The sequence below is a fragment of the Corythoichthys intestinalis genome, chromosome 7, assembly GCF_030265065.1.
Source record: "Corythoichthys intestinalis isolate RoL2023-P3 chromosome 7, ASM3026506v1, whole genome shotgun sequence".
NCBI lineage: Eukaryota > Metazoa > Chordata > Actinopteri > Syngnathiformes > Syngnathidae > Corythoichthys > Corythoichthys intestinalis.
In genome coordinates this window covers 29,091,027-29,212,922 of record NC_080401.1, presented here as the reverse complement: position 1 = coordinate 29,212,922, position 121,896 = coordinate 29,091,027, and the positions used below count along the sequence as shown (strand labels likewise).

General features: G+C 39.4%; 4 protein-coding genes and 1 long non-coding RNA gene across 12 annotated transcripts; 3 read left to right on the top strand and 2 right to left on the bottom strand.

Annotated features, from left to right (window-relative positions):
* The first annotated feature begins 340 nt into the window (after window positions 1-340).
* On the top strand, window positions 341-28,181 carry ap1m3 (adaptor related protein complex 1 subunit mu 3). Of its 3 annotated transcripts, none has more exons than XM_057841767.1 (13): window positions 342-521; window positions 627-864; window positions 8,140-8,296; window positions 8,731-8,798; window positions 9,499-9,629; window positions 14,240-14,387; window positions 16,108-16,234; window positions 20,806-20,948; window positions 21,041-21,112; window positions 21,348-21,506; window positions 23,247-23,372; window positions 23,449-23,524; window positions 27,219-28,178. In XM_057841767.1, exons 2-13 carry the CDS (start codon window positions 823-825, stop codon window positions 27,239-27,241), a joined length of 1,272 nt encoding a protein of 423 aa, XP_057697750.1. In that variant the 5' UTR covers window positions 342-521; window positions 627-822; the 3' UTR covers window positions 27,242-28,178. The 3 variants fall into 3 exon arrangements, with proteins under 3 accessions (XP_057697751.1, XP_057697750.1, XP_057697749.1); XM_057841766.1 differs by having other exon boundaries at window positions 342-536; XM_057841768.1 differs by lacking the exons at window positions 8,140-8,296; window positions 8,731-8,798 and having other exon boundaries at window positions 341-536; window positions 27,219-28,181.
* A 1,375-nt stretch (window positions 28,182-29,556) lies between these two features.
* LOC130919467 (transmembrane protein 125) lies at window positions 29,557-79,348 on the bottom strand. Of its 2 annotated transcripts, XM_057842219.1 has the most exons (3): window positions 79,146-79,348; window positions 34,046-34,156; window positions 29,557-33,787 (listed from the first exon to the last, which is right to left on the bottom strand). In XM_057842219.1, exon 3 carries the CDS (start codon window positions 33,767-33,769, stop codon window positions 33,071-33,073), a length of 699 nt encoding a protein of 232 aa, XP_057698202.1. In that variant the 5' UTR covers window positions 33,770-33,787; window positions 34,046-34,156; window positions 79,146-79,348; the 3' UTR covers window positions 29,557-33,070. The 2 variants fall into 2 exon arrangements, with proteins under 2 accessions (XP_057698202.1, XP_057698201.1); XM_057842218.1 differs by having other exon boundaries at window positions 29,557-34,156.
* On the top strand, window positions 70,011-73,028 carry LOC130919468 (uncharacterized). 2 transcript variants are annotated; one of them, XR_009063966.1, is made up of 5 exons: window positions 70,011-70,112; window positions 70,182-70,243; window positions 70,624-70,727; window positions 71,896-72,080; window positions 72,143-73,028. It is a non-coding gene; the product is annotated as an uncharacterized LOC130919468 (long non-coding RNA). The 2 variants fall into 2 exon arrangements; XR_009063965.1 differs by having other exon boundaries at window positions 71,896-73,028.
* A 15,934-nt stretch (window positions 79,349-95,282) lies between the features above and the next one.
* ebna1bp2 (EBNA1 binding protein 2) lies at window positions 95,283-111,383 on the top strand. 3 transcript variants are annotated; one of them, XM_057840105.1, is made up of 11 exons: window positions 95,283-95,404; window positions 100,177-100,318; window positions 104,047-104,128; window positions 106,529-106,612; window positions 106,700-106,872; window positions 108,516-108,639; window positions 110,206-110,295; window positions 110,389-110,464; window positions 110,601-110,703; window positions 110,787-110,955; window positions 111,052-111,383. In XM_057840105.1, the coding sequence occupies exons 3-11, from the start codon at window positions 104,054-104,056 to the stop codon at window positions 111,097-111,099; spliced, it is 942 nt and encodes a 313-aa protein (XP_057696088.1). In that variant the 5' UTR covers window positions 95,283-95,404; window positions 100,177-100,318; window positions 104,047-104,053; the 3' UTR covers window positions 111,100-111,383. The 3 variants fall into 3 exon arrangements, with proteins under 3 accessions (XP_057696088.1, XP_057696089.1, XP_057696087.1); XM_057840106.1 differs by lacking the exon at window positions 100,177-100,318 and having other exon boundaries at window positions 95,387-95,404; XM_057840104.1 differs by lacking the exons at window positions 95,283-95,404; window positions 100,177-100,318 and having other exon boundaries at window positions 103,915-104,128.
* Window positions 111,384-113,206: 1,823 nt separating this feature from the next.
* Window positions 113,207-118,544, bottom strand: cfap144 (cilia and flagella associated protein 144). 2 transcript variants are annotated; one of them, XM_057840107.1, is made up of 5 exons: window positions 118,506-118,544; window positions 114,658-115,040; window positions 114,453-114,512; window positions 114,008-114,111; window positions 113,207-113,907 (listed from the first exon to the last, which is right to left on the bottom strand). In XM_057840107.1, exons 2-5 carry the CDS (start codon window positions 114,773-114,775, stop codon window positions 113,812-113,814), a joined length of 378 nt encoding a protein of 125 aa, XP_057696090.1. In that variant the 5' UTR covers window positions 114,776-115,040; window positions 118,506-118,544; the 3' UTR covers window positions 113,207-113,811. The 2 variants fall into 2 exon arrangements, with proteins under 2 accessions (XP_057696090.1, XP_057696091.1); XM_057840108.1 differs by lacking the exon at window positions 118,506-118,544 and having other exon boundaries at window positions 114,658-115,056.
* Window positions 118,545-121,896: the final 3,352 nt, after the last annotated feature.

The window sequence follows — 121,896 nt, the reverse complement described above, 5'->3', positions numbered from 1 at the left end:
TATGAATATGTATTTTTTATTTTACTCTGCTTGAATTAATAAATGTCATACCTGAGTGATTGTCATTGGGATATGGTCGTGAAAACCTGTAGAGTGTAGACTAATACATTTCTGTTCAAACATGGTTATATGGCCCAGTCCACGATTTGTTACTAAAATATAGTACTAGTATTTTGTGTAATTTATCTATTTATTTAAAACTGATTTTAGAGTCGTAAATCCATTACTGTAATGCGTCCATGAAAACATTTAATGTTTTCACCTCAATAAAGCGTTATAAATAGGCGCTTCCGTCAGGGGGGACCTTTCACGCGGGGCGGCTATTTTTCGGCACAACACCGGGCCAGGGTGCGGCCGCACCTCCAACACCCTCCTAAGCTCCGCCCTGCCTTATACTGCATTATTCAATTTTTTTAAACACAGGATTATTCAGAAAATATTGGAAATTACAATTTTAATCAGTGAGGTCAGATTTTGGTGATGAATCATATTGCAAGTTCGGATTTCATATCAGCACTGCTGTAGGTATCGCAAAAGTAGGTCACAGGCCAAGTCTCTCTTTGCATCACACTGCTCTCCTTGATTTCCATACCGGAAATGCTGTATTTCTTTTCATTTTACAACAGCTAGCTTGACGCTCGGCTCCGGAAGCGCCGCAAGTTAAAGTGAGAGGAAAGGAGGAGGTATGAGGCTGCTGAAGAGAGGAAGAAAGATGATGGGAGCTACAATTATGCTACACAAGAAGTGACCCACTTCTAACTGTAGATACGTCTATAAGAAGCACGCTTGTGGTATCCAAGGACTGAACTCTCCATTTCGAAGATGTCGGCGTCGGCGTTTTTTATTCTGGACCTGAAGGGAAAGGTGAGTTTTGAAGGTGATCTTAACACCTGCTTCAACGGCCGCAACAATATAAACATATCGTTAAGTTCTTTAAATCTTATGATTGCAAATGTATGACTTCTTTCTGTCTCCGTGAAAAACAGACGTGTCAATAATAACTTGTCAAACTGGTTCCACGAAACAGACGAGTTTTTCTTGTGCAGCCATGCAACTTGTATTATACCAGTGTCCCTTTTTAAAGTGTGCAAAACAAATATTGCGTGATTCATTGTGAATGAAGGTGTTTAGAAACTAAGCACACAACAAACTTCATGGCTCAGAACAGAATTTTCATGTATTAAAGATTTTTATTTTATTATTATTTTTTTAGTAAATTTTCTCTCACCCATATTTTTGTTTGTTAACATTGCTTCGGGTCTGACCAGCTGTGCGCGTTTCTGTTAACAGAATCAGGAAAATGTGCTCGAAGGTGGTGGGTTTTATTTGTTAACACTGTTTTTATTACGCCAATATCCATACTTCTCCAATGTGCAGTGCCACAATGCAGGACATTTATGGCTTTAAATGTACAAACTAAATTTGCATAAACTTAAATAAATGCAAAAATAGAAATCACTGTTATTAATAGTTTTATATAAAGAGTTAGCCTGGCAGTTAGGAAAAATACCATGAAGAATTTTTTCACCTGATTCCGATCCTCTCAAAATGACTCGAACGGGCCCAATTTCCAATAACTTGATTGGATTGAGGCAGAGGTGGGTAAAGTAGCCAAAATTGTACTCAAGTAAGAGTAGCTTTACTTCAAAATAATATTAATCAAGTAAAAGTAGAAGTAGTCATCCAAAAATGTACTCAAGTACAAGTAAAACGTATCCATTGTCCAGAATACGCAAGTAAGTCATTCAGTCATTCATAATTCAGTCATTTTGAGTAACTTTTTTTTTTCTTTTTTAAACAATGGTATTTTTTCTGTCAGCACAAACTTATCTATATGAACTGTTGTTGATACTGTACAACAGTGGTGTCCAAACTATTCCACATAGGGCCGCAGTGGGTGCTGGATTTCATTCCTACAAAACAAGATGCAATCTTTTCACCAATCTGGTGTCTCACAAGTGTAATCAATTGATTGCAGTCAGGTGCTGCCTGTTTTAGCACAAACTTCAATGGTTCAACTGTCTGTGCTCGAGTGTTAGGAACAAAAACCAGGACCCACAGCGGCCCTTGCGGACAGGTTTGGACACCCATGCTGTATAATAACCCATTACAGAAATACAAAAAACAAACAAACAAAAAACATTGAATTTCGGCGAGAGAAAAAAAAGAAATTAAGGATTATTTGTCCAAAGAGCATGAGTGCCCTCTAGTGGAGAAAATAGTTCCAAGTTTGAATAGTGAATAGTTCTTTCATATTTACTATTACGAAAGTAAAAGGACCATATCTCTGGTTTTCCCTGGTCAATTGGTACCAAATAAAAACTGGGTGAGAGGTTTAAATCCGTGCTTTTAAGTCATGTTAAGGGCAGCGCTCTAAGTCAAATACTTCATATTTTATGGTGCTTTAAAGATGCCACGTAATTGAACAGGCTGGCGTGATCATAGAACGGCAAGCTTACGTCAGATTGGTGTAATGGAATCATGTGTTAATTGTTGCGACGTCTCATTAGTAAAATTGGTAGAGCTACTCTTGGCATCACTGGCAAAAAAAAAACAAAAACAAAAAAAAACAATAAACTCTAATACGCTGGATAAAGAGGGGAAATGTAACGACTCTTGTGTAGCCCAAAATAGCGGAGTAAGAGTAGCTTTTTTTCTTTACAATTCTACTCCAGTAAAAATAAAAAGTATAGCTTAGTAAAACGACTCTTAGAAGTACAGTTTTCTCAAAAAGTTACTCAAGTAAATATAACGGAGTACATGTAATGCGTTACTACCACCAGTGGATTAATGACATCTTGACAATGGCTCGTCCCTCATGACTTTAGTGGAGTTCTGAAAAAACTAACTTCAGATTTCAAAAACACAGGTTTCGGACCAGTTGGAGTGTAGCAGAGCACATGTATTTCCAAAACAACTTTGGTGTAGAGACCTAGGGGATATCGCATAAGATTTCGGCACTTTAAAGGGTGTGCATTTCAGACAGAGGCAATTAGGTATTTACAGATTGCTCCATATCTGATTGATATTATTAAAACTGAATGGCAGTTTAATTTTCCTCAGAAACAAATACATTACACTAATGAAAATGGACCCTTCACGTACCTAAAATAATAAATGCAAATATACTTTTATGAAGTAATGTCAAAATAAAAATCTCAGTTTGGTGCCAGACTTGACATTTCCCTTGAGAATATTAATGACTGTGAAAACGTAGATCAATGTGTCTGTAATGAATCTTTTTAATGCCAATAATTTGCATTTTATGTTTTTTAATTGCTCCTGTAAATAAGAATATTTGTAAAATTTGGTTTTCATTGGACACATTAGTGGTGTTTGCAATATTTACATGAACAATTAGTGACTTTTCACAGCTTTAATCTCCTTTTCGTTTTTTAAAGCATAACTTTGTTTTCTCTAGAGGTGCACGATAATTATCAGTCCGATAATAGGAATTATGACATCATCCCAATAAATCCGATAACAATATGTTATCTGCCCTATTAATAATATTTTTGGCACGGTGTCAGATTGGGATGTGTGCGTTTGTTTCCACTCCTGTTTTGCCAGTATTCAAAGTTTTGTTCTGTTCTAGATGCCATATTTTACCTTCACTGAGTTATAAACCTTACTATGACAATTAGGAAATATTAGCATTTTACAGTGTTATGTTTACAAGTTCTTGAGAAGCCTTTTGATTATTGACAGGCTTGCTGTTCTACAGTATAATTGCCAGGTTAAGAAAGTTGTTTCATGGCCCAAGACGACAAACGTCTCCTTTCCTGTTGCACCTAATGTTTTATCTGCTGACAAAGCACAATACCTGTGGGGTTTATGTTTGTTTTAGATCAGTGCTCATTGTTCAGGGGAACACATCGTCAATGATACTGACTGATTGACTGTGATTGACTCAAATTATATTTATTTGAAAAAAAATAATATGGGCACTTTATTTGAAGTCAAAACTGTTCTTGTCTTTGTTTTGTTCATTATAATAATGTTCATGTCATCATGAAAATTCTGGTTCGGTCAAAGGCAAATATATGCTGAATCAACCACTAGTATTTTTTTTACCTACAGGTGTTCAAAAACTAAGGCGAATATACATTGAAAAATTATATATATATATATATTATTGGTTATCGTATCGGCTTTAAGGAGCAGGAAGTTATCGGTATCGGTTTGAAAAAAATGGATATCGTTCACCCCTAGTTTTCTCTCAAATTTATTTTTCATACTTATGTGCGCTCATGAATGATAATTTAATCATACCTTGAAATATTATTTTAAAAAAATAAGTGTCCCAAGCAGAGGTTGCACTAGACATTTTCGTTGTCTGTCATTTTGACTGACAGGGTCATAAAAATCCGGTCATAATCTATTTTTACCCATCACTTAAATTTTTAAAATGATAATGATGACATATTCAATACTATTTAGTTTTCATTCATTTTTAATTAATATTGTAACGCTTGCTTGGCGGCGAAAAATTAGACACGGAAGTCGTGGTATTTTTCTCCCTCTTTTTACTCTGCTTACCGCCAACAACACCAACAAAACAACAACTCCACACCCAAAGAAAAAGAGGCAACTATATAGACCCCAATCACCAACGTCACACAATGATCTTAATTGTGGTTGTCAGCCCAAAATCTTCTAAATATATATTAAATGCATCTTACCAGATATAAAATGACTACTACATAGTCTGTGGTGATCGTTTGGTGCCCAGATTTCTTGTCGAATTACAGCAGTCCATCTCGCTCTCCTCTTCGGGTCTCTCAGAATACGGTAGAACTTCAAGTCTCTCCGTCTATCTTCTCTGTTACTGCAACCAACCGCCACACACGCCTTCACCATTTTGATTATTAATGTTAACGAGCAGAAAAACACGCCGTAATAGGAGGCAGGAGCGGTAATGTGTAAACGCGACGAGCTGACACACAATATGGCAGCTCAAGTCAGGGGGGCGGAGTTGTGACGTCATGTGATTGGGGTCTATACATAGGCGGCAATCTAGTCCACCAATTGGATGACGCGCTGGCACACCGGGTGCACCAATAAGAACCTCGCGTTGATGTGTCAATCACGGTGCCGCCGCCAGACCCCGGTGACGCTACAATATTCTGACAGAATAGCCAACGACGTCATGCATTAAGAGAGACAATAGCTAATTAATATGCTCACTCGCCACCCTGTGGTCTGGGGTGTGAATTGCAGCCTGTCAAAATGACGGACGGACTTCAGTTTTTTCCGTCACCGTTTTAAAAAACCGGTCAACGACGGAAAATATTCGGTTAACGCGACCCCTGGTCCCAAGACTTTAGCACAGTACCACATCTCTTTCTATGCTCATTGCTTGACAGTCACGGGGATGCTGTAGTCCATTCCAGGTGACTTTGCGCAAGGGGGCAAATCTACACCATGGACTATGCAACAGTGAATTGAAAGATGCATAACCATTTATGGGAAGCAATGCACACGTTATCAATTGGGTTGATTAAAATTTAATTTATTTGAGATCAGTGAAAGCTACTAACAATGAACTTCAAACAGTTTTAATTTCATTTTCATGTTTCAAAGCACATCTTAATCTCTTTGGCCCGCCCGTGCTCATTAATGGTGATTATAGCAAAGTTTAAAAAGTAATAATAGTTGTGGATTGAGACCTTTGCATGGTCCTACATCTATTTCTATAATGCTATCAAAAGTCCCAGGGATGCCAGAGACCATTCCTGATGACTTTGCATCATTATTTTTGTTTAATAAAGTCTTACTTTCATTTTGTGACAGTGAATCTGCATTTACTTAACTAAACTAACAGCAAAAAGGACCAAACCACAGTCAGCATATTTTTTTAGATGAAAGGTTCTTTGCGAGGCAAGTCAGTATCATCACCTTCGGGTCTACTGACACTCCACTTTTCCTGGCCAATCCCCCCCACCTAGACAACCCCCAACCCCCCACCATGGCCCACACTGCCATAGCTGCTGTGCTGTAGGCTTCATGGTGCTGTCACCTGCTGTGAAAACTGAAATGTCAAGCTAATGGAATCAGCACACCCTCGTTTATTCCCACTGTATTCTGATTGCATTTTTAATGAGTGAGTCTGTTCAAGCCACAGCTTGGGGTTGTAATGAGCAGAAGGATCATTGAGCAGGACTTTGGGACTTCTTAAGTCCAACTTTCTAGTCGTGGTGAAGTGAATTCCTTGTTAAAATTTGCACTGTCTTCACAGTTGTAGTTTGTTCCAAGCCAGAGTTATCAAAACATGAAAAATAATGCTTATACAGTGATCCCTCGCTACTTCTCGCTTCAAACTTCGCGCCATCAGTCTATCGCGGATCCGTGTCACTGTCGCTCCCTCCCTCTCTCTTTGCTCTCTCATTCCCCAGGCAAGCACTGCGTGCATTGGAGTTGCTTATTGAAGTTAACGATGGTGACAGATGATTGCGCTGCACATGTCAGTCATCGTTTAACTACCAATAAATGTTACCAAGTTTGATCTCTGTGTGCATACGCGGGTGGGGAGAGATAGGGAAGGGCACGCTGTAAAGTGTGTGCGTGGCGAGGTTAGAGGCAGCCGGCCGTAGCGTGATTGTCCACAAGGTACACAGTGATCGAGAGCAGTTTGTGATCGCAAGTCACACCAAGGGAGGTAACAGTGTGTATCTGAGAGGATTTGGTGCGAGGGGGGCGCTGAAATGAATGTGCCTGTGTATGCAAAAAAAAAAAACATTTATTACAAGACAGTATATATAAATATATATATTTTTAAAATACTACTTTTAAAAAAAGTGAAAAAATGTCTTTTATGTATCTCTTTCCAATGGTAAATCGGAATAAATACATTGTACACACACAAAAAAAAAAAAAAAAAATGGGCGGGGGGGTGTTTGAGGGGGATGCGCTACTTTGCGGTTTTTCACTTATCGCGGCGGGTTCTGGTCCCCATTAATCACGAAAACGAGGTATCACTGTATTTCAATTCGCTTAGCCTCAGCATCTAGGGTTGCAACTAACAATTACTTTTATAATCGAGTAATCGGACAATTAATTAAATGATTCATCGATTAATTGGATAAATGTAACATTTTTTCACAATTTAACTTCAAGTTGTTTTAGGCACGCTGTAAGTAACAATGAAGACAAAATGAATGACTATTTCCTTCAAAATGAATGACTATTTCCTTCAAAAATAATATTTTATTACAGCTTCCTGACTTAAATGTAGTCTACAAATGTACTGCTTATCAAAATCGTTGGCAACTCATTTATTAAACAATTTAATCGAGCATCAGCATCATCAGAATTAGACAAAAGGTGCTATATGTGAAACTATTTTACATTAACACTAATAAATTCCATAAAGTACTTTTTATTTAGAACGGTCACAACTTGATAGGACTGTAAATGAAAACTGATTGGAATTACATAAATCACTTAAACACCTGAGAGAAGATGCATTTTGGGGGAAGTAACCTGGCACGGCAGATTGATTGTTAAATATATCTGCTACAAATATATTCCACATATCAATCTGGGAAATATCTAATCGAGACCTGTTTCATGAGAGGAACCTTAAAAAAATCACAATTTCTGATTGGATGATGGCTCTTCTCGTCACACTTCATAAAAACATCGTTTCCATCAAAAAACTGTTTTAGTGAGATTTTTTGCTCCACTTTGAATGAGGAAATTAAGTGTATTTAAGACAAATCTTGGAAAATTCACCTATCTACAAGAACCGCTTTGTACTCCGACGTTGTATTCAACCAGATAGTTGCTTCCTAGTCACGACTGCAGCCCACCTCTTTCTCCTGATTGGCTTGAACATCAGATGACCGGGCAAATGGTTGGACATTTGAATTTTGCAAGACGATATTGAATGATGAATCAATGAATCATGAAGTACCATCTTACTTGCAAGGGTAGAGGTAAAGAAGAGTTTACTGATATCTTACCATTTCAGCGGTAAACAGTTCTCAGTTTTTGCATGTTTTCAGCACTTTCAAAACCTATTTCATGTACAGGATTTGGAAACATGATAATGATTTAACAGTGTAAATATTTCATGACATTATTATGCTTCTATGACAGTGTCCTTTACCTCTATAATATTTTATGTTTTGCATTCAGGTCTTGATCTGTCGTAACTACATGGGAAACATGGACATGAATGAGATTGACCACTTCATGCCGTTTCTAATCAAGCGGGAAGAAGAGGCAGAGATGACTCCATTGATCACTCATGGCTCCTCGCACTTTCTTTGGATAAAACATAACAACCTGTACTGTATCCAAGCATATTTCATTTTCATTGTGCTAAAATTTTAAAAGAACAGGAGAATGCACAGAAACAATCCCTTTTCCTGCCTTATTATTTTTTTGCTTTTTTAGTTTTTTTCACAGCAGCATCTGAACATCATTGTAGTTTTAACTATTGTACCTAGGGTCAAATTGAGCATCACAACACCCTTTGGTAATAAGCACTGTACTATACATGATTTATGAGGCCAACCCTTGTGACATATTTTAAATTTTGGATTAGCATATTTAGATTCTTTGAGAAACAATAATACACATGGTAATTTATATTAGCTTGCCTTTTCCTTTAAGAAATGAATTGATGTTACCTCAACTACTTACAGTATATTTAAAATCTATTACCGTACATATCACGTCTTTACTCTGCATAAGGAACTATTTTCTTAACAGTACCCTTTATAGTGGTGGTCATGACCAAGAAGAATGCCAATGCTGCTCTGGTGTATTCCTTCCTTTATAGAATTGTCCAGGTTTGTGTTTTTTTTATTTATTCATTTTCTCATAAATCATTTTGGCTCAGCTGACGTCATTTTGGAAAACAATACACAACTAGGGCTCTTCATGAAAATAATAAATTATTCAAACAGAGTGGGCTTTCTTCGAATGCATTTACAGTAGTTGTGTACTTCATGACCACTCGGGAGAAAAAAAACCCCAACTTGCATTACTTTCATTAATGTTTTAAGAACCCCAATTGCCCACCACCCATCAGCCAGATTTTTATTTATTTATTTTTTTTTTTTTTTTCAAGAAAGTCCAGGTTCTTTAGAAGTACGTTCTTCGATTTAGTAAGTATTGCTATACTGACTTAAATTTGATCATTTCTTTCCCAAGGTTTTATATATACTGTAGCTGTCTAAAAATATACTAGTCCCTACAAGTAAGGAGTTGGTATTGGTATATACTCTAAATTGCAAATGACTAAATTACTAGTTCTTTGAAGTCACTGATGGTGTTGTGATACATCTGCCTTACTTCTCTGTTAAAGTGTGAACCCATTTTAAGTTATGTGAATGATCTAAACTAGATGTTTAAAAAAACCAATGTACCTATGAAGAACTAAAAGAAGCCAATGTGTGAAATTTGTGTTTTTTAGCATTACGTTTATAAAAATGTTTACACTTGCTTTTACTATTCTTTGTATATAAACTGATTTCTATCTCTGTGTAGGTGTTCCAAGAGTACTTTAAGGAGCTGGAGGAAGAAAGTATTCGTGACAACTTTGTGACTGTGTATGAACTGATGGATGAAGTCATGGATTTTGGATTCCCACAAACAACTGATAGCAAAATTCTTCAAGAGTAAGAAAAAAAACTTTAAACAACAGTTTTCACATAAGAGCTTTTATGAAAATGCGGATGCTCAATGTCATATGAAAAAGAAAAATCAATCTGCTCTGTTGACTTTATCTTGTTGAGACTGTTTATTTATCTGTTTAACCCAGGGGTGTCCAAACCAGTCCTCAAAGGGCGGTGTGAGTCCTGGATGTGGTTCCTACCAATCGAACACAGACAGTTTAACCAATGAAGTTTCTGCTAAAACAAACAGCACCTGATTGCAATCAACTGATTACACTTGTAAGACACCAGATTGGTGAAAAGGTGTTGTCTTGTTTTGTTGGAATGAAATCCAGCACCCACTGTGGCCCTCTGTGGAATAGTTTGGACACCCCTGTTTAACCTGTTCATCACTGACCATCTTTAACCATTCATTTTATTTATTTGCGCTCTACCTTACTTCTTTTGTGTAAAGCAGTAATATCAATTTTATTGTGTTTGTTCTCCTGAAACTCATGTCATCTGTGTGACTCTATTAAGCTTCCCTAATTCTATTCAGGCATTGTGTGCTCATTGTTCTGCGAATGTTGTTTTCTCAGGCGTGTCGTTTTTGCCTTTGTTGCCGCGTCCTGTGCAATTTTTTTTTTTTTGTCACCTCAGAAAAAAAGGAATTACATGGATCCTGTTTTTGTTGGTTCTGCTTTTCTGCATTTGAGTCCACCACACATTGACTAGATTCTAGTCTATGGTGTACTCAAATGACCCATTGATCTAACTGTCTAGTGGCTAGATAGTTGGTTCCCTTCAGTCAAAGGAAGAAAACTACACTAACTGTAGGATTGAGGATCACGTTTCCAAGACTCAAAAGGTTGTAGCAAGTCTGATGTTTATTTTTTATCTCATTCTTAAACAACTTAGAGCAGGACTTAAAGGGACACTCCCACCATTTTGATTGTTTTCCCCCCAAGTACATGAAATATGTTTGAAGATACAGTAAGTGCTAAAACATCTGCATAGGCTGATACCCTTGGTCAAAGGTTATGAGACTATTTGCCATTTAACTGAGTAGTGAAAAGTCTCAAAACTTATTATGGGGCCTATTTGGTCTGAAAAGGGCCACTGTGAAGCCAGGGTAGTGACCTGCTTCAAAACAGCCACCATTGTGCCTGTGCCTAGACAAAGTAACATTATTGCAACAATATTGTCTTTATTGATAAGAAATTCTCAGAAAAGTGATGCCGTTGAAATTTATTTATTTTGAAAAGATATTGTAAAGAAAATCAATGTGTTGTATCTCAGGGCCTCTGACGGTTTGTTGATTGTTTTTCATTGTGGAACGATGCAGTATATCTAATGGCTTAAGACACAATAAATAGTAGAGCTTTATTCAGAGACTGAAATGAACTGACGAAAGTACAATGACAGTGTGCTGTGCTTTCACTGTCAACAGGGTTTTTCTGTTTTGCCTTACTCAGAGAGGCAATTCTGCCCCTCTAAAGACTTTAGTGTTTTTTCCACAACTAGCCCTCAGTACCGTCAACATGTTTCACTGTCAATTCACTGTGCCCCCCCACCCCCCCAAAAAAGCAGGCAATTTCTAGCAGTCGCTTCAAGCTTAGAAATGTGGGATATTCTACATTTTGATGCTTCAAAATGTTTTTCAATTTAGGGCTGACAAATATTAAGATTGCAATTTAATTGGCAATTTTTACATTTGATACTTTTGAATGCTTAAAACCAGAATTCTGAAAGACCGCGCGGGTCGCCTCTGAACCGGAAGCTTATCATTTTTTGACATCGTTTGATGTCTTCTCTGGACGTACAGTATTTAAACGTAAGATTTTCAAGCTCTTTAAGTTGTAAAAAGAGCTGTACAATGCCGAAATGCCATACCAAAAATGGTGATGGCGTGCTCCATGACGTCACTTCCATTGGCTCCGTTTATTACAAGGCTGGCTATATTAGGCGGTGGGTCCGTAGTTTATGAAATTACACAGCCCCTACTCCGTGTTATAAAATCTCCGGACAAGAGGTATATTAGTGTAGCCGACAAGCCGCATAGTCTAATAGATTGAACGTTTGGGGCCATTATCCATCCTAGTGTAAACGTAGCCTAAATGTAACCTCTGAAAGCAGGGATTTGCATATGAACATTGATGTGTGTTTGTGCATATTTATGGAAAGTATTGTTATGCCAATCTGTCAGTATCCTGCCAAGTCCCATTGCAGATCACTTCATTAGCATTTCTGAGCAACATTGGGGAGCAAAAGAAACAAAACCTCCACCCAAACCGGCTTGTCAGTACCTTATGATTTCTCAGAACTCCTTGACTTTGTTTAGTGTCAGCACACAGAAAAAACCTCATTTAAGTTAAACGCAGTCAGTTGAAAAGTTGAGAAATTTTCTAAATAGTACACACGGCTCTTTTTCCATGGGCCGCAATGTTTTTAACGTGAATACTTTTACAGTCCCTTACGAGGAAGTTCACCATAAGTCATTCATCTGTGTCGTTCTTATGATACTGAGCCCTTAACTCCAATTATAGACTGAAATATTTTTGCGCCGCATCAGGAGGTGTCTCAGACTTGGTGTTGATGATTTGGTGGAAACATGCTTGCAGGTATATTTGAGAGGGTAGTTTGCTATTCTATTTGCCGACAATAACATCAGCACCAGACATCTCCTAAAAAGGTGGAACACTCTTCACATTTCACATGGAGACATTTCTGTGAGGAAAAGTGCATAGTACCATGCATGACTAGAACATCGTCACTGTGCTTGGCAGTTTTGGCACAATGTAAGCGGCCACCCTCATTTAGTACATAAATAGTGACTTAAATACTGTATGTCAGCAGACCTCCTGTATTGTGTTCCTAGCCTTGATTTAAAAAAAAAAATCTAAATAAGGGTATGATGTACTGTATTTTTTGGACTAATAAGTCGCAGTTTTTTTTTCATAGTTTGGCTGGGGGTGCGACTTATACTCAGGAGCGACTTTTGTGTGAAATTATTAACACATTATTATATCATTTTACATGTTATTTTGGTGTTTTGGAGTGACACTGATGGTTTGGTAAACTTTTTAGCATGTTTTATATGCTATAGTCATCTGACGTTAACTTACCGGCCACATTCGCATTTTGTTGTTCATGCATTATGTAACATTATCATACTGTACACTTATACAGCATGCTGTTTTCTATTGTATTCTTATTAGGGCTGTCAAACGATTAAAGTTTTTTTAATCTAGTTAATCACAGCTTAAAAATTAATTAATCTTAATTAATCACAATTCAAACCATCTCCAAAATATGCCATATTTTTCTTTAAATTATTGTTGGAATGGAAAGTTAAGACGGATGTATACATTCAACATACTGGACCTAAGTCCTGTATTTGTTTATTATAACAAACCCACAAGATGGCATTAACATTATAAACATTCTTTCTGTGAAAGAGATCCACGAATAGAAAGACTTGTAATTCTTAAAAGATAACTTGATTACAAGTTATAGTAATTATGATAGTTTGTATATTGTGACTAAATATTGCCATCCAGTGGATTTGTTGAGCGAAACGAAATGTTTGGATAGAGTGACTCTGAGTATTATTTTGCACAGCTATTTTGATTGGTAATGTCAGTTCTCTTTGCATTGAGCGCTTTTATTTTGTGAACATTATTATTTTATGAGAGATAGGAATATTATTTTTGTTGTGATTTCACTAAATGATACTGTAGCGACAACTGTTCTTAACTGCCCAAATGCATGATGGGAAGTTGTGCAACCATGACTGTGAGTGGTGGCTGCCAACGGTATATCTTCCCTGCATGGAGTTCAATACAGAGTGTTAAGAAAAATATAATCTCCTGTCATGCTGCCCCATATCGCTGACCACAATAGTTTTAATTGTTGTGGAAGAAACGGCAAAGCTTATACCAATCGATAGTGAGGCTCCATTGTTTACCTTTGTCCACTCCACTTACTTGTCTCTGCCTCTGACCTCTCAATACACATAATACTGCGCCATTCTAGTCTATTCGCGGCAATGCGTGAGTGGGTCGTTTTGCGCATGCGTTAATTGTTAAATATTTTAATGTTATTAAGTAAAAAAAAATAATTACCGTTAACGCGATAATTTTGACAGCCCAAATTCTTATGTCATCTTGAAAGGCAATTTATAATACCTGTTCTATGTATTGGATTTCCCTCAAAAATGCGACTTATACTCCGGTGCGACTTATATGTGTTTTTTTCCTCTTCGTTGGGCATTTTATAGCTGGTGCGACTTATACTCAGGTGCGACATATATTCCGAAAAATACGGTAATAGGGTAAATAAAGCAAATGCCAGAAAATCATTATAACATTTACGGCTGCAACAACAATTTCTTATACATATCACAATTTTAAGTTAAACCCATACATTTTCTGTATACAAGGCAAATTAGTTTTGAATCAAAATATGATTAACATAAGTTTATAGAAAAGAAAGCTTCTTGATAGAGTAATAGAAATGGAAGAAATGATAGGTCTTCAAGAAAAGATTGCATTATTACAGTATGGTTGCTGTGCTGTTTTATTGACTGGATAGAAATGAAAACCATTACACTTTCTTTAACTTTGTTCTTTTAGGTACATTACCCAGCAGGGTCACAAACTGGAGATTGGGGCTGTTCGACCTCCTGCCACTGTCACTAATGCTGTGTCCTGGAGGTCGGAGGGCATCAAGTACAGGAAGAATGAAGTTTTTATGGATGTCGTTGAGTCTGTAAATCTATTGGTGAGGAAACACACACCCATATACATATGTACGTATGCGTGTGCTTGTGTGTGTTTGATATATATACTTGGAGCTGGGGAAAAAAATATCATCTGGCGATATATCCCAATCCTTTATGTCACAAGCCGAGTATCGTTGCTTTTTTTATGAGTATCGATACTTTAGATACTGTGCTTTTAATGTACTGCACCAACGCAGCGCTGGCCACAAGCCAACACACTAGATATGTCCTGAACCAATCACTCTCCGTCCTGTTGCTTTTCTTGGTCCGTGCACTCGAGATTTCTTGTTAAAGTTAATGATGAGTGACAGCTTTTGAGGCTTTGATTTTGCGAGAGAAGCCTGGGAGCGCTATATTTGAAAGATGCCGCATCGTTGAGCTTGTAAAACACTTGTGGCAGTGTTGGGCAATTCATTGTGTGTGTGTAAGAGAGCAGCGTGAGCGGATTTGAGTGGACTGACTCAATGAAGCATTTAATAAAGACAAGTATTTTTCTACTTTATTCTTGTTTAAAAATAAATCAGTGGGACAGTAACACATTTTAAACATTTTTTTTTTTGTTTTTTAAACTTTTTTTTTTTTCCCCTTATCGGATAGGGACTCTGTATAAAATGTGAATGAAGTGTTTTAAACAGTTTTTGTTTTATTTTGCACAGGAAGAGTTAATACACTTTTCTATGTAGAAACAAGAATAAATGTCAAATGGCATCTAGTTTAAATGGAGATACATGCCTCTTTGTTTTTATAAATTTTAAAAGGTAATATGTTGCCATAGTTGAAGTATCGCAATGCGTATCGGGATACGGATCAGATCGTGACATAAGCGGATCGTCCCAGCCCTATTATATATAACGTAAACATTATATATACCTATATGTGTGTGTGTGTATATATATATATATATATATATAACTACCCGAAAAATTTGAATATCAAGTAAAAGTTTTTATTTAGGCAATTTAACATAAAAGATGAAACCCACACATTTCATTGAGTCAGTAGGCGCAAATAACATACCTCAAACAATTCCTTTTTGTAACTTAACACATTAAAGATTTTTCATCTTATTAAAACTCAGAAAATTTGAATACTGTAAAATCTTTAGTTTTGTGCACAGTTGGTACGTGTTAATTCAAAACACATACGCCTGAGCCTTTAAGAAGTCAGTCTTAGGTTGGCTCAGGAGAGTCTGACTGACTGCTGATCTGACAGGATATCTAATTTTCTGAGTGGGACTGTATATATGTATATACAGTATTTACAGTAGTGTTCAAAATAATAGCAGTCCAATGTCGCTAACTAGATTAATCCAGGTTTTCAGTATTTTTTTTTTTTTTTTTGCTACATGACAAACAAGTTACCAGTTGGTGCAGTAGATTCTCAGAAAACCAACAAGACACCGCATTCATGATATATACACTTTCAAGGCAATTAGTTGAAATTGTGTTTAAAAAAATATGGTTGTCTGACTTTGGCTCTACAAACTCAAAACCAATTTGTAAAAACTTTTTTCTCTAGGATTTAGCAATCCTTTGAATCACTTCACTAATACTTTGTTGTATGACTAGTTTTTTATAACTGCTTCACATCTGTGGGACATGGAGTCAACCAACTTGTGGCACCTTTCAGCTGTTATTCCAATAACTTGTGGCACCTTTCAGCTGTTATTCCATTTTTTTTTTACAATGTGTATTGTATTGTAAACTGATTTTGTTTTAGGTGAATGCCACTGGCAGTGTCCTGCGGAGTGAAATATTGGGCTGCATCAAGCTTAAAGTCATCCTTTCTGGGATGCCTGAACTCAGGCTGGGACTTAATGACAAAGTGCTGTTTGAAATCACAGGCAGTAAGTAAGAGTTCATAATTCTCAGTATTATCAGGCATTTGCATATGGGTTAGGTCAATGGTTCCCAACTGTCAACATCCTGAATAACTACTAGGTTGCCTCCGTGTTGGGTAATGGGTGAGGTAAAATATTGCAACAGTAGAAGTTTAATCAATCTGAAAGACTATGGTACAAAAACACAAATGATGGCATTTGTTATTCCACAGTGTCTGAAGAACCAAGGTGTTCCGGTATGAATTAAGTCATTCAATCTAATACCAACATACAGTGGTACATCGACATATGATCATTTCGACACACGATCTTTTCGACATCCGTCTTAAAATCTGACTCTCCATTTTTTTCTACATCTGACGACATGGTCGAAATACGACGATTTATGACAGCGCCGCATTTTCTTTGTTTTCCTGCTAGACGTACGCTCAGCGGATTTTCTTGTGAGAGAAATCAACATGGGTTCCAATAATGTTAGTGCAGGTGGTGAAGAAAGGAAAAATGTGACGCTTAGAAAAATATTAGCGTGGTGTGGGCGTCTGTGAATTGGCCTGACAGTACGGCCGTAGAATGTCTACGATCTCAACTGTCCTACTCCAACCTCCATTCACCAGTCTTTAAAGTTAAGGTGAAAATTATTATTATTTTAACATCGCCAAAGAAATCACCAACTTTGTCAGGTATTTAATCATATATTTCAGAACTTGTGCAACACAACACTCCTACTGTCCACTACATTTGCCACCACAACAGAACATTAAAAGAGAAAGTAAAATCTCTACCGCACTTATCTCTTTTTTTGACGCCACCCACGCGGTGCGTTCAGGTACATCACGCAAAACACAAACGCCACAGGAATACTTTTTTTTTTTTTTTTTTTAATTATTATTTTTATTCATCTTTTATTTGTTTTGCTATGTGTGATTGCCATTTGTAATAGTACCAGCAGTATTAACTTCATTAACTTCGTATGTAGAGGTACCACTGTATTTGACTGTTGGTGTCATTGTTTTTCCTGAAATGCTGTGTTACACTATTGTAAGATACAGTGGCACCTCTACATACGAAGTTAATTCGTTCCAGGAGCTTGTTTGTAAGTCGAAATGGTTGTATGTTGAGCATGATTTTCCCATAAGCATACATTATAATTCCATTAATTCGTTCCACAGCCCAAAAACCACACTAAATCCTTAATAAATGCTGCTGGTACTATTACAAATGACAATTACACATAGCAAAACAAATATATCATAAATAAAAATCGGAATATTAATATAATAATAATAATAATAATAATAATCCCTGTAGTAATGTAACGAATCAGGTTCTAATGTAGCGGACGTTTTTTTCTGTACCTGAACACACTGCGTGACTGATAGTTTACTGTCGCTTTCAATGTTTTCTTGAGAACACCGTCCACTGCGGTGGACAGTAGGCGTTTTGTGTTGGATAAGTCCTGAAATGAATGATAAAAACCTGACGAAGCTGGTGATTTCTTTGGCGATGCTACCACAATCATAATTGTCAACTTAAAAAGACTGGCGAACAGTGATCGGAGGAGGACTGTGGAGATGCATTGTTGAGCCAGTTCACAGATGCGCACCCCACGCTCAAAATTTTCTATAATTTGCATCTTAATTTCAATGGTAAGCATCACCTTTTTCCTTGTTCCATCACCTGTACCAACCTTTTTGAAACCTGTGTTGATTTCTCTCACAAGAAAATCAGCCGTGCGTCCGTCTGCAGTGCTGTCATGTCGTCGTATTTCGAGCATGTCGTCGGATGTAGAAACAAATGACGAGTCAAATTTTACATCGGATGTCGAAAAGATCGTGTGTAGAAGCGATCATCTGTCGAGGTACCACTGTATAACAAAACACCTTAAGAACATAATATTTTGACTTGTAAGTCATAGATCTACGTATAAATTCACAATATTACATTTTCAGTCAATAAAATGTGCTCCCAAAAGTTTTGCGAATCATTCAAATGTCTTTGCTTTGAAACTCTGTCATTGATGCCATTTACACGCAATCTCATTCTTGTTCTGTTAAAATCAGCAACATTATCACAGGAAAAGATCACTGCTGCATCCATCCCATGTTTAACTGTAAACAGCAAACATTTGACAAATTGTCCCCAATCACTAGATTCAGAGACGAGTGATTGAACATTGTATACTAAACTACCTGTCTCTTCTCCTAGGGATTTCTGAGGGGAGAACTATAAACTATAATTCAATAGGTATAACTATTTTTAATCACAATTTTTTACTGCTGAAAGGCTTCACTTAAACTTTATAAGCGGATGTGATATAATACATTTATGTCAGTATTTCAAATTTTTATAGCTCAGTTCTAACGCCCATTTTCTATACATCTCGATTAATGTGCTGTATGGTTGCATTTTTTTTTATCCTCTCTGAAGTTCAAGTAGAACTCTTTTATCCTACTGTCTCACATCACTATCACACCATTTAACCATTTAACTTCTGCCTTTTTATATGTATTTCTCAAATGCCACCACTTTGGTAGTTCTAGTGTTTAACACTCCCTGCTGGAATTATTATCCACAATATAGCCCCTTGTATGATATCAATAGGAGGTTAAATAGACATTTAAAAAGAAATGAAAAGGATAAAAAATAATCATGTAAAAACCAGCCGAATATGTCCTTACATCTGAGGACAGTCCCAAAACCTTTTCACAATATAAATCATTGAACACTGCCCTCTTCTGGATAAGTTTACTACGACAAGAAGCTGAGTCGCTTCATTGTATTGTTCTTTGTTGAAATACGTTGCAAATGAGCCAATTTGCGCCTTAGTGGCTGTTCAAGCATACCTTAACTTTCCATAAAATGTATAACTTTTATGCTTATTAAAATTAAATAATGTTTATATATAAAATCATTGCTCTGACAATTTTATTCTGATAATTTGTTTTAATTTTATTATAGCCTAACATTCAAGGAGAGATTAGAAGATACTCTGGAATGTCATTATTATTATTATTTAGATCTGCTTATTTGTTATGTTGTTCTGTTTTAAAAACATGAGACCAGGTGAGAGGAGTTTCAAAGCTGGACCACAAGGGACACTGTCACATTTTCTACCCTACCCTATCTTGAGCAGACATGCACAGACTTGTCTCTTGTTATTGTCCCTCAGGTTGTAGCAATGACAGAATGTGTCTCAAATGACCTTTGCTTTGTACCTTTGCTAGAACGTGCAACGCCTTCGTGAAGTAGTAACTGACAGAACAAATGGAACAGAAAAAGTGAGAATCGATTCAAAAGTGCTTCCCTGATTTGCATTAGCTCAAAGTGTAGGACTCAAAGTCTTCACACAAAAAGTGTCATTGCATACATGCAATACAAGGAAAACAAGTACAGTATAGTAAAACATGCATACCAACACCTAACTTAAAACCTGTGTAGACATTCTTGTGATAAAACCAATACATATTCATCATTGAGAGCAGGTGGGGTATAGTTTAGCTGACTTTCAATGGGGGGATTTAGCTGACGGCCCACTGTTGTTCAAGCAGTTTTCCACCACTCAGCACCCACCATTAAGCACAGCAGAGGAGAACATTAGGGATATTTTTTCAAGCAGAATATGGATGACACCATTAAAGAGGTCACATTTTAACAGCCTCATGTTGTAATCTTGCGTTTAGTATCTATTCCTGAGAGGTCATTTCTAGAAGATGACACAGTCTGCAAGTTTTGTCTCTGTGAGCATTAAATGCTCTATATTAAAAAAAAAAAAAAAAAAAAAAATTGAATAATATACAGCATTTGTCACTTTTGATTTTAAAGCATCCTTTTAGTTTCTATACAGTTTTATTTATAGCACAAACGGATGTTAATATTAATATGACCTCTGTTTCCTTGTTTTCAAACTCATCATATAATTAGTGGACTGATGCTCTTAAAAAATTAATTACCCTGCAAAATAAATATAAAATGTTTTGAAATTGTGAGTATTGGAGGAGAAGTGAACTGATTTGACATCTCAAATTACTCTTTCATGTTGATGAATTGATTGAATCATTATCATTTTACTATAGCGTGAACAGGGATTGTTTTTTTTTTTTTTGTAATCTTTTTAAAATTGAATTCTCATAAGCAATGGCTTGCTGTAAAAGATGTATTCATTTGCTAAAAAGGATGCCTTAAGGTGGCTGACAGTTTACAATGCCATCAGAGATGAACTCATTGTTATGGCACTCAAAGCATGGAAATTGGTTACACTGCCTATTGCCATTTCATACAGTGACATCTTGGGAGTATTATAATAATAATAATAATAAATACAAATTTTCAAGTCAATATGGAATATGATGCAAAAAGGTAGGCAGATAGCATGCTATTTTATCATTGTGTGTGTTCAAACCCTTTTCTGTAGCTTCTTCAAATTAATAGATTTGTCATTCTTAAATGGTTGCTCAACTACATGTCAAAACAGAGGTGAGAGAGACACAGGAAGACGTCTTGATTATATTTAACCTTGTTTTGAGTGAGAACTAGGCTCTCACTATTTTTTATTGCTTATCTTTGTGTGTCTTTTTAAGGAGAGAAGAGTAAAAGTGTGGAGCTAGAGGATGTGAAATTTCATCAGTGTGTTCGTCTGTCACGCTTCCAGAATGACCGCACAATTTCTTTCATCCCACCTGATGGCGAAAGCGAGCTCATGTCCTACCGGCTCAACACTATGGTGAGCCCTCTCTGCCCCTAGATTTAATATGTTAATGCTGCTTGTGCCATTGCTTCCCCCTCTGACCTTGTCCATTTTTTCCATCCCTTCAGGTGAAGCCACTCATATGGATCGAGAGCGTGATAGAGAAGTTCTCCCACAGCCGTGTCGAGATCAAGGTGAAGGTAATGGCAAACGATACGTACACAGAAAAAATTACCAGTTTCTATCCACTCACCATACCAGTCCTTCATTTTGGAACCCTGTCTGTATTCATGACACATGGCTTGCCAGAGAATCAAAATGCTATTTGCATTGCAGCTTAGCTGCCTGATTTAAGGTTTGAATTTCCATGTGCATGCTGTACTTCGCTACAAACTTCTGAATGGCATTTGGGTTGCCGTCTGTTTATCATTGCAGGCTCGTAGTCAGTTTAAGAGCCGTTCAACTGCCAACAATGTGTCTATTTTGGTGCCAGTGCCCAGTGACGCCGACTCACCAAAGTTCAAGACCAGCACCGGCAGTGCCAAGTGGGTGCCCGAGAAGAATGTGGTGCAGTGGAACATCAAATCTTTCCCTGTTAGTGCGGAACATCCTAATCTTTCAATTCTTTGAATTGCATTCAGATGCAGGGTTTGGATTGGAAGTTGGGAAACAAGTATTATCTTTACACACACAGACGCGCACAAACGTACAAATTTGTATACATTGGTCCATTTTCTACTTAGTTAATGGTGTTTTAATGAGCTTTAAACATTGTACTCACGTGTCCCTAGTGTAGAAGATTTTGTCGTTATTTTACTTTTGGTGCATTTTGTTAGTGTGGCCAAAGGAGATAAGATACCTGAACATTCTGAGCAAGCACGTTTCGTTTTCTTCCTTTATGTCACGGATCGTAGATGACAATGCTAGGATTCAGAATGAAAAATTCAAAGCACATGAACAATACTTTTTTACACATTGAAGGAATCTGACCTTTCAGCCAGATTGCCAGAATCAAGCCAGCCGAACCGCCGGGACCGCGCTAGCGCAATTCCAACGGCCCAGGCCGGCAGAAGCTGACAACCCGGCCAAAAGGCCAAACTCCGCGCTTTCACCTTCGTCTTAACCAATTGTACTGACTCAATTGTTAAAGCTGGAAAAAGGCTTTGAAACAGAAGTTGACAATTTATCCAGGTCCACAGTGATCATACAGCACAGAGCGACACAGGCGAGGAGGGAAACTGGATCCAGGGTCACCATATCACAAGTCAACAAAAGATTCCTAAGAAAAATGACAATGATTAGTTAAACATTCAGTCTTTTAAAGGCCCTGGTGAGGCGGGCTGTGGTCCAGAAGAAGGGTGTGATTGGGCGTTGTTGAGGATTATTGCCTGTTTGTGGATTGTGTTACTGTTGTCAGGGCAAGAAGATTTTGTCATCCTCAGCGCCACGTGAGTGCTGAGTGTTCACTTCTTGGTCGCGGGTTCCTCCGTATCAGATGTTCCTTGTGGCAAGACAAGATATCCAGCCATTTGTTCTGGACTGTCTGAAAGAGCTGATTGCAGGATTTGGTGGTGCAGACGTGGGCTTGTAGATGTCTTGCCTATCACCTGGTTGTCTGCGTCAATCTTGCTCAGTCAGCTGCATGACGTGCGCGTTGGGCTTCCGTGGTCAGAAGTTGTCCTTTATCTTTCTGTCCTTATCTGCCCGTTGTTTTGGCGCTGCAATTTCTAATCATTCCAAGTCCATCTGTTCATAATATCAAATATATTTTGCTTGTTTTTCTTAAACTATGATATAAATGCAATTTATTTTATATTGGGTGTGTTAGAGTAATACAAACAGTCAAACAGTAAATATGAGAAAAGATACTATTCCCTTCAACATGGATTATCTGCCTGAAAGTCTACAAAATTTTTTTGACTATTCTCAAGAAAACCAAGTAGTTATGTTATTAGTGAACATACATTAAAAAATCCTGACTGAAGAGAACTTTGGATGAAATAAATTATAAATAACTAAATTATCATTGTCAGAACACATAGTACACAGATGATGTGCTGCACAAACATTTTGTTGTCAAAATTATTAACCAGTGGTATGGTTTTATTGTCTTGAAATGTTTAAAGTCATTAAGACATATGCCAATGATGAATAAATCAGGCATGGTAATAAAAATGTTTTGTGATTTTTCACCATGCAGTAAATGACAACGTCATTGGCAGTCCACGATGTAGCAGACATACGCAGAGCTTTGTAATATTGTTTGGCAGATGTAACAAGAACTATACCTCATTCTTTTTTTTTTTTTTTTTTTTTTTGTCTTTGTGTGTAAAGGGTGGCAAGGAGTACTTGATGCGGGCGCACTTTGGGCTACCCAGTGTGGAGGCTGATGAGTTGGATGCAAAAAGACCAATCACTGTTAACTTTGAAATCCCCTATTTTACTGTGTCTGGCATTCAGGTGTGTGCCTAAGTCAGAAAATAATGCTTTTGAACCTTCTTTTATCATTACTGTTCAATTTTCGTGTGCTCCCCAGGTGCGTTATCTTAAAATTATTGAAAAGAGTGGATATCAGGCTTTGCCTTGGGTGCGCTACATCACACAAAGTGGAGGTAAGAATATGCTTAAATAGTTACCTACTACTTACCCAGAATTTCAGGAATATTCTGTTTAGTTCAAATTTAGAATCGTTTTTCTATATAAAATTTTGGAATAAAATAAATTTGTGTTTACTGAATTTTTAGTTTTTTTTAAAACTACAGATTTCATAAAAGTTTTTATGATGGACAGTTTGACTTTTGAGCATACTGTATAGTTTGATTTTTATTGTATATAGATGGTTATTTCAGAAGCTGCTCGTGCTATTTCATTCGTTTTATTAAACAAAAGGTTAAAAAATGCAGTAAACACATGCACATTTTCAGCCGCCCTGCTGATAGCATCGACTGATGCCATCACTCTACAGACAGTGCCTGACACTAAAACCAGTTAACTGCCAACCAATTAAACACTCTCGCCCAGTTCCGTGTAACTCAACATTTTAACCGATATGCATTCAAAGGTGTGGGTTGCCAACTTTATATCTATTTCTTTCGTGATGGTTCAACTGAAGTCTCATTCAGCCGTGCCACTCAGGGTTTACAACATCAATTTTCTGTCGATTGGTGCAATGCATCCAGGGCCGGAAGCTGCAAAGCTCTCTCAAACCATGATGCTCGCTCTACCCTTCTTAACAGCTGCAATGAGGTATTGATGCTGGTGTGCTTTTTATTCCCCATTCAGTCACATAGTCCATATTGAATAGTCTCTAGTTTGGCTGACTCCTGACTTCGATAAACTCTTGAAGGGTACACATACTTTTCCTCCCTGCGACGTGAATGTTTGCATGGTTTATCAGATATACATACTGGTAATAGTAAAAGAAAACTTTCTATTGTTTTACGTGTCATAATTCCGAAAGCTCTATGTACTTTTTCTTTATATGTCTTATATAATGTATACTGCATACTGCAATTATTTGGAAGAACTGTGTTTTGATATATATATTTTTAAAAACTAAGAGCAGCCCCAACTAAAAATGTTAATGAAATGCCTTTCTGGTAGAACTAATTATAATTATTTAAGTTAAATCAACGTCCTTTGATTAATACAGTTAAGAAAAAAAGAGATTTAATGTGATGTGAATGTGTTGAACAAATATACATTTTGTAATCATGGTCTAAAAATTCAACTTTGATTTAATCAGACCATGTTAAAAAAAAAAAAAAAAAAACTCCCAAACACACATGGGAAATGTATTACATACAAGGCCAAAATATAACTTTTCATCTCAAATTGCCAAAGGTATTGTACCGTATTTCACACTTTTTCCTTTACACAAGGTTTACCAGTTATCTTCTTGTGAATCAAAAGTTGCATTATTGCATTTGCCCTGAAAGTGAACTCAATCTGTGTAGTCTTAGTTTTCGACATTCTTTCACCACCATATGGAGGTATAGAAAATAACCACTGCTGGACTTGTGAAGGTTTAATTGAAGTAGCTGAATTGCAAGTCATATTTTAACAGAAAATGATCTCAGTTCTTCTTAAAGCAATGACCATATCGGCATCAGTATTCTGTACATTGAAGGAAGTAGTGGATGAACCATGTTGCATTTTGACATAATCCACCGAGATTGCAGGGAGGTGTCACAGTTTAAAACCTTAAAAAAATATTACTCAGGAATAAAATCACAATAATGGACAAGCTTGTATGCTTTACCTCTGTCTCTAACACTTTTGGTCAGATGAGGCACAATATACTGTAAGCATGTTATAGATCAAGCCTACTACCCTGCAACACTTTTCTTGACTTAAAGACGGAAGAGGGAATGTCGCACATTACTTTCAACGGACCTTTGCCAGAAACCATTAAGTTTCATACTTACCATTCACTCTAGGAAATAGCGTAACTGTAATGCATAAATCATGTTCATTACCCGACTTTGTCAAATACGACTCAAAAGCTGTAGAGACAGAAGTGCAAGTCATACATTGCAGATTTGAAGAGTAAGGGAAGTTTTAGCACTAATTTAAAGGAACAAACAATTTGAGCACACCTCATATCTTCAGGGAATTTGTTCCACCTTTGAGGAGAATAATAACTGAATTCCACCTCACCATGCTTAGTTCTTATTCTTGGAACACAGAATAAACCGGTTCTAGATGACCTAACTTGTCTGGATGCTTCATAGGAATCAAGCAGATCCGGCATGTATTTTGGTCCGGGGCCATTAAGTGGTTTGTAATACAGTATTTGAAATGGAATGTGGCGAGGTGAATATTTCCCACGCTGGCAAGTGCCAATTTCCCTAACCAAAGTCACCTGGCGGAAGCAGAAATATATGTTATGCAAATCAGTGTTGCATAAAAATGGCTACAGTATAATCACAATCCTGATTCCATCCGATTAAATTACAGGTACAGTAATTTTCGGACTATAAGCCGCTACTTTTTCCCTCATTTTGAATCCTGCTGCTTATAGTCCAGTGCATCTTATTTGTTAATTTATTTGGGGTTAATAGGTAACACTTTATTTGACAGCAGTGTCATAAAACTGCCATAAGGCCATCATAATTGATGTACGCAGGCTCCTGACTATAAGCTTTTAGTAGCTTCTTAAGGAGATCTGACTCACACATAGTCTTGGCTCAGCACTATAATATGATGTACACTTTGTAAATATGAATGTGTGTGTGAATAAATTGAAATTGAAATTATGACGTGACACTTTCACGGGCATTAATGGATGCTTATGACAGATGTCATTAAGTGTCATAGGGCAAATTATGTCACTAACTTAATTATGTCCAGCTTGGTTCTTTTACATCCATTAAAAGTTAGCTAATTTGCCGGGTATTACTAAATGACATCTGTTATAAGCATTCATTAATGCTCATGACAGTGTCATGTCATAATTATGATTGTCTAATGAAAGTCTTATGGCGCCACTGTCAAATAAAGTGTTACCAAATACCACAACTAGCAATTAATGAAACGACTGGAACCGTAACTGAAGAAATAAATAGCACAGAACATGAATTTTGATTGTTATTTACATCTGTAGCGCTGCAATGCATGCCAGAAGGCAGGGAGCAGTGATGGCCAAATGAAGCAATGAAGCTTAGCAGCCAATTGGTTCAAAGCCTCATGGTGGTTCATTTGGTGTTATGACAGTCTTATAATGCCGCTGTCTAATAAAATTTTACCAGTTAATATATTTTGCTGTAAATATCCCATAATACAGTGAGGAAAACGGCGTCTTATAGTCCAGTGCAGCCTATCTGTGAAAAAGTGCAGTTTCCGTGTCAAATTTGGTGGGTGGCGGCTTATAGTCCGGTGTGCCTTATAGTCCAAAAATTACGGTACATTGTTGCGTATGCCATTGAAGGTTAGCGTTAGCATGTTGCGGCATCCAACAACCTGCCAACAGCTGAGATGTGTAAATCGTTAGGTGAGTTTTCCCCATGAGTGTCATAAAACGCACAGCAAAACAAGTCTTGCCAAAATAAAACCGTTTGCATAGTGTATAGTTTATTTAGCTGAAAACCAACCAATGTTTCTAATAACCATTGTCATGAATGTCTTTCCTTTCACCTATACCTAAGGAGACAAATTACTGAATATTTGATTTAGTGAATCAACACTACAGCTAGTATGAGTGTACATCATTTTTAAGGATTTGATGTTGCCAATGATTGAATGTGCAGGAGTGGTGATGGGGACAAAAGCTATGTGTTAATGCTCCGCTGTTACATCTTTTGGCAGATTACCAGCTCCGGACAAACTAAAGGGCGAAGATGCTGCTAGACGAATGGCCCGCTGTGTCTTCCTCCCATGTCCTTCTGTCTCTCAGCTCCTTTCTGTGTGCATGAGACAGCAGGAAAATCCCCACCCATTTTGTGCACAAACACTTTAACACTACAAGTCAAGTTCCAATTTATTTAAGATTTCCCCTTTTTTAAGACATTCATGCAGAGGGTTTTTCTTCAAAACATTGAATAACAAATCGCCCTTTTAATTTTTTGCTTGACTCAGTAGCTTCACAGAGTGACAACCAGAGATCAATGCGAGCCAGTGACCACTTTGCAAGTATTTGCATAATTTAATCATCATGGAACCTTTTAGCATTTTAGAACCTGGATGTGTTCTTTGTGAACAAGTCATCTACTATCAGAACCTCTGTTGTATGTTTATTGACAAAATATATTGTTTATGTATTATCACCCCTAGCACTGTGAACACAATCCTCAGTCAAGTGAACCTAACACCAGCCAGCAGGTCAATGATTAATAAGTGACAATATTCTCTGAGACTGAGGCAGTGTAATATTACACCGCTAACAGGCCCGCAGAGCCTGTAACCTTGTCCTTGCGCTCAAAACCCACTTGCAGCTTTGAAGAGTCATCAAGAGTGAGTTGCATGCAATAATGCTGTCATTTCTACATGTATTTTTTTTACAAAATCACACTTATTTCCTTGTTCCTTTTTTATGAAGAGAAGTTAACATATCCTAAAGGGACTGCTTGACAATACTTACCACTACTGGCCAAAATATTTAGAGTACGGTATTGTACAGTTTCTCATAATAAGTGTATTTGACTCTGAACCGATTTAATACAAAATTTTTTGTTATTTGTTGGCAATAATTTATCATTCACTGACTGGCATATGAAGTAATTACATATATTTGAAAATAAAGGTCTTCTACATTCTAAAGTATTGAGCAGGTTTTTTGTTTTCTCAATTTTTCATCCAATTGCAAATAATCAAAAATACTATCGAAAGCTCCCAGAAAAGCACAGACAACAATTTCACAAAATAGTATCGATTGTGTTTTTGTTCACACTATATAGCATAAAAATGTGGTGGCCACAAAAAGAAAAGCAAAAAAAAACTCTTTGCCTAAATCAAACCTAACAAATGTTATTGTTTCCAGAAAAACGTGAAGCAGTATTCTAACAACAGACTAAGTACCATTCATTAAAGGAATAGTAATTTAGTTTTGATCAGTTGTCTCCCAGCAGAAAGAATCTTGTTTAACAATTTGAATAATAATAATAATAAAAAAAACAGAATTAAGAGTGTTTAGTTGTATTACTAGTAATTTAGCTTGAGTTGAAACTCAAAACAAATGTGTGTGTATGCATCATGTAGCTATCCATTTTCAGTCACTAAAAATGTTTCAACTAAACATATTCCTGGGATTGAGGCTGACAGTGCCTGGTTTGTCTGTTCACATTTTTGTTTGCCTCAGGCCAATATAATAAGATTGAGCCTTACTTCTGACCTTTGAGTGTGTGTGAGGGGGTGTGTGCGCGTATGCAACAAAGAGCTTGGTGCTAACCTGTGCCAGCCCCTGCAGGCTGCTGTCTTGTGCACCGGACCGCCATTTATTTATTTATTTTGTCCTTTCTGCAACAATGGCTTACTGTGTGAAGCCTTCTGTGTCACAGCAGCATATGCAGAGACTGATAAAGAAGGCTTCACAGACTCAAACACAAACACAAAAATTATCTTGAGTGATGCCTCAGGCTTTTGAAAAACACTCAGCCAACAACATCATGTTACATACACTCTAATGAGAAAACATACATTGAAGTTCATACAGTCTTCATGAGAGGCAATTTTAGAAATCATTCATTTTCCATGCCGCTTTTTCCTCACGAGGGTCGCGGATGTGCTGGAGCCTATCTCAGCTAACTACGGGCAGTAGGCAGGGGACACCCTGAACTGGTTGCCAGCCAATCACAGGGCACAAGGAGACGTACAACCATTCATGCACACACTCATACCTACGGACAATTTAGAGTGTTCAATCAGCCTACCATGCATGTTTTTGGGATGTCGGAGGAAACCCACTCAGGCACGGGGAGAACATGCAAACTCCACACAGGAAGGCCGAAGCCCGGGCTTGAACCCTTGATTTTAGAACTGTGAGGCGGACGTGCTAACCACACAGCCACCGTGCCAATTTTTTTTTTTTTTTTTTTTTTTTTTTTTTATAAAGTATTACAAAAAAAAATTCTAATTAATTAAGTACTCAGCTGACAACCCTGCAGCTTTTAAAACAAAGCAGCTGATTTAATTCTTTGTGTGGGGGGGGGGGGGGGGTAGCAAGCATTAGTTTTCTCTTTACAAAAGGAAAAAAATGTTTTCATTTAAATTTGCTCTAGGACCTGACGCATCATGACGACACTCTGCTCACTGCGCTGTGCTTCAACGAAAATTCATCCTTTGATTTTGCATTTAAAAAACATGAGTTTCTTCCATGTTGATATCAACTTGTTGTCAGAAGACATTTGGTGCCACTACAAGAGAACCATTTAAGTCAAACCAAAGCTTGCCAGGCGCTTCAGTAGACTTCTTCAAATACTGGGGATTTTATAAATGAATAGGGCTTCATCTGATGGTATGCCTGTATTTTTAAATAATTAATTGATTAATTTGGGTTGGAGAGGGTCGATAAACCTCTCCCTGAAATGAGTTTTGGAACTTTGGATGTCGGCACTAGCGGTTAGCCGCAAACCTCGTTACACTATTTTGGGAGGAGAATACAATATTGGAAATACAACAAATAAAAAGTTCGTTTACAGCCTATGTGTTGTCCATTGTGGCACTAAAATTTGCAAGATGCAAAATGAAAATACTGTCAACAAATAAAATCTGCCTTCTCCAAATACAGGTAGTCCCCGGGTTACGAACGAGTTATGTTACTACACTGGCAACGTAACCCGAATTTCCGCGTAAGTCGGAATTAACCTTTTAAGTACCCCTAAATACTAAATACCCCATAAATCTCAAAATAACTATCCCAAAATATTTATTATACGTCATTGTACTGTCCTCGCCAAGACGTTGGAACTAAGTCCTAGCAAGCTAGTAAGCTAAGTTCCGAAATGACGACGTTTGTTAGACGTCCATGTGTTTTGCTGACTTTATTCAGCTTCTCAAGACGTTAAAACTTGCAGAATGAAACTAAAATAAAAATGTAATCAGTTTCATTTTAAGTAACAGCAATTCAAATTTGCGTTTATAACTAGCTGCTAATACATCAATAACAATGAACACAAACGATTAGCATGTATCAGTTAGCGTCCGCACATCATCAGAAATTATCAACTCACCCCAAGTATTTGAACACAATTGAAAACGCACAATAAACACTACAAAAGGTGCTATATACAGGTGTTGACTATGTGGATTCTTCACAAGCAACAAATGTGTACGTAGGCTTGCAGCTCGTTCCCCTCTCACTCAGGTGCGTTTCTTCTTCGTGGGAGCAAATGGCCCATCCTCGTGTGTGCGCGTGCGCTCTTCTTTGTGTGCGCAAATACCTTATCCTTCGTGTGTACATGCGCTCTTACTCGTGTGCGGAAGTACTACCTGCTCTACGCTTCGTGCGCCAAAATAAAAGCATGCATCACAAAACAAATGTCAACATTATTTAAAAAAAAAAAAAAGATAAAAAGACTGGAGACATCAGCATCGTAGAGTCAAAATCACATAAGTCGGGTATGTCGTAACCCAGAGACTACCTGTAAATTGCTTCTATTCTCTTACACATCGGCCTAAATCATGATGCGGTAAATCATATGTTGTCTTGGGATGAAACACATGTCCTAGAAAAATTTTATATATATCAACTGGGTGAGGCTCCACCCCCCTCACGACCCTTATGACTTTCACAGATACATTCACCGATCCACAGTGCACACAGACTGTGTACTGTATAACTTGTGCTGACTCAGATTCCCTAAGGTCTGAGGCATAACATGACAATCAGTGGTACAGGAAATTAATGAATGAATGGTATCATGTAGAAAATGGCCTCGTTGTGAGGAGTCCACTTGAGTTGGATGTCATGATTATTCTTTCCTCACTAAATACCACAGTGTCCTCCTTTTTTGGTGTTGTAGAAATTGCCACACTACTGACAGGTATTACAGTCATTTTTTAAACAGGAAAAATACACTCAAGATGTTATTTTCATTCATCGTCCATTTACTGTACTTTGGATTAGTGATCGGAAAATACATCCCAAATTTCTCTCCAAGACATAAAGCGTTTTCTTTTAAGAATGGTTGCACTGCTGAAGCAAGATCCAACCACTCATTAATTTTCATTGTGTCTGTGAACCATGCATATTTTGGGAATGTGGCACCCGGAGAATTGGAGAATAAGCAAACGCTCTGCAATAAGGCTGACATTTTGAACCCAAACGGCAAAGCCGTGAAGCTGTGGGGCAGATTTGCTTATGACTGGAACACCCTGCTGCTGACATACTATAAGAAAGAACTCCAAAGTAATGGCCTTTGTAAAAAAATATATATACCACATTTAGATTAATTTCGGCAGTTATGAAGCTTTGAGTAAAATTATAAATTATTCATCAGTACCGTAATTTTCGGACGAAAAGCGCTAATTTTTTCCTTCACTTTGAATCCTGCGGGCTTATGACATATATCATTAGGTGTCATCCGACAAATCACTAACTCAGTTTATGTCCAGCTCAGATCTTTTACATCCATTCAAAAGTTAGCTAATTTGCCGGATAATACTAAATGACATCCGTTATAAGCATTCATTATTGGTCATGGCAGTGTCATGTCATAATTATGATTGTCTAATGACAGTCTTATGGTGCCACTGTCAAACAAAGTGTTGCCAAATACAATAACTAGCAATTAATGAAACCAATGGAGCAGTAACCAAAGAAATATTTAGCAAAGAACATGAATTTTGATTATTAACATCTGTAGCGCTGAAATGCATGCTAGAAGGCATGTTGGATGACAACAGTGTTGACAGTAGGTGGCAGCAGAGCTTGATTGTCTACCCCAAGGGAACAGTGATGACCAAATGAAGCTTCTTGAAGCAATGAAGCTTTGCAGCCAATTGGTTAAACGTTTCTTGGTGGTTCATTTGGTCTTGTGACAGTCATATGATGCCACTGTCAAAGTGTTACCGGTTAATATCTTTTGGTGTAAATATTCCACATTACAGTGCGGACAGCTGCAGTTTATAGTCCAGTACGGCTTATCTATGAACAAATGTCGTTTTCGTGTCAAATTTGGTGGGTGGTGGCTTATAGTCAGGTGGGCCTTATAGTGCGAAAATTACGGTACTGCAGACAGTTAAATATGTTAAACTATCAATGACAGTACAGTTTGTGCTTTTTTCCCATGGACTCAATCGCCTTAAATACTGACTTTATTTGATTTCATTTCAGTGTTGATACACAATAAGACTAAGGGTAGAGTTTGGCGTTTTTTTTTACTATATGGATGTATTGATTTTAGCTTTTAGATGCAGCAATATGGACCTTCAAACTTGTTACATCTACTTAAAGTAAAGTGGGACACTCAATGTGTTAGCCTTTTCTTTTTGTTTTTGTTGTTTGTTTGTTTGTTTGTTTGTTTTTTTACCTACATGGATCTCATTGTTTTGGCTGGAGGTTGGCTTCCACTGGTGGCAAAAATGGGGGGGAGATAAATGTCGACTTATAAATGATGTGATATCTTCATGTCATGTTTTGTCCACAGAAAGCATTTGAAATCTTAAATATACAGAAATTCGGAGCTGGAGCCCAAAATATGAGGCAATTGTGCATTTTACTGTCATATGAGGTTAGCCAGACTGGAGGTCGTTTCTCTATGAGCTTGGTGGTCCATGTGTCCAGAGATGGTGAAGATGTTCAGAATCCTGTCCACATACCTTGGTCCATGCCGCGTCCTTTCAAGTAGGACCACCACAAGAGAGTATATTGCAATGCCCAGAACTGCAGCCCCTCCTCCAGTCAGCATCACCACCCCAGAGATGTACATGTCATTAAGTGCTTGACCTGGTTTGGGCATATGGTTCACCAGGGATAGATGCAGAAGAACTCCTCCACAAATGAGCAAGGACACCCCAGCAATCAAAATCACAAGGAAATCAGATAATCCTCCACTTTTGAGCAAGTCAATCTGTTGTCGGCTTCGAATGCAATTCATGTCCTGCACGGCGGAACTCAGCAGCTGTTTGAGCAGAACCCCCAAGGCCAGCAGGCAAAGGGCTGTGCCCGCACCCAGCCGCCATTCGCTTGAAACACTGGTGGTAGTGGAGAGGAGGCCGACACCTCCAAGCCCACAGCCTAGGATGAGAAATACGGCGATGGAGTAGCACAGCAGAGACTTTCCGGGTTCTCTAAACCACCACAGCTCCACTTGTTCCTCTAGGATGCCGTGCTGAATCTGAATTGGGTCGGCAGGACCGTGGAGGCCAATTTCAGGGTCGCTAGGTCCCCTCAGGGGGGGAATATAGTCCAGTTCAGGCATTCTGTTGCCACTCCCAGCCTGATGAATAAGGCAGCCACCACCAAAGAGGAAAAAGAATCCACTTAAGAATCCTTTCAAGTTGTGTCACCTTCACTCATAGCTAGTGCTGTTGGGAGCGGCAGTTCTATGGGGGTTTAGCGGAGGGTCACTTTGGATGTTAACCTAGAGGTCTCCAAGGTAATTTGAGAGGCTTTATCATGGGAATACGATGCAATGTGGTGTATGTATAAAAGCACTTGCCTGTGTATTATTTCTTTATCCACTGAATTCAATTACCAGTCAATTCAGAAGAATCAGGACACTTAGTCCAAGTTGGAGGAAAGATCGGATCTGCATTCACCTTCTTGCTTGCAGAAATATACATTTGGAAAAGGCAGGAGACAAACCCTGGAAGAAAATGCAGAATGGTTTTATACATTTGAACTGTTGAACCCTTTTGTCTGAATCATTAATAGAATTCTGAACAGAGGACTGAGACAAATGAGCTTGAATTTGTTTTTGTTGACTTTTAGCTAGGCTGACACATTTCTTTTGTTTCAGTTATGTTGAGTTTTAGTGAGAGCTGCAATGCATTGGGGAAGGAGCAACTTAGGTTTGAAATGCACGTAATTAACTTTGAATGCATGCATATTTTCTATTTACACCCCAAATTTTATTCTGGCTGTTTGAAAACAATATTTTTGGTCTTATTATCAGTATGCTAATTAGGGCTGTGAGATTTTGCCGAAAAAGAAAATCCTGATTATTTTCCCTCAAACCCGATTTTCCGATATCGATTTCGATTTCGTGGCAAAATAAGAATAATGACAAATAAAGTATTCAGAAATGTCTTCAATTTAAACTTATTTTTCATTTATTAAAACTGAAAGTGCTTGTGAATCTAACTCTGTTAATGTACACAGAACAATCCCAACAATCATTGTATTTATACAACAGACTCCAGCTCCGTTCTGAATTAAAGCAACAATGAAAGAAGAAAGTGCACATACCATTTGAAAAAAAAAAATCAAACATGAGAAAAGGTAGTCTTACAGTCAGTCTATAAACCAAATAGTTTGTCAGCAAGTCATTCTGCCAACCAGCTAGCCAGCCAGTCAATCGAGTCAGTCAGGTGAAGTAGGTAGGTAGCCAGGCTCGGGGTGATGTGCTGTCCCATTTCACTCTGGTCTTACTTACATAAATCAATGATTAGTGCAAAACTGTCACACAATAATAACAATATGCAAGGTGGCAGTCACCTTGTCTAAAAAGACACAATATGCAACTCTATTGCCAGTGAAGTTAACAAACAGAATGATCCCTTAGGTTTATGATCACCTCATCTTTTCACTAAACACATTAATGGGCCAATGAACAACATCCATATAGCTTAAATATTCAAATGTACACCTATGCATTTTACCAAAATATGTTATTGCATTAAAACAAAAAACAACTTGGCATGCTTACAGTTACTGTAATCTAGCAGTAGCAATCTTGACAGGAAAATGAGGAACAGACACATAGGTACACACACACACACACACACACACACACACACACACATACTTTCATACTTTAAGTACAGCATGCGATAATACACTTACTCATGGCATTTGTGTGCAAAGTTGGCTGGGCAGAAGTCGCATAATCGCCAGTAGCCATGGTTGGTGTTTTTGTTGTTGTTTAAGCTCACGCGCACTCGTGGGAGGAAGCGGAAAAGCAAAGGAGTCTATGGCTTATATACACCAAAACGGTACAGTTTTGAAAATCGAATGTACCGATTTGAACATTTTTAACATCGTTTTCACCAGAAAAGTCGGTTCCGGTTAAAAATCGATTAATCGAACAGCCATAATGCTAATGGATCACATGAAGCTTCTCTAATTTGTGTAATTAACAGCACTTGTTACATACCTGTGGCACATAACGGGTGGTGGCGATAACTAAATCGCACTTGCAGCCAGTTAAAATGGATTAAAGTTGACTCAACCTCTGTCCTGTGTCCTTGTGTGTACCACATAGAGCATGGAGAAAAGAAAGAAGACCAAAGAACTGTCTGAGGACTTCAGAAGCAAAATTGGGAGGAAGCGTGGGAAATCTCAAGGCTACAAGTCCCTCTCCAAAGACCTGAATGTTCCTGTATCTACCGTGCGCAGTGTCATCAATAAGTGTAAAGCCCATTGCACTGTCACTAACCTCCCTAGATGTGGACGGAAAAGAAAAATTTATGAAAGATTTCAAAGAAATATTGTGTGAATGGTGGATAAAGAACGTCGACTACCATCCAAACAAGTTCAAGCTGTCCCGCAGCCTCAGGGTACAATCGTGTCAACCCTTACTATCTGTCGGCGTCTGAATGAAAATAGACTCTATGGTAGGAAACCCAGAGACATAAAAAAGCCAGGCTGGAGTTTCCGAAACTTACCTGAGAAAGCCAAAAACATTTTGGAAGAATGTTCTCTGGTCAGATGAGACAAAAGTAGAGCTTTTTGGCAAAAGGCATCATGATAGAGTTTACAGGGGGAAAAATGAGGCCTTCAAAGAAAAGAACACGGTCCCCACAGTCAAACATGGCGGAGGTTCACTGATGTTTTGGGGGTGCTTTGCTGCCTCTAGCACTGGACTGCTTGACGATGTGCATGGCATTATGAAGTCTGAAGACAACCAACAAATTTTGCAGCATAATGCAGGGCCCAGTGTGAGAAAGGTGGGTCTGCCTCAGAGGTCATGGGTCTTCCAGCAGGACAATGACCCAAAACACACTTCAAAAAGCACTACATAATGGTTTGAGAGAAAGCACTGGAGACTTCTAAAGTGGCCAGCAATGAATCCAGACCTGAATCCCATAGAACACCTGTGGAGAGATCCGAAAATGGCAGTCTGAAGAAGGCACCCTTCAAATCTCAGAGACCTGGAGCAGTTGGCCAAAGGACAACTGTCTAAAATTCCAGCAGAGCATTCTAAGAAACTCATTGATGGATACCGGAAGCGTTTGTTTGCACTTATTTTGTCTAACTGTTGTGCTAACAAGTATTAGGCTGAGGGTGCCAATACTTTTGTCAGGCCCATTTTTGAAGTTTTCTGTAAAATGATAACGTTTTTTTTTTTTTTTTTCATTCTCTTTTGTGTTTTTTTCAATGCAAGCAAAATAAATGAAGATATTATTACCAAAGCATTTGTAATTGCAATCATTTTCTGGGAAAAATTGAACATTATCTGGCAGTTTTTCAAGATGGCAGTCTATGATGCACCAAACCAGGGAAAGATAAGTGTAGTTAATTCTGTAGGTGGCCAAAAGTACCTGTATTTGAGAACTGCTATAATTTGTTGTTACGGGTTGAAAAACATTATGGTACTTAGTTAATTGTTTTATATGGTATTTTGTTTGTTTGTGGCAGCATTTCTCCCACAATTTGCAGTTCTCTGGGGAGGTCTTTTCCTTCAATTGTGGTATTGTCTCAGCATATTTGATCTCCCACAGCTTCAAACCTCATCACAGGCACCATCACGTACCCGCATGAAAATCTATACAGCGTGCACACATGCTAACATCCTCAAGGATATAGCTGTCAGCATCTTGTCTTTAAAAACCTGTCAGCAGCTTCATTTTTATCAAAGTCAGCAGTGTGTGGGACAAACCCACATATCCCAACACAAGCTGACAGAAATTACACCACTCGCATTTTCAGCAAATATAAAAATGTAACACCCTGTATCTCAACAAACATAACTACACATTAGGTACTGAGATGTTTTGGTCAAGTGGACAAAATGTTTTAATAACATTCAAACTGCATTCATTGATATAAACATTTATGTTGGAATTTATATTAATGTACGCAGTATTCGCCTTGTCCATAAGTAGAGAAATAAGAGTGACATCAGAAGAGACAAGAGGTGTGAAGTGAAGAAAGTGGTATTTATTATATAGCTATAGAGTACCAAATGGGACGGAATGAAAATTATAAATACATCTTTAAATATATATTCAACTGTGTTTTAGCTAATGAAAATGGGAATTTGATAAATATAAATCCATTAAATGTGTCATTAATTCATCAAAATACCAACTCATTTAATGTAAAAACATATATAATTATTTCACTATTTAATTAATTATTTCATGGACACATATTGCAGCACTTAATGAATCTATTTTATCTGTCAAACTCATCCATCAAAGTAAAAAAAAAAAAGGCGGCACTAATGCTGATCTAAGTCTCACTGATTTCTGTCATCTGCAGTCTTTCAAAACATGGCGGCTACGGAGGATATACAGTGTATACATACAGTGGTCCCTCTACAGTTCCAGGACCTGGTGAGGACCATCGAGCTCATGGACATAATCTGGCCGTATTGTCGAGCCACTTCACTGACGCGCACACAATGCTCATATTTTACTATCATTTCTTTCTTAATTTCAAGGGGAATCGTCACCTTTTTTCACTACAAGCACTACCCATGTTGATTTCTGTCACAACAAAATCTGCCGTGCTGCAAACAATGCAGGAAACAATGAAATTGCGATGCTGTCATAAAGCGATGAAATACGATGTCGTATACCGAGCATTTCAAGTAAAATTTTCATCGGATTTCGAAGGGATCGTATGTCAATGCGTTTGTATGTTGAGGTTCCACTGTATGTCAACTTTTTCGGAAGTTGGTTACAGCTATTTTAGACCTTGCTGATTACGTGGAAGCAGGACCTGCTGACCAAGAACATGTAGTGTGCAAAACAGAAGAGTTTATTGAAGTTTTTGGCGTAATTTTGGCTCTTCGTTGTAGCATTTTGGGAATTTATGAGCAAAACTTATTGTCACTCATCCTCCACTTGTATGACCCGAGTAAAGGAAGCATCGAGTGTCAGAATATGTTTACTGGCTCTGCATCGATCGTTTATCTAAAATCGACCCATGTTGGCTTGATGTGCCGGGTAACCAATAAGGTGTTTGTCCTACTCACTGACTTGATGTGTGAGTTTGACAGATAAAATAAATTCATGAAGTGCAATGCATGTCCATGAAATAATTAATTGTATAGTGAAATAATTGTTTGTTTTTTTTAACATTAAATGGACTAGTATTTCGATGAATCAATGACACATTTAATGACACTCTTATTTACTCAATTCCCAATGTAATTAACTAATTAATTTCACAATTAAATATTTATTTAATTGTGTCCCGTTTGGTCCTCAATATAATGCAGGGTGTTTGGACGTTTATTGCCAACATGCAATTTTTCGAAGCATCCTGTCTATGGCAGATCATTACAAGATAGTGTTGGAACTGTTTTAAATTTACCAAAACAGAAAAAGATCAATATTTTTGACATTTATTGGACTAGTCTTTGTCACTTGGTGTCAGCTAAAATACAGCCAGTTGACTTTAAGTCAATGGTACCCATCAGAAATACATTCAAACCTATGGACAGTTATAAGTCTTAATAAGCATGTTCATTGAGGCCAAAGTAAAACCCGCAAACATTAAACTTCTCAACTTCTAAGCAAATGTATAAACCCACTATGGCGTATTTGTCCCACAAACAAGAGACATGAATGAATTTGAGCTAGTAAGTGTGCTTGTTCACCTGCCTATTGGTTTCATAATGTATTGGTCACTAATTAATACTAGCTGGTCCGAGCAAAGTGTCAGGTGGCGCCACAAAAATAGGGTTGTTCATGTCACAGTTTGCAAGGGGGTAGCATGAAAACGGAAAGTGAGGGAGTGCAGTATCAAATACAATGGTACCGTTACTTACAAACTTCTCTACATACAGAATTTTCAGGTTAAGACACGCCTCAACGGGAAAATATTGCCTGTTTTCACGAAATAAGTTTCAGGATACAAAAGACAAAAGTACAGTATGGCTGGTCCTTGCAGCTCCCAGAGTTTACTGAATGCAACATACCTATAGCTGCTCTGCCATTGGCTATTGCTTTGCATTCCTAGCATTCAATTGGCCAAGAGGGACCTCCACTGTATGTGTATGTCGTGTTCCGACAGCTTGACATGAGTGCATTAAATTTGATTCTGTATTGTTGTTTTTTTACATTATGCATAACTCTGATTTTATGTTTATTGTGTAATAATCTAATTGTACTTGTATTTGTTACATGCTTTGATGCACTTTCATTCATTATAAAAGATTTATGGTGAATTTGGGGGGTCTTGGAATGGATTAGGGCATTGACGTGGAAAACGCATCTCTACTTATGTAATTTTCAGGTTACAAACTACTTCCAGAACCAATTAATTTTGTATGTAAAGGTACCACTGTATTCCTCTTTCCTTAAAAGTTTACAGGCCATGCGTTCGGTATGTGGACAATCGAGGGGAACATATTTGATCGCTTGATACCACTATGATCACGTTGCGCTCATAGAAACAACTAATACTATACAAAACACAATTTCACTGTGTGTAAAATGCTATGAAGATTATCTGGAGCAGTTCAGGATCAATATGTATCTGCAAATATGATAAAAAAAGATTGAATTAAACCATTGAGACTCCTGAATAGATTGTTAAATATATTAATTAGAGATGTCCCGATCGATCGGGTCCAGTCACGTCATTTTCAAAGTATCGAAATCGGCAAAAAAATATCGGACATGCCTTTTTTTAATATATACAGTATATATATATATATATTTTTTTTTTTTTTTTTTTTAATTGAATAGTTTTCTAATTGTATTTAACGTTACAGACATAATATGTTACACTCATCCAGAGTCTTTAGTTTAGGCTTAATGTAGTGTTATCAAATTTATCCCATTAATGCCAGTAATTAATTTTATTTAAAATTTATCACATTAAAATATTTAACGCAATTAACGCATGCGCTGCACGACCCACTCACGCATTGTCGCATTCAATCTGTAATGGCACCGTTATACCTATATATAGAGCTAAAAGGCAGCGTAAAATGAGTAGAGTGAATTTTGGCAGCCTTGGGAACCTTTTTTTAATTGGCTAAAGCCTTAAAATCCCTCTCCCTACGATTAGAAATATCGTGGGAAGCAATGTGGGGAAGAAAGGTAGTAATTGATTCTTTACTTAACACCATATGTTACTTCCCAACGCAGAGACCATATATCAATTGGTACCACTACGCACAGTCATGGTTGCACTTCCCATCGTGCATTTGGGCAGAACAATTAAATGGCTACAGTATCATTTACTGAAAGCTCAACAAATACACTAGATGGCAATATTTAGTCACAATATACAAAGTCACATTTATCCTTTAAGAATTACAAGTCTTTCTATCCGTGTATCCCTCTCACAGAAAGAATGTTAATAATGTAAATGCCATCTTGAGGATTTATTGTCATAACAAACAAATACAGTACTTATGTACTGTATGTCAAATGTATATATTTGTCCGAGTTTTATTCATTTTTTTCTTAATGCATTGCCAAAATGTATATGATCGGGAAAAATTATCGGGAATGATTGGAATTGAATCGGGAGCAAAAAAAAAGCAATCGGATCGGGAAATATCAGGATCGGCAGATACTCAAACTAAAACGATCGGGATCGGATCGGGAGCAAAAAAAAAACATGATCGGAACAACCCTAATATTAATGTGTGACGTCTTCACACGTGATTTTCCACAGTGAATACCAACATCAAAGTGTTTTGTGAGTCAAAGCTTTTAAAACTAGTTTTGGTTTTAAAACAAATACTGATGGCATTAAGGAAAGTTTAAAATAGGGATTTCAACAAAACAGTCTCATTGCTTATATCTCCTACAACAAATAACACTGACTACTGGGCAGAACATTCACAGAGCGACACACGGAAACTGAAATCTAATTGGACAAATCAATAACACCCACATGTGGTGGGAGCAGTGCAGACAAGAGAAATGCAATGAGATGAAGAAATTAGACTGTATAATAGAAGAGAATGGCATCAAACAAAAACAATCACTCATGTACAAGGAACTTCCATCATGATTGATAATTAGTGGAAAAAGTGAGAACCATGAGAGGAAACGAGTGCAGTGCTGTCTTTGAACCATCGTTAAATTATTTCAAAACATAGTGTTTCAAACAGGCCAAAAAAAACCCCCTGAACATATGTTATTTCCTCTATCCACTGAATATTTAGATAGTATTAGCACTCTAAAGGTAAAACAACAAGAAGAGGTGAGGGAAAAAAAGCAGAATTAAAGTTAGATCAATAAAAAGTTAAAAAATCAGACAAGTTACTCATTATGAAGTGAAAATTGCGCATTGAGATATATGCCTTTAAATAAAACAGTTCATTTCAAACTGATGCTATTCATGAAAAATATTTAAAATGAGCTTCTTTGAAGTGATGGGAACTGTAGGCTTATGTTGGCTGACTGACTGAAAACAGACTGACAGTCCAAACATCCTTTTGTTATGCAAATGATTTAAGAGTTATGATGAAAAACTAAAGGGATAATCATAAACCTCAAACCTAAATCCCAATCTGTAGCTCTCATTGTCTGCTACTTGGAAGTGTTCAGCTTTGCAAGGTCACTAGAAATTGGGGAGGAGGGTGTGTGTCTGGCGGTGTGTGTGTGTGTGTCAAGGGATTGGGGGTACACCATGCTGCACTCCAATTACCTGGGAAGCTTTGGGACTCCGGTATTCCCCCTTTGTTATGTTGGCGCTGAATTCATTTTACTGGCCATTAGTGTCTCATTTTATGTTGATTCTTCGTTCTTTTAAGATTGGTTGCTAGGCAATATGCTAATCAGATTATCGGTCAGCAGAAAAGGTTAAAAGGTAGCAGTAACATCCAGAGAGACTTAGAGAAGTTTAGTATTTTTGTGAAATTTGCTTATACTCAGATAAACATAAAACATAAAACAATCTATACGGTGAAACGAGAAGGATGTATACCAACGACTAGCTTTCCAAAACCGCGAAGACATTTGAAATTCATTGAGAATTGGTGAACCGATCAGATTTGGTTTCTTCTTCAAATTGAATGTGATCCTCTGATTTAAATACATGTAGGCTCTAATAAACCACAATTGTTCTCTTGTACTAAAATATGTTGTTAGAAACACATAAAATGTTAAATCAATGGCAATATTTTATAATATTTAGTCCATATTTTGACCGTGAGTTGGCGCCATCGTTTGCGGGCTCGCAGTGATGACGTAATTGCTATCTTTCCGAATGTGTAGCGTGTTCAACAATTGCTTATTGCTGCCTAAACTCGCGACGTAAAATGCCACGATGTGCTGCTTTTGGATGCAATTTCCAGTCAAATGGAAAAAAGGGGAGTGAAGTGAGTGGTCAAGGTGGAATTATTATTTTTAATGAATAAATGTGCATAAGTGGACGCTTCTCCCCCTTTTTGGTCCCTGTATGCATGTATCCTACCCACCACGCGTTACAACTGGCGCCCGAAAATTTTTCCTGGATCCTCAGTCAAGTAAGGGTCCCATCGCGTCTGCAATAATGGTTTTGGATCTGTCCATTTATTTTTATTCGTCGCTCCCACAGCGGCTTTTCGGATCAGTCTATTTTGTGGAACCGACGGCCTAATCGCGGCTGCGATATTGCCATGGGATCGGTCTAATTCCTGGATCTTCGAGTGAGTAAAAAACGCGGATTTGGATTAGTATTGCTATCTTTTTTGTTGACTATTCTTCGTGGGAGTTTTCCCCAAATCATATTAAATAATTAAAGCACTATGGCTCGCTACAGTGACGACAGTGACTCTGACGTTGCCCTTACAACAATGTTGGAGTTTGTCAGGGAATGCGTGTTTGCGTACTGCTGAGCTCCCGAGTGAAGAGTGGTCAAGGTAGAAATATTATTTTTTGTGAATAAATGTGCATAAGTGGAAGCTTCTCCCCTTTTTGGTACTTTTATACACGTATCCTAGCTACCACGCATTACAATGTACAAGACCTGGATTACACAAGGTGTGCTCTTTGGCCTGTACTGTACGTAAAGCACACGACAGCTCTGGATGATAACAATCTACATAATTATATTGTGAAAACGTTTGAAAATGCAATATGCTTACCTTGAATATCTGCTAATAAAACCAGAGTTCCCGAATCCCAACAGCATGCACCCTCGCTCCCAACCGGGGTTCCCAACAGGACTCTCTCGCATCACCAGTTTTGTCCAACTTTTATCTTATCAGGTATTTGCTGCACGCATTTTTCCCTGAAACTCGTCTTGTGAACGACCGACAGTGCTGTCCTGCTCTTCACTTTTCAGATCTGGTTCAAATAGGAAGGGTAGAACTGACGACATGTTGGGTAAGCTAACGAGTGACAAGCTGGAATTTCGGCACTCGGGGCCAGTGACGTCACGCACTGCGACGTAACAAGAATGGCAACCTATCACTTAAAATAATTTTACTAACTTTATTAAAACAAAAACATTAAGAGAGGTTTTAATATCAAATTATTATAACTCATACTAACATTTATGTTTTAAGAATAACTAGTCTTAAAAATAGAGGATCCCTTTAAGGAAAGTCAAGATCCGAAAATGTTAGGAAACAGCCAAAGATGAGACATGTTTTCCTTTCAAAAGTCCTTAGCCACCACGCTTTATTTTGATCACAGACAGCAATCAATTGGACTGAGGATGTACATCATGGACGCACATTAGAGTTATTGGTATGCTGTGTGTTATAGGAGTAAATGTCAGGGACGCGGGCAGGCAGGCAGGTTGTGTGGACCCAATTGCAGGGAAACAAAAGCGGCAAGGCAGGTGAACTCAAAAAACGTTTAATGATATCTAACTAAAACACAAAGTACAACTGAAAGCACTGAGGATCAAAAGGGCAAGATTCAAACAAAACTTACTTAAATCGGAGGGACTGGTACACGAGGGCTTGGACCGGACTTGAAATTGACGTAGACATAGACAATGACGCAACAAGGAGTGAACAGAAAATGGGAGCTTATATACACACAAGCAGACAAGGGGTAACGAGACAACAAGGAACAGGTGAGCACAGGAGGATAGACTAGGAGAAGGCACATCAGGTGAAATCAATGGGCAATCACAGGGTCAAGTCACACTAGGAGAAAACAAACACAAAACCTAACAGTAACCCCCCCTCAAGGGACGGATCCCAGACGTCCCGACGAAAACAAAGTCCCAAACACGGCGAGAAGAAGGAGGGAGCAACATTAGCCCGTCAGGGCTAGTCAGGCGGGCGTCCAGGACGCCAGACGTTGGCCGATCGCACGGGTCGATCGGGTGGGCGCTTGGGGCGCCAGACGTTGGGCGACCGTACAGGATGATCAGGCGAGCGCCCTGGGCGAGGTAGGACTTTGCCGTTCATGCCGCCAAGCCGTGGCAGGAAGCGGGGAGCAATGTCGTCGTCATCGTGAAGAGAGTCAGGCACGCAGTCGTCGTCGGAGTCGGGCGGACCAGGAACTGAGTCGTCGTCGGAGTCGGGCGGACCAGGAACTGAGTCGTCGTCGGAGTCGGGCGGACCAGGAACTGAGTCGTCGTCGGAGTCGGGCGGACCAGGAACAGAGTCGTCGTCGGGGTCGGGCGGACCAGGAACAGAGTCGTCGTCGGGGTCGGGCGGACCAGGAACAGAGTCGTCGTCGGGGTCGGGCGGACCAGGAACTGAGTCGTCGTCGGAGTCGGGCGGACCAGGAACTGAGTCGTCGTCGGAGTCATGCGGGCCAGGAACAGATTTGGAGTCGTCGTGCGGGCCAGGAACAGATTTGGAGTCGTCGTGCGGGCCAGGAACAGATTTGGAGTCGTCGTGCGGGCCAGGAACAGATTTGGAGTCGTCGTGCGGGCCAGGAACAGATTTGGAGTCGTCTGCTGGCGTGACAGCGCCTGAGTCATTGTCGTCGCCTTCTGCTGGCGTGACAGCGCCTGAGTCGTTGTCGTCGTCGTCTGCTGGCGTGACAGCGCCTGAGTCGTTGTCGTCGTCTGCTGGCGCGACAGCAGCGGAGTCGTCGTCGTCTGCTGCTGGCGCGACAGCAGCGGAGTCGTCGTCGTCTGCTGCTGGCGGGACAGCAGCGGAGTCGTCGTCGTCTGCTGCTGGCGGGACAGCAGCGGAGTCGTCGTCGTCTGCTGCTGGCGGGACAGCAGCGGAGTCGTCGTCGTCTGCTGGCGGGACAGCAGCGGAGTCGTCGTCGTCTGCTGGCGGGACAGCAGCGGAGTCGTCGTCGTCTGCTGGCGGGACAGCAGCGGAGTCGTCGTCGTCTGCTGGCGGGACAGCAGCGGAGTCGTCGTCGTCTGCTGGCGGGACAGCAGCGGAGTCGTCGTCGTCTGCTGGCGTGACAGCAGCGGAGTCGTCGTCGTCGTCTGCTGGCGTGACAGCAGCGGAGTCGTCGTCGTCGTCTGCTGGCGGGACAGCAGCGGAGTCGTCGTCGTCGTCTGCTGGCGGGACAGCAGCGGAGTCGTCGTCGTCGTCTGCTGGCGGGACAGCAGCGCAGTCGTCGTCGTCTGCTGGCGGGACAGCAGCGCAGTCGTCGTCGTCGTCTGCTGGCGGGACAGCAGCGCAGTTGTCGTCGTCGTCTGCTGGCGGGACAGCAGCGCAGTCGTCGTCGTCTGCTGGCGGGCCAGCAGCGGAGTCGTCGTCGTCGTCGTCTGCTGGCGGGACAGCAGCGGAGTCGTCGTCGTCGTCATCTGCTGGCGGGACAGCAGCGGAGTCGTCGTCTGCTGGCGGGACAGCAGCGGAGTCGTCGTCATCTGCTGGCGGGACAGCAGCGGAGTCGCAGGAGAAAACAGGAGTGGTCGGCGCGGGCAAAAGACTGCGGGGAGTCGGCGCGGGCACTGGAACGAAGGTCAGACGGCGAGGCGCCGGGACAGGGAGTAGGCGACGAGGCGCCGGGACTGGCACCTCGGGCAGCTTGGACGTTGGCGCGGGCACTGGACTGCGTGGAGTCAGCGCGGGCACTGGAACGGAGGCCAGACGGCGAGGTGCCGGGACAGGGACTAGGCGACGAGGCGCCGGGACTGGCACCTCGGGCAGCTTGGACGTCGGCGCGGGCACTTGACCGCGGGGAGCCGGTGCGGGCACTTGACTGCGGGGAGTCGGCGCCGGAGGAACTTGACTGCGGGGAGTCGGCGCAGGAGGAACTTGACTGCGGGGAGTCGGCGCCGGAGGAACTTGACTGCGGGGAGTCGGCGCCGGAGGAACTTGACTGCGGGGAGTCGGCGCCGGAGGAACTTGACTGCGGGGAGTCGGCGCTGGAGCCTCGGGAAGCCACGACGTCAGCTCAGCCGCACACCGTCGGCGTTGACGACCACGCCGAGGCTTTTGCCGAGCGCCTTCAGGTGGCAGGGGCTTCATAATAGCCCCATTGGGCCGCAATGAGCCTGGGCGACCCCGCAGACCACCCCGGGGGGGTCCCCGATAGATGGCCCAACGGGACCCCAGGTAGGAGTCTCTGACAAGGAGCTCCGAACGGGACACAGAGGTAGGGGGGTAAAAAGAAAAACGATCAGAGGAAACAGAGGCTGTGAAATCAAAATCAGGGTCTGAATCAGAATCTGAGAATTGGAGATCATATAAATTATGATCCTCCTCAAAGACCGAAAAATCAGAATCCAAAAAAACGTGGCGAGGCAGAATATAATCAGGGGAACGGGCGGATGGTCGTCGGCGTGCACGCCGGTGCTGGCTTTTTCCCGCTGGGTCCACAATTGGTTGCGTCATTCTGTCAGGGACGCGGGCAGGCAGGCAGGTTGTGTGGACCCAATTGCAGGGAAACAAAAGCGGCAAAGCAGGTGAACTCAAAAAACGTTTAATGATATCTAACAAAAACACAAAGTACAACTGAAAGCACTGAGGATCAAAAGGGCAAGATTCAAACAAAACTTACTTAAATCGGAGGGACTGGTACACGAGGGCTTGGACCGGACTTGAAATTGACGTAGACATAGACAATGACGCAACAAGGAGTGAACAGAAAATGGGAGCTTATATACACACAAGCAGACAAGGGGTAACGAGACAACAAGGAACAGGTGAGCACAGGAGGATAGACTAGGAGAAGGCACATCAGGTGAAATCAATGGGCAATCACAGGGACAAGTCACACTAGGAGAAAACAAACACAAAACCTAACAGTAAATGGATATAAAAAACACAAGTAATTGACTGTATTTTTAACAGTAAAGACAGTTACAAGTACCCCAAAAGAAAAAATATTGTGTTTAACCGTGATTTAAAGATTGAAATGCATTTTTGCTGACCGATGTATGCCTGTCAAAGTACTTGATGACAGAGAGACCGTCATCTCTCCCCACCTCACAGTACACACCTTAACAGTTGTATAAAGTTAGGCAGCTATCAATTGGCCAAAAAATGACTTAGACAATTACGCTATGAGGTATTGATATATATGTGTTCGTCCTTGCACAGCAGGAAGCATTTCTAAGTCGCGTAAGATAAATATGGTGGGTATTAAGGTGTGGGCACTGAGATATATAGGCTAGTTGTTAAAGGGATCCTCTATTTTTAAGACAAGTAATTCTTAAAACATAAATGTTAGTATGAGTAATATGAGCTTCCACTTATGCACATTTATTCACTAAAAATAATAATTCCACCTTGATCACTCACTTCACTCTCCTTTTTCCATTTGACTGGAAATTGCATCCAAAAGCAGTACATCGTGGCATTTTACTTCGCGAGTTTAGGCAGCAATAAGCAATTGTTGAACACGCTACACATTTGGAAAGATACCAATTATGTCATCACTGCGAGCCCGCAAACCATGGCGCCAACTAATGGTCAAAATATGGACTAAATATTATAAAATATTGCCATTGATTTAACATTTTATATGTTTCTAACAACATATTTTAGTACAAGAGAACAATTGTGGTTTATTAGAGCCTACATGTATTTAAATCAGAGGATCACTTTAATAGCTAGTTGCTAATAGCTGATAATAAAAGTAGTAGGCTAGTGGCTGGTGTCCCACTTGTGCCTTCGGAGTATGTCATTGGCACAGCTAACGGCGTCAACCAGTGGCGCCACCAGGGGGTGGCCAGGGGTGGCCACGGCCACCCCTATAAATTGGTTGGCCACCCCACTGGCCACCCCCGCTTGCCAGTATATCCTTAAATGGTTGTAGCATCAGTTATGCATTTCATCCCAAATGAATGCATTATTTTGTTTTGTTAAATGTAGGGCTGTCAAATTTATCGCATTAATGGGCGGTAATTATTTTTTTAAAATTAATCACGTGAAAATATTTATCGCAATTAACGCATTCCCAGTACGACTCATTCACGCATTGCCGCAAACAGCCTACAATGGCGTTGTTTTACTTCTATACAGAGATAAGAGGCAGTGTCAAGTGAGAGGAGTAGATAAAGGCATTCATTGGGGCCATGCTTTTAATTGGCAAAAGCTTTGTCATCTCGCCCACAGCAACTATAAATATTGCGGGAAGCGACGTGGGGAAGAATGACAGGAGTTGATCTTTTTCTTAACACCCTGTAGTGTCCTCATAGCAGAGAAGATATAGCATTTGCAGCCACCACACACAGTCATGGTTGCACCACTTCCCAGCATGCATTTGGGCAGAACAGTTAAGTCGCTACAGTATCATTTACTGAAAGCTCAACAAATACACTAGATGGAAATATTTAGTCACAATATACAAACTCACATTTATCCTTTAAGAATGACAAGTCTTTCTATCCGTGGATCCCTTTCACAGAAATAATGTGAATAATGTTAATGCCATCTTGTAGATTTATTGTTATAATAAACAAATACAGTACTTATATACAGTATGTTGAATGTATATATCCGTCTTGTCTTATCTTTCCATTCCAACAATAATTTACAGAAAAATATAGTATATTTTAGAGATGGATTGAATTGCGATTAACTGCGATCAATTAATTTTTAAGCTGTGTTTAACTCGATTAAAAATTTTAATCGTTTAACAGCCCAAGTTAAATGTAAACCTTATGCCTAATATATACATAACACAATAAAACAGAATTGTTGTGGAACTCATAGTGTTGACTGGACAGTTACGGACTATGCACATTGAATAATTAGTAACATCAAATATTACACAATACACCAAAGTAAATCAGTAGCCGTGTCCTTAAGTCTTTCTGATAGTTTTCCCCTGACCTTTTTACTGCAATAATATAATGAAAACCTGAAATTATGGCTTTTAGTTTTGGCCACCCCAAGATTTTAAGTGGCCCCATCTGGCCACCCCTATGAAAAATTTCTGGAGGCGCCACTGGCGTCAACTCCCACCAACTCGACACACGACCCATCTGCCACGAGCGCCAGTTTTCATAGCCGTCTGGGGTGAAATGTTCACCACAGAGATGAGTCCATTTTTGCAGTCATTTCCATTAAGCTCTCGCCCACATGACATAACGCTTCCAAGCAATCCTCGTCATGGTATACATTGGAAATTTGTTTGTGTTCCAACACTAGGTTCCGACAACTTACTATAGCTGTAAAACACGCACGTGTATACCATAATTACACCCCAATCACTCGTGACTCGTGAAAGGAATAATACGAGTAAGGCCTCGCAATAGTGTAACCACACGTGTGATGTTACATTCTGATCTGGAAGTGTCTTAAAGCTCAGTGAGGCAGGCGCACTTTAAGATGTCAAACTGTGTCAAAAATACTGGACAGAGTGGTACTAATCATTGCTCGTAAGTATCAGAGAGTTTTGGCCTAGAGAAATGGAAGTAACAATTTTGAACGTTGATGCCTTTTAATGGTTCTCTGTACGTAGTTCATGGGTTATTTTTTAAATTTACTCTTTATAACATAATTGGCCAATAAAGATGATTATAATTCATTCAGCTAATTTTGGCATTAGCTCATTTACAGTGAAGAAAATAAGTATTTGAACACCCTGCTATTTTACAAGTTCTACCACTTAGAAATCATGGAGGGGTCTGAAATTTTCATCATAGGGGCATGTCCACTGTGAGAGAGAGAATCTAAAAAGAAAAATCCAGAAATCGCAATGTATGACTTTTTAACGATTTATTTGTGTGACACAGCTGCAAATAAGAATTTGAACACCTGAGAAAACAAATTTTAATATTTGGTACAGAAGCCTTTGCTTGTAATCACAGAGGCCAAATGTTTCCTGTAGTTTTTCACCAGGTTTGCACACACTGCATGAGGGAGCTTGGCCCACTCCTCCACACAGATCCTCCCTAGATCAGTCAGGTTTCTGGGCTGTCGCTGAGAAACACAGAGTTTGAGCTCCCTTAGCATGGCTAGGCCATGCTAAATCCTTCTTATGGACCCACTCCTTGGTTTTCCTGGCTGTGTACTTTGGGTCATTGTCATGTTGGAAGTCCCAGCCACAACCCATTTTCAGTGCTCTGACTGAGAGAAGGAGGTTGTTCCCCAAATCTCACAATACAGGGCCCTAGTCATCCTCTCTTTAATACAGTGCATTCGTCCTGTCCCATGTGCAAAAAACCACCCCAAAGCATGATGCTACCACCCCCATGCTTCACAGTAGGGATGGTGTTCTCGGGATAGTACCCATTAATCTTTTTCCTCCAAACATGGCTTTTGGAATTATGACCAAAAATTCTTTTTTGGTCTCATCTGACAACAAAATTTTCTCTCATGACTCCTCTGTATCATCCAAATGGTCATAAGCAAATTTAAGACGGCCTTGACATGTGCTGGTTTAAGCAGGGGAAACTTCCGTGCCATGCATGATTTCAAACCATAATGCCTTAGTAACAGTAACCTTGGAATCATCGGTCCCAGCTCTTTTCAGGTCATTGAACAACTCCTGTCTGTTAGGTTTTGTGTTGGTTCCCTCCTAGTGTGTTCATGTCATTGCCCATTGATTTCACCTGTTGTACCTGTTCCTAGTGTATCACCACCCTGCATCCTTCTGTGTCGTCCATCTGTTCCTCGTTGTCTCGTTACCCCTCATCTCTGTGTGTATGTATGCTCCCAGTTTCTTTTCACTCCTTGTTGCGTCATTGTCTGTGTCAAAGTCGAAGTCCTGCCCAAGCCCTCGTGTACTAAACCCTCCAATAAAGTAAGTTTTTGTTTGAACATTGCCTTTTTAATCCCAAGTCCTTTTGGTTGTACTTTGTGATTTTGTTAGTTATTATTAAAACATTTTTTGAGTTCACTGCCACCTGCCTTGCTGCGTTTTTTTTTTTTGTTTGTTTCCCTGCATTTGGGTCCACACCACCTGCCTGCCACGCGTCCCTGACAGAATGACGCAACCAATTGTGGACCCAGCGGGAAAGATCTGGCACAGGCGTGCACGCCCACGACCATCCGCCCATTCCCCCGATTATATTTTACCTCGGCACGTTTTTTTTTTTTGGTTGTACTTTGTGATTTTGTTAGTTATTATTAAAACATTTTTTGAGTTCACTGCCACCTGCCTTGCTGCGTTTTTTTTTTTTTGTTTGTTTCCCTGCATTTGCGTCCACACCACCTGCCTGCCACGCGTCCCTGACAGAATGACGCAACCAATTGTGGACCCAGCGGGAAAGATCCGGCACAGGCGTGCACGCCCACGACCATCCGCCCATTCCCCCGATTATATTTTACCTCGGCACGTTTTTTTTTTTTACTTTTCTTTCCACCCTCCTCGTTCTGTGTCCTGTTCGGAGCTCCTGGCCAGAAACTCCTACCTGGGATCCCGTTGGGCCATCTATCCGGGACCCCCCTGGGGCGGTCTGCGGGGTCGCCCAGGCTCATTGCGGCATAATGAGGCTGTTCTGCCACCCCTGCCACCTGAGGGCACTCGCCAAGAGCCTTGTCAACGCCGACAGCTTGGACCTGTCCAGACTCCTCGGCCTCCCAAGGCTCCTGCGACGGCCTCCAGGCTGCCCAAGGTGCCTGTCCCGGCGCCCTGGCGTCTACCCCGCAGTCCTGTGCCCTCGCTGACTCCCCGCAGTCCTGTGCCCGCGTCGACTCCCCGCAGTCTTGTGCCCGCGCCGACTCCCCGCAGTCTTGTGCCCGCGCCGACTCCCCGTTGTCTTGTGCCCGCGCCGACTCCGCGTAATCTTGTACCCGCGCCGACTCCCCGCAGTCTTGTGCCCGTGCCGACTCTCCGCAGTCCTGTGCCTGCGCCCAGCGCTCCTGTTTTCCCCTGCGACTCCGTTGCTGCCCCGCCAGAAGACTCCTGCGACTCCGCTGCTGTCCCGCCAGCAGACGACGATGACTCCGCTGCTGTCCCGCCAGCAGACGACGACGACTCCGCTGCTATTCCGCCAGCAGACGACTGCGCCTCCCAGAAGCTGTTACGCCAGCAGACGACGACGACCCAGAAGCTGTTAAGCCAGCAGACGACGACAACCCAGATGCTTTTACGCCAGCAGACGACGACGACCCAGACGCTGTTACGTCAGCAGACGACGACGACTCAGACGCTGTTCCGCCAGCAGACGACCCAGAAGCTCTTCCGCCAGCAGACGACCACGACTCAGAGGCTGTTCCGCCAGCAGACTCAGACGCTGTTCCGCCAGCAGATGACTCAGAATTAGACGTTGTTCCTGGTCCGCTCGACAACTCTGACTCCGACGACGACTCAGTTCCTGGTCCGCCCGACTCTGACGACGACTCAGTGCCTGGTCAGACCGACTCCGACGACAACTCAGTGCCTGGTCCGCCCGAGTCCGACGACGACTCTGTGCCTGACCCGCCGCACGACGACTCCGTGCCTGACTCGCCTCACGATGATGACGATCCCCGCTACCTGCCACGGCTTGGCGGCATGAACGACAGAGTCGTACTTCGTCCGGGGCGCCCGCCTGATCAACCCGTGCGGTCGCCCAATGTCTGGTGCCCCAAGTGCCCACCCGATCGACCCGTGCGATCAGCCCACATCTGACGTCCTGGACGCCCGCCTGACTAGCCCTGACGGGCTGATGTTGCACCCTCCTCCAGACATCCATCTTCTCACCGTGTTTGGGATTTTTTTTTTCCTCTTCGGGACGTCTGGGATCCGTCCCTTGGGGGGGGGGTACTGTTAGGTTTTGTGTTGGTTCCCTCCTAGTGTGTTCATGTGATTGCCCATTGATTTCACCTGTTCTAACTGCTCCTAGAGTATCGCCACCCTGCATCCTTCTGTGTCGCCCATCTGTTCCTCGTTGTCTCGTTACCCCTCGTCTCTGTGTGTGTGTATATAAGCTCCCAGTTTCTTTTCAGTCCTTGTTGCGTCATTGTCTGTGTCAAAGTCGAAGTCCTGCCCTAGCCCTCGTGTACTAAACCCTCCGATAAAGTAAGTTTTTGTTTGAACGTTGCCTTTTTTATCCCTAGTCCTTTTGGTTGTACTTTGTGATTTTGTCAGTTATTATTAAAACATTTTTTGAGTTCACTGCCACCTGCCTTGCTGCGTTTATTTTTTGTTTCCCTGCATTTGGGTTACCACCACCTGCTGCCCCGCGTCCCCGACACCGTCGTGTAGTTCTGGGCTGATTCCTCACCTTTTTTTAGGATCATTGAGACCCCACGAGGTGATATCTTACGTGGGGCTCCACTCCGATTGAGATTGACCGACATGTTTAGCTTCTTCCATTTTCTAATCATTGCTCCAACAGTGGACCTTTTTTCCCCCAGCTGCTTGGCAATTGCTCCGTAGCCCTTTCCAGCCTTGTGGAGGTGTACAATTTTGTTTTTGGACAGCTCTTTGGTCTTGGCAATGTTGCAAGTTGGAGTCTTACAGATTGTATGGAAGGGACAGGTGCTAACAACCTCAAACGGGAGCATCGGATTCAGGATAATACATGGAGTGGAGGTGGACTTTTAATAAGCGGACTAACAGGTCTTTTAGGGTCAGAAATATATCTGATTGACATTTGTTCAAATACTTGTTTGCAGCTTTATTTCACAAATAAATCATTAAAAATCATGCATTGTGATTTCTGGATTTTTATTTTTAGATTACCTTTCTCACAGTGGACATGCACCTACGATAAAAATTTCACATCCCTCCATGATTTCTAAGTGGGAGAACTTACAAAATAGCAGGGTGTTCAAATACTTATTTTCTTCACCGTAGCTCAAATTGGCAGCACCGCTTTGCTTGTACCATCGCAATACTCAAAATGCTATTGCTTTCAACAGCAAGACGTCTTTAAACATGGTGAAAGCTGATTGAAAACAAGGAACTTCGGTGTATTTTTGAAGTTTTTTGAAGCTGTTGTGGTGAGAGTTTATCTGTAAATAATTTAGAAAATATCAATCCCTTGCTTTTGTGATACACACATTGCATAGAGGGAGAGAGAACTGTCTTGTTTCAGACTTTCAGTGAACCACTCACACATTTTTGCATGTGTGTGATAATTTGGAACATCGCTTTTTATGCCAGAAATGGACATGTGCGTTACTATGGATGTGACAGCACAAATAAGGCAGCAAGACACAGTTACTTTGTTACTTTGGGAGCAGACTTCATTTTGGCATGTAAGCTCATCTTGTAACTCTTCACTCAAATAGATCCCTCTATATTGAGGATGCTGCCAAATCTTGCATATGCTTCTCACATTTAAGGCATGTTCGCCAAATAAAGAAAACAGGAAAATACATAAAAAAACATAGAAGATAATCTCGTTGTGTGAACTATCATCAAGGTCTGGGGAAAAATAATTTTTGCAACTGGAGACCAGGTGATGAGTTACCTCTTTGACAAAGGAATACACTCTTTTACACTCTCCTTTTTATCTACCCTTTTTCTCTAGTCAGACACTAATTCTCCTGGCGTCCCTGCAGGCTGGAAGGGGTCAGGGCTGGCTCTATCTGTCTATGTGATGGGCACTGTTACCAACTGCCACGAGGAGAGGAGAGAAGGCTTGTGTGGCATAGAAGGGTAGTGGATGTTTCAAGCTTGGGACTGAGGACAGTGCAGAAACTGTGGTTGGCAAAATTAGTGAACAAACACAATGCATCTATATTTTCTGCTGAAAACGCTTCTTTCTCTATCACATTAATGCACAATCACGCACTCTTAATGTAAATTATAAAGTAAAATTGGTTAGTCAGTTCATAGAGAGAACCCAACCCTCTTTCTTCTCTGGATGACAAAAAGTTACATTTAGACAGTGCTACTACCTATTCACACCAGTAGATAGTCAGATACTCTGTGGTACAAATTCTACAACCTTGTCAGCCAGGTTCCAAGCAATAACAAATGAAAAACTTATGAACCCATTTAGATTGTTCTTCGCCACAGTAAAATGTATACACTGCACATTTATGTATACCTCTGTACATACAGTACATTATAACAGTGGCTTCAACAGAGAAAAAAAGTAAAGGCTAAAATTGTCAACTTTGTTTGAATGGATTGAAATGGAAGGCTCTTTTTTCAGGTTCACAAATCAAAATTTCATAATTGCATGTTTAGATGAATTTGCTGTTTTAGAACTCAACTCCACAGCAGAGAGCCACTGCCTTGAACAGTTCAAACAACTTTGGGATACATAAAACAGAACTGAGATTGAGTCAGACTCTTCTCATCCAGTGTTATATGCTGTGATATCATGGATTAATGGGCAGAAATTTTCAGAGACTCCAAAAGTTGTTTTCCAAGAGGCAAGCAACTAACCTATGCTTTTAGTGTGTAGTGATAATTACAAATATGAACATTTCCTAAATGCTCACTGTAGTGGTGTCACAGAAGCATGCCTCATGACCATATCAAATTAAACATCCACACAAAGAGGTAAATTATGAAGACAGTTACTAAAAAAAAAATAACTAAACTAAAAAAAAGTTTAAAAAAATTATTAAAACTAGGGCTCTCAAAATTATCGCGTTAACGGGCGGTAATTAATTTTTTTATTTAATCACGTTAAAATATTTGACGCATTTAACGCACATGCCCCGCTCAAACAGATTAAAATGACAGCACAGTGTAATGTCCACTTGTCACTTGTGTTTTTTTGGTGTTTTGTCACCCTCTCCTGGCGCTTGGGTGTGACTGATTTTATGGGTTACAGCAACATGAGCATTCTGTAATTATTGATATCAACAATGGCGAGCTACTAGTTAATTTTTTGTTTTAATATAAAATTTGTATAACTTGTACTAACATTTATCTTTTAAGAACTACAAGTCTTTCTATCCATGGATCGCTTTAACAGAATGTTAATAATGTTAATGCCATCTTGTTGATTTATTGTTATAATAAACAAATACAGTACTTATGTACCGTATGTTGAATGTATATAACCGTCTTGTGTCTTATCTTTCCATTCCAACAATAATTTACAGAAAAATATTGCATATTTTATAGATGGTTTGAATTGCGATTAATTACGATTAATAAATTTTTAAGCTGTTCGATTAAAATTTTAATCGTTTGACAGCCCTAATTGAAACAAAAATGACAGTGTCATAGGACTGAGGGACAGTTTTTAATTTTGCAGCACTTGTATCGTCCAGCACGACCGAGACCATGTCGTATCAGCTCCTTTGCTATGGTAGTGTTTTTTTGGGGTTTTTTTTTGCACTGAGCTACTTGGTATGCCACTTTATATGATGATAACAGTGCTTGCTGGTTTACTGATGTAGCACTTACAAAACAGGATGATTGTGATATTCGACACGTTTTCGCAGACAAAAAAATCAAGCGGCTTATCAATGTAATTGGGGTCTAATGTCTTTAAGTGATGTCTTAATTGATTTTGCCTAATGCTGTCTGCTGCCAACATTTTTAGACGCAGTTAACATACTGGTCTTTCCTTGTCTCTCATTGTATTAAAAGTGAAGCCAAATGCTACATATGCTTTTTAAATTTCCTCGTCTTAGCTTTCGGGAGACATCTCCAACATCCCTGTCAAATATTTTTTCATGGTGTTTCTGAAGGGATTTGTTCATTCAATGCACTTCATATCTCCTGCTCTTTGCTGTGTGCTCTTGTTTGGTTCAAATACAGTGGGGAGACCAAGTATTTGATACACTGCCATTGGGTTTTCCCATTGACAGTGTGTCAAATACTTGTTCTCCCCACTGTATGCTGTGCACACTCTGAAAATGAGAGCGCCACTGCTACCCACTTAGTGGATGTCCAATTGCACTTTATTCTAGTACGACAAAAAATATGTTCCCCGAGAACAGATGCCCAAACCCCGCCCTCAATCATTTTGCGACCTGGGGGGGGGGGGGGCGTGCTCCACTATTTGAAAAGGACTGATGTAGAGGATTTACACAGATCCATCCTATTTCATCCCCCTACATACTCTGCGGCCTGTGTGAAATGGTTTATTTCCATGTATTCTGTGTAACCTCGTTTTTCAGTTTATGGCCCGGCATCAACTCAATCAGCCAAACCAACTAGGACTTCCAAACAGCCCGATGTCCATTTGTTTCCTGCACTTATCTTACACACTTTCCACACCTTCAATTATTCTTTCGACCTACCTCCTTAACGTCTCTCTTCCAGCAGCAGTGCCCTTTATCTCCCTAATTTTGTATCTATCCTGTCTGTCTGCTTAGGAGTTGTGGTGCTGCAAGGAGAGACCTCTGTGAGGGTGGGACTCATCTTTGTGAACAAATCTCCTTGCGGCTCACAGTAAATCAGCCTGTCGCCAAACCTTTGTTCCAACAACACTTGCAAGTAAAACAGAAACGCAACTTACGACAACCATTTGAATGTTGCGATGTTTACATTGTTGTCACCATGACATTCTAAAATCTTTCCTAAATGCATTAATATAGTCAAAATGTATAAAATATTTGAGTAACATAACGTGACGAGACTAGTAACACGTTACATTTACCCGGTTACCTTTACCTGAGTTAACTTTTTGAGAAAAATATACTTCTTAGAGTAGTTTTACCATGGAATACTTTTTACTTTTACTCTGCATTGGACAAGATGCCAAGAGTCAAGAATCTGCATTGGACAAGGTGATGATGCTGGAACTTTGGTTTGCTGCTGTTCCAGTGAGATTTACAAAGATGAATGCCTGAAGAAAACATCAAAATTCCCTCAGTCCTTGATGATATGGGGCTGCATGTCAGGCAAAGGCACTGGGAAGATGGCTGTGGTAAATCTTCAAAAAATGCACAAGTTTACATTGAAATTTTAGACAGCTTTCTTATCCCTTCAATTGAAAATATGTTTGCAATTTTCCAAGATGACAATGCATTATACCACAGAGCTAAAACTGTTAAAGCATTCCTTGGAGAAAGACTCATCCAGTCAATGTCATGGCCTGCAAATAGCCCAGATCACAACCCTACTGAAAACCTGCAGTGGAAATTGAAAAAAATGGTCCACAGCAAGGCTCCGACCTGCAAGGATGATCTGGCAACTGCAATCAAAGAGAGTTGGCACCAAATTGATGAAGAATACTCATCAAGTCCATGCCTCGGAGACTGCAAGCTGTCATAAAAGCCAGAGGTGGTGCTACTAAATACTAGAGATGTGTTTTGATTGTTATTTCTTTGCTTGTTTCTCATGATTCCATTTTTTTCCCTCAGAATGGAGTGATTCCATATATATTTCCCTGCACTTGTTCTATAATACTAATATTTAGGCTACTGACCACCACAATGTTTTTTATTCATTTCTTTTAGTGTTTCTGAATGCTAAAGAGTTGCACTTTTGAAGTAATTCATTATTTTTTTCAAGCTTTATATCTGAGTTAGTTCTACGTGATAAAATGTCTAAGTGAGTGCTCGTCCGAGACTGGTGATTCCATACTTTTTGCCAGGGGTTGTAGTATAGTATAATAATAAGAGTTCATATAGATGGAGGGATTTTGCTGAGAAAAAAAAAAAAGACATTGTAAATAGTTACTCAAAATATTACTAATGTTTTGAGTATTCTTTTCAAGGAATACATTTTTACTTGTACTTGACTACATTTTTGCTATTACTTTTAATTAATTTTAATTAATTTTAAAAAAATTAATCACGTTAAAATATTTGTCGTTTGTCAAATATCTCAAACAGATTAAAATGACAGGACAGTGTCATGTCCACTTGTTACTTGTGATTTTTGGTGTTTTGTCGCCCTCTGCTGGCGCTTGGGTGTGACTGATTTTATGGGTTTCAGCACCATGAGATTGTGTAATTATTGACATCAACAATGGCGAGCTACTAGTTTATTTTTTGATTGAAAATTTTACAAATTTTATTAAAACGAAAACATTAAGAGGGGTTTTAATATAAAATTTCTATAACTTGTACTAACATTCATCTTTTAAGAGCTACAAGTCTTTCTATCCATGGATCGCTTTAACAGAATGTTAATGTTAATGCCATCTTGTTGATTTATTGTTATAATAAACAAATACAGTACTTATGTACAGTATGTTGAATGTATATATCCGTCGTGTGTCTTATCTTTCCATTCCAACAATAATTTACAGAAAAATATGGCATATATTATAGCTGGTTTGAATTGCGATTAATTACGATTAATTAATTTTTAAGCTATGATCAACTCGATTAAAAATTTTAATCGTTTGACAGCCCTAATCTGAACATAACACTATAACTCAAGCCTTCTCTGTAATACTTGTGTGTAACTTTGCCTAGTACGGTGTTTCCTATGTTTATTGTAACTGAACTCATCACACTTACTGAATCTTTAGTATCATTTTAACCAATGGTTAACGCAATAAACCTTGATCTGACTTGGATTTCCACTGCAAACTCTGCTGCAATAGCTACATCAGCTATGTAAATAGAGTGACATCATACCAGCGTGACAATGTGTAACCCGTCAACGACAACAAAGAACAAGGAAACATGACACAGTAAAGCTGAGAACAATAGTGCATGTGCTCTTTTCCTTACAAGAAGATAGATACAAGGTATAAACACCGAAAAAAGAAAAAACGCATACGTTTTGGACCCTCCAAAGTTTATAGTCACACAGTCATTGAAAGTTCCCCAATGAGATAATTACATGTTTGGTATTAAAAATGCTTTCAACAGGAAAGCGTGGACTGTGCATCACAGGTGTTAAACTTCTCACTAGTCTTGGTTGTCACCATACTAGTGCCTCGGCAGCTAAAACAATTAAATACAGCTTGCACAATCAGCTTCCATGATCAGACTCTTATCTTTTCTTGTAAGAGTAGACGTATTGAGTCAACAATGCTACTTACCGTGCATTAAGTAACATACGCATAAACAGTATTTAATTACGTTTTTGAATCACTACTCCCACTGTTCTTTCCTTCTATCAAAAACATGTTAAACAATATTTTTTTAGTTTGGATTTAGTTGTGTTTTTCATCGGACAGCGACAATATGCTGGTATATCATCTTCATTGCAACTGGCATGACTTATTTTTCATTTACGCCTGCTGTCTTAGTTGGTGTCCATCATTTGAGTACTGCAAAAATAGGCACATGCCAACTTTGTTGGTGCCAACAACACTCACGTACACTTGAGCACTATATGAGGTAATTTGACATACAGTAATTTAATATGTTGTATATGTCAACAGTGGTTCGTCTGTCTCTCATTGTTGATAGTTCATGGTTTTGTATCGAATTGGTTAGTGTGTGGAGTTTCTATGTTCTACGGAAATGTAAAAAAAAAAAAAGTTTTCATGAACAGGATCCATGAAAGATTTATTAGAATTCTATATTCTTAAAATGGTTAAGAACTAAACACAACAAAGAGTCAGTCACGAGCCAAGATTAAACCTCAAAGCTAAAATACATATTTGGCAAACTAATAAGAAGTGATTCCTCGCTACTTCACGCTTCAAACTTAGCGCCCTCAAGCCATCACAGATTAATTAAAATAAATAAATAAATAAATGCAGTATTTTATAGAGCTGTCCCGAACCGATCACATACAGTGCCTTGCAAATGTATTCGGCCCCCTTGAATCTTGCAACCTTTCGCCACATTTCAGGCTTCAAACATAAAGATATGAAATTTAATATTTTTGTGAAGAATCAACAACAAGTGGGACACAATCGTGAAGTGGAACAACATTTATTGGATAATTTAAACTTTTTTAACAAAAAAAAAAAACTGAAAAGTGGGGCGTGCAATATTATTCGGCCCCTTTACTTTCAGTGCAGCAAACTCACTCCAGAAGTTCAGTGAGGATCTCTGAATGATCCAATGTTGTCCTAAATGACCGATGATGATAAATAGAATCCACCTGTGTGTAATCAAGTCTCCGTATAAATGCACCTGCTCTGTGATAGTCTCAGGGCTCAGTTTAAAGTGCAGAGAGCATTATGAAAACCAAGGAACACACCAGGCAGGTCTGAGATACTGTTGTGGAGAAGTTTAAAGCTGGATTTGGATACAAAAAGATTTCCCAAGCTTTAAACATCTCAAGGAGCACTGTGCAAGCCATCATATTGAAAAGGAAGGAGCATCAGACCACTGCAAATCTACCAAGACTCGGCCGTCCTTCCAAACTTTCTTCTCAAACAAGGAGAAAACTGATCAGAGATGCAGCCAAGAGGCCCATGATCACTCTGGATGAACTGCAGAGATCTACAGCTGAGGTGGGAGAGTCTGTCCATAGGACAACAATCAGTCGTACACTGCACAAATCTGGCCTTTATGGAAGAGTGGCAAGAAGAAAGCCATTTCTCAAAGATATCCATAAAAAGTCTCGTTTAAAGTTTGCCACAAGCCACCTGGGAGACACACCAAACATGTGGAAGAAGGTGCTCTGGTCAGATGAAACCAAAATTGAACTTTTTGGCCACAATGCAAAACGATATGTTTGGCGTAAAAGCAACACAGCTCATCACCCTGAACACACCATCCCCACTGTCAAACATGGTGGTGGCAGCATCATGGTTTGGGCCAGCTTTTCTTCAACAGGGACAGGGAAGATGGTTAAAATTGACGGGAAGATGGATGCAGCCAAATACAGGAACATTCTGGAAGAAAACCTGTTGGTATCTGCACAAGACCTGAGACTGGGACGGAGATTTATCTTCCAACAGGACAATGATCCAAAACATAAAGCCAAATCTACAATGGAATGGTTCAAAAATAAATGTATCCAGGTGTTAGAATGGCCAAGTCAAAGTCCAGACCTGAATCCAATCGAGAATCTGTGGAAAGAGCTGAAGACTGCTGTTCACAAACACTCGCCATCCAACCTCACTGAGCTCGAGCTGTTTTGCAAGGAAGAATGGGCAAGAATGTCAGTCTCTCGATGTGCAAAACTGATAGAAACATACCCCAAGCGACTTGCAGCTGTAATTGGGGCAAAAGGTGGCGCTACAAAGTATTAACGCAAGGGGACCGAATAATATTGCACGCCCCACTTTTCAGTTTTTTGTTTGTTAAAAAAGTTTAAATTATCCAATAAATTTTGTTCCACTTCACGATTGTGTCCCACTTGTTGTTGATTCTTGACAAAAAATTAAAATTTTTTATCTTTATGTTTAAGCCTGAAATGTGGCGAAAGGTTGCAAGGTTCAAGGGGGCCGAATACTTTTGCAAGGCACTGTAGTCTCTCACTCTTGCTCCTACCGCTTCTCTTGGTCAGGCAGTGCACTGTAGCTGCTTATTAAAGTCAACGATGATTGACAGACGTTAAGGTTTGATCTTGCATGGAAGCCGAAACTTCAAAGCGCCGCATTCGTCACTTATCGTTTAACATGTTAAACAGTTGCTGTGGGAACTCATTGTATGTAAGTGAGCAGCTTGAGTGGATTTGAGTGGACTCACTAAATGAAGCATTTAATGAAGACAAGCCTTTTTCTACTTTATTCTTGTTTAAAAATGAACTCGGTGGGTCAGCAACATGTTTAAAACTTATCATAATTATTACATTCGAAGTGCTTAAAAATGATTTATTAAAATATGTACATCAGTTTTTTTTGTCATTATACTTTGGAGGAAAAAAGTAAAAAAAAACATGTCTCGTATGTATCTCTTCCCTATGCTAAATCTGAATAAATACATTGAACACACAAGAAAAAAAAATTGGGGGCGGGGGGGGGGGGGTTACTTCGCGGTTTTTCATTCATCGCGGCAGGTCCCCATTAACCGCGAAAAACGAGGGATCACTGTACAACAAAACAAAACATTTATTTCAAAATGGAATAGCAGCTCTGGTGCCCATAAGTACTCATTCCTTAGATTGTAGTCGAATATTTTCCTCCATCTTGTTTTGACCATTAAATAAACATTTTTCGTAAAACCACTCAACATTGTCTGTCTAAATAAATTAAATATAACTGAAAAAACTTCTTGGCGTATTACAAAAATAAATAAAATCAGCCTTCTTCAAGGTAAAACACTACTGCTTCTGTCCACAAGCACAGCCAAACTTAACAAAAAGATAAAAGCTTCTTTGGGCTGCTTTAAGACCACATAAATAAAATAAAAATGACAATTTAGGAGAAGAGGGTAAACCTCGGTTCATTGCATTTCTCACAGTTTAATTCATGATAACAGTAGAAAACACATACAGGAGGATATTTCTCTCAAAGCAGTTTCTTACGCGAGTTCGAGAAATTCGCACGGATTAATTTAATGCTAACTCAGATGCAGGTCGGATTTTCAGTAACAAAATTAGTGGTGTGTTTCCCACCTCTACAACATTGACATCTTTTTACATTACTTACAGTAGCTGCTGCTAGTGGAAAAAAACTTCTAATATTCCTCGCCTTTGAAGGGGGATGGAGGAGGCGGCATGTTGTATTTCTGTTGGGGGTGTGAATGCGTGTGTGACTGTGTGTGTGTGTGGGGGGGGGGGGGGTCAAGCCATCAGCCCATCAAATGTGCGTTTGAAGCGAAAAAAAATGGACTGGCCAATTTAGCAAGTGAAAAGGGGTCAATATAAGTCTGAACATATTGAAAGTACTGTAATTCATTTAATAACGGTGGGGTCAACTCTATCCTTACAACATTTGGGAAGACAATCTTAATTACCCATATAAATGAATTCATTAATGCAAATAAGGTTGCTTAAAAGTTACTGGGGACAATTTGAGCATCCTGAAAAGTTGGTAGTGTTATGTCCCTACCGTCCCTATGCAAACCTACGCCCTTGCCCTCTTCAGCCCGATGGGGATCATACTAATGCAGTTGGTAAGGAAACATGAGGTAGCAAAAATTATACAATGTGATTATTTTGATATAATGATATGATAGCTTATTGAAATGCACAAAATTAAGATGCTTAGGAGGAAGCAGGGCTTTTGCTTCAATAGGGGCAATGAAACAGCTGAGCTGAAACGCACTTTCCATTTCTGCCTCTGTCAGTCAATCTCCAATCCACATTTTCAATAGTGTGAGGAGAACACTAATTCAATGAGTCACATAAAGCGTCGAGTTTGAATTCCCTTACTCCCGATTATGGAGGAGTGGCTGTGTAACCCTGTGGACAGCTGCTCACTTTCCTTGGTCATGCACAGCTGCTAAATTAAATCACCAATCAAATCACTTTTTAACATTCCAGCACCTATTTCTCTCCTGGTAAAAATGTTAGCTTTTTTGTAGATTCTATATTTCAATGTCCTAAGCCTCATAATGACGGTTCAGAGGTAATATTGAGCATATTCTAATTATTATAAATTTGCTTTTAACTTCAACACTCTTTCAATTCATTTATTTGGTTTCAGCCAAGAGTTATGTTGAAAACTGTACTAATAAAGATTGATAAAGGAGCCCCACCTCCTTTAACTTTAGTGGCAATTCCTATGGAGTACATTTTATTTATCAACTATAGATATTTGGGCTACTTCCACATTTAAAACAGTCCTCTATTGTGTGAAAGGATTTACTTCGTCCTTTTTATAAAGTAGCATTTTTTTTTCTTTTTGGCAAATACTGGCTTTTAGTTCTTAATATTGTTGAAGAAGCAGCTCTTGCTCTGTAGGCGTAAACGAATATGTGCATGCGTTGTCCATTGTTGATTCTGTGATTGATTTCGTGGACTTGTTGAGAATGCTGTGCCCACCTAGCTTGAATCAAATGTGTCTCTTCATCCTGCACGGCAAACGTGCAACCAATCCATCCAAGAAAGCGCCTATCAGGCTAAGTGAAGCCACAGCTTTACAATAATCCTTTAATTCTTCATCCTACATTTGTGCAATAACCCATGGATGTATGAGAATATAATATTGTTTTTTTAAATACAGATATTTACTGAAGTGATTAATTTTGCAGATGCAATGACCAGAGTTCAGAAAACAGAAGACACAGGTGGAGGTAACAGAACAGAAAACAGTGAAATCTGTCATGTTTTTGGCTTCAGTTGTTCTTTGTGACATGTTTGTGTTCTCAGTTAACAGGTCAAATTTACAATGCAACTGTTAATCATTGGTTCACTAAAAAAAAATGTACCAATACCTATTTGATAATACCTACCAGAGCTAAACGAGTACATGGTACTACATTACATACAGTATTGTAATGTCAATTATTGTACAGAGGCAGTGACGGCAAACCAAAGATACTTTTGAACTCATTACATTCAGGAAAATCCTTTTGACTTTTAAAATGTTACTCTCGTTACTTTCTCCAGCAGAAACGGCATGGAGCTGGTAGGCCTATTTCAGCACGCCTGCTATCTTTGTACAAAGAATTTGGTCATCCTTTTATCCTTCGCAATCGCTTATTACATTTGTAAATTGGTGTTCTAATGGCCTAATACAATCAAAAGTAAGGGTTCAATTTTAATTCCATGAGGTCTGACAATGAGTGTAAAGTGGTACCGTCCATCTTCACGCACCAAATGAATGAGGCATCCCCACAGATCACTTTAGTTCTAACACACTTGTAAAATATATGTACATTAATCTCAAAGCGAGGTCTAATGTAGTAAAGTGTAAAGTGTAGTAAAGTGTATGGGGGGCCGTTAGGGACATAATTCAGGATTACCTTTCACACACACTTATCAAACGTTCTCACACACTCTATTGAAACATTTTCTGCGCACGTATAGATGTGAGATTCTCGCACGCATACATGTGATATTCACGCACACATACATACGAGACGCGTGCACGAATACATGTGAAATATTTTTTGCGCACGCATATATATGAAATCCTTGCACGCTTACATGTGAGACCCGCGCGCGCATATATATGAAATCCTTTCACGCTTACATGTGAGACCAGCGCGCATGTATATGAAATCCTTTCACGCTTACATGTGAGACCAGCGCGCGCGCATGTATATGAAATCCTTTCACGCTTACATGTGAGACCAGCGCGCGCGCATATATATGAAATCCTTTCACGCTTACATGTGAGACCAGCGCGCGCGCATATATATATGAAATCCTTTCACGCTTACATGTGAGACCAGCGCGCGCGCATATATATGAAATCCTTTCACGCTTACATGTGAGACCTGCGCGCGCATGTATATGAAATCCTTTCACGCTTACATGTGAGACCAGCGCGCGCGCATATATATGAAATCCTTTCACGCTTACATGTGAGACACTCACGCGCATGAATGTGAAATCTTTGCGCTTATACATGTGAGACACTTACGCGCATACATGTGGAATACTTTTTGCGCACGCACACATGTGAAACAATATTTTGGGTGCCATGTTTGTACTACATGTCGAATCCATTTTGACTGGGAGTGGATGGAAAGGAAGATCGGATGTCTAACACTGTCATTACCAGCCGTGAAGTTAAAGCTGGCAGTATTTTCATTTCTCCTAAATGTTTCCCATTCAGAAACAGCTCTAACTGTCAACACGTTGCAAAAATGAAACCTGGATGGCTCAGGGTGCGTCATTGAGATTCGGCGTCTGTTGTTGTACGGCTGGCGCTGCATTAACTTACCATCACTTCCAGCGAATGTCGACGGAACGTGGGTCCAGAGCATAGCTGCAATCAGCACGAAGTACCGCAAAATATTTGCACAAATATATAGAAATAATGTATATATATACACATACATATATACACACATACACTATACAGGGTGATGAAAAAAAGAATGGGCCAAAACCATTGCGGTAAATTGGGGGGGCAATAACTACATTGACACAAGTATTGTATATTTTTGTTTTTATTTCATGCTTTACAAGTGCTCAATGTGACCACCAGCAGCATCACAGACAATCAAGCCGATATGACTTAATTCGTTAAGATTACTTACTTGTTAAAGTAAAAAAAAAAAAAAAAAAAAGTAAGTACTTTATTTAATTAAAAATGTAATAATTTCAGTCTATTTCAATAATTTTGAAATGAATAAATGCGTGATGATTTTGGCACATTGATTTTTAATCACCCTGCACATACATCATATATATATAAAAATATTATATACATACATTCACTATATAAAATTATGTACACATAATATGCGGTCAATAAACTATACTGCGACATTTTATTCATAAACTGTAATACTGTCTTGCATCTGTGAATAAACACACAATTTGCACTTCAGCCTCCAAGGCATATTTATTTGGCAATTGGAAACGGGGGGGGGGGGGGGGGGTTGCAACACTTTTATTTTTTTTAATATTTCAAAATACAGTTCCAATGGACTTCTTCAAATTTGAAATTTTACCTTTTTCATCAATCATATGCAAACTGATATTGACTATCAAACCATACTCGGTGTAGTAGTTAAAGTTAAAGATACATTTTTATATACATACTCATTAACTTAAGTACTGGGGATGGGGCAAGTTAGTAGCTCACATGTCGTTTACTGAATTCTCATCTCAGAAGCGAAACAAACATTATTTCTTTTACACATTTTAAACAACAAACCAACCAAAACAATACTGCGCTCAAACCAGTGTGGTATAAATAAATATAATAAAAATTATTTGTTGTTGTGTGGGACATTTACAACACCGTATATCCAGGTCTGCTCGCGTTGTCGTTGAAGAACTGGTTCCACGATGCTAGGCTAGCTGCAAAGGCTACCCCACGATACATCGGCGTGCCCGGGCATCTGTCTCGGAGTGCCCGCGCGGCGTGCGAGAACTATACCACTGAGCCACCAATACTTGCAATGGAAGACGGGCGGCACGCTGAAATGAATAATCAAAGGGAACACAAAGAAACAGACGAGCATTGGCACCCACATCGTATTCATACCGTCATTGAGTGACAATTCATCCCGCGCTTCCTTGGTCGAAATCGATAAGAAACCTGGACTCGTCCACAATAGCGTCCCGAGGCCTCCATTTCAATGGGCCAAACACCGGAGGAACAGTCGACGCCCACGTCAATTGCGTCAGAAGCTACAATGTACCTTATTGGTCAAACTAACGTCACCCCCTCACGATTTTACAAAATAAAAGCAGGCACATTATGTTAAATAGGAAAAGGGTGATTTTACACACCAAAAAAAAAAGGTCCACGACACATATTTAGATGATATATATGTATTTATTCTATTAAGAATGTTGCCAAGCTTGAATGATGCTTTATACAAGTAAAAATATATCGCTTCCGCCGTAAATACTTTTATTTTGAAAAGGACCAGTACAGCTTCCTACTATAAAATGCCTCGTATACTATCTACTGAAATGCCGTGCACTGTCATTTGTGAGATGCTCTTCTACACACAAGTGAGATTCTGTGCAGTCTCATTACTGAGAGCCTCTTATACACACAAGTGAATAACCTCTCACACATAAGACTGAAAAATATCTCACATTCCTTGGTCAAACGTTCGTATAAATGCATGTGAAAACATCTGTACAGATACGTATGACTTAAAAAGCTATCAGACATAAGTCTCGGTAATTATAAGTATCCACATTGATGCATGCCATTGAATTATAATAAATTGAATGGTTGAATAATCAAGAAAGCAAGATATTTTCATTAGCACATATATTTTAAGCTTGATAAAGATAGATCTAAATAAAGTTTAAGATTTTTTTAGCATTATTGAATAAATTATATTGTGTGTTTTAAACGTGGCATTAAAAAACAACAACAATAATATTACATTTTATTTTTAAGTGTCTTTCAGGACACTCAAGATTGCCGTACAAGGTAAAAGGTAAAAAATAAGTTAAAATACACACATACAGATAAAACCCACAACAATGTTAAATTAAAAAGAATAATAGAATTATGAGGAAGAAAGCCTGTCTGAATAAATATGTTTCAAGATGTTACTTGGCTGAGATTGTAAGGAAGTCCAAAGTATTGTGCGGCCTCATCAACATCAAATTATAATCGATATAAGGGTCAGCAGGGATGAAATCGAACTACATATTCACAGCCATTCAGTACTAGCCTACATTCTATAATGAAGTGGAACACTGATAAAGGTATTGTTTATGGTTTTTATTTAAAACTGTATTTTTGATGACTGCTGTTAGTTAAAACGTCCACTAGATGGCATTATATGATCTTGCATTGCACTAAAACCAGGTATATGAGCGTTGCATTTTGGGAAATGAAGATGCTATGAACGCTAATGGAGAAAACGCTAACGCTCGCGCGACCTCTTTCAAACCAAAGAAAAACTGGTAATGGTTTCGAAAAAACGTATTTCAATTTCATGTACGCGAAACCATAAAAGGTTGATTTTGTTGCAGACGAGTTCCAGACTGCTCTAATCAGCGAATTACATCTGAGTTCTGTGTGATACAAGTGTCTGGTGAGTTGCTATGCTTTATGCTACTATGCAAGAGGATATGTCATAGACACGTTTTCCTGTAGAGTTGAGTTACAAGATATTGTGTCTTTTCTTTGTCTAAAAAACAATTGGAGGAAATTGGAAATATAGTAAGATGTTATTTTTTCAAATACAAATAAGTTAATGTTGTATGTTGATGCATTTTTGGAAAGTATTATCGATAGGTGGGCTAGTATCAGTCACTGTACAATTCATGAACAAATAGTTAAATGTGGGAAACGACCAATTTTGACCAGTATTGTAGGTTATACTTGCCATGCTGTACATTCTATGGTTGGTTGAAAATTAAGTTCTTGATATGCAGATTGTTTGTTTTTAATTGCTGGATCTACATCTGACAGACAGAATTGATGTCAAGGAGGATTCGGCCTGATTCAATGAGGGATTGAGGACCAATTTTTTTCAACTTCAGCCAACTGTTGGAGCATCACCCAAAGCAGATAAGGTCACCTTCACTACAAAATTCTTCACACAATATACAGTCACACTATCCCGATAGTGCACACATACACTGAATAGTACAACAGACATTGAGGCACAGTAGCAAAAGACTTTGAAGGGACTGTTCAAATTCAATATTTTTTATTTAGATAGTTTGTGTATATTTTGGGGATTATATGATTTTGTGAGTTCTGTAGTACTTTGAATAAATGTTGTTGTTGTATTTTCTTACTAGCTGCCCTTGCTCCTTGAGTTGAACCTGTGTATATTACTATTCCATACTTAGTAACATCAAAACAAAATTCTTGTTCACATAAGCAAAAGAAATTACTAGTGGGATGAGCAAATTATTGCTTGGATAAAATATTCTATCACATGCATTAATAACGATAGCAATTTATCTGAAAACTACCAGACTTGCTTTTTTTTTTATTACATTGTAACAAAGCTATCTGTGACAAGTCTCTGTCTTTGGTTTTAAAAAATTAAACGTTAAAAATATCCTTTCCAACCCTAAAAAAAAAAAAAAAAAAAATCATGTTATGTCTTTACAAGTTTTTGTTTTTTTCACCAACATATCAATACCTCTGGGGTTCTAAGTGGCCTTACCTTTTTGAAAATGTTTCTGAATATTCATAGGAAATGTATTATCTTTTAAAAAGTGTGCAGCAATGTATAACACCAAATCTTTCCAATCATTTTTTTCCTGGAGAAAACTGTTAAATGAATCTAGAAATAATAGTGTGTATTTCTCTATCATTTTTTATACCGAAATGTAATTTTTGGAAAATTCTATTATTTTTAGCATTACTTTCGGAAAAAAAAAAAAAGACTTGTGTAGTTGTGTGAGGTTCTCAGTTATGAGTGTGCACGGTATTTTAGTAGACAGTGTAAAAGGGCTGCATATTACGATTTATTATTGGGCCTTTTCCAAATAATACGTTAGTGCGACAGAAGGGATATATACAGTGGGGAGAACAAGTATTTGATACACTGCCAATGGGTTTTCCCATTGGCAGTGTATTTACTTGTATGAAGGATCAGTCAAGTTTGGCAATATTCTTAAAAGTATAAATACATATATAATATAAATATGGGTCATGGACCTGTTTATTTTTGTATAATCACCTTTTTTCCTCTTTAACCTAATTTGCCTGCTTTTATTTTCTAAGGTCGTGGAGGAAAAGACGTTAGTTTGACCAATAAGCTACATTGTAGCTTATGACACAATTGAAGTGGGCGTCAACTGTTCCTCCGGCTTTTGGCACATTTAAATGGAGGCCAGTATCCGGACGAGTCCAGGTTACCTGCTGATATCGACAAAGAGAAGCACAGGATAAATTGCCACTCAGTGACGGTATGAATGTGGGTGCCAATGGTCGTCTGTCTCTTTGTGTACCCTGTGATTAATCATTTCAGCGTGCTGCCCGTCTTCCATTGCAAGTATTGGTGGCTCGGTGGTAGAGTTTTCGCACGCTGCGCGGGAACCCCGAGACTGATGCCCGGGCACGCCAATGCATCTTGGGGTAGCCTTTGCAGCTAGCCTCGCATCGGGGCAACAGTTCCGCTACGACAACGCGAGCAGACCAGGATATACGGTGTTGGAAATGTCCCACACTACAACAAATCATTATTTTATCCACACTGGTTTGAGTGCAATATTGTTGTGGTTGGTTCGTTGTTTAAAATGTGTAAAAGAAATAATGTTTGTTTTGCATGTGGGATGAGAATTCAGTAAAACGGCATGTGAGGGACTAACTTGTCCCCCCCCTCCACAGTACTTAAGTTACTGAATATGTATATAAAAATGGATCTTAAGCTACTATACCGAGTGTGGTTTGATTGTCAATATCAGTTTGCATATGACTGATGAAAAAGGTAAAATTTCAGATTTGAAGAAGTCCATTGGAACTGTTTTGAAATAAAAAAAACCATCCCACCTTGTTTCCAATTGCCAAATATATATGCCTTGTAGACTGAAGTGCAAATTGTGTTTATTCACAGATGCAAGACAGTGTTAAAGTATAAGAATAAAATGTCGCAGTAAGGTTTATTGACCACATATTATATGTACATAATATAATTATATATAAGGAATGTTTGTATATATAATTTATGTTTGTACATATGATGTATGTGTGTATGTGCAGGGTGATTCAAAAACAATGTGCCAAAATCACACATTTATTCCTTTCAAAATCATTGACATAGACTGAAATGATTAATTAAATTGTTAATTTGATAAGAAAGTCTCTTTATCAAGTAAGTTAACAAATTTAGTCATATCAGCTTGATTGTCCGTGATGCTGCTGGTGGTCACATTGAGCACTTGTAAAGCATGAAATAAAAATATACAATACTTGTGTCAATGTAGTTATTGCCCCCCCAATTTACCGCAATGGTTTTGGCCCATTCTTTTTTTCATCACCCTGTATAGTGTATGTGTGTGTATATATATACATTATTTCTATATATTTATGCAAATATTTTGCGGTACTTCGTGCTGATTGCAGCTATGCTCTGGACCCACGTTCCGTCGACATTCGCTGGAAGTGATGGTAAGTTAATGCAGCGCCAGCCGTACAACAACAGACGCCGAATCTCAATGACGCACCCTGAGCCATCCAGGTTTCATTTTTGCAACGTGTTGACAGAGCTGTTTCTGAATGGGAAACATTTAGGAGCACGAAAATACTGCCAGCTTTAACTTCACGGCTGGTAATGACAGTGTTAGGGACATCCGATCTTCCTTTCCATCCACTCCCAGTCAAAATGGATTCGACATGTAGTACAAACATGGCACCCAAAATATTGTTTCACATGTGTGCGTGCGCAAAAAGTATTCCACATGTATGCGCGTAAGTGTCTCACATGTATAAGCGCAAAGATTTCACATTCATGCGCGTGAGTGTCTCACATGTAAGCGTGAAAGGATTTCATATATATGCGCGCGCGCTGGTCTCACATGTAAGCGTGAAAGGATTTCATATATATGCGCGCGCGCTGGTCTCACATGTAAGCGTGAAAGGATTTCATATACATGCGCGCGCAGGTCTCACATGTAAGCGTGAAAGGATTTCATATACATGCGCGCGCGCTGGTCTCACATGTAAGCGTGAAAGGATTTCATATACATGCGCGCGCGCTGGTCTCACATGTAAGCGTGAAAGGATTTCATATACATGCGCGCGCGCTGGTCTCACATGTAAGCGTGAAAGGATTTCATATACATGCGCGCGCGCTGGTCTCACATGTAAGCGTGAAAGGATTTCATATACATGCGCGCGCGCTGGTCTCACATGTAAGCGTGAAAGGATTTCATATACATGCGCGCGCAGGTCTCACATGTAAGCGTGAAAGGATTTCATATATATGCGCGCGCGCTGGTCTCACATGTAAGCGTGAAAGGATTTCATATACATGCGCGCGCAGGTCTCACATGTAAGCGTGAAAGGATTTCATATATATGCGCGTGCGGGTCTCACATGTAAGCGTGCAAGGATTTCATATATATGCGTGCGCAAAAAATATTTCACATGTATTCGTGCACGCGTCTCGTATGTATGTGTGCGAGAATCTCACATCTATACGTGCGCAGAAAATGTTTCAATAGAGTGTGTGAGAACGTTTGATAAGTGTGTGTGAAAGGTAATCCTGAATTATGTCCCTAACGGCCCCCCATAAAAGTGGTACCGTCCATCTTCACGCACCAAATGAATGAGGCATCCCCACAGATCACTTTAGTTCTAACACACTTGTAAAATATATGTACATTAATCTCAAAGCGAGGTCTAATGTAGTGTATGTCTATGTATGTAATGTCTAAGTAGTGTAATTTTTTTCCTAATGTAACACTTGCCAATACTTGTGTCACAACGGGCACCATTCAAAACTGTTGACCGTACGCAGCTGCAATGTTGCTGTGTAGGATAAACAAAAATATGGAGCTAATTAACTACTGTCTGTAGGATAATAATAATGATTGTTCTCCATGGATTTCAGGTGCCCTTGACCCCTTGAGGTTTACTGTAAATTTGGCAACAGATCATGACAATATATAAAATATAATTAATGAGTCATTCTATCTTCTTATTCGTATTACTGGTGGTAGTTCTTTTGTGCAAAGAGAGAGAATATATATCTAATTTGGTTACATCTTTGGTTATATCTTTGCACAAAGTCAGCCAGATAAGCTTCAGCAAAGTTAGAGATGATTTTTCAAATCATGGAAGAACAGCTGTAATGTTGATCGGGAATAAAACGATTTTGACTTATTGGGACCAGTGGGAGGGTTTAACTTTATAGATACAGTGTTATTAAAAAGTATTTGAACCTTCTGGGATTTCTCAAATTTCTGCATAGAATCACCATCAAATGTGATCTGATCTTTGTCAAAATCACACAGATGAAAATACAGTGTCTGCTTTAACTAAAACTACCCAAAAATGTATAGGTTTTCATATTTTAACAAGGATAGCATGTAAACAATTACAGAAGGGGGAAAATAAGTTAGTGAACCCTCTGCCTAAGAAGACTTAAAGGCCAATTGAAACCAATTTTTACCAAACATTTTAAGTCAGGTGTTTTCTGATGAGTGGTTTAAAACTGCCCTGCCAACTATAAAACACACACCTGATAAGAAATGTCTTGATGAGAAGCATTGTCTGATGTGGATCATGGCTCGGTCAAAAGAGCCGTGAGGACCTGCAATCAAGAATTGTTGATTTGTATAAAGCTGAGAAAGGATACAAAATCGTCTCTAAAAGTCTGAAGAGAAGTTGTCTACAAATAGAGTTTGGCACTGTTGCTTCTCTCCCAAGGAGTGGCCGTCCACCAAAGATGACGCCAAGCGTACAGCCCAGAATACCCAGTTAGGTAAAAAAGGAACCCTAGGGTGTCTGCTAAAGACTTACCTAAATCACTGGCACAGTCCAATATCTCTGTGCACACATCAACTATATTTAAAACTTTGGCCAAGATTGGTGTTCATGGGAGGACTCCACATAGGAAAACACTGCTGTCTAAATAAAACATTGTTGCCCGTGTAATGTTCGCAAAAAGGCACTTGGACACTCCACAGAAGTTTGGCAAAATATTTTGTGGTCTGATGAAACCAAAGTTTAATTGTTTGGGAGTAACACACAACATAATGTGTGGAGGAAAAAATGAAACCGCTAACCAACATCAACACCTCATCACACCCGTGAAGCATGGTGGCGGGAAAATCATGATTTGGGGCTGTTTCTGCCTCAGGGCCTGGACAACTTGCAATCATTAATAGAAGAATGAATTCAAAAGTTTATCAGAATGTTTTTCATGAAAACCTGAGGCAGTCTGTCAGACAGTTGTAGCTAAAAAGAGGATGGATGCTGCAACGAGAAAATGATCCAAAACACAGAAGTAAATCAACTTCAGAATGTTGTTCAGTTCCAGAAGAACAATATACACATTCTGGAGTGGCCAAGTCAAAGTCCAGACTTGAACCCCATCAAAAACAATGGGCAGGAATGGTGTTAATGGGAGGACTCCACGGAGGAAGCCACTGCTGTCTAAATAAAACATTGTTGCTCGTGTAATGTTCGCAAAAGGCACTTGGAATCTCTACAGACGTTTTGGCAAAATATTTTGTGGACTGATGAAATTAAAGTTGAATCGTTTGGGAGTAACACACAATGTCGTGTGGAGGAATAATGGAACAGCTCACCAACATCAACACCTCATCCCCACCGTTAAGCATGGTCGCGGGAGCATCATGATTTGGGGCTGTTTTGCTACCTCAGGGCCTTGACAACTTGCAATCATTAATGGAAGAAAGAATGCACAAGTTTGTCAGGACGTTTAGCAGGAAAACCTGAGGCCTTCTGTCAGACAGATGAAGCTGAAAATAGGATGGATGCTGCAACAAGACAACGATCCAAAACACAGAAGTAAATCAACTTCAGAATGGTTTCAGAAGAACAAAATACACGTTCTGGAGTGGCCAAGTCAAAGTCCAGACTTGAACCCCATTGAGATGCTGTGGCATGACCTAAAGACATCCCAGGAATCTGACTGAACTACAGCAGTTTTGTAGAGATGAATGGGCCAAGATTAGTCCTGATCGATGTGCCAGACTGATCTGCAGCTACACGAAGCGTCTGGTTGAAGTTATTGCTGCCCAAGGGAGGGCCACAAAATACTAAATGTGATGGTTCACTTACTTATTTTTCTCCCTTCTGTCCTTGTTTCCGTAATATCCTCATTAAAATATGAAACCGATAAATGTTTGGGTGGTTTTAGTTAAAGCACACTTTTTTTTCCATCTGTGTGATTTTGACAAAGATTAGATCACATTTGATTGTGATTTTATGCAGAAATGTGAGGAATTCCAAAAGGTTCAAATACATTTTCATACCTCTGTACATTGTGAAGTGCTTTTATTACAATTTCCCATTTTAGTTATCATTGACACTTTAATTATTATTATTCTTTGATTTTTGTCCATTTTACTGTGATTCAGCTGGGCAGGAGAGCGGCACCCTAACATCCTCTATTGACTGGCTGCCATTAGCTGAGATTCACTTAAGGCGTGACACGTATGCACAGAATCGGTAATTGGCTCAACAGAGGTACAGCAGAGACTTGAAGATTTGGAGACAAAGCTGTAGTGGATGAAATATAATTGGCATATATGGATGTGATGAAGGTCGATAGCTAGGTGGACAGAGTAGGGTCGGGGTCGCGAACCTTTTTGAATGAGAGTCCCAACAAAATCCACATATACTAAAAAAATGATTTTATGAGAGTCATACAGAGTGTGCGCCGAAAATGTGGTGACCAAAATCAGACTAAAAATTTGGTTTCATTTCGAAATACTTTTTTTTTTCCTTTACCGAAATAACTTAAATGAAACCGGAAGTTATGTTGGCGCAAACAAATAGCTCGGGAACGCACTTTTCTCGTTATCTGCACTTTGCCAAATTGTCATGTATACACAGTAGACGAATCGTCTCAAAATCTGATTGAAGTCCACATGATAATGCTATTTAAGATTTTTTTATGCTGCCACAGGCACTTTAAACTGTTTTAAGAGATTATCAATTTTACCGTGATAAATTATGCTACAGTATGTCTCTAATTTGGACAAAGTACTTTATGGGAAAATATATTACTTGCCTCAATAAAAGTTGGGAGAGACCAAGTCATTTATGAAGTGTTATTTTTCCTTAATGTATCATTGCTTAGAACAAATTTTAGCTATAATGCTGTCATATATAAGCACACATGTGTCAGAATCGTCTCAGTTTGATCCCCATCCTCATTAGTTTGCTACACTAAGATTAGAAAATGGTCCAATCCAGTATTTTTGCAGTACCCTAAAACAATTTTCACTTTAAATGTACTGAAATATTACATTACTCAACAGCCTAAATATGGTCTTGATTATGCTAAATTGAGCTGGACAAGGGTTTCAGTCAACAAAGGTTGAATGAGTGTGATATTTGCCGTTCCAATTGGCAGTAGTGACCTGACTTTGTGATTCTGCTGACTGAGAAACTAGACACTTTCTTAGAAATATTTAACATTCAGTCCTTGTCTCTGTTGCACTCAGTGTTTGTCACCAATGTCACAAACATAAACACCTGAATCACCTATAAGAGGCTGGCTGCTTCACATGGGCATATCCAGATGTAATCATCTGAACTGTTTTCCTCAGTCCTTTCATCCAATACTCCATGGTGACTAGAGGCTCCTTACTAATGAGGACTATCTTGTGCTGTTTACATTCTGACTTAGTTTCACATCTTTGACTACTTCTTATGATTTTTAATGGTCTAATTTAATTTGTTTACTTGATTTGATTTAGCATAGTGACAAAGGCAATTCCCAATGTGTCCATGGATGAGTGATTCATCTGTATATAAATAGAGTGGCAAAAAGGCTAAAGAGTGGGCACATTATTGGTCTATTTCAATCAAAATCACTTCCACTCAGTGTTGTATAGAATTTCCATTATGTAGGGAAATTGTCCTCTAGGTATAAAATAGTAGCTATATGATGTGTATTAGTGTACGTCATGAATGTGGGCCATCCCACAGGTGCAAAGGTTAGGCTGCAGTGTCACTATTTTTTACTTCCTTAATGTGAATGAAAACAAACAGGATCATATAGAAAAATCTATATTTTACTTAATTTAAATTCTATTTATATATTTTTATAATTCTGTAGGAAAAAAGTGAAAAATAATATACTTAATAATATCTTTGGGCATGTTGTTATATGTTATTTAATTTAATAAACATATCTTGCCAATATTTGTGCAATAATTTTCAGGTATTGTGCAAAAAGGCATTCCTAATTCATTAATAAATTATAAAAATTATTTAAAAAACTTAAAGTTGTTGAGGAGGAACATTATTTATTAGGGAAAAGCCATTCTTACTCTGCTACTGTGTTACTCAGCCGATGCTTGCCGTTCTTCCGTGCTCTGTGATGATCGGTGCGTCCTTTTTATCCGGATTCCAGGTGGTGTATGCTCAGCCGAGTGAATTGGCAGCAGCAGTCGGGCGCGTGCATTCTGAGTGTGCTTGAATCTCCGGTTTCTGTCTCCGCGCTCTATATTGCATGCGCAGGTTTGCACTAGCCCTTCTCTTCTCGGACTTCCCCCGGTCTGCTGCAGGAGTGGCAGAGCGAGGCGGCACGGGACGCGGATGGGAGGGGACACGGGCGGCGGATCGACCTCTGCACCGAAGCAAATTCTCCTTGGGGAAGCATGTGACTCGGTGTCTGACTGCTATATACATCTCGCTTATATTAGATTTACACAGCAGCCGTGCGTTAAACCTTTTGGTACCCATGAGACATTGTTGTATTGATTACAACTAATTTGATGCAGTAGACCATATTGTTCCAGCATTTGTCTATTTATTTCTTCTTTTTGAGTTTTAAACTTTGGTAAAACTAATAGGCCCACCCAGTGAACGCAAACGGACCTTTTCACATTTGTCTACAACTGATTTTAATGTCAGTGAGGGTGTACCATAGGCGGATCTACTATTCAGGCGAAATAGGCGATCGCCTTAGGCCCCCAACCAGTAGGGGCCCCCCCAACCAGTTGCCCTTGCCCCAACGAGCAAGGGCTTGGGCCACTGGAGCCAGCATCACCCCCAACTATTCGTCATGTATAATTATGTCAGCATACCAACAAACAAATAACAAAACAAAAAAGAAAGCCATTTGAATGCTGCATTTAGTATATTATCTCTCCCACACACACACGCACTATCAGTCGCTTAGCTTCATTTAGCGCCGTTTAGCTTCGCTTAGCTCCGTTAAGCATCACTTAGCTCCGCTTAGCTGTTCGTTAGCTTCACTTAACTCTCCCGCGTTTTTCACGCAACTAAGCTCGCTATTTTTACAGCTCACTTGCTACTTTGCACGTCGGCTATCGTTTATTTCGAACACATGAGCGAACGTGCTTTCCATGAGAGCCAAAGTGCAGTGAGGGAGAATTTGAGAACAGGCTGCTAATGCCTCTTTTAACTTTCTTCTTCTTCACACCGACCATAAAATACACGACAGCACACCATGTGGCGAAACAATGCAGTACAGTTCCAATCAGTCATACAATAGCACTCAAGAGCTGGTTAACAGCATTTGATAACGAAAAAAAAAAATTATCAGTGACACCACAAGCAATGACGAAGAATGTTTTTTTACGGAGTCTAAAGCTTTCGGTTAGCGGTTTAGCGAACGTACCTCCGGTGAACATTTCAAAATAAAAGCACGTCATGTTCATCATATAGATAACGATTTCTGGAGTTAATCCCACATACTTCAGAATTAATATTATAATATGTTGAGTAAATACAACAGAATACAGATTCTACACTAAGAATAGCTTTCAAATGACACTCTTTATGACAAATATGATTGGCAATGAATAATTATTATAATTATTATACTACTATCATATATAGTAGTATACTGTAATAATAATGCTAGAATTTTTTTAAAAAGAATTGTTTTGAATAATGTTGGAAAGGCAAAGTCAGTGTTCTGAATCTGTTTACTTTCCATTCTTTTGCACTAGTAAATGCTATCAGCATATAACCCCATTGTTTATTTGTGATTAATTATTGTTTTTAACATGATTATTTGTACTTTAATAAAGAATTTAAGTGTTCCAAAATGGTTTTGTGAATTAATAAGTGTCAACAAAAATTTCATTGCTAAATTAGTTATTTAAAAAATAAAAATAAAAAAAATTATTAGATTAGTTGACTAATCGTAAAACTTGTCGGCTGACTAATCAGGAGAAAATGTGTTGTTTAGAACAGCCCTACCGTACCGGAATATATTTCCTCCACACCCTTCTCACCTTTTTAACCACTGACCCATGAAGAGGGTCCCTGGATATGTTCGCCTTAGGCCCAAAAATTGCCAAGTCCGCCATTGGGGTGTACTGTCACTGTACATTAATAGATATTGTCGGATATTATTGATACATTGGTACCTCGACATACGATCGCTTCAACACACGATCTTTTCGACATCCGACGTAAAATTTGACTCGCCCATAGACTTCATAACATATTGACGGGCCGATCAGTGGCGCCTCCAGAAATTGTTCATAGGGGTGGCCAGACAGGGCCACTTAAAATCTTGGGGTGGCACACCAAAACTAAAAGCCCTAATTTCAGGTTTTTATTATGTTGTTGCAGTAAAAGGCCAGAAGAAAACTATCAGAAAGACTTAAGGACACGCAACTGATATACTTTGGTGTATTGTGCTATATTTAACGTTACTAATGATTTAATGTGCATAGTCCTTAACAGTACAGTCAACATTTTGAGTTCCACAGCTACTACAATCTGATATTATACTGCAGCGGCGCTGGAAGTCACTCACAGCTTCTTTAGTTTTTCCCATCCAAGAAGAGCCGTTTTGGTCCAAATTTGTCATGATTGCGCATTTTCTCCATACATGCTGGATAGTTTACGTACTACTACTAGGCTCCTACAAAGGCAGCGTTCTATTACAGTGTGTGTTGGAGTTTTTGTATTGGAAATAAAAGCGCCCGTGTACTATAATGCAATTCCCTGCAGCTAGACGGCAATGGCACATGAACACATTTGAAAATGAAAAGGTCCAATAAGCCTCGGTTTAACACCAGAGCCTGCTGAAGCACCCTCAACATCCCACTTCTCGCGCTACTATTATACTGGCCACTGGGGTGGCCAGTAGTGTGGCCAAAAAACAGTATGGGGGGGCCGTGGCCACCCATGGCCACCCCCTGATGGCGCCATTGGGGCCAACTAATAGGGGCCTATCTCCGTCAAAGCTGACCGAGTGGAAACACAGACAAAGAGCTATTTACGATGAAAATTCTTGTGAATAAATGCTTAAACCCCTTAATTCTTTATAGATATGGATGTAAAACAGTCTGATTCTTTGTTAAAAAAGCAACGAACCAGGCAGTTAGCATTTATTTTACGTAAATAGTGCAAATTATGATGCCAATGCCGTAGCGGTTAATTTCTCCCATTGGTTTTTTATCACAATGTTTTAAAACGCATGCATGGTATGAAAAATATAATAATTACCTTGAATCCTTGAACAAATCACGCCTGAGACAATCCTTCCTGTTTTTATGCGGTACAGTTTTTGCACTTTTTCAACCTAAATCTGGCGTTAGATCGCTGCGTGCGTGCGTTTGAGAATAACTCCTCTTGATGCTAGGTGTGGGAAGGCCCCCTACCCGAACGTGTGGCGCAGTGTTAGTGTCCGGTGTCCCGTCAATATATTATGAAGTCTATGACTCGCCATTTGTTTCTAAATCCGACGACATGCTCGGAATACGACGATTTATAACAGCGCGGCAGTTTCTTTGTTTTTCCGCAAGACCGACGCACGGTGGATTTTCTTGTGGGGGAAATCAACATGGGTCTCAAGAATGTTAGTGTAGGTGGTGAAAAAAAGGGAAAAGGAATGAAGATGGGAATGATAGAAAAATCTGAGCATAGTGGTCGCGTTCGTGAACTGGCTTGACAACAGAATGTCTACAATCTCGAGGGTCCACCTCTAACCTCAGTTCCTTATAAATTAAGGTGATAATTATTATTATTATTGTAACATCGCCCAAAACATAGCCAGCTTCGTCAGGTTTTTAATCATTCATTTCAGAACTTGTGCAACACAACATGCCTACTGTCTGCCCCAGCTAAACACTAAAAGTGAAAGTAAAAGGTTGTCTCTCACTCTGATACGTCAGCCACGCGGTGCGTTCAGGTACACCACGCAAAACACATCGGCCACATTAGAACCTGATTCGTTACATTATTATAGGTATTATTATTATATTATTATTATTCCGATTTTTATTCATAATTTATTTGTTTTGCTATGTGTAATTGCTATTTGCAATAGTACCAGTAGTATTTATTAAGGATTTAGTGTAGGATTTTGGGCTGTGGAACGAATTAATGGAATTATAATGTATTCTAATGGGGAAATGTTGCTCGATATATGACCATTTCGACTCAGAAACAAGGTCCTGGAATGAATTAACTTCCTATGTAAAGGTACCACTGTATGGGCACTTAAGTGTTACTTTAAGATATTAATTTCATAGCCTATATAGAAAAAAATTAACTTATCAAAAACATTAAACCTGTATTATATAGGATTTGGATACTTGCAAAGCACATCGCGAATAGCCTGGCAGTAAAACAATGCTTCTCCTGAATGAATTCTAATCCCAGCCCCCAATTGCTATCTTGAAGAGATAATTATATGACATTTTCTGTTAAAAGCAAGCATTTTTTTTTTTTTACTCTGCGACGTTATGTTGTTTGCATTACTGGCTAATTATTGGCAGATTATGTTTGTTTAACCAACACATTTTCAGCGACCATGTGCAACCCAAGTGGATTGTGTACCTACAACAGCATTGCTTAAAAATGCTCAAAAGTGCCATTTTATACTGTATGTGATTTACAAACTATGAAGAAAACCTTGACATTTCATTAATACACTTTATATAATTTACACTACAATATAAACACATTTCTAATTCAATCCAATCATATGAAGAGGGAATGCCAATTAACTACCGTTTACTGTACTAATTACTATATCATTGTTAGTTCCGACCCTGAGACACAGCAAGAGGAGGCTGACGAGACTTTTTTAGTTCACACTTGGTTTATTGGGAAAAAAATAATTAAAAAATATATAAATATACATATGATAGATAAAAACAAGCTAAAAAATAAGTCACTTCTGGTCCGGCCTTCATGGGGCATGGATTCGCCCAGTAGGACGGCACTGCTCTCGCACAGTAAACAAACGGTGGACACTCCAGTCAAAGAAAGCACTGCAAACCAAAAAAACACTGCAAACAAAACTTGTGTCCACACGGGCAGGCCTATGGGACCCCCTGGGGTTAAAACTGCTAGAGCAATTCCCCACTGGAACTATTTATGGGCAGCCAGAGACTTCACTTTAAAATCGCTCTAAAAACAGTAAAAATAGAAAATAGATAAAATGGTAAAACTTTACCCACCCGCCCCTGCTAAAAATGTGTCTTTACTGACTAGTGCCAGTCTTCCCTTCTTCATGCAGCGTCCATCAACAGAACGGGTGGTCCACCCGCCCCGGAATCCTCTGCTCATGCCACATTTGTAGCCGACCACACTTCCCTTCCGCCCATCAATGTGTCCAGGTGTTCATTATTCTCAATTTGGAGCACTTGAGGAGAAGGGTTAGGGCTCCCACACTGTTTGCCACACCCTCATTCCCGCTGTGTTACATTAACGGTCTGCATGGAACAGCTTCGCAAGACACGATCTATCCCACTCGCCCAGGTCAGGACTCATACCCGCACCACACTGCGCATCCAGCACGGTGGAAGAGCGAGCGAGCTAAGCCAAAGCCCAGGCAAGGTGTTATAGCCACGAGCTCGCTCCCTTGAAGGCATCAGGTGGGAGGTTTCCTCTGCAACGCACACGACGGACCTGTGTGCATCCGTTACACTCACCCTCCGAAAACCTCTACGCCAATCCGGGTCACGGCACCAATGTAACCGGTCTGCATGAAACCGATCTGCACGATGCAATCCATCCCCCTCGTCCAGGTCAGAACTTGTACCTGCGCGGCACAGAGCATCCAGCACAGCGGGAGAGCGAGTTCGCCATTAGGCCAAAAACCCAGGCTAGCGGGAGTTTTCCTTTGCAACACACATGAAGGGCCTGTGTGCACCCGTTACACACACCCACACACACAGCCCCACACACACCCACCCATATATACAGTATATAGTTTATATACTGTATACTATATATATTATATATATGCTCCAAAAACCCAGCACAAGTAGTATGCCCGGCAACACAAGGCCATATTGCTAGTATACTGTATATTATAATATATACTGTATATGTCCTAATGTACAGTACATAATTGACCACAAAGATGTTGGCTAGAAATCATGCAAAAGAAAAAACAAACATCATGCAACTGCAGGAGAGTGGTTTAAAAATGAGTCATTTGTTTTCTCAGTTTGGATTCAATTGAATATCGTACTCCCCACCAGGATGCCTCGTTTCTTCACATTCAATATTTCCATCCCCATCAGGGCTATGTTCCAAATTTAGATCAATTATTTCATTCACAGCTAATCGTTTACTCACTGAAGTGTTACCACAGGATGCCACGTGTTCTGACAAGTATTATTTATAGACGAAAGAAAAAACTGAAAAGTTGGTGAGTGTGGTGTGTTGCTTGAAGGCAAAGTGTCTGTTTAAGTGAGAAATATATGCCAGGATTACTTGCTGAACTATCCACACTGTTAACCCCGATAAGTTACCATTAAACAAAATATATGAGGCAATTGATTGTGCCAAAATGAGTGTATACTCACTTACTTTGATATTGTTCTTGTGGAGGACACAAATTGACTTCCTGTTGAGGCAGGAGCGATTCCTGGTTTTGGGACTGGATGCCCTGGCCTCGGGGTCGCAGGCCACCGACTTTACCAATCACTCCATGAGGTTGTCTAAGGCATCTCCATCCCGAGAAGATAAAAACTGGTCGGCCAAACCAGATGAAGTGCAGGCGAGTGCCTTGGCACGGCTCCTTCTTCAGTCAGCATCAGAGTCATGGTCCGGTGCTTCGCCCCCACCGGGATAAGGGGCAGGGCTGTCGGAGCGCGATTCCACATCCAGGAATTTCTCCGTCTCCGTGATCATCTTCGCTCGTGTTTTGGTCCTCTCTCTGTGTTTCTCATGCTTGTGTTTGAGTGTGAGTACCCTCTCTCTGGTGATGTGGAACTCCAGCGCAAACTCGCTGATGATCTGGCAGAAGCCCGTCACTTTGGTGACCTGAGTCGATGCCGCCGGCCAACCCAGGAAGAGCAAAAATGAGCGGAACCTGTTGATTACTCTCCTGTTTACAACCTTAAGGATGTTGATCCTCGTGCAGTCCTTCAGGAAGTCGACCATCTTGTTCTTCAGATTGCTTTTTGGTCTCGTGCTTACAGACCACATTCAAGTTTTCCCAGGATGCATTAAAGGATCTCTATAGCTGGAGCAAAGTCTCATCATTTTGATCAAAACAACTTTCTAAAACAGCAACTCACTAGAACAAGGCTTGGACGGGGAATCAGGAACACGGGTGACATCGACGCAGACATGACAAGAATTGACAGCACATGGGGAGTTTAAAAACCACCGACAAGCATTAACGAGACAATGAGTCACAGGTCGTTGACACAAGAGGAAGCCGATTGATGGGGGAAAAAGAAACAACAGATGAAAACAGTGGGTGAACACAAAGACATGAGACACTATAGCACAAACTAAGAGGAACCATCTTAAACCATTACAACCCCTTGGTTGAACGTGCGACGGCGGGGATCTCTGAGTAGAGCATGGCCAGGATCTTCTTGAACGGCCGGTTGCCGGCTAGCTGATCCATGCCCCATGGCGATCTCCTTCTCGAGCGCCTCGTAGTTGAGCTTGAAGGACCACAACTGCCGGCATGGGGTCAGGGCGCTGATGGAAGCCAGAACATTTTTTTTCCAGCTGATCGGGAATAGGAAACCTACATTAGATTTGATGATTGACGTGATGAGCACCTCCTGTGTGAATGGAGTATACTGTAGGCCAGGGGTGTCCAAACCTTTTGCAAAGGGGGCCAGAATCGGTGTGGTAAAAATGTGGGGGGCCGACCTTGGCTGACATCCTTTACGTAGAACAATATATTTATGCAAATTTTAGCAAGCCATTCTGTGTGTCTCATAATTTCCACAAAATCTTGCAACTAGCCTTTGTGGCGTTCTCTTTCATCTCTTGGGCTCTTGCGAAATACTGCTGCTGTAAAATTAAATTAGCTTTAAGTTGCTCCAATTTCTCGCTACGTATCTTCCCAGTAATCTTGTCGTACATGTCAGCTTGTCTTGTTTAGTAATGCTGCCTCACATCGAACTCTTTAAAAACAGCGACTGTCTCTAAGCAAATGAGGCAGACACAGTTTTTGCGTATTTTAGTGAAGAAATAGTCCAATTTCCACCTATCGTTGAAGCGTCGGCCGTCACAGTCAACTTTTTGTTGATTGTCGCCATTTTAAAAAATTGGGAGTAAAGGGTCACGCGGGGTAATGTTGCTTAGAGTGCTGCTGCCTTTTAGTGGGTGAATGAGGAGCAGCATTTAGTGTGTAAGCTACTTCATATGCCAGTAGCAGTACTGCTGACCAATTTATTATTTATTATTATTGATTTTATGACACAGGCTGGGGGCCGGATGAAATTTGACCACGGGCCGCATTTGGCCCCCGGGCCACACTTTGCACATATGTGCTGTAAGCCTATTCATCAGATAGGAGATACAGATTCTGGAGATACAATAAAACACAATGCTGTACATTTAAAAGTGAAGGCTACATGTTACTGCCTCACTTAACAATACAGGTCGCAATGACTTGTTTTTCACAATGTTCCTGCTCCAAGCCACCACTCTTCTCTCTGGGTACTCCCTCCGGCAGCAAAACTCCATCTGTGTTCATTACACCTCGAGCTCTATTCCCGAAAAGGGGCAGAGCGCTTGTGAACAGATGTATGGCAATCTGTTAATTCTAGTAGCAGCACTGAAATGGGGTTGAGAAGCGTTGTACAGTTTACCCTTCTCAAAAGTTATGTATTTGAAATAGTGGATATCAGTTTTCGTTAAACATCTTGAGCTCTTGGATACATTAGCCTATGCTAGGGCTCTGTGAAAGCAGTCTCTTTGAGGCCAACTACAATTACACATTGGAATAAGTTTTTTTTTTTTTTTTTTTTTCTCATGTTCCTTTCAGTCATAGGCCCATAGAACATTTAAAACTTTTTTCTTGGATTATAGGGTCCATGTTTATGGATAGCCTGCACACAACTCTCTGCAGCAGTTCTCCTGCCATGACCTTAAAAACATTCATTCATCTTTTGTGCCGCTTATCCTCATGAGGGTCACGTGGCTGCTTTAGCCTAGCCCAGCTAACTATAGATAGACACTAGGCAAGTTACATTTTGAACTGGTTGCCTCTTGCCAGCCAATTGCAGGGCAAAATGAGATAAACAGCCATTCACGCACACACTCATACCTACTGACAGTTTGGAGTATTCAGTCAGGCTACCATAGTTTTCGTTTTGAATGTGGGAAGAAACCAGAGTACCCGGAGCTTTAGGTGGTGCAGGGTCGTCAAACGGCAGCCTGGAAACACTCGCTTCAAGAGAGCCTAAATGAATTTTGAAGTGATCAACAAGAATGGTGGCGCTACTTATTACTGTGTCCGACAGAGATATTTTTTTGTTCTGGTTTCCCATCCAAAAACAGCCGTTTCGGTCACATTTTTTCTCCATTCAATGCTTGCACAATGGTTGTACACACGCATGGTGGATAGTTTACGAACTACTACTAGACTACTACATAGACAGCGTTCTATTTCACCTACAGTGTGTGTTGGAGTTTTTTGTTTGGGAAATAAAAGCACCCGCGTATTAAAACGCAAATCCCCGCAGCTAGATGGCGCAATGACACATAAACACACATTTGAAACCTAAAGGTCCAATAAGCCTCTGTTTAACATCCAATTTTCACAACACTCAAATAAATTGCAAACAAATATCCAACTGCCTCTGCACGGCGGCACCTCAACAGCAACAACAAACAATAAAATGGCTACAATGCAAGCTATTTGAAGTTCTCTACGGTCTAAATCTGCAGCAAACTTTTCCTCGCTGGGCACTATTATAAACTATAATAATCATCTTCATTTTCGACCTCGAATTGAATTTTAGAAAATTTTGCTGTTTTTGTAAAGAAAAAAATCACTAATTCGTGTTTGCGCCATATTAATGACTTCTCTGTCAATAGTTAACTTTTCCATTCTAATCGCGCCTTATTCAATGTGACCTGGTAGCAAGGTGTCAGGTGGGTTATTAAAAAAAAAAAAAAAAAAAAAAAAAAAAAAACTTTTCAACATATATATTTAAACCCCAAAGTTAAATACGCTATTGTTCCAATATGTTTTATTGATTGATTCATTTCTGACCCCCCCCAAAAAATCTACCAGAACACTTTTTTTCTCCCAAACACCAGGGGGTGCTGCAGCACCCTCAGCTCCCCACTTCCCGTGCCGCTGGCTGTAATATAATAGGGTGCTTTCACACTGGCACTGTTTGGTCCGTTTTTTCACATAGTCCAATTGATTTTGTAAATGTGAACGCGCATCAGAATTCTAGTTCGGACCAAACAAACAAACTCGCGGGTCTCGGTCCACTTTAAGCGCTGCTTCGCTTTGCTACTTTACGTGCAGCATCACAGCGTGAAGCTGTGATGCTCCAGGTTGTGACACTGACACAGTGCATCCTTGAAAGCATAAGTACAGCATGCACGCTATCCAAAATCAACAAAGGCAGGAGGATAGACGATTAAACATGGCCAAATGTTGTGCTGCGCTAAGCAGTTGCATTTGATACGCAGAATCGGGTTTTAATGTTGCGGTTGTGTTTTGCATGCTATTCCTGAGTTCCTGTGTGAAAGTGACAGTAGTCGAGACAGGCGGAGCCTCTCGGGGCAGCCGTTTCATGACTCTCGCTCTCCTGGCAACAATTTGGCAGCCCAAAAAGTCACAAGAACAATGGCTCACATGTGTGACTTCGAGTACCACGCGGTTTACTTTCGTGGTTTAATTTTCCCCTATGCATTTTTTTATACACTCCAGTTCGCGCGGGATCGAGTCAGGACAGAGCGACCCTGCCGCTGGCCGAGCGGCGACTTAATTCATGCTACATTACGTACAGCATCATAGCACCACGCTGTGACACTCTACGCTCCCTCCACGCCCAGGAGGGAAGTATTTCCTCTTCTTTTTGTCCAATCAACGAGTGTGCCTTTCGTCCATGTGATGCTACTCGTAAAGTTCGGTTGGCACAGTGTGAATGCTCAATCTTTTAAACAAGTCATTTGCAAGTGCTGTTGCGAGGTAGCTCTCCAACCGGACCATGGTTTTCTTGGTCTAATGTGAAAGCGCCCTGATTTTCGTACAGTTATTGGAGAAAAATGCATATTTCAGATTTTTTTTAACTTTTGTTTAGGATTTTCAAATCAATTTAGAACAATTGTCCACTTACATTTCTATTTGTTATGTTATCGTTTCCTGTTTCCTTAATATTTCAGTGTGGATTAACAAAAATAATCAAATACAAAAATGAATACATTATAGCAACTATTAAAAGCCACTAAAGAAACTGAGTAGGATTTTCACTTACTCATGCGAAGCCATTTTCAAATCCAGGTGCAGATTAAAGTTGTTACGGTATTTATCATAAAAACCCTACTGAATATAACGAAATTATAATTCACCGACACGGTAGAATTTAAATTGGTCTCAAACTTGTAGCAAGAGGGGCTAATTGAAGCCATCTTGCTCAGCATTTAAATTTAGTTTTTATGTGACATTGTCCTGGGCTTTAATTTTTTACTTTTTTTTTAAGTCACTTACAGGACAAGATACCATAGATCAAGTTCATAACAGTTTATTGGTGTTTGTCAAGAAGTTAGAAAAAGGGAATTAGTGTCAGTCGCTTGGGTGAAACATAATTTGACACCAGTTAGAAGGCAAATACAGTATATGCTGTCACCTTGTCATGTCGTTCACAAAACGTGATATGAAACGGTTGGCTACGAACACAGCCAATTTAAAGAAACTTGGGACAGCGGGGAACCCCGACCATGACATGTAGCCTACTGTATACGTATACACCAAAAAAGTTGAAATGCTCAAGAATTAAGACATAATAACTAATTACTAAAGTACACATGCTTAGGAATATGTAATATGTTAGAGGGTCACCAATCCTCATTTGTTATGGCAGGATAGGCGAAGCCACTGCAGACCAAAGTGCGACACAGAAGCAGATGAAGAATGAAGTGATATTTATTAAATACAGGCAAGGTGTTGAATGGGTGACTGGGGTGATGAGTTAGTGACTGGCTGTGGCAGGTGGCTACATTTAAACAGGAGGCTTAGCTGGATGGGTATCCTGAAGGAAAAGACAAAATTAGTCAAGGGTTCAACAACAAGAGTAAAAAACTACAGGCTTAGTTGGTTGATGTACCAATGTTGACAGGAAGAATCATCCGGCACCTGCTTAAAGCCAATGACGTTCCATAAAAGCAGTAGTGATTACTGACGAGCTGCAGGTGCACATCCAGGTACACCACACCCACCCTGCCAAGGTTGAACTAAAGCCACAAGTCAAAACAGGAAGTGTTACCAAAGTAAAAGTAAAGGTAGAGGGGAGTCTTGGCAAAGACCACCACACTTGTTATTGGCTTTTACTCTCAGGGCATGCATGCATTTAGCATGTCTTGTAGTTACTTCAAAGGTTTTATATTTTAACTTGCAATTATTTGTACATACTGTACAGTATAGTTTGTAATGCAAGAACAAATGTTTTTTTCATATGCCAGTCACTCATCTAGAACAAAATTTGAGCTGTGATCAAATGTTAAAGAAATGTAAGCAAGGGTGTTCAAATAGATTCTAATTAGAGGGAGCCACAAAACAGTTTTGCAACAGAACAGCTGTTGCACTCAAGCAAATCATTATTCATTAATGGGCGGTGTATATACAAATTTGCTCACATGCCATGTGCACACACAAATGCACGCACACTTGGATGTGTGGGCACAGTATACGCACACCCCCAAACACACACACAAACATTCACGCACGCATACTCAAAAAGATATACAGTACATATGCCCAAGGAGACACACATAAATACACGCACGCTACATATACAAATACACCCCCACACCTCCACCCTTAAGCCTGTGTTATACTCCCGCGTTGCGGTGACGGCGTAGCGACTACGGCGTCATTCGACATTCGATAGTTCTGCGGTGAGGGAACGCGTTGCTCTGTAATTCACCGCCAAGCCACTAGAGGGACGTGGCGTTATGTTTGTACAGTTTTGGGGCATGCTTGTTTACTTCCGCTAGTCGGAGAAAAATAAACAATGCAAGATGGAACTCTTGAAAGTAAATATTCTGCTCATAAACACTGAATAAATATGGAACATACAAATGTTGACGGGCAGGCGACGCAGAAGACGGTTTCGAGGCGGTCTGGCCGACTTTTGATGCCGCATAGAGAGTTTTAGACTCGGGTGGAGAGAGCTAGCTGTGGCGGCTAGCTTCAAACTAGCGTCGAGCACTGCGTTCAAGGTCTGCAAAGCCCTCCAGCCTGATTTGTTTGCCGTGTCCTACAACCAGCCAGTGGGAAGCCATAGCAGATTTCTGGCGTCTAGGGAACTTCCCAAACTGCGTTGGGAGGCTTGATTTTAAGGTTATCATAAAAAGCACCGAGGCACTCTCAATCAGTGATGATGTATTGTGTGTGTGAACTGTCTGTTATTGAAAATTAAAGATCAAAACAACTCTTTTGACACCAAATCTGTGCTTTATTCTTCATATACTTGAAACATGTACACAGTAAATGATGAAGTGCACCAACCAAAAATACGACATAAAGTGATAAAAAGTTGGCAGTTTTTGGCCGAATGGGTCACCGCTTCGTGTGGCCACTCGATTCCGACCACCCACGTCTCGGTGGTTCTTCCATTTTTTAATTTTTTCGATCGCCGACCTTGCCATTTGGCAATCACAATAATAATTTCTTGACGAGACTTGCTCTTCGATGATACTCCCGTCAGCTTGGTCCATTTTTGCGTGTAGAAAACAATGTTTGATTCTATTGTACAATGGCGGTGTTTTCGCGGTAAACCGGAAACAACAGTCTGAGCGGACCAATCACAGTCCGTTTTCGCTACGTCATACGCGTCTACGTGACGCGAAGGTTACAAAAATCGAGAGGTGCGCGTCAGGCTACGGCGTAGGGTCATAACTCGATTCTTCCTTGACGGCGTAGGTCTGACGCGGAAGTATAACTCAGGCTTTACTCACGCACAAACAAACAAAGGGGCTACTTCTATGGAGGTAGATTTATGGAGGTAGATGTATCTCAAAAAGACTTGTTCTCATATTTACACATTTGTGTTCGTATATAAAATATTAGTACTACACGAATGTGTAAATACAAGTCAAATCCACCTCCGTAGACTACAGTTCAAACACTTCAGTCGGTCCATCTATGTACTCTGTCTGTCTGTCCATCCGTCCACTCGCCCGTCCGTCTGTCGGTCTATCCATTCATCCATCCATGATTGTGTCTTACCACTGAAAACTCAAGAATGTTTGTTTGGCATGGTCAACCTTTCAATACTGTTTATTTGAAATGATATTGATTTTGGCAGAGCACAAGCATACTTGCATATTGTACTGAATGGAAGGCAAAGGTTGTTCAAAAGAGCAGTGGCACATCAATGGACTTCATATTTCATCCCTGATGAAAATCCAACTTATCAACCCTGGGCCACATAAAACACAGCCCTAAGCAAACCAGTACAGTGAACTTTTTTGCAAAAGGTCAGACTTGGAATTAAACTTGTGATGAACGGGCAAAGTTTTGGACAATATTGATGCAGTCTATTGATGCGGTCTGCGCAACCATGTTTCATTGCTTAAAGAGCCTGAATTAATAGACTTCTTGATGCCCAAATCAATTTGAGCATTATCAGGGATTCTTTTGTGCTCATTTTCTCCCATTTAGGTCAATTTTTACACAATGCTGACTTATAGAATACATTCACTTTCTTGTAGTGTATTATTGCTGGGAAGGTTTGGAAGACTGGACAATTATGCGAGTTAGAAGCAAGCTTATTATGATTGCAAATAGGTTCACGATGAATCTCTGCATGCATTTTCGTTTGTCAGGCCATTATTCAGTGTAACCATTGAAGACAATGAGAGCTCAGCGGCTTCTGCATACGTTATATTTGAATATATGACTCAAGAAGTACAAACAAGGAGAAAACATAACGGGGAATTAAAATTTAAAAAGGGTTGTGAAATGATTAGATGATAGAGCGAGAAGCTCTTTCTCAAAGAATGACAGCTTGCATCTCAAGCAGCTTGGTTTGACAGATGAGTGAAAATGACACCAATAATTAGCATACCTTTGATTATAGCTTTTCTTTGAAAAAAGGAAGATAAAGCAAAATAACCACCACAATCTTCATCTGGCTTTTGGTCATTTACACATAGAGGTTTCATATCTGTGTACACGTCTAAGATGTTATCACATCTTAGATTCAAGTTTTAGAAGAATTAAATGGGTTCAGCTACTGCATGTCACAGGAACACTTTGTATCTTTGTATATAGAAATGTTGTCACCAACTTTGTTTGGCACAATAAAAGGACATCATATTATATCAAAGCAAATCAAATCCACTGTTGCTTGTTTTGCAGTCTTCATATATAAAAATGCAAGACAAAGTTGATTAAATGATTAAAATGAAATGTACAGTATGGCAAAAACTGGAGGGTAAGAAGTAAATGACTTTTAAAGTTCCTTATTTAAAAACAATGACCGATTCATTAGGTGGATTCTGGACCCTGAGCATTTGGTTCAGACAATAGGCTTTTGCTTCCACAGTTGATAAATACTGCATGTACTGGTATTTGTGATAAAATTTAATACATGGCAATGAGAAAAGGGGAAATGCATCGAGTGCAGCCCAACTTAAGGAGATTCATTGTGTCCAACATTGTCCGAAGATTCTGAGAATGAACGGGTAATTGCTTTTTTTCCCATTACCTACAGTGTCACTGCACACTAGTGCTGAAGACACTCAGGTGTTTCAATAAATCAGTTTTCTTACACGTGTTGAACAAAATGTTCTTTTATTTTGCAAAATGTATTTGAACTATAAAGATTATTTATGCCACTTTCTGAGCTGATCATTGTGGTTTTTGGGTGGGGGGGTCTCAAAGTAGTTTAGTGATATTTTTCATTTTGATTGACTCATGGCCTGTTTTTTTCCCTTTTTTTTTTAGTTTAGTAATTATGTGTGGTTACGACAGAATCTTGCGGGATCTCTTCATTAACATTTACCATATGTTTCATATATCCAAGCAGGGCGAACGTGAATAACTGGACACAAGACAGACAGAAGAAAATCTCTTTGATGATGTGTATGGCTGTTCGGATCGAGATATTACTGCCTGTCAGTTGCTTATCCTCCACGTCTTCAGAAAGTGAGTAATCCCCAGGAATCATTTTCACTGCTTTTCCTGGTCAATATTTACAATTTGTACTGTACCTAAACATTCTCTGCAAGGTCACAGCTGTATTTTGAGGCATCTTCAAAGCGAAATGTATAATAACTTCTTGAGGAGGCTATTCCCATGTTATGCTTTTTTTGTATGAGACATTAACTTCGTTCAACAGATATGATGATATTAATTTCTGTTTAGTGTATTCCCTCTGTGTGTGAAGTGAAGGTCCCTAACCTGTAAAAGAAGTGCCAGCCCAAGCAATGGCAGTTGCGGGCCGGGATTATATCTGATCATTATACCTGGCATTCAGTGTTTGACATGTGATCTTGGATTTGTTTTGGCATGTGGCTGTTTGATTTTGGATAATGGACATATTACAAGATCAGACATATTCAGCCTTACATTCATGGAAATTCCTTTCAAGTGTCTAAAACCTCCAAACAGCTAAAACTCAAGAGTGCTACATAGTACATTGAAGCAAAGTATTGTAGACACTGCAATTTGTCAGTATTCCTGTCTTAAACAATCTAGTTAATTGTTACTGTATTGTCACACTGTCAATCAAAAGTGACATATTCCCCATCACAACCAATTACAAATAAGACTGATTAACTCAATTGTGTTCCTGGACTGGTTATCCCAATGCTGACGATATAAATAATATATGTTAAAGGGCAACTGAAGACCTTTCCGGATTTTGGTGTAATTTTATGAATATAAACTTGGGATAAGTTCATCAAAACAACCATGACATTATCAACACGTAATTGTTGGGATAATTTGCGTTTTTTAGTTTTTTTGCACTCCGTTAATGGTCCCTTCGCAAACCCGGAAGTGTGACGTAGGCAACAGAAGACTACCCACAGCTAGTATAGCAGCAACAACGATGTCAGTGATATTTCCACCAAAGGTAACCATTCAGGATCGCTCTTTCGTGACGCTACCGATGGCAAAGGCTCCCAGGAAAGATGAACTACAATTAATCCCTACATGTTTGAACCTGAGGCGTCAGATGACGGCGATTTACTTGACACAGCAGATGGCGTCATGACGCCAATTGAAAGCTCGACACTTCACGAACGGGAGAGTGAGTGGTAAGTCCAGCATCGTGATTTTTTTATCAGAATGCGACTACATGGTTGTATATTTTTTCCATGCTCTACACATAGCTAAAACTGGATATTAGGTAATGGGACAGCTCCTACCGATCTAAATATGATAAAGCTAGCCCAAATGTGTCTAAATGAATGCGCTACACATAGCTAAAACTGGATATTAGGTAATGGGACAGCTCCTACCGATCTAAATATGATAAAGCTAGCCCAAATGTGGCTAAATGAATGCTCTACACATAGCTAAAACTGGATATTAGGTAATGGGACAGCTCCTACCGATCTAAATATGATAAAGCTAGCCCAAATGTGGCTAAATGAATGCTCTACACATAGCTAAAACTGGATATTAGGTAATGGGACAGCTCCTACCAATCTAAATATGATAAAGCTAGCCCAAATGTGGCTAAATGAATGCTCTACACATAGCTAAAACTGGATATTAGGTAATGGGACAACTCCTACCGATCTAAATATGATAAAGCTAGCCCAAATGTGGCTAAATGAATGATATGTTATTGATATTTCAAAATAAATGACAAAACCATTTTATTTTCCAGGTGTTGCTGTAAACCGTCAAGTAATTACCCTTCCAAGAGTATGCCTGTGTCATCAGGAGATCCCAGACGTGAGAGCCAAACTTGAGGAGGCTGAAGCACTGACAGGGGCATGAATTACATTTAAAAAATAAAACCATAAATTGTTAACAGCATTGACACATTTTGTTGACTGTTTAATGTATTCTATTGGTATATAATATATTGTAATTATATTACATTCTGAAAAAATATTTAATAGGCCACAATAATAAATACCAGATTTATGTATATGTATTTACTCTTTTCTGTAGCATGAAGTGTTCTCTATACAAAGATAATGCATTATCATTAAAATATGAAGGTAACTTGATTTTTCTTTTAAAAAATATGTACTGTATATATGACTAGTTTATGATTTCATGTCATCAAAATTTGCTACATTTATTTCTCCTAAATCATCGTCATCTGATGTCGCAGACGGAAGAAATTCAGCATCTGGCAGGCCTCATAGGATCTCTTCAGTCGTCATCGCTGGACACCGCATCACTTGGGTCATCATATGACTCGACCCACTCTCTCTTGATTTTGGGAAACTGGGTGGCAACTGACCTGCAACGCTTTTTTCATCGTGTTAATTTTTTATGTTTGGCTTCCTGGAGAAAAAAAAAATCACAGCAGCATGAAAATATTGGATGAATCCTAATTTTAATTTAATAATAATTTCTTGGTGATCAAATAATAATGCCCCAGTCATAGCAGCATCTATTTGATGCTATTGTTGCCTCTTCAAATAGGCAGACCTTGATGTTAAAGTATAAAAAACGAGCCAAGGACCTATTTGGTGCTAGGGACATTTGAATTTACATAACACCTATTGATATAGTAATAAAATCACACGAGTAGACGACGTCAGCCAACCTATCTACTTATGACAGGCCAACAGCAAAAAAAAAATGTCGCACTTCAATAAACAGGCAGTAGGAGTCCCCCTCATATTTCAAAAAAAGCCATTAATGTTCTACTTACATCTACCAAGGTTGCGTTGTTGTAGGTTTTCAAAGCTGTCGTGGCTGAAATGATGAAAACAATGAGCCGATTGCGGACCTGTAAGCATGCTGACAAAAACGGTCCAAACCTTTGCAGGAGAAGGTTTTTTTGGGACCACTCCGAGAGTCTCGAATCTTCCTGTGAGTAATTCATCGCTACACATCGAGATGGCATGACGAATCCCGCGAGTAAAACCCAGAAAATGTATGCAATATATGGCGAGGATAGCGTGGTGCTATATTTCCGCGTTCAGAGTGGTGGCAAGGCTTCCTGGAAGTTACGTCATGAGGTAGGGGTCGGCAGGACGGTGCGTCCCTCGTTGCTATGGTGTTGCTATGGCCATAACTCAAAAACTACGCGGCCAATTATTATTATTTTTTTTTTATGTGACTTTTTGAGAGAGCGAATGACGCATTTAATACAATTCAACTGAGTAAAACACTTAAGAGCGAAATCTGAAAAGCTCTTCAGTTGCCCTTTAAGAAAGCGCCAAGAGTAAACAAATTCCTTCAGCAGTACAGTTGTCAGTATGCACACAACCAACGCCAGAACCTGGCTTTTACGGTTAAAGCTGTGGGCCCACGACAATGCAAAGGCAAAAGTTTGTTTACATTGGTAGAATGAGTGTTAGAAGCTACTATGAAATTATGAACACTGAAAATAAACCATAAACTGAGTAGAAGAACTAGGTAATAATTTTACACAAATACATTTCTGATAACATGGGAATCAGCCAAGTGAAATGATAGGCCAAATGGGTTAGTTCAAATTCAAAGCCCTTAAAAATATATGAAGACGTCTGGTTCTTATGGACACATTCAATGCCGTTGTTAGGCCTATTTTAGGCGGGCTTAAACTCCCCTAAAATGCTGACATATTCACAGTTGCCAGGATATTAGTTTAAATCAATAATCATATAACCTATCATTATTAACTTAAATATGATCATAGATCTGTAAATTTACTTAATAGAGTAGGGTACAGAGCATCCCCATTCCACTTGTTCATATAGAGAACGCCCACATCTCTGAAAGTCCAGTCCGCGTTTTCCCTGTGACTTTTTTTTTTTTTTTTTTTTACTTTTTTCGCAGTTGGTCTTGGCGCACGTCTTACCATTGTTGTTTTGCAGTCAAAAATTACATCCCAGCTCTAAAATTACGCTGCTACTTTGCTGCTGCTAACTAGCTAATCTGAAATACATTGTGAAGATCCTATTAGAGTTAAATGTGCACTCTTTTTACCACTATCTTTGGGGTGACTTCCTTCTGGAGGATCAGCTGTGTTTCTCACTTTAGAAATACAGTAGATGAGTACAGGAGCTGAGCTCATTCACATATGATTATCATCAGTGTATAGTCAAAATAATACACTAATAAAAAAATCACTCCACAACCTTTATTGGCCTATAGGAGTCAGAATAGAGTGATAAACTGAGACTGAAACAACAACAACAACAATAGTAATTATTAATAAATGATCAATCTTTGTTAGCTGTTTGTGAAGTTCACTTACATCTCTTACTCATCTCCTGGGGGCTAAACCCCCCCCCCCCCCCCCCCCGGCCCCCCTGCCCCCCTGCAATTTTCTTAAAACCGAGTGACGCCCCGGACATATTTTTAAAAATTTGCATTCTGCAGCCAGGCTGTAAGGTCCAGAGTTCGGCACGTATCATTTTTTGAAAAACTGTTTCTTTTCAAATTTAGTTTTGCCTGTCAAGCCCTTTCTTGTCACATTTTAATTTTGTGCTCAGGCACTAAATTGGTTCGCTTGTTTTTGTTTAATCCAGGGTTAGTAATGTTCTGCGCAATTTCATCTATAATAATGTGTGGACATGTTGGATTAATGACATAATAAAAGGAGAAAAAACAGACTAAGAATATCAATAGACGCTGTAACACCTTATGAAATTTGTAGAACCCATCAGGTGTACAGTACTATCGCAACCTTCCTAATCAATGGGGACTATTTGGTTCCCATGGAGATAGCGACGTCTGGTGGTCAAAATGCAACAATTTGTTAATCCGTTTTTTTAAACACTGTTTATCCTTGTTAGGGGTCGCAGGGGAGTGAAGCCTATTGCGGATGACCACGGCCGAAAGGCGAACTACACTCTAACTGGTCACCAGTCAGTTGTGAGGCACAGGCAGAGAAAAACAGACAACCATTCACACCCAAAATTACACTGCCCAAGTCAGGTGAATGGACTACTACTCGATCAGTGACACACAGAACATACACACACACATAGGCCTATAGGCTTCTGTTTATATTCATTCATTCAACTTCTATTCCGCTTATCCTCACGAGGGTCGCAGGGGTTCTTGGAGCCTATCCCAGCTAACTATAGGCAGTAACAGGGTACACCCTGAATTGGTCACCAAAAAAACATTCACGGATGCACATACTCACACCTTGGGTCAAAATTTGGAGTGGTCAATCAGCCCAAAATACATATTTTTGGGGTGTGGGAGGAAACCGGATTACCCAGCGAGAACCCACCAATGCACGGGGATTTTTAAAAAGCCATTTCTTGATCAATCACTTAAAAAATTAACTTGTCCTTCCTCTGCCCAGGATGCACCCTCCCAGTAAGTATGATGTGCATGCAATTCATAATGTCTGAATAAAGACAGAAAGCCAAACAGTGAATTATAAATATGAGTATAATGATGTTGATAAGATGACACACTAGCCCTTTAACATATGCCTTATCACCGTTAAACTCGTAAAACGATTACAATTGAAAATTTATACAGGCAACCCTTGTATGTGAAAGCAATTTAGCGGGTTGACTAGGGGTGCAACGGTTCAGTTAGCCCACGGTTTGGTTTGAACCTCGGTTTTGGGATCACGGTTTCGGTTCGGTTTCGGTTTGCGTTTTGCTTTTTTTTTTTTTTTTTAAACTGCCTTTATTTTGCTTTTAAAAAATGAAATAAACACTTAAAATGTAAACATTTTCGACTGTTAAAATGCCTCTTAGCTCTTTGGCAAGTGTAGTGACTGACTACTGAAATACACACACAGTAGTAAAAAAGTTATTTGGCAAAGTAACTGGTGATACCTTTCATGTTTTTTTTTCATAAAAAAAAAAAAAAAAAAACATAGTAACCTTTGCTATGTTTGGAGGTCATTTAATGTTGTGAATCAACCGTTAAAGTTGATAAAATTGCTGCCGTTTTTGCCTTAGTTCCCTTCCGTCTACTTTCAACATGTGAAAATTTTTAAACTGTTTCATCCTTTAAGGTTAGACTCAAGTCAAGATTTTGCTGATTTAGGAGTATTTTGGTTAAAAAGTTGCTTAGGTTCGTTCGGAAGGTTTACTACAACAGAGCCTTTCTGAGAAGTTTACCGCTCTAAAATGGCGGCTGTTTACTAACGCTACCGAGTGTCATTTCGCTTGTAGTTCTATATGCATGACAGCGATTGGACATTTAAAATTCGGTCTGTCGACTCCTCCGCTCGCCATAACTTTTTTTGTTTTCTTTCTGGTTTCACTTTCACCTCGTTTGTAAGCGAGAGAGGGCGTTACTCGGCTCCTATTACACAGGTGCTTGACAGCGATTGGACATTTACTCGCGGGGCGGGAATTTCTCCACAGCTGCACTTCACAGTCACACACACAGGCACACAGAGTTTGACCAATTCATTCCACAAGCGTTCGGAATAAATTACTGTAATTGCAAAACCAAAAAGGCGCGGTTCAAAAAGGCGTATTGAACCGTTCAGGGCGAACCGTACGGTTCGGTTTTGAACCGCAAACCGTTGCACTGCTAGGGTCGACTGACATGGAGATTACGCGGACATTTTACGGGTTGCGTCTTGGTATAATGTCCAGGACATTCGCGGGACGAGGCATATGTGAAAGCAAGTGTTAAATTCCCGGATCACAGTACGATGGCTGATGATGTAAATATCATGGCGGGCGGGCCGATCGTTACTTCCTCTTTCTTCACAGTAAGATGAAAAGCAGTAAACAAACATTGCAATTATCAATATCGCAAGATGGAAATAGCTAATTAAACTGAAAAAAATAATGCAATTAAATTGCTACTGGATCGTAGAGCTGAGGAGGAGAGTCTATTGTCCATCTTTGGAAATGTGTGGTTTATTTTGTTGCCGATGTTAGGGTCCACAACTGCAGAAACAAGGTTGTACCTCAAATCAGAATACAACAGAGGGATGCGTTTTAGGGTTTATTAAATACACACAAAAATACACGCGATCGTGGAAAAGGGGGAATAACACAATGGGTCCGTGACAGTAAGTCGACAGGGATCAATAATACTAACCTAAGCGGTAGGCAGAGAGCAGATAAGACAACAAAACAAATACGCTCAAATACCAGCGCAATGTAAGGGATTTCAAAACAAGAGCCATAGACTTCATAACTTATTGACATGACACGGGAAACGGGGACGATCTGTAGGGGACCTATTTTCAAAAACTTCAAATTCAAATATTTTGAAAACCAAAGCTGCTACCGACCTAAAACCAATTATTATATTTTGCCACGCGGGTTTCCGGCACGAGAGACTACAGAGCCACAGACACTTCACACTCACAGAGTCAAGAGAGTCACGAGCGGACAAACACGGCAACAAGTTTTCTCAACAAGCTATCGAGACTCAACAAACTTCCTCCGCTACGATTTAAACATATACTGTATTTGTTCTGTTCACATCGTCACACGTAATACTTTAATGTCCCCACATCACTGCGTTTTGTCTACTTTGTAAATACCGGAGACGAGTGCTGTTTGGATTACAAGGAATCTGTCTTGTCCAAGGCCCCCGATTTGTCCACATTTCTTCAGTAGTGTTTTTCCACTGTTTTCCATAAAGACGCTGGCCCTAGCCAGCCACCTGCTATAACGACAAATATAAATTGTATCATCACGGAAGTTGGGGCAGATCTACTTCGGGCACCTCCGTCAGTGGTGTTCTTGGGGACATTTATCCTGGCCGGCAAGCTTTTAATTACTTTTTCCTCAATAAATGTACTTATCTCAATTGATCATTGCTTTTTTTTCGTGTTCCTGAATTCTGTGTCATCATCTCCTGTTCATTATGACAATGAAAGAAACTGTAAAAAGAGAAAATCGGGTTTTTTCTTCTTCACAGCCAAAACCATGCTTCACTGTATTAATGTTGTTTGGGAGGATGCACAGTGCTGTACAGTGTACAGTATCAAATTATTTGAATGATTAATAAGATTATTTTCATAGTTTAATTGTTGTTATTTTACTTTGTTGTTTTTATTGGTCATGTTTGTTTTGTTTCCAGTTTGATTTTACAAGTACTAGGAACTTGTGTCGTACACGTTTCTGGAACGACGGACTATTTTAGTAGGACCACAAACATAACTTCTACCTCAAAGATGTCACATACATAGAGATGACTAGTGCGTGCAGTGATCCAACGAGGACGACCGTTATCCCTTGTCGGCCATTGTATGTCAGTGCCATTCGACGACCACATTACAGTGAATGGAGCGTGTACTTTGGAATGGATTTTCAAGCGGCTTGGTTTTTAATAAATTTCAGAGATGCAGTAAATTAAATGCATACTTTAAAATAGTTGTTGTTTTCAACAACCAGCCTGAATCATAGCCACGTTATTCCGTTTTGTTTTGAACTTCACCGTTTGAAAACAAGATTTCGCGGAGTTGAGGTCTTAGTGAAGAAAACGACTCACTGTAGGGTCGAGCCCACACCAACAGGGTTCTGTTTCAAGATGGCCGCTAATTACTAACGCCGCCATCCTGGGCTAATCCCATCTAGCGCCATTTATATGTGATATCTATGCAGTTCTTTCCCACGTGAAGTGTAGTGAATAGCTACAGCGCGTGTGTACAGTGGGCGCACAATCATCCTTGCTCTTGAGGATCAGTTAGTTTTTTAACTCGATCATATGGTTATTGCAAGGGAGATCATGGAGCTGGTAGAGGAGGATGAGCTGCTCAGCGAGGAGTCAGAAGATGAAAACAGCGAAATGTCAGACAGCGCAGTGAGTAGCAGGCTACTTCTCTTCACATAGTCGGCTAACAGTTAGCAAACCCCAGTCTTGCTTCTTGCTCATATTCAGAGGTAGGTAGAGTAGCCAAAAATGTTACTCAAGTAAGAGTAGTGTTACACCAAAATAATGTTACTCACGTAAAAGTAAAATTAGTCATCCGACAAATGTACTTGAGTACAAGTAAAAAACTTTTTGGTGAATATAATACTCTAGTAATAAGTAACATTGTGAGTAACTGCTTATAATTTATGATTTTTTTAATTTTTTTTTTTAACTTTTTTTTTTTTTTTTAATTATCTATAAAAGCGGTTATTATCATATTTTGAAAAAGATGACTCCCAGATAGCAGACCGACGTTGAAAATATGTTGGATCATCATTCCGCTGTTGATCTTCTATCGTTGAATCAGCGTCACTTTCGCACCCTCAATTAATGTTGTTTCAAAGTTGAAATCCTTACAAAACCTATACGTCATTTCAATTATTAATAATATTGGAACAACCCCGAATGAATGTTATGTTTTCGACCAAAACGCCCGCTCATCCATAATTCAATGACTTTTCAATCATATTTCCCAGTCAATCATAAATCAACATATTTGTCAACATTAGTCCATCAACTATAAAACGATGTTAACCTAACCATCGCCTGACATACCAGAGAACAACGTTCTTTCAACGTCACTTGATGTCGAAAATTTCAATGTCAACCTTACGGATGATTTTGATGGAAAACCAACGTTTATTCCTAAATGTCATTTCAATTATTAATAATATTGGAACATCGCTGAATGAATGTTATATTTTCGACCAAAACGCCCGCTCATCCATAATTCAATGACATGTCAATCATATTTCCCGGTCAATCATAAATCATCTATTTGTCAACATTAGTCCATCAACGATAAAACGATGTTAACCCAACCATCGCCTTATATACCGTAGAACAACGTTGTTTCAACGTCACTTGATGTTGAAAATTTCAATGTCAACCTTACTGATGATTTTGATGGAAAACCAACGTTTTTTCAATGTCTCTGCTATCTGGGCTATAACCGACTACATTACCAAATTAAGCCAAAGAAATACAAAATAACCGTTGAATTCTGGCGAGAGAGAAAAATACAGAAATGAAGCATCAGAAAGTATGTGTGACCTCTTGTGGGGAAAACATATTTCCTCTTATGAAACTAAAAGGATCATATTTCCAATTTTCCGTGGTCAATCGGTGCCAAATAAAAACTGGGAGAGAGGTTAAAATCCGCGCTTTTGAGTCAAGATGATGGCAGCGCTCTATGTCGAATACTGAAATTTTTTATGGTGCTTTAAAACCGCCACATGATTGAACACGTCTGCATGATCCTGGAACTGCAAGCTTGAGTATGATTGGAATAATGGAGTCATTGCGACGTCTCATAGGTGAAATTGGTTGCGCCACTGTTGGTGTCTCCTGCAAAAAAAAAGTAAAATCTAAAATAGGCCTGCAGCTATCAATTATTTTAGTAGTCGATTAATCGATGAACTAGTTAGTTTGAATAATCGAGTAATCGGATAAGGAACATAAAAAATTGAAATACCTGACCTGAGCCTTAAACTGTATAAATAAATAAATAAATGAGGATATATGTACAACAAAAGAACAATTGGCTAACTTACATAGTAAAAGTCCGCTAGTTTAAATGCTGTATAATGCCAACGTTTTTTTTTTTTTTTTTTTTTTTTACAATGCTCTTAACAAATAAAACACATATTCCCACAAAAATGGCTAAATATGCCTTTAAATTACAAATGCATTAAAAGAAAACATTAGCTCAAACAAAAACTTAACAGGGAGCAGCTGGATTCAGCCATGTGAAATGAGGCAGACTAGAGGGCAGTGTATCCAACCAAATCAATGAAACTAAAGGCAAACACATTCAAAACAAATCATTACAATGCCACTTTAATTAAACGAATACTCGAGGCAGGAAAATTGAATTCGAATATTTTTTTTCTGATCGAATACTCGAGTTAATTGATTAATCGTTGCAGCACTGATCTAAAATGTAGAATAAAGAGGAAAAATGTATTGTCTAGTGTAGCGCGTTACCACCCACCTCTGCTCATATTACTATTTACCGTATTGGCCCGAATATAAGACGGTGTTTTTTGCATTGAAATAAGACTAAAAAACCAATACGGTAAAAATAATGCACACACCGAGTCAACCGTCTCAAGACAATTTGATTTTATATATTTTTCCAATTTACAATTTGGTGCTTTAACAAAAAAAAACAACAATACAAATAATGCTAAAACACTACACCGATGGGGGTGATATTATCATTTATTTGTGATCAACTGAACAACAAAAATAATGGTTGATGCCCATCGTCATATGTTGTGTGTTTAGCTCCAGGACGCTTTCGCAAAAGGACTGTTAAAACCTGGAATGAACGTGTTGGTGGAAAAACCTAAACAATTTGCCAACAATGTGGTAAGATTATACGAATGTATATTTGTTTGTAAGCTTAATTTAATTTGAACTAGTTGCACGATTACATTACACTACTATTTTATTCAGGATGCAATGAAACAGTGTTTGGCTGACTTGAAGAAAGATCTTCCCTGGGTGGAAAGATTGGACTTAACCAACCCACCTGTTGAAGATGTCCTTGCTAAGATGGGAGGAAAAAAGGAAAGTGAGAGCAATGGAGAAGTCAATGCAAATGATGATTTCCAGAGAGAGATGTACTTGTGAGTGTCAAATTTAATTTTTTTCATGCAGCAGGTTTGGATTAAGTGGGTACCTAATTTGCGCAATAATGTGATCAGACATGTTTGTATGTTGTAGCTTTACAATGTGATTCTTAATAACGGAACTTGATGACTGAAGTGTAGTGTTGTGCTGTGCTCGAGGCCACAGTTGCCAAGACCAATATATGGCCTGGTTTAGAATTTGCTGTGAGACCAAGACAAAACCAAATGCCAAATACCATACCATCTTTGAACTGCTCCCAGATGAAGGAGCTTCTCACCCTCTCTCTCAGGGAGAGCCTGGACACCCTGCGAAGGAAACTCATTTCGGCCGCTTGTATCTGAGCTATGGCTGTGCCTGGCTATTCTGACCGGGAAAATTATGAACAGAATCTGTGACAAAGCGCAGCCTTGGCAGAGTCCAATCCTCACTGGAAATGCATCAGACTTAATGCTGTTAATGCAGACCAGACTCTGACACCGGTGTTCTGCCAAAATCTTCTACTTCGGCGAAACGTCCTACATGAGTCGAATTTGACACCCAAAGTACTACTGTGCGCTCTAAACTTGTTTTGTTTAGATGCATACAGGAATAACGTACTAAAAAAATGCCTGCAGAAAATACTCAAATGTAGTTATATGAAATAAGGACGGTTTAAGTACGCTACATGACTAATGTGGCCAACTGCTTCAAAGCTAACACAAAAAAAAACACAATGGTTAAAAGTATGAGAGGGTAATACATGCAAAAAGTATCTTTGAGGCAGGGAAAAGGTTCTAAAGAAGTAAATAAAAACCAAAATAGTGCGTACTCGCCGCTTCTAACTGATGTGCGCATGCGCGCTGAGCATTGTGTAGCACGTTTCGCCGCGTAGTAAGGAATGGCCGAACACCGGTCATACAGGAATCAAACCGGCCGTATCAGGGGGTCCGCCGGTCCAGTGACCCGTAGTCCCGGAGCATGTCAGAAGACCTGTCGGGACAGGACTTTGTCGAACGCCTTCACTAATTGCGCAAAGCACATGCAGACTGGTTGGCCGAACTGCACCATCGAGTACCCTGCCGAGGTTGTAGAGCTGGTCCAGTGTTCCATGGCCAGGACGAAAATCACACCACTCCCACTGAATCTGTGGTTTGAGTTCCCTGATTAGATGTGCCAGTACTCCTGAATAGACCTTACCAGGGAGTCTGAGAAGTGTGATCCCTCTGTAGTTGGACACACCCTCATATCCTCCTCCTCCTTCCACCACCCCACTCTGCCAATCCAGAGACACCGTCCCTGATTTCCACAAAATGTTGCAGTGCCATGTCTACCAAGACAAAATCCCAACATCCAGAGCCTTTAGAAACGATCAAATGTCACTATTAAATCTTTCACTGGACAGCAAATTTACCATTTTTAAACAATTTTAAAATTTTTATTTTTGAAGCATACTAAAGGAATCACTTCAGCAAGATTAGTCTTAATTATTTAATTTTTTTTTTTTTTTTTTAATCCCTTAAATTCATGTTTTCCGTACATTAGCATTTTTGTGCGGGTAGTATGATGCCATTTTGCCATTTTCACTGCGGTTTATTGCAGTACGCTGACTGAAAGGTCAGAACTTTGCTCTAAAAATGATTCATGTTAAATGCTTCCTCAGCTACCGGCAGGCGCAAGCAACAGTTCTTGAGGCATTGCCTCTCTTGAAAAAAAACTGCATTGCCACCAAGAGGCCTGACGACTACTTTGCTGAGATGGCCAAGTCTGACCAGCACATGCAAAAGGTGAGTTTACTACTCTCCTCTTCACTTTATTGGGACTGATTACACGGGGGTAGAAAATTCTTATTGGAAGTTTACACAGGAAAATTGGAAATATTAAAAATTGGCCATGTTTCAGTATAAAAAGGGATCTTGCAATAATTAAAAACTGTGTATCCTTTCATACAAACCCACTCATTCACAAAAGCAAACATCATTTTTTTTTTTTTTTTTTAAACTACATTATTTACAAATATTAACTTTTTTATGGGCAGCATCACTATATGAACAGCACAATTTTCCATTTTAATTCAGACACAAATTTTAGTGTAGTTTTAATTAGAGGCATGCAAAATTTTTGATTCTAAGATTATTTGCGATTCGGCCATGGAAGATTCGAGAACACTTCACAAACATCCAAATTCTGATTATTGAAGTATGCCAAGTAAAGCGGAACAAAAACACAGTCAGCGCGGTCTTCGGGACGCACCGAAAACTCATGCCGGCAGATTAGAAAAATAATACCTGACTGCAGCCGACAGCCGCTATAAACAACGCCCACGTTGCTACAAACTACGTCCACATAATGCTACGGTAGATATCACATGTATCTAGAACTAGATGCAAAATTACGGACTCACCGGCATTAGCACATGTATGGAGAACTAGATGCGATATGACAGACTCGCCAGCGTTGGTAAACAGTCGCCATCTTCAAGCAGTAGACTTCTCTGAAAGGCTGTTGTAGCGGACCTTCCGATCGAACCTAATTAACCTTTTATCTAAAATACTCCTACATCGGCAAAATCTTGACTTGAATCTACAGTATCTTTAAATGATGAAACAGTTTTAAAACTTTCACATGTCCAAAGTAGACAGAAGGGAAATTATGGAATAACGGGAGCAGTTTTAACAGCTTTGGTTGATTCACAACATTAAATTGAATGTTGTTTAAAGCTGCTGATATTGAATGGCGACTTGAGTATTTTTAGTTACTGTTTTGAACTGTTAACTTGTTACTGGAATAGTAGTTTATTTAAGCCTGAGAGGATTTTAGTACAATTTTTGTAACATGTACGAAACATTAAAAGCATCTAATAGCTGTTGGCGGGGGGTGCATGCACATCAATAATTGATTTAAAATCAAATCGTAGCCTCTGAATCGTAGTCGAATCGTTAGGTGCCCAACGATTCCCACCTCTAGTTTTATTGGTAATAAAGTATCAGTACTGCTAATATAGCTGCAGGATTGTGACATTAACATTCAATGTACGGTAGAAGTAGAACTGCTTTTGCACTTCACAGGTTTAGGTATGATATGGAGATAAGAATTCAAGAGGTTTGTCAATTGCACGTATGGTACACTGTACTTTCCATTTGTATGCTAAACTATAATTTTGTCAACGTATGATTCAATGTTGAACTCTAATTTTAAAAACACAAGACATTTGCAATCTTAGCATCACTGTACTTTGCTGCATTTGTGCATTTATTTCTTCAACCACTGTGATTCTTGAGCGTTTCTAAGTTTCACACTCAGTCAAATGTAACTATTCACACACATCTTTTTATGTCTCTTCCACCATGCAGATCAGGAAGAAGCTACTTTCTAAGCAGGCGATAATGGAGAGGTCAGAGAAGGCAAAGAAGTTACGCGAACAGAGGAAATTTGGCAAAAAGGTTACTTTTTATTGTTCTCTAATTTAAAACTGTAAGAAAATGCTGTCCGATTATGGTAGTCCAGTCACTAATGATTGTATTATGGTAAATTAGGTGCAAGTAGAAGTCATCCAGAGGCGACAGAAGGAGAAGAAGGCAATGATGACCGCTGTAAAGAAATATCAAAAAGGTTGGTCAGGAGAAACTACAACAGTTTAGAACATTTAGTTTCATTTTAAGTGTTAGACAGGCTTGATACATGCATAGTTAAGCTCTTTTTTTCCTAGTTCCTCGCATTACTATCAACTTTTTCCTCCCACTTTCAGGAATGACTGATAAGTTGGATTTCTTGGATGGAGATGAAAGAGAACGAAATGCACCCGCTAAAGGTGCCTCTCAGAAATCAAAGAAGACATTGAACAAGAAGGGGTAAGGCCTTAATTTTTAGAAATGTGCATCAACTGTAACACTTGTATAGCTGAATCAATAATTTGTGACTGCTCCTTTAATAGCCCTAGTGCCAAGAGAAAATATAAGGACCAGAAATTTGGTTTTGGAGGCAAGAAAAGTGGAAAGAAGTGGAACACGAAAGAAAGCCACAATGATGTGTCCAGTTTCCGCGCTAAAGTGGCTAATGCAAAGGGTCCAAAAGGAAAGAAAGGAAAAGGCGGAAAACAAAATGTAAGGGACACATCAAAAATAAGGGAATGTGTATACTGTATGTGTCTACATGTTTTAAGAGAGACTGATTTTGTATTTCTTCACATTTTCTTCTAGAAACGTCCAGGGAAGTCTGTTCGCAGGAAAATGAAGGCTCGCTCATAAAGCACTATGGCGCTGTTCAATCGGATTTGAACTTTGTTTCAGGGTGCATTCCACCACTGCTGATGTTCCATTGGGAACTTGAAATTCTTTGAGACATTCTCTTCAAACTTTCCTCTGTCAAAATGTGTATGGTTGAGCAGGAAAATAGCTGACTCATCGTGCGACGCAGAGGAAAGACTTTTTACTTTGGTGGCCATTTGTAGATGCATGCAAACAAGTGCACCACAGGTTTTGTAAAACTTATTAAGACATTTTAAATTCATTAAATGTTATACAAGACAGTATATTGTGCCTATCTCATATGATTTAATTTCAGTGTCCACACTGGTCTTCCCTCTTTAGTACTTCAGGGGTTTTTGTGAGGTTGTCATCTCCATTCTGCCTTTTTTCTTTTTTTTTTTTTTTCAGGTCGTCATATCTGATTTGGGATTAAATAAACAAAAACTTGTCACATATGACCTTTTTATTGGTATGATTCAAAAAGGCCGGATACAATTGTAAATACATTACAATTACCGTACTTGCCTTCCTTAGCTCTAAGTCTAGCAAGGCCATAATTCTGCTTTGAGTCTGATTCACTATACATATTAGAAATTAAATGACAACAGCTCAATTTGATTTCAATTCTATTTTGTACTTGGTGAATGGAGATCACAGATTATCAGGTGATGTATATTAATCTATTAAAATTTTGATTTTAACATCTTTATGTGACACATTTACATGATGGCTGTTTCAAAATGAGCTACATTGTAGATCAGAATAAAGCCTAAACTATACTGTATGTCTGACTAAAACAGCCATTAACTATTATTAAGGATGGTCAAACTGCTAATATTATTGCATTTTATTTCTAATCCATTTTCAGGGCACTCAACTAATCTATACTGCCTAAATTTTTTGGCCATGGTTTTTGAAATGACACCTTTATTAAATTGTGGATTATAAAGTAATGAGATGAAGTTAGTTTTGTTTTCTGTAATGTTTGCATTAGAATTGTTAAATTATTGGAAGATAAGACTGACAATGCAGTGCAATTATGAAGTCTTAGGAAACATGTTCACATTTCTGCTTCTTGTGGGGGGAAAAAAGTGATTAATAAGTGTCTACCTTTTACTCTGAGCTATCATGTACAATGCTATTGCGAAACAATAGAGCAGTGGTGCCCAAATCCGGTCCAAATGATCAGCTCATCAGCAAACTATGCAGGAGCCTGATAACGATCCCGTTTATTTGATTCAAGTATGTTGGAGGAGGGATACATGGAAAACAAGCTGGATAGGGGCTCTCAAGGACCAGACTTGGGCATGCCTGCAATAGAATATTAATCATGTAAGTCCTGTTTTTTTTTTTTTTTTTTTTTGGCTATAAAGAACTGAAGGGCGTCAGATGACCCCGATACCGAACGGACTACTAGGCTTTGTCAAACAATAGACCACTCAAAAAAATCAAGCAGACAACCCCCGTACACCTGTGTAATCGCTGCCTTGGTGTGAAGGGGGGGTTTCACTCTGGATAGCTGCAATTAGCATCTTGGAATATTTGCAAATCCAGGGCTCCCTTGGCTTTGTCAAACACGGAGGAACATGGAGATGGTCAGTCGCCGTGTTCTACAAAATGATTGACATGGCAGCACTGAATGCATATATATGTGTTGTGTCAGGCATGCACCGGAAAGCAAACGAGACGGGTGGACTTCTTGATGGGTCTTGCAAAGGAATTGGCTCACTCTCATGTGGGCGCAAAGAAGGCGCAGAAGGAAAAATTGCTTCGGCAACAACCTCCAACACCTAGCCTGGAAAAAAGGCGAAGTGTCATATGTCACCACATAATTATTTTTTTTTATTATACCATCCCTTGTATATAGTTTCTTTTGTGGTCTTTTTCACATACGTTTCTTTATTGAATTAAAAACTTTTTTGTGCAAAAAATGACTTGTGTTGTGCATCATCAGCCATCCATCATCAGCAATATGACAATTATAGCTCCATACATGAAACAGTGCAACAAGATGTGTAGAGAGATTTAGACAGCTGTTCTTTTTCAATGCTGTAATGTCAGCAACAAATCCCCAGCAAAAAATTGTTCTCTGATATCTTCCCAATTTTGTCAAATCGTGCAAAATTCAATCACGTTAGACAACCATACTGAGCAGTTACCAAACACTAAAACATACAGTAAAATGGTTGTCCGCCTGATTGCCTGCCTTAGTGGTCCACTGTCCGACAAAGCCAAGGCAGCCCTGCCCTGAAAACACTCAAGATGCTAATTGGAGCAATCCAACCCTGTGGTTTTGCGAGTGTGAATGGGAATGAATAATAAGGACCTCAATGCTCACAAAAGATATGTTGATTAGAGTCAGATGACCCTTCTGGATACAAAAGTGATTTGTATCAACTGACCCACCCTTGGTAGTTCTAAATAAATAGTCGTCTTTTTTCGGTGGGAGTCTTTCAGTGTGGCTTAGGCGATATTCTATTGCGTTGTTTTTTTTTTTGTTTAACATAAACACAATTCTAATTTTCAGGATTTTTTTTTTCATATTCATCCTGATTGGTGTCATTTTTAATATTACAAGAACTTAGAATTTGAACAGGAGTGGGTATACTGTTTATATCCAATCTGTAACTGATAACTGGTTTTGAACAGGAGTGGGTATACTGTTTATATCCAATCTGTAACTGATAACTGGTGGTTACTTTAGTTGTTGATTTATTTTGAAGTGCGTAGGATCGACTCTTGATGCTTGGTAATATCTGAGCTGTGTCGGAAGAAATTCAATCTATTGTCATTGCGATTTGTTTGGATCTGGGGAGGGAAAAAAAACAAAAACAAATACACCCAAGTTTACAGTAGGTCTGTAAATAAGATATCCCAAAATAGACAGTAAGTCTTTGAACATTCTTACCAGGGCTGTAGACACCCATCCGATCTCCTGACTTTCAGTCATTGGCATTGGGTATTTCTTAGTGGGCTCCTGGCGAGCTTTGTGAAAGGCTTCGATGAAATCGGCTTGCATGCAAAAAGGCATGTGCAAGGTCAGCATTATATTTTTGAACACTACACCCCATTTTCCAACAGCCTAAACCTATATTTCTCCGAGCAGGTTTATACACATTTCCGGCAGAGGCCGCACTCTAACGTGATCATTAATATTTTCACAGAGCCAGAATTAGACCCAGCTCTTCTACACTGAAATACATTAAATTATTTAAGCACTGTTTTTCCTGTGACCGATAAACAGGCGTCAACACTCTTTATAAGCACCATACATGTTTTCACATGATTTTCTGAGAAGCTTGGGATGTAGTTTCAATTGTTCTTAAAATGAAAGTGAATGATGTTATACTCACAATTTTCAGGAATCACTTCTTGTGGTTTTCTGCACATTGGTTTGTCTGGTAAAATGTGTACTGAAAGCCACAATATGGTGGGGGAGGGGGTGGGGCAGGAGACAGCAGAGAGCTGTATTTTATAACCAAGAGATTTCGCAATTCCCTGGATAACAAATCTTTACTAGTTATAATCGGACATCTTAGTAAAAGTTGAGTTACTTACACTTTCGGTGTGGATTGATGCTAAACTCTGTGTGAAGTCTTTGTTGTCTTTGCTCTTTCCTGATCATCTCGACCTGAATTGCATTCTGATGGACCAAATCTTTTTCCTTTGTTGCCATTTTCTCAATGCGAACCAGCAGTCAATAGATAGGTAGACATGAAATTGGTGAAGCTATTTTTGCCCTGTGCACTCTACGTTGCCTGGCAACAGAAAACTCACCCCGTGCGCAAGAACAAAATTCGGCCACATGGTGAGGCTGCACACTAAGCGTTGAACATGGTGTGTGCAATTGGCTCGTTCAGTAAAAACAGCCGGCAACCAGTCCAAGTTGTATTCCACTTCTTGCCCAAAATCAACTGGGATAATCTCCTGCTGACAACTGACTAATTCCACAGTGAGAACAAAAAGTATGAGCACTGATAGATGGCTTGATTGCTGCTTTGCTTTCTACTTTCTCAACTTCTTTTAATTTCCTGCCAGCTTTTTGTCAACTTTGGTGACAGGTCTGCCTATAGACAGACAGACAAACAAATAAAAATACCCAAACACAAACAAAGAAACTAATACTGCACTTGAAGTACATAAATGGAATAAGACAAACGGGCTATGTTGTATGGCACAGTAAGAGCTATCAATTATGGGCCCAGTGTGATTGGGCAGTTTGTGAAGAAAAAAAAACATTTTTTTCGCCACGCTGTTCTAGTATACTGTACACCTGTCATTTGTATTGCAATTAAAACGGGACCATAACTTTACTACTTATATTATTCCGGTGCAATTTATAGTCCGAAAAATAAGGTCATTCACTGATGACAGTGGCACATTTTGTAAAGTCTCCTAAAATAAAGCAATTCCCAAATAAATTGTTTTTCAGAAAAATAATTTTTTCTATACTTGGAGTTGAAAATGTGGCTTTACTATATTATACAGTGGTATGAAAAAGTATCTGAACCTTTTGGAATTTCTCAAATTTCTGCATTAAATCACCATCAAATGTGATCTGATCTTTGTCAAAATCACACAGATGAAAAAACAGTGTCTGCTTTAATGAAAACCACCCAAACATTTATAGGTGTTCATATTTTAATGAGGATAATGTGCAAACAATGACAGAAGGAGGAAAAATAAGTAAATAAGTGAATCATAACATTTCATATTTTGTGCCCCCCCCCTTTGGCAGCAGTAAGCAGTAAGTAGCTGCAGATCAGTATGGCGCATTGATCAGGACTGATCTTGGCCTATTCTTCTCTACAAAACTGCTGTAGTTCAGTCAGATTCCTGGGATGTCTGACATGAATTGCTGTCTTTAGGTCATGCCACAGCATCTCGATGGGGTTCAAGTCTGGAATTTGACTTGGCCACTCCAGAATGTGTATTTTGTTCTTCTGGAACTGAAGAACATTCTGAAGTTGATTTACTTCTGTGTTTTGGATCATTGTCTCGTTGTAGCATCCATCCTCTTTTTAGCTTCAACTGTCTGACAGACGGCCTCAAGTTTTCCTGCAAAACATCCTGATAAACTCTTGAATTCATTCTTCTATTAATGATTGCAAGTTGTCCACGCCCTGAGGCAGAAAACAGCCCCAAATCATGATTCTCCCTCCACCATGCTTCAAGATGGGGATGAAGTGTTGATATTGGTTAGCGGTTTCATTTTTTCCTCCGCACATGACGTTGTGTATTACTCCCAAACAATTCAACTTTGTTTTAATCAGTCCACAAAATATTTTGCCAAACTTCTGTGGAGTGTCCAAGTGCCTTTTTGCGAACATTACTCAAGCAACAATATTTTATTTAGACAGCAGTGTGTTCCTCTGTGGAGTCCTCCAATGAACACCATTCTTGGCCATTGTTTTACATATAGTTCATGTGTGCACAGAGATACTGGAGTGTGCCAGTGATTTCTGTAAGGCTTTAGCAGACACTCAAGGGCTCTTTTTTACTTCTCTGAATATTCTGCGCTGAACTCTTGGCGTCATCTTTGGTGGACGGCCACTCCTTGGGACAGAAGCAACAGTGCCAAGCTCTCTCCATTTGTAGACAACTTCTCTGACTATCGATTGATGAACATCCAGACTTTTAGAGATGGTTTTGTATCCTTTCTTAGCTTTATACAAATAACAATCTTGATCGCAGGTCTTCAGGCAGCTTTTTTGACTGAGCCATGATGCACATCAGACAATGCTTCTCATCAAGACAATTCTTACCAGGTGTGTGTTTTATAGTGGGCAGGGCAGCTTTAAACAACTCATCAGTGATTGGACACTCACCTGACTTAAATTGTTTGGTAAAAATTGGTTTCAATTTTTCAGTCTCCCTAGGCAGAGGGTTCACTTACATATTTCCGTCTTCTGTCATTGTTTGCATGCTATCTTCATTAAAACATGAAAACCTATAAATGTCTAGATGGTTTTAGTCAAAGCAGCATCTGTGTGATTTTGACAAAGATCAGATAACATTTGATAGTGATTTAATGTAGAAATGTGAGAAATTCCAAAAGGTTCAGATACTTTTTCATGCCACTGTATTTGCATTTACCCGTCACATCTTTAATTAAAAAAATGAAATTTATAGACAGCACGGTGAAAGAGTGGTTGGCACCTCCGCCTCGCAGTTCTTAGAGTGCAATTTCCTGTGTGGAGTTTGCAGGTTCTCCCAATGTTTGCACGGGTTTTCTCTTGATACTCTGGCTTCCTCTCACATCACCAATAACCATGACTGAACACTCTAAATTTCCCATAGGTGTCATTTTCAATGTGATTGTCTATTTGTGCCCTGCGACTGGTCGGCAATCATTTCAGGATGTACCCGCTTACTGCCTATAGCTAGCTGGGATGAGCTCCACCCCCCAGCCACCATTGTGAGGATATGCGGTACAGAAGATTAATAAATTAATTAATGTCATAATGTTTCTAATGAAGACGATGGAAAAGCATTTTATGGTTTGTGTGTAGACCTCCATGACTGCTCTGCCTGTGACTACTAGTCAACTATGACACCTATCACAAAAGAGGAGATTGCACCCATCTCACAACCCTTTTTCTCATCACACGTTGTGATAACATTATATCAGTTTTTTATCTGCACACTTTTTACAGTTGTAAAGGGAAGTGTTTTCATCTCTGATTATGGATGTCAGGTTCTCGTGGTTGCGAAACCGTTATGCAATTGCATGTACATTCTGTAAATATAAATACAATAGCTTCGTTTTTCAACCTATGTTTTTTTGCCCTGAGAACACCAAGTGGTCATGGGTGATATTTTCTAGTCCATGTACACATAATCCCAGTTCTTCCTTTTTGTTTTTATAGTCCTGTAGGTGTCTGGACTCAATGGAGACACCATGGTCGTGGGAAAACTGTGTTACCATCAGATGTAAGTTCTGTGTCACTGTTATCTGTAATCTTGTTTTGTCTCGCTGACAGAGACTTTGTCAGATGGGAAAGACCTCAGAAGACATTATGGGATTTATCTCATTGCAGGTACTTACATCATAATGGCAGTACCTCATATAAAGTTTCCTTTTTTTTAATTTTATTTATTTACTGTACATTTGTATTGAAAATACATAAAATAAATAAATGTTTTAGAAAAATCAAGCTGTGTTGTCATACCGATGTTGGGTTTCAATTAAGCTTGAGAACGATAAACCGATACGACCGGATATCCGGTTTCACAGGTAAGAGATACAGCTGTATCAATAGTAAAGTTACCATTCGACAGTAATTAGCCATTAAATATTCAATGAACCGATAGTAGAGATAGAATTTGGCTATCGCGAGCACAAGAATCGGCTTCTAATGCCTAGTTCAATGCAGTGCTTAATATGATAATGATTTAGCTTTTACCTCACATGCTGCGCTTGTGTCATTCACCACACAGCGCACTTAGATTGTGACCGCCGTCGTGGTTGCCTCAACTTCCCATTCATTTTGACAGAACCGTTAGTAGTCGCCGTCATAACCCGATCGTCACGGGCATGTCATAACAACGCGAAAGCTAACAAAACCACTGTAACGCACGCTCCGTAGCGTTTTCTTCACAGCCCAAAACGAAACTAGTAGTGGCAACGAAGCAACATGCTAAAACAATGGACAGTTTGCGCACCACGCCAGCGACGTGCAGCGATTGATTTTCAACGCACCCTGGGAAACAAAAGTCAGACTTTGAAGTGACGAAGGCAGCCAGATCTGTTCGCATGGGACAGAGCGAGTGTGAAGTGTGAAGCGGTACAGAGATCGTGAGTTTTTAACCCTGAAAAATAACCCACTACAATGGTGGAAGGGGCGGCATATTGTTTCCACGAAACGCAGTCTATTTAAACATGAACATGTGGATCAGTTGATCTTCCTCAAGAAAAATCTGCCCTTCAAAAAAGATATAGACAGTGATGAGGAATAAAAAATGTGGAAGCACAGACATAAGTGAATGACTTTGCTGTGTATAAGGTTAAAGTAATGATTATAGACCTGTCTGTCTAAAATGCCATGTTTTTATTCCCCCAGTTATACAAGTGGTAAAGCATAATTTATTATTTACTTATGATAACACAAGCAGGTTAATTCTTTTTTTCTAGACCTGCTGCATATAATTAATATTTTTTGCTTGTAAGATGTTTACGTTGAAAGTTTGCATTTAAATTACTTACCTATTGTGTTCAAAACACCAGGAAATACAGTAATTAAATTACTGCACTTTATTATTGTCTGTCACTGGAGTTTTATTTTATTATCAGTCCCATCCAACAAAATGACGGTCATATAGTAAGCTTTATTTTATTTATTTTTTTCATAAAAAAATAAAACATAAAATTGGTCTGAAATTTTGTTGTTTTATTTAATCTTTAATCTTTTTTTTTTTATATGTATGTTTAAAATACTGTACGAACACACACAACAAATGTTTACTGTTGTATCGTTTTCACTCTGTATTGAACTGTATCGTTCTTAAACTGTAACGAATCGTATCGAATCGCTCGGACGTTAAAAATGTATCGTTTTTTTAAGCGAATCGTAACCTGTGTATCTAGATACATATCAAATGCCAGAGATTCCCAACCCTAGTTTCAATCAGCAAATACAGAGACTAACAAATTACACATTAACGTTAGCAATGATTATTTGAACATACAGCATGATGTGTTGTCTACAACCTATGTCTATTACATATATATTGTGCTGCCTTGTTCTTTCTCCCTCTGTAAGCAAACTAGCTCTCTTTGGGAGAAGGGATGTTTTCAAATAAGCGTAGATGGTGTGGAGAATGGTTTGCAACAGTACTGTACATTTTGACATTAATCTCGTCCAAGTTACTCCATAGCGCAAGTATTCCCAATAGAAATTAGGTACATGACTCATTGAAATACTAAATTAAATTTTTAAGTGTTTCTATGATGATTAATTTATATCTTTAAAGATAATGCCAGCAGTTTAAAGAAAAAAAAGAACAATACTATCATCCATCCCTATAGTTTCTGGGAAACTGTCTAATTGCCCTAAAATTGTTATTGTGACAGGGCAAAATTGACTGTCGTTAAGGAAATCAAATAGCAATTTGTTTGGATTATATGGATTACAGTATTACACCGCAAATATCTGGAGAGTAACCCTCAGCGTCACCTTTATATTTTACAATCTTTTGTCAATCCATGAGAAGTGCTCCCATACAGTAATGTTTACAGCCTTTCTGCCTTGCATCATTTACTCTGTGTAGCTTTAGGGCTAATAACACGAACCTAAGTGTCCATGGCTCAGATCCCCTGAATAGGGAGATCATTACGAAAGAGCAGCAGGGTTATCGCTCATGTCGAATTCCTTGCCAAAGTGGCCACTTTGTTTTGGAAAGAGATCCGGCTTTGTCATGCCTTGGCACTCACTTATTCCGCTTCGAGTAAAAATAAGAGTCCAAGACAGCAGAACAAGACCTGTTGCCAACATAACACAAGGATCCACAACGGGAGAAAAACAGCAACAACAAGAACAGAACCTGTAGAAATCATTCAAAAATATTGAAGGCTGCTTTTTTTCATAATAATATATTGTTCAGGATCTTCAATGTTACAATTAAGGGTTAGTTTGACAAACTGTTTAGTTTAATTAGTTGGACATTTTGGCATTACCATCATAAATGTTAACAATTTGATTGTACTGTTTGTGCGTATTGCCAATGGAAGAAAAATACTCTCAAAAATACACAGAATTTTTTGTCCCCAGTGGTTGTTTGACCATCAACAAAAATCTTTTGACAATGTGAGGCTACAGGATTAATACCAGCTCACTTTTTTTCTTGAAATATGACTGACCCACAATCCTTTGGGGGCAGTCAAATAAATGTTAAAATGAGTAAATATTGTAATCGGATGTAATCAAATGGATCTTTTCACAAACTCAAACACTGCAAATAGGTTCAAAGTCCAAATGTATAAAAGACACGCGTCTTTAACTGCAAACCCGAACTACATGGATCACAAGACAAAAAGTTTAATAAAGTTCATTGAAAATTTGACTGCAATCTGCTGCGTACTGTACTACTGTATAGATGTGATATGTCTGGAACTATTTTTTTGTTTGAGGGTAAAAGACGTGTGCGAAATCATACGCTGTAATCGAGTACTCGTCTCTTTCCTTTTTCACCACATCTGTCAACAACACCCACTTTAATCCGGCCGACCAAAGTGGGGTCAGGTTGCTGCAGTGGAAGGTTGTTTGCCAGAGTTTTGACAAGTGACATTTGGGATTATAGACCTTTTCAATGGAGGACAACATTTGTTTTTAATTTCAACACTTATCCACACACAACTGATAGAACTAAGTGAACTGAAATAGACTCAACGTTTTAACAAAATGTTTGGCTTTAGGCATTTTATCGGAACCCTTAATTAGCTGCAAGGGGAGATCACAACGTTAGAAAGCATTCGACAAGATTTGGTGCAATTCCACGTCACAACATATACATACATATATTAACAAAATTGTATTCTTATCACTTATTATAGGGAAGATATCTCAGTAGCGAGATGTTAAAATGATGCACTTGAGAAACTTTCACCATCTAAGTGTACATTTATACATACTCCCAAAAACTATTTACCCAAATTCAATATAGAAAATAAATACGCATTTGAATTATAACAAGATGACATTGGCAGTTTCTGTGTGTGTGTGTATGATTTAGCAATGCGATGTGAAAACTCTGTGCTTCTCCACAACACAGTGTATGTGCAGTATGCCTGACCGTGTA

Bases quoted from the DNA above. Each gene is read 5' to 3' on its own strand.
- ebna1bp2 (XM_057840104.1), top strand. From the start codon at position 104,033: ATGGTTATTGCAAGGGAGATCATGGAGCTGGTAGAGGAGGATGAGCTG. The intron at 106,873-108,515 runs GTGAGTGTCAAA...ATGCTTCCTCAG, and splicing joins TTCCAGAGAGAGATGTACTT to CTACCGGCAGGCGCAAGCAA. The intron at 110,956-111,051 runs GTAAGGGACACA...ATTTTCTTCTAG, and splicing joins GAAAAGGCGGAAAACAAAAT to AAACGTCCAGGGAAGTCTGT.
- cfap144 (XM_057840107.1), bottom strand. From the start codon at position 114,775: ATGGCAACAAAGGAAAAAGATTTGGTCCATCAGAATGCAATTCAGGTC. The intron at 114,513-114,657 runs GTAAGTAACTCA...TGTGGCTTTCAG, and splicing joins CATCAATCCACACCGAAAGT to TACACATTTTACCAGACAAA. The intron at 113,908-114,007 runs GTAAGAATGTTC...TTCCCTCCCCAG, and splicing joins GATGGGTGTCTACAGCCCTG to ATCCAAACAAATCGCAATGA.
- LOC130919467 (XM_057842218.1), bottom strand. From the start codon at position 33,769: ATGCCTGAACTGGACTATATTCCCCCCCTGAGGGGACCTAGCGACCCT.
- ap1m3 (XM_057841767.1), top strand. From the start codon at position 823: ATGTCGGCGTCGGCGTTTTTTATTCTGGACCTGAAGGGAAAG. The intron at 21,507-23,246 runs GTTAGTGCGGAA...TTGTGTGTAAAG, and splicing joins GGAACATCAAATCTTTCCCT to GGTGGCAAGGAGTACTTGAT. The intron at 23,373-23,448 runs GTGTGTGCCTAA...TGTGCTCCCCAG, and splicing joins TTACTGTGTCTGGCATTCAG to GTGCGTTATCTTAAAATTAT.